Below are 144,179 nucleotides of genomic sequence, written 5' to 3' on the forward strand. Positions count from 1 at the left end.
TTAGTTTTCTTGCTTGATATATGTGGGGAAAATCTTCTGCATATTGAAATGACTATTTCTCCCGCAGAAAGTGAACAAGGGTAAACGTGATCGCTTTTAACTTGCAGTTTTACGTCTCGACCACCAGAGGGCCAAATCTTCCATATTTTCATATGTTAGACGTGCAACACCGACAATTCATCCAACAGCATATTTGTATCTTGGTGTTTATTGTGAAATATGAGACAGTGTACTGTGGATTACTGTAGAATCCACAAATAAATGAATGATACTTTATTCAAAATGTCAAAAAACACATTCTAAGAATGGCCGTTGAATTTCACTTCAACCTTCCGTTCTTTTTTATTTTAGGTATTCATTTAAACACACACACACAGGCCGCTCATGTTAACAGATCCAGGTCGCTGAACACAGCGTTTGCTGTGGTTGGGTCCGGCTGTGAAGGCTCTGTGGTGGTTGGAGGAGCTGTGGTGACAACGACCGGCTTGAACTCTTTCCAGGGTTTGGTTGGACAGTTGAGGGGTGTGTGTGGGGTCTTGCCGATGCTCTCCTTGGATTCCTCTGAGGATTCTTTGACTTTCGTCTTTGAGGTAAATTTTCTGATAGGCATAATCCTAAGAGGAGTCCAGCCTGGTGGCCGTTTAAATCTTCCCCCGCTCTGAAAACGAGACGTTGGCAATGAATGGGTTTATTGAAAATGGATCGCAATGCTGTGGAAAATAAATGATTTGATGGGGTGGCTCACCTTAGTAACTGTCATACATTCAACATGCACCTCTGGGACCTCGTGTCTCCAAGGAGCCACATCCACAGTAGAGTTACACTGCAAAATCTCCTAAACAACAACCCTATGTAAGATGCTACAAGTACACACTCAAATTTGATAAAGAATTTCAACATTCCATCAGACAAAGAACAATTTTTGTGTTGTTTTGTGCCATCTCAGACTAAATTAAAAATATTAAATTACACTCGTGTTTAAAATATATATGCACTGAGTAATTTTGGATGGTACCGTTTTCTCTTGCAGCGGGTGGCACTCCTCAGTAACCACTTTAAATTCTGTCCTGGTGCAGTTGCTCTTCTCAATCGCAAACTGCAGTTTATACCTGAATCCAGCAACCACCTACACACAGATCAACAACACCCACAACATTAACCTTGATAGTCCTGAGGTCAACCAGTCTACATTTGACCAAGTTGACGAAAAACAATCCAGTGGATTAAAATAAGGTGATTTCACATTCGTACCTGTGCATTTGGAAGACGCCTCTACCCAAAGTCACTAGTGCATTCAAGCAATTGGTTTTATCAGTGAACACATTCAAAATGTGTCATTGGTGTCACCCAGTGCCAAACTCTACCAGCTGAGTGACAGAAACATGAAAAGAAATACCTGTTTTGTTGCAGATGACAAGCCCTTCAAGATGAAGAAGTGCTTGTGGTTGATTAAGCCGTTGGCTGTCCTCAAAGAGTGTATGAGCGGTTCCCTCAGTTCTTCATGATGTAAATCGATCTTCTCAGGGCAGCCCAGACAAGGGGCGACTTTAGAGGTAATAGCTGGTTCGGCTGAATGTTTAGAAAAGTGAGTAAAATTTAATATATGCTTTGATAGAGGCCATATATCAGCTTTTTTAAAAATAGAGTTTAACTGACATATTCTTGGTGAAGAACAATACCACACACAATTTAAGGGAGAGAAGACAGTGTTGGAAATGGAAATCCCACAGTCAGATGTTTGAATATAAATAGTATTCAATTATAGCATATTCATTTGGCAATGGTTTATGGGAGGAGTACAGAGTCTTGTATCTAAAAAGTGGCTGTGTTGCAAGAGCAGATCATGTGATCTCAGCAAGAACAACCTTATGTAAAACTTACAAAAAAATGTCTTTTCTAGTCCTCTGACGAGGTCAGATTTATTTGTATAACACTTTTCACAGTGCACATAATAAAATGAAATCATGATGTTTATGGTTATAATATCATGATATTTTCATTCCTTATGCATAGTGATAATATAGTCACAATTTGTGAGGATAATAAGCAACCAGGCAGTTGAGATTTGATCTATTGCATATGCTTTACATGCGTGTACTGTACTGTGGCACGATATACCGGTACTTAAAAAGTATCGCGATACCCTTCTTGTAAAAACGGTACGATTACGCATTTTACTAGTACCGGTATTTTAAGAATGCATTTTAATAAGAGCCATATTTCTGTGTGTCTGTGTTAGTGAATGGCGCAGATGCACAGTTTAGTTCACTACACACATACACGTGACGCTCACAGTGTTTTCAGCCTCTGCCGCCTTAATATATAAGTACATGAACACATGAACATAATCTCTAGAACTGCTCTGAGAGTCACTTCATCAGCATTTTACTGTTTCTTTTGCGGAAAACGGTCATTACGTAACGAAGACCCTAAAGGTCTTCACAGAAACCCGTCAAAATACAAGGTTTAACTGTACAGTCATAAATATATTAATATATTACTTAATGAAAAGATAGTATTACTACTACTGATAAAAATATTATTAAAACAATGTTTAAGGAATATTTACCAGACACAACAGTATTTATAATATATATATATATATATATATATACATATATTCTATAATAAATTAATTATTTATCAAATCTAATTATCCTGAATGAACTGAATTTGAGAAAAATTATAAAAACTAATTTCATAGGGCCTTAAAAAGCATGTATTTTTCGTTAAACTTTTAATAAATTGCTGTTAAATTCTGCAAGGTTCATGATTTCAATTAATTAGACATGCTTTTTGATAAATATTTTTTCTAGAGTCTAGAAAAATTTTAACGGAATTTGGGTAAAAATAAAACTAATTTCAAAGGGCCCTCTTTATTTCATTTGTGTCTTTGTTTTATTGTACTTGTCCTTTAGTTTGTTACTTGCATCAAGGTTCTTATTATTAATAACAAAGATAAAATAACAAAAAATGACTACGTCATGATATAAATTGTAGTTATTACTGCTCTATGATGTACTACAATACTGAGGTGCAGATAATTGGCACTATTTGTATAAGTAGTTTAAATAGCAGGAAATCTTGATATTTTAACATAGTGTAAATAGAATCTATAGCTATTTACACTTTGTGTAAATATATCGCTAAAAATACTTAGTGTAAATAGCATCTATCGCTATTATTTAAACATTTAATATATCAATGAGCAATACATCTTTAGTCTATATATATTAAAAAAAATAAATAAACAAAGCAGGTGAGATTTGCTGTGTAGTGCATCAGCTTAACAGTAGTGTATTGCTTGTATCCAGGTATGGTTGGACTTAAAGTAGTTGTATAATTCACTCTTAATTTGATAGTTAATTTAAGTGACTATGTTTGCCGGAATATGTTTTTTATGATATTTTACCATCATCCTGCAGATGAAAATTAGCCTGAATGGCTAAATCTGGCACATTTACATAGTAGACGTGTTTACTTATGTTAATTAATATGCATTGTCCCTTAATAATAATAATAATAATAATAATATTTATTAGTTGATCATATGGTGATATTGAGAATTATGAATCCACTGGTATGACTGAAGTCTTCATCTCACATGAATATACATGATTTTAATCAATCTGTCGCAAAAGCTCCACAAAGGCAAAATATAGTAATGACAGCAATACTATTTTGATGTTTTTTTCAAAAATAAAAACTTTTATGAATCTGAAGGAATCAGTTAGTTACTACAGTTTGTATTTTTCTAGGGCAGAAAAGTGCTCTTACTTTCTTTTTTTTTTTTTTTAAAAAAAAACTTTTAATACAGAAAACTGTATTAACTGAGTGCACTGTAACAGTAAAATAAAAAGGGATTAAACAGCCGATATTACAGTCGTAATGCAACATGCGACATACCTGAACAGTCATGCAACAGTAACTGTTGACTTCCTTCTTTAAACTGGACTTTTGCATGACAGATTCTGAGTGCCTGAGGAACCACAAAATATACATGTACAATAATCATGACCAAAGGCTGCTATTAGGTACTAATTAACAGTGTTGGGGGTAACACATGTAACGCAAGTTATGTAATCAGATTACTTTTCAAGTAACTAGTAAAGTAATGCATTACTTTTAAATTTACAGCGAAATATCTGAGTTACTTTTTCAAAGTTATTTGTTTTCCCATTTACTCACTGACACCTCTCCTGTTCCAGGCACCTACTTCAGCCTGAGGCTTAATAATTTCATTTTTGATGTGAAAGGGCCTTTATGTTTGATGAAAATATCACTTTTGGGTTTTTTGATATTAAATAAACAAATAAGAAAGCCCAGCCCATGTGACAAAAAGTAATGCAAAAGTAATGCAACGCATTGCTTTCCATAAAAAAAAAGAAAAATAACTATAGTAATGCAATATTGTTATTTATACTGCGGGGCCGCTGAATGCTTGAATCTGATTGGCTGACGAACCAACCTGAAGAAAATGAGTGGAGACGCTGCTGTCGATCACTTTTGAAACGCACAAACACAGTGAGGTAATTCATGAGCTCTCTCTCTCTCGTCTGTCTGCTTGTCTGTTTGTCTAAACTTCATTATTATCTGTATTAGTCTGCTATCAGCGGCTCAAGTGTGGTTACTAAGTCTCAAATGACGTTTTGTAATTAGCAACGGAGGCTAATCCTACTCACAATACTGTTTTAAGGACAAAAACCGGACGAATGCCTTGAAATCATCTGATTGATGTCTTGAAGTGTGGTAACCGTAGCATAAGCGGAATAATTGACTTTGGTCCATTGAATTCTTCTAAAATAATGAACACCCGAGGTGTAACAGGTCATCGCATCGCTGTTTCGCCAAGTCTGTTATTTTCCCGCGGAATTGGGCTACTTGCCGCGGATTGTTTTTCGTGTCTGCGTCATATTTAACCCCTGGAATGTGAATTTACCAGAGGAACCCCAACAAAAAAATGTGTATTTTAAACCCTGCAGTGCATTTTTTAATGGGGGACCCCCCCCCCTCGAAACGCGATTGGGCTAGTTTTAAGAGCAAATGGATGGGTTTTGTTATGAATTATTCCTTACACATTACTTTTAGTAACTTTCCCCAACACTGCAAATTACAAAGTATTTGAGTGTTATTGAAAATTTTTATGTTTTATGTTTTTTTTACATTTTTATGTAATTAATGCGGAACTGTAAATTTGATATAATTGACTGTTGCACCAAGTACTTAAGATTTTCTACACAATTGTTTCTAAATGTGAGGGTTTGCATTAGGATCGATGTAGATTATCATGTAGGTGAATTCATAGGATCTTACCTTATCTGCTTCTTGCAAATAGTCACATTCATGCCAAACTTTGTCTCCTCCTGCGGGACAGTCTGTCTCTCTGCTCGTGAACCGTACGAACACAGTTTCCGACGATTCATTCTGAACCTGTGAAAATTACCACATTCTGCTACACTCTTAACGATAAAGGTTATGTATTGCCATTGATGGTTCCATGAAGAACTTTTACCTTCTATGGAATCTTTCCATTTCACAAAAAGTTCTTTATAGCAGAAAAACAGTTCTTCGGATTCTAAAAATATTTTTCATTGTTAAAATAGTTATTTTAAGAGCTAATCACTGAAAGGTTCTTTGAGGAACCCAGAATGGCTCTTATGTTGCATTGCTAAAGGTTTCAGAGTGGGGGTTTCACAGCGATGCCATAGAAGAACAATTCTGAGTTCCTCAAAGAACATTTCAGCGAGGAGTTCTTAAAAGAATAATTTTACTTAGAATTTAAGAATTTAAGAACTTAGAACATTCTAAAGAACCTTTTTCTGTCATAAATAACTTTTTGTGCATTGATAAGATTCCATGGATGTTCAAGGTTCTTCATGGAACCTTCAGAACCTACTAGAGCCAGAATATTACAACGCAAAGAGCAAATCTACATCCTACCTTTGTAGCCTCCAGGATTTCATAGAGCGCCAGCTTAGCACCTTCGGTTAATATCTTGTTATGCGTGGAAAGAGTTAAGTTCACAACATTCTCCACACGTTTACCATCACACGGAATTTTAATGTCAGTTTGTCCATGTCCTCCAGAAGAATAAAGCCAAGCTAGCGCAAAAAGCATCAAGATCTTGTCCCGCATCATTGTGCTTCTCTGAAAACCCAGCAGCGTTGGAGTGAGAGGGTTCAGAAGTGTCGCCGCTGAACTCTATCGCCCCTGTAATGATTTACTCACTTTTAGAAAGCTCAGTTCTGTGTCTGTATCTCCAGCTGTCCAAATATGGTGAGGAGGTATTCGGCAGATGTAATGCAAATGTTTACTCATCTGAGATGCTCTCCACAACATGCACAGTTCTTTGAATCTCTGCTCCAAACCAATGGTGAGAGACCTTCACTGAGACCTTGACATGATGGTGCACAAATTAACAGCAGATCACAGTTTTAACAGTTTATTTTGGTAGACAGTCTGTTTCAGAAGATCAATCCAGAACGTTTTATGTGTTCTGGACTCAAACATTGGCTATCAGGTAAAAATAAACTGTTTGCAAGTCCAGTTTGTCTACAAATAGATTATTGGTTACAATATTTACTGTTTTTTTTTCTTATTTATTACACTGGTTGTTTCAAGTTTTCATGTTAGTGTAAGTTACGTGAAATATTTTAAAGTCCAGTGCTTCATAACAGAGACAAACACGCAGCATTTAGCAGTGTTAGAATGCAAAGTTGCGTTAAGTAAATTGACAAAAGCAGCAGTGTGTATTTAAGGCCATACTTTGTCCCTCTACCTTTGACCTGTGTTGTGTGTTTTGCCCAATTCAGTGTCTACAGAGTTAGTTCTTCAACATACTGATGATGATTTACTAATAAATAAATAATTTAATACATTTAAAATGTCTAATTTTAATTAACAATGTAAAATGGTTAAAAGTTTTAATCAACATTTCTTAAAATAAATAAACAAGCTCTATTAATTAACTTAAATACAGCTTAATACAACTTAAATTAACTTAACTAAAAATTATCATATTATATTTAACAAGACAATAATTACACTTAAACTATGTTTTTCTATGCAAAAGCAGTCACCTTTATTTACTCTGGAAAAAAAAAAAACATTAACTGGATGTTCTCAGAAATGCGTGTGATATATATTGAATATATTATGTGCTATAATATGTGCTTTGGAGAGTTTTATATTTAATACATTTTAAATTAAGTATCATTTATACAGAAACACATTTAACTAATGTTAGGGGTAACTCATTACAAGTAACACGTGTTACATAAACAGATTAGTAAACAGACAGAACTAGTAAAGGTACACATACTTTTAAGTGTACAAGAAAATATCTGAGTTACGTTTTCAAATAAGTAACGCAAGTTAGTTTTCCCATTTATTCACTGGCAGTTTTCCTGTTTTTCAGCCTGCAGCTTATTCATTTTTTTTTTTTTTTTTTTTTGGTATGAAAGGCTGTTACAGTTGTAAAAAGTATAACTTTCGGGTTTTTTGTTATTAAAAACAAATAAGCAAGCACAGCTCAGGTGACAAAAAGTAACACAAAAGTAACGCAATGCATTACTTTCCATAAAAAAGTAACTAAGTAATGCAATAAGCGAGTAACACAATATTGTGTTCCTAATAACGTGCAAATTAATAGCTCTAAACGCGCTAAATGCAGCTAAAGTAAACAATCTCTTGGATCTCGTCACTCCACAGAGAGAAGAGAGGGGCGGGGCGAGCAGAGCTCATTTGCATTTAAAGGAACAATCCATCAGAATTGGTTGAAAAAGGTAAAAAGGGTGTTGTTTTACACAGCCACTGAGAATTTTTAACCAAAGTATTTTATAGACTTTTCATTAAGACCATAAAGAATCATATCAGCTTGTGGAAAATGGGCATCCGATGACCCCTTTAAAGGTAACTTTCCCCAGCACTACATTTAACATTTCTGAAATATTGATAATTTGTCCTTTTCCTGTTTTGCTCATGTGTGTCGCTAAAAATGGGAAAGGAATTTCAAGCAAAATATTCTAAATATTAAAAGTTGTCTTTAAGGACCTTTTAAGAGGAATGCTCATTGTGTAAGACGTACAGATGTCCATTCAGAGGTCAAAAAGATCAGAATGACTACCATTTTTTCTTTTATTTAATTTTTTAAATTGTAATCTACATATTTAACATGTTTTGTTTGTTTTTTTACTTTTAGGCACCAAAAACGTATAAATAACTTTTAATTCAGAAAAAATGAAAACATATTTGTCATTACTGTGTATTCAGTCCATTTAGAGGTCAAAAAGATCCAAAAACACATTTTTGCCATGAAAATGTTTACCTGTTTTGTTTGTTTGTTTTTAATTGCGGTCTACACATTTAATGTTGTTTTTTTTTGTTTGTTTTTTTCAAAAAACATATAAATAACTTTTAATTTAGAAAATGAAAACATATTTGTCATTCAGTCCATTTAGTACGGAAGAGGATTAGGGTCACGCAATTAAAAAAAAAAAAAAAAAAGCGTCTCGAGATTAAAGTCATTATTGTCACGAATTCAGTCTCTGTGGCTCCAAGTCTGCTCACCAACTCCCTGCCGGCCTCCTCCAGCCACTTCCGATACCCCGACGTCCCTGGTCTCACATAGCAATCGACTTTGTCACAGATCTCCCGCCATCTTCAGGGCAGACCACTATCCTCACAGTCATCGACCGCTTCTCAAAAGCTTGCAGATTCATTCCCCTACCCAAATTGCCTTCTGCTCTCGAGACTGTGGAGGCACTGTGCAACCAGGTATTCAGGTTCTATGGCCTCCCCGAGGATATCCTGTCTGACCGTGGTCCTCAATTCACTTCCCGAGTCTGGTCATCATTCTGTAAGCTGTTGAACATTAATGTCAGCCTCACGTCTGGTTATCATCCGCAGTCCAACGGCCAGGCAGAAAGATTGAACCAAGAACTCACCCGGTTCCTCAGATCCTACTGTCAACAGAACCAATCCGATTGGAGCCGGTACCTTCTCTGGGCGGAATATGCACAAAACTCACTCCGCAAGCCGTCTACTAACCTCACTCCCTTCCAATGCATCCTGGGTTTCCAACCACCACTCTTCCCCTGGTCCGGCGAACCCTCCGAGCTCCCGGCCGTCGACTCATGGATCCGGCGAAGTGAGGAGACTTGGGATCAAGCGCACGTCCACCTCCAAATAGCCGTCCGCCGCACCGACGACCCAATCCTGCCTATCGTCCTGGTCAGTGGGTATGGCTGTCCACCCGAGATCTTCGCCTTTGGCTCCCGAGCAAGAAGCTCAGTCCCAGGTACGTGGGTCCATTCAAAATTCTTAGAGAAATAACTCCGGTTTCTTTTAAATTGGCTCTTCCACGCAATTACCGCATCTCACCCACTTTCCATGTCTCTTTGCTTAAGCCCGCTGGTGGTCCGAGAGGAGTGGAGGACCAGGAGGAGGCTGGTGACCAGAGTACCCCTCCACTCATCATTGACGGCGAGGAGGCCTACCAAGTACACGAAATCCTGGATTCCCGTTGCCGGGCCCGAGGTCTCCAATATCTAGTGGACTGGGAGGGGTATGGCCCGGAGGAACGATCATGGGTGAATGCTGAGGACATTCTCGACCCCAGCCTGTTAAGTGAGTTCCACAATACCCATCCAGATCGGCCTGCCCCGAGACCTCGTGGAAGGCCTCGGCGTCGTGTGCTTCCTCGCGTCAGGAGCCGCTCGCAGGGGAGGGGGGCTCTGTCACGAATTCAGTCTCTGTGGCTCCCTCCGATCACCACCAGAGGGATCCCTCACCAGAGTATTAGTTTCTATTTGGACTCCTTTTCCCATAACCCCGTGCCTGGGGCTGATCACCGGCACAGGTGGCAGCCATTACCCGCTCTATAAATAACACGGTCACGCTCATCTCCCCGCGAAGTCTTGTTGTGCTATTGCTAACATTTCTGAGCGTTTATTCCTGTTTGATCTCCCGTTGCCTACCTGTTTGTCTTGGAACTCTGTCTGCCTGCCGCCTGCCTTGTGACCCCTGCTTCGTTTGTTTGGATTTACTCTGTTTGATAGCCGCCTGCCCCGATCTCTCGCCTGGACTCTGTTGCTGTTATAGGTTTGTCTATGTTGCTCAGTTTGCCCCCGTTTGACCCTGATCTGTCTGTTTATGAGTTTGACGCTAATAAAGTTGCACATGGATCCCAATCACGCTGACTCCTCGTTACAGAAGACTTCGCCCGCCGGTTCATTCGCAACTTCAGCTCCATCACCGCTCCATTAACCACCATGATCAAAGGAGGTAGACAGCGTCTCACCTGGACGCCATCTGCCAGCACGGCGTTCCAGGAACTCAAGAATAGATTCACTACTGCTCCCATCCTGCGTCATCCAGATCCCGACCTGGAGTTTATTGTGGAGGTCGACGCCTCTAGCACGGGCCCTGATCTGTCTGTTTATGGGTTTGATGCTAATAAAGTTGCACATGGATCCCAATCACGCTGACTCCTCGTTACAATTATAGCACGAGATTAAACTCATTAAATTTCGAGAAAAAAATTTGATATTAAATGTTGAGATTAAACTCATTAAATTGAAATGAACATGACACAATTGTGTTTATTCTCAATTTTATTTCAACTTTTTTCTCTAAATGTAACAACTTTTTTCTCATAATTTAAGACTTTTTTCTCATAAATGAACAACTTTTTTTTTCTTGCAGATTAACAACTTTTTTTCTCGCAGTTTAATGAGTTTATTCTCAACATTTAATCGTAACTTTTTTCTTGCAATTTACCGTTTTTTTTTTTCTCGCAATTTAATGAGTTTAATCTCAACATTTAATCTCGACTTTTTTCTTGAAATTTAACCTTAGTTTAATCTTGTATTCTAATGACTTTAATCTTGAGATTGTTTTTTTTTTTTTTATTGCGTGGCCCTAATCCTCTTCCGTACTCTTCCATAAATTTAGAGGTCAAAAAGATCCAAAAATGCATTTTTGGCATCAGAATGACTGCCTGTTTTGTTGTTGTTGTTTTGTTTTATTTTAATTGCAATCTACATATTTAACGTTTGTTTTGTTTACTTTTAGGCATCAAAAATGTATAAACAACTTTTAATTCAGAAAATGAAAACGTTTATCATTAAAGTGTATTCAATCCAAAAATGCATTTTTGCCATCAAAATGACTACCTGTTTATTATTTATTTATTTATTTATTTAACTTTTAGGCACCAAAAGTGTATAATTAACTTTTACTTCAGAAAATGAAAACATGTTTGTCACTAAAGTGTATTCAAGTCATTTTTGTCTTTAAATGAACTGCATTTTATGTGTTCTCGAGCAATAATCTGGACAATAACAACACAAAAATATTGCATTCTTCAAAATATATGATTACTCATAAGATCATTTTCAAATTAAACTATAACATGGATTGCACCTACTCATTTTAAACTTCAAAAAAGACAAAAAAATAAAGAAAAAGCACAAGAAACTTGAAAACACACACAACCAAAAGGAAGTAAAATAAAGCGAACAGAGCACACAAAGTGTGAACGGACGTGTCTGAGTGATCTGCATCTTTCACACATTACAAAATGCAAGTAAATGCACACTTGCAAAAAAACTGTTTTATTCCACTGTGTCCTAAAGTACTGTTTATGATAAATGCTCTTATGTTTTCAGTTTTGTGAAGTGAAGCTCCACGAAAATTGAAGTTATTAGTAATTGACAAAAAAATCTCGATGTTTAAATGTCTTGCGTTAGTCATGACATTGAACCCTTTGAGGCACTGAATGCATTTTGCGCCAAGGAAAAAGTATGGCAAATATTAGTGACAACTGACTAACTGGTGGCACTAAATTTTGGACAAGATCTCAAAACTGATGAATGTCCAAACTCAACTCCACCACTGTGCCACTACTTTTTAATTGTCTAGATTGAAATGCAACTCTTTATCTGAACTTACACCAATGCAGAGTTATTACACATATCATTACTTGGTTTACTAATAGTGGGCTTGGCTAACACGCTTCCTGATGTCAGACAATTGCTGACAGCACCTCATCACAAGTGTCCTCCTTCACAACCACATGTGCATTATTTTACCGCCGCTTCAGAGCTGATAGCATAAGAGCAACTGCCCTGAAAAACGAGAGACGCTTTCTCAAAATGACTCACACGAGTTTCCACATCGCTCTGCTTCTTCTGCTGTCTTCCATGCAATGGCTAGGTGAGTTGATTTGCCTTTCATTTAAATCAAATAGTGATTTTAAACAGAAATAATCCAACAAATGTTGCATATATTCTTATAAATGATGATTTATAATGAATTTATGAGTAGAAATGTAGGGTTTTTTTGAATGTTCTAGTAAGTTCTAGACTCATTTCTGAGAAACCAGAACATCGCAACACTGAGTCAGTTTAACAACATTAATAATTGGTCCTGGTAGCTCTGTGTTGGTTAACACTTTATGACGTGGTGTTAAAGCCCCCCGTTGTTGTGTGCTTACAGGAAGCTCTCTAGCCTCAAACCCTCTACACCATTCAGCTTCGGTAGGTAAAGTTCCTGCCATCATCAGCAGTGATCCTACCATTACCAGTCTGTCCAAGAGACCCGTTCTCCAGCCCAAAGAAACAGTGCCGCCTAAGATTGAGTGCACCTTGAAGAACCCTCAGGGCAAAGTGTGTGTGCGGGCCAGTTTGGGAGTGGAGTATGTGGTCAGAGAAAACAAAGTAAGCTTGTTATTTTATCAGCATTTTTATTTAACTCCTCAGCAAGTTCTAACTGGGGGTGAGAACTCACTTGGTTTACCACCAACATGGTCAACGGCTCACTGCACTGGCAGAAAAAAATATGCAGAACTTATGGGCACGAGCTTTGCACTGGGACAGCATCCTCAAGAGTGCACATCCTTAATATTTTACTAAAAACTAAAAGCTAAAAACTCTTTTTAGTGAGTAATCCCTTATGAGAAAGTAATAGTGCATGTGCACTTATAGTAAACCTCAAATCTCATGTTTGTTTTTAAAACACTACATGCAGATAATATAATATTAATAAAATAAAAGGCCACTTAAAGACAGACACTCATGACTTTCTTAACACACTTAAGTACACTTTTAACAAGAGCACTTAAATTCATATTTTATTCACAAGTGCATCTTTTGCTATAAAGAAGTGCACTTATTTTGATGTGTCGACTAACATACTAACGCACACTTTATTTTACTAAAGCACAAGTCATTTTAACTTTAATGTCTTATTTGATAATGCATTTAAAGTTAATACATTTTAAATGTACAAAATTGTAGCCATCACTATGCCATTGTAGCTAGGTACATATTTAAATACTCAACATATCGATTTCAATAGAAAATACATTAAAAGTATTACTTAAGGTGTACTTAAGGCCTACTTAAGTGGGTAAGACAAAAACACTTGAAAGTTCATCTAAATGATTTTAATATAAATTAATGCTTTTTCATTTAAGTGTCTGAAAACGTTACATTCAGTTTACACGTACGTATTGTTTTAAGAGTAGACACTGTAGGCAAAAACAGTTTGAGATTTTAAGCTTTTAAAAAAGTATTTTTTACAGCCTAGCGGAAAGAAAACATCCAAAAAAACACTTTTGAGTGTTTCTTTTATAGCACTTTATCTATTTGTCTAATAGATTTTAATTGCATACTTATTTTTAAAGGCCGTTTCACAAAATCATGACAAAACCAGTCATAAATCACATGGGTATATTTGTAGAAATAGCCAAAAATACATTGCATGGGTCAAAATGATCGATTTTTCTTTTATGCCAAAAATCATTAGGATATTAAGTAAAGATCATATTCTGTAAATTTTCTACCGTAAATATATCAAAACTTAATCTTTGATTAGTAATATGCATTGCTAAGAACTTTATTTGGTCCTTTAAAGGCGATTTTCTCAATATTTTGATTTTTTTGCACCCTCAGATTATAGATTTTCAAATAATTGTATCTCAGCCAAATGTTTTCTATCCTAACAAACCATACATCAATGGAAAGCTTATATATTTAGCTTTCAGATGATGTACAAATCTCAATTAAAAAAAAAAAAAAATGACTGGCTGACTAGCACTTAAACACACCAAACTTTACATTTTTATTCCTTTAACTTTACATTTTTATTCCTGTGTATATCCTGAAGGGTTTTATAGAGGGATGTGTTCATATATAATTAGCTTGATTATATACATTTTATTTCCGTCAAACTTGTGAAAATATATTGTTTTCTCTGTTTTTCTGAATTATGGAGTGACAAAAATTACCCAAAAATTAACTCTCAAGTTGAAAATGACCCAAAATTCACCCTGTAAAAACTTTTGACTCTAATATGTCAGAAAAATGTACCAAGAATTTTTAAGCTGACTTCATCCAATGTTTATAATTTTGTTTTAGAACTTTTGTTTCGTTTTAGATGTATTAAACAATGCCAAATTTGTACAATACAATTTTTTTTTTTTAGCAATTATCAGTGTAATCAATCAACTGGGTAAGGCAATAACTATTAGGTAATGGGCAGCCGTGGCCTAATGGTTAGGGAGTTGAGTTTGTAATCAAAAAGTTGCAGGTTCAAGTTCCAGGTCCGGCAGGGATTGAAGGTGGAGGTGTGTGTGTGCATGTGTGCGTGCTTGCTTGTTCATTCACTACTCACTACTGTTTGTGTGCACTTGAATGGGTTAAATGCAGAGAACAATTCCGAGTATGGGTCACCCCATATCCTCCTGCAGTGTCTCGCCTTAAAATATTGTATTGATTAACTATTTTTACTAAAAGCTATGTCTTTTTCACAAGAGAGACCTTTCAAATACACAAAATCATCTTCAATTATAAAAAAAATAATAATAATAATGAAGAAATATTCCCACTGGGCAGGCAAGAGCTGGATTCTATTCTACTGCTGTCATTTACTTTTATTTAAACAGTCACTTTTAATAGCCACAGGAGATGTTTAGACTCTTATAATGTTTGCTCATGTGATGTTTGATAAAACTGCCCTCTTACAATCTCTAACACAGCCAGTGGATCAAAGTTTCATGTCTTTTTTTCATGCTAAGTTTCTAGGAATATCTTCTTCACTGTGTGCATGCACTCAGTACGCTCAAAGAATAAGGTCAAACGTGTTGAAATTTTTCTCTTCTGCTATGCCTACAAATTCTGTGCAGTCATACCAAATTTGGGTGTCTTGATTTAGATCAGAACGAGCTTTATATTGTTAATTTTACATTACAATTTTTAAAGATTTTCAGCTTGTATGGCATACTAACATGATGCTAATCTACACTGAACACTGTATTCCACACTTGTATTCCAGAAGAACTATTACTTCAACTTGAATCCCGGCGCACTACAAGTCACAGGATACTGTGGGAGCCAAAAGTCTATTTTCTCCCTGGATTTTGATGGTGGACATCTGGAGTTCACTTTCATTAAGGTACCTATAGTAGTTTTTATCTCTATAATAAGTTTACTCTTTAAGGTTAAACATGTACAAAACAAACATCTTTAATGAAAAATGCAATGCAATGTTTCCCCACACTTCCAGGAAGGCGATGTTTCCTATGTAAGCACTGTCAAAGCTCTTCTGAGACCTGTTGCCCCTTGTAAAAATTGCCAGAGTAAGTATAAATTTCATTACAACCTTTGCAAATACACGTATCAAGCTCTCACGATTATTCTTATCATTAAAATATTTTATCTGGCAATAACATGTGTTGCTTACCTGTCGAGAAGAAACTCGGCGTCTCGATTGAAACCCAAATGTTCCATCAAATTCCTTCTTCTTGTGAAAACACATCCAGTGTTTTCCCTTCTTATACACTGTTGTCTGTCTCTGTGTATTTTGGCAAGCCTTCAAATGTATCTTTCCAAAGTATCGCATCAGCTATGGTCCCAAACCGGCTAAACAGCCTCTGGCTCAGCCTGCTACTGCAGCCACGCCCCAAACTCTTGCTATTGGTTGAGCTGGAAAAAGATTGATGGATTTGAACACACATTTACATGACGACAATAAACTAAAAACAAAAGTTTTTCCTTTGCGTCGTTGAAAAGTTTCTCGTACAGTCAACAACACTGTTAAAACTATTCCAAATTATGGACCAGTTATAGGTTTGTAAACATTAGAATACAATACGTCCCCTATGAACAGCATATGTGAAAATTATGTAGACCTATTGTTTGAATCAAATTTATGCTTTAAAAGCAGAGTAATCAGCAGTTTTAATCCATAGTGTGTCAGTTTAAATATCTGCGTTTAGCTTCAAATGGCGTCTTTGATGACAGTATTCTATAAAAATTTATTTGCATTCCGATTCTGACATCAAAAGGCACAAAAAATGTTTTTTTCTCTTATTCCATGGATTTTACCCATTTACCTCTACTTGTTACCAGTGTTTCTCTGCAACCACTTATGCACGCACAACTGCAAGTGACGTAACTGTGACGTCTACTCTAAATTGGTCTACATTGTGAAAAAAATAAAACACAACTCGTTGAGTCAGCTTAAAATAATTTGTTAACCTCCTTAAAGTTTTAAGTTCAGTCAACTCAAATAAGTTTAGTCAACTGTTAAGTTGTATTAAGTGACAACTTTGATATTTGTGTTTGTTAAACTTAAAAGCTGCGTAAGTAACCCAGCTGCCTTCAAATTTTAATCTAAATCAACTCAAATATCTAAGTTGTCACTTAGCCTAACTTAACATTTCAAGTTGAATAAACTTTTTTTGAGTTGACTGAACTGAAAAATTTTAAGGCAGGTGGGTAACAAATTATTCTAAGTTGACTCCTACAAAAGACCTACAAAAACAACTAAAAATGCTGTATTATTCATGCCAGGCTAGTAGGTGGCGATATCACTTTGTAAAGAAACACTACGCGCTTGCGCAAATAGCAATAGACTGAACACATAATATGCTTGTGCATGACATCACTGTTTTTACAAATTCATGCTTTTGTAGTTTGCACAGAGAACATGATGGTATAAGGTTTACTATGGAAAGTGGACGAGGTCAAAAGTCTTTACAAGGAATGCGTGAAATTTGACCATGTCAACACACATTGTTTTTCCATGTTAATGTGACAACACGCACAGCAGCCAATAAAATGGTTGTATTTGAGACTACACTGTAAAAAACAATTTGTTGAGTCAACTTAAAATAATTTGTTACCTGGCTGCCTTAAAATTTCAAGTTCAGTCAACTCCAAAAAAGTTTATTTAACTTGAAATTTTAAGTTATGCTAAGTGACAACTTAGATATTTGAGTTGATTCAACTTAAAATTTTAAGGCAGCTGGGTTACTTACCCAGCTTTTAAGTTTAACAAACACAAATATCTAAGTTGTTACTTAGTACAACTTAACATTTCAAGTTGACTAGACTTATTTTAGTTGACTGAACTTAAAATTTTAAGGCAGCAGGGTAACAAATTATTTTAAGCTGACTCAACAAATTGTGTTTTTTGTTTTTTACAGTGTATATTTGCATATGTGACACAATGCATACGTACACAAAGATCACTCTTCATGCTTATTTTTGAAGGATGTTACATGTCATGGTACACTGGTATGCACATACATATTAGCACAGCAGATATCTACGGTGGCTAAAAGAGCTCAAAGTGCTGCAACTTAACACACGCAAATAGAAAAAGCACCAGCAAATTAAGAAAACATCTTAATCAGTTTTGCAAGTTCTGCAAATACTCACAACATGACCAAATACAGAAACACGCTGCAAATACTGTACTTGCAACACAACCAAATACAGAAGTACTGCAAGTAGCACATATATACTGCAACAAGACACTTAGAAAAAATTAACCATGGTTTTACCACAAATAAAACCAAAAACACATGGTTACCATCATGGGCAACATTTGACTCTTGAGTCAGGGGGAGCAAGACAAAAATGGGGGAAAAAAAGCAAAAGCAAAAATCTTTTTTGGATAAGCATCAAAACAGTGCTCTACCGTATTGCAACGCACCAAAGCAGTCAATACAGCACAGTCAAGAATAACTTAAAGAGGTTGCCAAGGTTTACTAACTGTGGATGAGCTTTTGACTCTTGAATCTGGCGATGCTTCCCGTTTTAAGTGTCAGTTGACAGCCTTTCATTTTTACCAAATGTGCGCTCTGATTTTCTGATTTTCTGTGTCTTTTTTCCGTGTCACGTGAAATGTATCCGTTTTGATTCGCTGTTACTAAAGGTGAAACAAAATGAACGATCAGTTGTGGGACTATTTTGTCATAAATCGCATACTATTCATTCCGTAACTTTACTGTCAGTTACTGGCAATGAAATTAGGCTACTGGTTGATATGTCCCGGTAGAGCCCTGCTTTTTTTTACGCCCCTAGGGCGGGGCTTCGGGCCAATTTTCACGTCATAGTTGAGACGCAGGAAGGGCTTCTTATTTCAGACATTTAGACATCCTTTTTGGACAACGTTTAGTGTCTCCGTCAGCAGTAGCAGCAAACCCGCCTTCAGTTCCGCATTCAAGCGCACACAATAGGCTAAAGCTTGCTACAAAGCACCGGCAAAAGTTTTATTACCATGAATATGTAGGGGAGAAATAGTAAGGAGATTTTTGAATTATTCATTAATAAACTAGTTTTTTCTGAGTCAGTGTCGCAATCTCCTCTTTGGAGGCGCATTTAGAGAAAAATGCGTCTTTATAGATTATATAATGAAATAGTTATTGTTTTCGATTTGCTTTATTTAGTTAAGTTATAATTTAAAACTTTCTATAGATATATGTATCATGTCTGTGAGGTACGTATTCGCTGAGTTTCAGTGAAGCGCTCCTGTTCAGACGACTGAAGCACATCATGTTTATTGTCTTTATTTTAGAAGCACTGTTTGCAACATTTTGCTGATATTGTGAGTGCACACAAATAAAAGTAAACCCTTTACAGTTTGGAATGATGCATTATTCTTAGTTTTATCAGCAAAAATGACGGAATATTAAAAATGGTTTCCACCGTAAAAAAAAAAAATGCAAGTGATCGCGCTGGCGCCTCCATGTTCTCCGTGTGCTTTAGCTTTGACTCTCCACACAAATGATTGGATATGCGCCTAATAGCCCACATTTATCTAGGTTTAATGTTTAAACTAACATTGTTTTTAACTTTAACTGTTTTATAGATATTTTATTTTAGGCAAGTCGCGATGATTTGAGAAGGCAAAATTGATCAAACAGACTAAGATCAGTCTTCCGCTGGCCGCTTTGTTGTTACTTTAAAAAACAAAAACATACAAAAATAAATAAATAAATAAATAAATGCTTCATTGCATTTAATGGTTTGCATGCATTTTTACAAATAGAAATCATTTTATATAAATTTACAGTTTCACAGATATTTTGAAGCACCTACCCCACTCCTACGCTAAACATACCCACCTCTGAACAATATAAAACACGCAACAGGCAAATAAAACTACAGGGACAGGTATTTACTGCAAAAACTGACCATAAAAAGCAGTATAAAAGTATTACAAACAAATTGCTCAGATATCTTAATGCGAGAAACACAGTAAATCATAAGGTTTTAATCACTGAAAATAATCTCACTCCCACACATATCATATTCAAGAAGATACTCCTTGGTCATGAGACACACAAGAGCCAGTGGCATTTCACAACCAAAGTTGATGTAATGCTTGTTCTGACTGCAGTTTTTAAATTGGTCCATAGACTGCACACAGGATGAGCTTTTCAGTGGATAAAGACAATGATCACATCTATTCCTCTTAAAAAATGAATCATTTTGACTCAAAAGACTTGGGATATTAGTACTTTTTAAATAAATTGTGACTGTAGTTGTATCTTCCTGTTACATCCTGTGTTTTATTGACAAATGGTTAGGTTTAAGGAAAGGGGTTTGGTTACGTGCTCATAAATGTGTAAATAGTGTAATGTAAATAAATTAGTTTTGACTGTTTACATTGAAAAAAAAACACACATCCCAACATATATGCAATAATGGCAAAATGATTTCCAATATGCAATTTAATCATGACAATAAAATTACCAGTGCCTTTCACGTCAGCATATTGACGCCAAAGGTTTCTAATTTAAAGCAATGGAAGACCCTGTACGTCAAAAAACGAAACTAGAGGAGTACCCTGTGTGTCAAAAAGTGACGTCAAGGTGTCCTGACCAAGTGTCAGTGTGTGAGAGTGAGAATCTGTTAGTTTAATCATGATATCTGTAGTAAAACTGTGGTTATACAAATGGTAGACAATACAAAAAAACATGGTCACTAGTACACTTTTACTTTAATAAAACAGTAGTAGAAGTAACCATGTTTTTAGTGTATTGAATACTATTTGTATAACCACAGTTGTTGAACTCTAGTAACTGTTTTTTTCTTTGTAAAACCATGGTTAATTTCCATGGTTAAGGGAAGTTGTGAAAGGTTAGCCAGCTTACATAACGTTTTACAGTTACAGTAATTGTTTATTCCATCAACATACTTAGGCTAATAATAACCAAAAAAGCTGAGGAATCATATGATCAACATATGAACAAAAATCGAACCTTTTAGAGTAGACATTTACAGTATAAGCAGGTTTGTCACTCATTGTGGTTCCTTTAAAAGTCCCCATGAAATCAAATGTTTTTTGGCGTTTTTTGGTATCACATGAACCATGTCAGCATGCACAGTCTACTCCAGACCTTATCTGGTCCAGAGACGCGATAGCATGGAGCGGATCATATGCGTGAGTCAGCATCTATTAAACACTTAAAACTACACAGCCTCAGCATGATTATCATCACTGAATGTAGGTGGTAATCAATTAGACTGTGGCTGTCATAAGCTGTCAAATGCGACTTTACTGAGCTCTAGCCTGAGCAGATGTACAGTCATGGCCAAACATATCAGCACCCTTGCAATTCTGTCAGAAAATGCAACACTTCTCTCAATTGTTCCAATTGCAAATGTTTTGGTATTCACATGCTCATTGTTTTTGTTTGCACTGCAACAACACACACAAAAAAAAAAAAAAACAGAAGAAAAGTCAAACTTGATAAAACTTCACACAGAACTCAGAAATGGACTGGACAAAATTATTGGCAAAATTGTAAGAAATAATTGCTTTTCAAGCATATGATGCTCCTGTAATTTGTATTTACACACACCTGTGGCAAGTAACAGATGTGGGCAATATAGTAATCACACTTGCAACAAGTTAAAATGCAGAAAATTTGACTCCACCTTTGTGTTGTGTGTCACACTGAGCATGGAGAAAAAAAAGAAGTGTAAAAAGTTGTCTGGATTTGAGAGAAAAAAATGTGGAAAAACATGCCAATCTTAAGGCTACAAGTCCATCTCCAGAGATCTTAATGATCCTGTGTCCACTGTGTGCAATATCATCAAGAGGTTTACAGCCCATGGCACTGTAGCTAACCTCCCTGGACATGGACAGAAAATTACAACGAATGATTGTTCGAATGGTGAATAACGAACCCCAATTATCTTCCAAACAAATTCAAGCTGATCTGCAGACACAAGGTACAACAGTGTTAGCTCACATCTGAATAAAAAGGGACGCTATGGTAGGAGACCCAGGGGGACACCATTGCTGACACAAAGGCATAAAAAAGTAAGACTGGAGTTTGCCAAAACTTATGTGACAAAACCACAATCCTTCTGGGAGGATGTACTGTGGACACATGTACAAAAGTAGAGCTTGTTGGTAAAGGACATCATGACACTGTTTACAGACTGTTTACACAGTCCCTACAGTCAAACATGGTGGAGGTTCAAAGATGTTTTGGGGTTGCTTTGCTGCTTCTGGCACTGGATGCCTTGACTGTGTGAACAGTATCATGAAATCTGATGATTACCAAAGAATTTTGGGGCGCAATGTAGTGGCCATTATCGGAAAGCTGCGTCTCCACCAGAGGTCATGGGTTTTCCAGCAGGACAATGATCCAAAACACAGTTCAAAAAGCACATAGAAATGGTTACAAACAAAGCACTGGAGAGTTGTGAAATGGCCAGCAATGAGTCCAGATCTGAATCCCATTGAGCACCTGTGGAGAGATCTCAAAACAGCAGTTGGGAGAAGACATCCTTCAAATCTGAATGACCTGGAGCAGTTTGTAAAAGAAGAGTGGTCCAAAATTCCAGTAGAAAGGTGCAAGAAACTCATTCATGGTTACAGGAAGCGATTGATTTCAGTTATTTTTTTCAAAGGGGTGCTACCAAATATTAAGTTAAAGGTGCCAATAACTTTGTCCAGTGCATTTTTGGGTTCTGTGCAGAATTGTATCAGATTTGACTTTTCTTCTCTGTTTTTTTTTTTTTTGTTCCAATGCAAACAAACAAACAAACAAACAAACAAACAAAAAAAAAAAAAAAAAACATGTGACTACCAAAACATTTGCAACAATTTTCTGATAGAATTGCAAGATGTTGCCAATATTGTTGGCCACGACTGTAAATGAAACACTACTGGCTATTTTAAAAAGGGGGGCCCGCCCTGTCTTCCTGTTTAAGTTGAAATTATGTCACCACATAGAATAGCACTGTGTGTTACAATGCATTTCATTCACCTATTATGCCCCTTTTTACAAGATGTAATATAAATCTCAGGTGTCCCCAAAATGTGTCTGTGAAGTTTCAGCTCAAAATACCCCACTGATCATTTATTATATCATTTTGAAAATGTCTATTTTGAGTGGAAGCAGAAACACACTGTTTTAGTGCATGTCCCTTTAAATGCAAATGAGCTGCTGCTCCCTGCCTTTCTTAATTTGCAGGTGTTTCATTTATGGGGATTAAACAAAAGAGGAGCGGGTGGATTTTTATCATAATAGAATGGTTGTGTACACACACTGCCAACACACATTTATGTTCAAACAACATGTAAAAGTGAATTTTGCATAATATGTGCGCTTTAAACATTTCTGAATTACAGCTTGTTTTTTTATTTGGTCCCCGTATTCTTAATTTGCAGGTGTTTTTTTTCTGTTTTTCAGTAAAGCAATGCTGCAATATGTGGGTAGACCTAGAAAAAAATCTGCTTTAAAAAGTATTACAAACACTGTAAAACTGTTTACGTATCTTTACATACACTAAAGAAATGAGAACACTAAAGCAAAAACTGATGCGTTAACAGCCAGAATGTGAGTGTCTAGACATAAAATTGCTGCGTTAACACAGACAGAGAGTGTGTGCTGACACACAAATTTCACATATTCGGTTTAAAGAGTTTTGACCCTGTCAGCCTCCAAAGTTTTCAAAAATTTGCATTTTCAGGCCCTCAAAATTTAAATAAATGACCAAAACACATAAAAAGTTTACTGTTTTTTTTTTTGTTTGTTTGTTTTCCAACACACGTTTATGTCCAAACAACATGTAAAAGTGACTTTTGCATAATAGGTGCCTAAATATTTCTGATGTGGACTGTGTGTGTCTGTGAGTATTTGCAGCATGTGTATTGTTAAACTATTGAGGATGTTTTCGTAATTTGCAGGTGTTTTAGTAAAGCAATGCTGCAATATGTGGGTAGACATAAAGAAAAATCTGCTTTAAAAAGTATTACATCTTCAAACACTGTAAAACTGTGCATCTTTATACATATTAAAGAAATGCGGCAAAAACTGATGCGCTAACACAACCAGAATGTGAGTGTCTACAAATGCAAAAGAAACGTGCAAAATTGCTGCGTTAACACAGAGAGTGTGTGCTGACACAGTCAAATTTCACACATTCCGTTTAAAGAGTTTTGACCCTGTCGGCCTTCCATAATTTTAAAAAATTTAGGTTTTCAGGCCCTCAAAATGTAAATAAATGACCAAAACACATAAAAAGTTTACTGTGTTGTTTTTGTTTTCCAACACACATTTATGTTGAAACAACATGTAAAAGTGACTTTTGCATAACAGGTGCCCTTTAAATATTTCCGATGTGGTCTGTGTGTTGCGAGTATTTACAGCTTGTTTCTTTATTTTGGCACCTTATGAGTATTTGCAGCACGAGTACTGTTATACCACTGAGAATGTTTTTTTAATTTGCAGGTGTTTTTTATTTATCGGTAAAGCAATGCTGCAATATGTGTGTAGACCTAGAGAAAAATCTGCTTTGAAACACTGTAAAACTGTGCGTCTTTACACATACTAAAGAAATGCGGCAAAAACTGATGCCTTAACACACCCAGAATGTGAGTGTCTACAAATGCAAAAAACATTAACGCAGACAGAGTCTTTGTGCACTTTTTTTTTTGTTTTGTTTTTGTGTAAATGATGACTAGGAGGTGACTCACTGTTTACACATTTGCAGGAGATAAACCCATGAATGCCATACTTACATAGTAGTTAATGAACAATAAATTGGGTTAAGAGAATGTATTTTACCATAAAACTTCACTTCTAAGTACATTTTCCAAATTGAATCTACAGATAAAACCTACGTAGGAGTTGTAAGTAACGACAAGCTATTCAAAGCAAAAAATGGCCAAAGCTTCCAATGCAAGTCTCAGACAACTCTGATAATGGCAAGCTACTTCAGAGTCAAACTGGTGCCACTGCAGATTCAAGCCTTTGATCTGGTTAATGGAGCGTTTGGAAAAGGTACATACATTTCACACTGTAGACTGTAGATATGCTTTTTAACTTATGGATACATCTAAACACACATATATTCTGTTCAACTGTTTACTTATGATTTCTCACGTCTTGATTTCAGAGGTTGAGTGCTGGGATGATTACAACAAACGCATGATCCCCATAATTCTGGGCGCTGTAGCTGCGGCCATTTGCCTCGTTGCCATTCTGACGTATGTGCTTGTCCGAGAACGCCGTACCCAAGGCTATGAACAACTCTGAGACATGTGTATTGTGAAGATAAATCAAGAGATTTAATTGTGTTTTACATTGTGTGGTTATTGCTTTATAGTTTTAAATGATCTCAGGAAACAATTAAAATGCGACTGATGTGAAATACTGTTGAAAACGTGTTTACTGCAATGGATAAGTTACTTTTTGTAGATTATTTTTATTCTAATGTCTGAAGGTTTTGGGCCATGACAAGATGTGTACATTAAATGGAATGGTTATGACAAGTGCAGGATTTTATATGTGAATACCACACATTTTTTGTAAAATGCCATGGGAAAAAAATGCTGTTTTTGACCAAATTAGTGGGTCATTCCACGAAATCGGTGCCTTTTCCACTTGGAAAATTTGAAAAATAAAATAAGTTTAAATCAATATTTTTGAAATATCCATGAAATGAAAACACCTAGAAATGAAAAGAAATTGCATTGTGTCATCTCAGGCTATGTAATTGACTATTTTATGACTATTTTTCTGTGTTTTGGTATTTTTGTCAACCCTGTTACTGACATTTGTAACATTATTAGATACTATAGTTTAATTAGAAATCACATGCCACTGAATGATATAGGCATTAGCTCAATAATATACCGAGAGTGACCTTTAAAATGTTTGAATTTTACACAATCTTTAAAAAGCTAATCAATGTCATCACTGTTACCCACGTGTTACTATAAAAAGTAACAGTTGACAGTAACAGGTTTGATGACTTCAAACAAATTTGCTAATTGCTAGCTTATAGTCAAGTTCACATAAGCACATACTTTACACTTGGAAAGGATTTTACTTGCAGAAATTGATTATATTAAATGTAAGACATTTTACATTTTAAAAACGGTAACAGGATTGACATTGCATGATGGCCCCCCTCAGTCAAGCCTCATAAATCAACCAAAATAAAACCTTATAGAGGAGTGAGAGAAACATGCTTGTGTTTTAAGTGTTGGAATCCAGGGTGAGAGATGATAGAAGTGATGTCACTTAAATGTACATTATTTTACAAGGGTTTTTTGATTGTAACAGGGCTGACATGAAATCAGGGGACAGCAATAAAACAATTTATATTTTATAGAAAAAATGCATACTTATGCCAAAAACATTGCTTAAAAATGATACTACATTTAGAACAATATGCATATGTAATTTTTATATCATTTTGCCTTCATTTTGCAAGTTAAAAGCCCTGCTGTAAAAAGAAAAATCATACTGACATAGTAAAAAGCCGATGTTGCATCATGATTACGAAGCTCCAAACATAAATTACAGAATGTTTGGAAAATTAGCCTTGTTGCCTTGTTGAAATGGGAAAGTTAAGCCTAAAATTAGAGAACTGACTATTGAAGGTTTGATATTTCTGTGACCTTTTACAGTTGTGCGGTTTCATATTTTGGAGGGTCATAATTGCTTTACTGTTGCTTAAAATAATTTAAAATATAGTTTACATTACATTTTAAATTGCATTTTAAATCTAGACATTGTGGAGGATGGATTTTCCAGCTGTAGATCATATTTCATATTCTAGTCAAGGTATTCTTCTCAAATCAGTAAACATTAATGTCCCATTTTAACAACATGTTTACTTTGTTTTTTTTGGCTTTTTCATAGGTAAGACTTTAAGGTTTGTGTCTATACTGAAAAACAAACAAACAAAAAACAAATGTTACCCCATTATTTTTTAACAAAAAAGTACATACCCAAATTTCTGTGAGATTTTACCATCCCATGAGGCCAGAGGAGAGGAGTTGAAGCGATGCAACTGATATATAACATGAAAGGACAACATTCATATTACATTACATATATTTATACTATACAAAACATACTTCTAATGGTCGCTGAGTAATTACTTATTTAAAAGTAGCACTCAGAGATCCAAACTGAATCACTTACTCAGAGATAATACGATTTTAGACGGAACCTTATTATTTCTGGCGGGACGGATTTCGCGGGAAATTTAATTCACACGTCATTGGCTCACGAGTGTCACGTCATATTCGTAAACAGAGAAAAGTACAGTTTGTTGTCACAACAAACTAAAATAAAAGATTCAAATGGACAAATTACTGGTTGTGAAAACAAAGAGCAACAACAAAACATTACTTATTCGTCCATCCGTTCAGATAAGATGTCCATTTAAATCTGTTGTAAATATTTTTAAATATTAGTTTTTTAAAAGTCCTAATAAAATAAAATGAAATCTTTGTGAAACCCTTTATTTGAAGGCGCTGGCTTGTTTATTATCTTTATGGACTTCATATCCCACAATTCCTTCACACATACGTCAGCCCCCGCCTCCAAGCTCCCGTTTCTGATTGGCTGCTGTAAGTACGGTAAGTCGATGAGGACAAATCTAACGCGTCTGCGTTTCCCAGCGGCTACACGTAGCATCACTAATATTATCGTTTTAATGCTATTTTACACAGAATTATTAAGCTGAGTATAAATATTTGGAAAGATTCTATCAGGTTTATAAGAATGAAGCTGTGAAGCACATGAAGTATATGAAATTAACGCGCAGTTTTAGAGCAGAGTCGTGTAGTTGCACTGATATATGCTAACAGAGTGAACATGGCTGCAGTGTTTCTGAAATCTCAAATCAACAGAACTATATACAAACATCTGCTGTAAGTTACATGATACTTTATGATATAATGTAAGGAAAAATATAGGTGTTCAGCGCATTTGTCTGTGTAAATCAGAACAGTTTGCACTAATATCAGTCGATCTGTCATAGATATGACATTCAAAACTTTACTTAAACTATCACATTTCTGTTTTAACCGAATGCGTTTGTAGTTATGAGTTTAGTTGCACTTGTATCTTTCTGAATGCTGACTTGCAGTCATGTCTTGTTGCATTAACGTTGTTATTGTTAATGACTATGACTATTGTGCAAGGTTATTGCACATGAGCTCAGCATTTATTATAGTGCACATTTATTTATGCATGTGTGCAGTGTTTGACTGTGTTATTTAGCATCTATCAGTTATTAATATGCATGGTTTTGCATTAAATGGAGAGGTCACCTCTGCTAATGAATTGCCCTTGACAGTGACTCCATTCAGACTGTTTACTAAACACATGCTCTCTTGATGGCAGGACACTGATCTGGACCAAAGGATCCATCAGACATGCATCTGTGGGTAAGATCTGTCATTAGTTCATGCTTATTTCTTTGGGTTGTTATTATTATGATTTATAATGATGCTTACAGGTGTTGTTTGTTTATGTACAGGCCGGATTGAGAAAGTTCTCATTGCTAACAGAGGAGAGATAGCATGCCGGGTGATGCGGACGGCTAAGAAGATGGGTGTCCGCTCGGTTGCGGTGTACAGCGATGCAGACAGACATTCCATGCATGTGGCCATGGTGAGAAATAAATAGACACCGATAACTAGAACAACTAGATGCATTCTCATTTAAGATAATAACACTGTGAGATGTGACGTTGTGTCTGTAATACCAGGCGGATGAGGCGTATCACATCGGGCCGGCAGCATCTCAGCAGAGTTACCTGCGCATGGACAAGATCCTGGATGTCGCCAAGAAATCCTCTGCACAGGTTAAGATGATTTAAAACTGAATAAGTGGTCAGATTTCTTTCTTGATTAAATCTGATTAAAATGTTTTGGTCAGGCGGTCCATCCCGGATATGGATTCTTGTCAGAAAATACAGAGTTTGCTGAGCTGTGCAAACAAGAAGGCATCATCTTCATCGGTCCGCCATCATCAGCCATTCGGGACATGGGAATCAAAAGGTACAGTAATTTTGTCAGTAGAAACTGCGTAACAATACCATGGAAAAACCCTACCACACTTGTGAAAAAGAAGTGTGATTAACAGTATTTTGATGTGCACTTGTGTACTTTAAATGTTAAATGTGTATTTAATAAAACTGTACTTGCAGATAATAAAATATACAAATAAATAACTAAATAGGGGCAATTTAAGTGTACTTAAAGAGATTTAATATAGACTGCATCAGTTTTTAAAACCATCAGCTAAATTTGCATGTGCATCTTGAAAAGCGAATGTTTTCGAAAGTTAAATTTATGAAATGGTAACATCTTTATCAAAGTGAAATAGCAAATATATTTAAATACATATATTTAATATAACTCCAAAATATATTTAAATACATTTAAGTGCATATGTTTCAACAGAAATTATATTAAAATAATTTTTAGTGTACCATAAATAATTCAGCAGTACTTTAACTATATTTCAGAAGCAATGTAAGTAATTATGAAATTACATGCACTACCATTTAAAAGTTTGGGATCAGTAAGGTTTTTAATGTTTTTAAGTAAGTTTCTTATGTTAATCAAAGCTCAGGTTATTTGATCAAAAATACAGAAATATTATTGCAATTTAAAATAAGAGTTTTCTATTGTAATATACTTTAAAGTATAATTAATTCCTGTGATGCAAAGCTGAATTTTCAGCATCATTACTCCAGTGTTCAGTGTCACATGATACTTTAGAAATCATTTATTATCAATGTTGAAAACAATTGTGCTGCTTAATATTTTTACGGAACCTGTGATACTTTTTTCAGGATTTTTTGATGAATAAAAAGTTAAAAAGAACAGCAAGAAAGAAAGAAAGCAAACATTTACTGAGCCCAAACTTTGAACGGGAGTGTATATTGTTACAAAATATTTCTATTTTAAATAAATGCCATTCTTTTTATCATTTTAATCATCAAAAAATCCTACAAAAAAAAGTATCACAGCACAACTGTTTTCAACACTGATAATAAATCAGCATATCAGATTGATTTCTGAAGGATCATGTGACACTGAAGACTGGAACAATGATGCTAAAAATTCAGCGTGGCATGACAGAAATAAATTATTTTTTAAAGTATATTAAAATAGAAAACCACTATTTTAAATTGCAATAATATTTCACAATATTGCTGTTTTTTCTGTATTTTTTAACCAAATAAACGCAGCCTCGATGAGCAAAAAATCCCACACTTTTGAACGGCAGTGTATAAAGATCTACTTAAGTTCTGCTTTAGTGGTCTAAAAAACACTAAAATTAACCTAATTGCATTTAATATTAATAACACATTTTAATTTGATTGTAATTATCGGAAAACCTTACATTTAGTTCATACTTAAAGGTACAGTTCACCCAAGAATGAAAATCCTGTCATTATTTACTCATCCTCAAGTTGTTTCATAACTGTGTGAGTTTCTTTATTCTGTTGAACACAAAAGAAGATGATTTGAAAAATGTTGGTAACCGAACATTTTCTAGCCATTGACGTCCATAGTGATTTTTCCATAGTATGGAGGTCAGTGGGAACCAGAAACTGTTTGGTTACCAACATTCTTTAAAATTTCTTCTTTTATGTTCGACAGAATAAAGAATTCACCAGAATTCATACAGGTTTGGAACAACTTGAGGGCAAATAAATGTCAGAAATGTCATTTTTGGGTCAACAATTCTTTTCAGTATGTTATTTTTAGGTGTATTACTTCCATAATAAGTAGGATACAACAGGGCTAAAGGCACACCCTAAGAAAAAACCATATGCTTTTCAAGTGTATGACTGCAGAAAAATATATACATTTGTACTGAACGTTTATGGTGCAACAGATTTTGTGCAAAAATAAATCATACAAGTTGTTTATTTTGTTTAAAAATCTTATAAATGTATGAGGTGGCAAGGGAGGCCTTTTAAAATACTATATTTTTTTTTAATAACGTCTAAGTTAATACTTGTTCAAATATCAATTTAGCAAAGTTGGTAGTATTTTCTGCTTATTTTGATAAAATAATTGTTGTTCAGTAAATATACTGTCATTAAACTATGTTAATATAAAACAAATATTTTAAAATGCATAAACTCATTTTAAAATGTAAATATTCCGTAAAGATCCCATAGTAATTTAATATAGATTTACAGTAGAAACGACAAATGATATTTTATAATATGATATGATTTAATATCATGTTTTAAATATGATGGTTTCATTCTAAACATGGTGAGTCGGACATCCAACATAATATATGATATTTACCATCTGAATCTAACAATGTCACATCAACAAATGGAAAAGTCAGTCTTATATTAATTATCATGTTAATTATTGTGCCTTTTAGCCCCAACAGCAGGGGCGCTTTTTACCCCAAAAACCATACTTTTACATATTCTTTCATTGTTTAAATAACTGTTGTTTTAAAATTATTAAGAAGACCTTTGTCTTAAGATATATTGAATAATTGTAGCGATTCTCATTTGCTACTTAAATCTACGACATTTTTAAACACATCAAAAATAAGATCAAGTAAACACAGAATCGTCTTTGCGATCATGTCAAGCATCAGCCAAATTTGCACGTGCATCTTGAAAAGCGAATGTTTTGAAAAGTGCTACGCCATCTAGTGGTTTAGAGGAAAATAATATCTCAGGTGTCTTCAGCCCTGTTATACTCTACTATTTGAAAGTGTTTTCACAAGAATACAAAGCAGTGCTTAAGTATCTGTATAGTCTTTCAGGCAAAGCTTTGTCTAGCCAACACTGAACTTAATTTCCCTTTTCAAGTTTCTACGTAAAAATCCATCTTTGTTTTCATTTCAGCACATCTAAACACATTATGTCAGCTGCTGGCGTGCCTATCATTGAGGGTTACCATGGAGAGGACCAATCCGATGCGAAACTTCAAAGCGAGGCCGCAAGGATTGGTTACCCTGTGATGATCAAAGCAGTTCGTGGTGGCGGCGGAAAGGTTGGTTGTGTTTCCACTGACCCAGTCTATAATAATACACATGCTTGAAATCACAAGGCTGTATTTGCATGGCCTCATGCAGGGAATGCGAATCGCGCACTCAGAAGCAGAGTTTCACGAGCAGCTGGAATCGGCTCGCAGAGAAGCACGAAAGTCGTTCAACGACGACGTCATGCTGATAGAGAAGTTTGTCGAGAACCCCAGGTCTGGTTGGTTGATCACGATCAGTACACACACTGTTTGATATATATGTGATGTGATATATGAGTGTGGTGTTCAATTAGACACGTTGAGGTGCAGGTGTTTGGAGACCAGTACGGCGATGCCGTGTATCTGTTCGAAAGAGATTGTAGTGTACAAAGGCGACACCAGAAGATCATCGAGGAAGCTCCAGGGGTAAATATGACACCGCTTTAGTCCTTTAGCATCTTTTTCAACTTCTTTATGACTTTATGAGCTTGCGTTAATGAAACTGACCTGATTTGTGTGTGATTACAGCCAGGCATCAGTCCTGAGGTCAGGAGGAAACTCGGAGAGGCCGCGGTACGAGCAGCTAAAGCAGTCAACTATGTAGGCGCAGGTGATGATAATGACATCTGACATCAGCAAAGACACATTAACTTAATTGAAAGCTTAATATTATCACAAAAGATATACACTACCAAGATATACACTCTCATGCTCTTCAAGACTGCATTCATTTGATCAAAAATACAGAAAAAAAATAATACTGTAAAATGTTATTACAATATAAAATTATGATTTTTATTTTAATTTTAATCATGCTTGAAACATGCCAACGCCATTCTAATTATGTTAAAATCATGCTAGCAACATGTTAATAATTTGCTAATAACATGCTAATCATGCTAGCAACTTGCTAATTATGTTAGAAACATGTTACCAAGTGGCTAATCATGCTAGAAACATGTTAGCAACTTGCTAATCACATTAGAAACATGCTAACAACATGCTACTCATGTTAAAAACATGCTAGAAACATGCTAGTAACTTGTTAATCATGCTAACAACATGCCAATCATATTATAAACATGGTAACAACATGATAATCAAGTTATAAACATGCTAGTAACTGGCTAATCGTGCTAGTAACATGTTAACAACATGCTAATCATACTAGAAACAGACTAGCAAGATGCTAGTAACTTGCTAATCATGCTTGAAACATGCTAATGAAAAAATGCTAATCATGCTAGCAACATGCTAGTAACTGGCTAATCATGCTTGAAACATGCAAACGCCATGCTAATTATGTTAAAATCATGCTAGCAACATGCTAATAACTTGTTAATAACATGCTAATCATGCTAGCAACTTGTTAGCAACTTGGTAATCATGCTACAAACATGTTAACAACTTGCTAATTATGTTAGAAACATGTTACCAAGTGGCTAATCATGCTAGAAACATGTTAGCAACATGCTAACAACTTGTTAATTATATTAGAAACATGTTTACAACCTGCTAATCATGCTAGAAACATGCTTGCAACTTGCTAATCATTTTAAAAACATTCTAACTATCTGTTAATCATGCTAGAAACATGTTAGCAACTTGCTAATCATGTTAGAAACATGTTAGCAACATGTTAGCAACATGCTAACAACTGGCTAATTATGTTAGAAACGTTTACAACCTGCTAATCATGCTAGAAACTTGTTAATCATGTTAGAAACATGCTAGCAACATATTAACAACTTGTTAATTATGCTAAAACATGCTAACAACTTGCTAATCATGTTATCAACATGATAGTAACATGCTAATCATGCTAGAAACATGTTAACAACTTGCTTATCACGTTAGAAACATGTTAGCAACATGCCCACCACTTGTTAATTATATTAGAAACATGTTTACAACCTGCTAATCATGCTAGAAACATGCTAGCAACTTGCTAATCATGTTAAAAACATTCTAACTACCTGTTAATCATGTTAGAAACATGTTAGCAACATGCTAACAACTGGCTAATTATGTTAGAAACGTTTACAACCTGCTAATCATGCTAGAAACTTGTTAATCATGTTTGAAACATGCTAGCAACATATTAACAACTTGTTAATTATGCTAAAACATGCTAACAACTTGCTAATCATGTTATCAACATGATAGTAACATGCTAATCATGCTAGAAACAGACTAGCAACATGCTAACAACTTGCTAATCATGTTAAAAATGTGCTAGCAACTTGCTAATGTTAATGTTGCTAATGTTAGAATCATACTAACATGTTAATTATGTATCTATTTGTCTATCTGACAGACTGCATTCAAACTTTAACCTTTTAAAACTACTTTAAAGTTCAAACTATTTCAGACTGAAGAGCATCCAAACTTAAAACTTTTTAAAACTTTCTGGTCCGGCTTTCTCTAGCCAACCTAAAGTTTGTCTTGACGAACTTTTTTATCTAGTTCTAATAATAAATCAGCATATTGGAATTCTGACTGGAGTAACAGCTGATGAAAATTCAGCTTTGCATCAAAGGAGTTAATTATATTTTGAAGTATATTAAAATAAAAAACATTGTTTTATATTGTAATAACATTTTGCAGTATTACTGTTTTTACTGTATTTTTGATCAAATAAATGCAGCCTTGGCAAGCAGAAGGTACTTCTTATAAAATATATATATATAAAAAAATATAACTTTAAATATAACTTACAACAGGTACTGTGGAGTTCATCATGGATGCGCAGCACAATTTCTACTTCATGGAGATGAACACACGTCTGCAGGTGGAGCATCCCGTCTCAGAGATGATCACGGGAACAGACCTGGTGGAGTGGCAACTGCGTGTAAGATCGAGCTCATAGACTTTACTCATTTAGTGCTGCCCTTCAGAAACTACTGAAAATATTCATATGTATTTTAAGTAATACAGTGACTATTGCAGATTCGTCCACAAGGGGTCACAATGACACTTTTCTTTACACTTAATCGTGTTTTTTTCTGATTTGTAATCAGACATGGTGTTTTTGTTCATCAGGTAGCAGCGGGGGAGAGGTTGCCCCTCTCTCAGGAGCAGGTTGTGCTGCAAGGTCATTCTTTTGAAGCCAGAATATATGCTGAAGACCCCAATAACAACTTCCTTCCTGGAGCGGGGCCACTGCTACACCTGTCCACGCCACAGGGGGATCAGTGCACACGCATAGAGACGGGGGTTCGAGAAGGTACTTTACATTTAATGATTATTTATTTCTTTATGAATTATTTATTTATTGCTGGTTGCTAACAGCTGTTTGTCTGTTGATCATATTTAAGGTGATGAAGTGTCTGCTCATTATGACCCCATGATTGCTAAACTTGTGGTTTGGGGAGAAGATCGCTCAGCCGCTCTTAAAAGACTCAGATACTGCCTTCGACAATACAATGTAAGCACACACTCTCATCCACATGATCATATGGTACCGTCACATTCAATAAATTTTGTTGGCAAAGGTCCATTGTCCATTATCAGTACCATAGATTGTTAAAAAAAAAAAAAAAGATGGATGATACGTCTCCACCTCCTTCTACTATAGAAAAATGAGGCCAAAACATCCCAGTATCTCCGGTGTCATTTTACGCCAAAGACGTAATTTGGAGCCCAAGTTTGTGCAGTAGTGATTCGTTTAGAGCCAGAGTTTGTGCAGAAGTGATTAATTTAAAGCTCGAGTCTCTGCAGCAGTGATTTGTTTGGAGCTCAAGTCTGCGCAGTGGTGATTCATTTGAAGCCAGAGTCTGTGCATAAATGATTTGTTTAGAGTCAGAGTTTGCACAGTAGTGATTCGAATAGAGCATGAGTCTGCGCAGGAGCGATTCTGCAAAGTAGTGATTTGTCTGAAGCCTGAGTCTGTGCAGTAGTGATTCGTTTGGAGCCTGATTCTGCGCAGTAATGATTCTTTTGGAGCCAGGAGCTGCACATTAGTGATTTGTTTGGAGGCTGAGGCTGCGTAGGAGTGATTCATTTAGTGCCCAAGTATGTGCAGTGATTCGTCTGTAGCCCGAGTCTGTGCAGAAGTGACTTATTTAGAGTCAGAGTTTGCACAGTAGCGATTCGTCTGGAGCCTGAGTCTGCGCAGGAGTGATTCGTCTGGAGCCCGAGTATGCGCAGGAGTGATTCGCCTGGAGCCCGAGTCTGCGCAGGAGTGAGTTGGCCGGAGTCTGAGTCTGCGCAGGAGTGATTCGCCTGGAGCCCGAGTCTGCGCAGGAGTGATTTGTCTGGAGTCAGAGCATACACAGGAGTGATTCGTCTGGAGCCCGAGTCTGCGCAGGAGTGATTAGTCTGGAGTGCGAGTCTGCGCAGGAGTGATTCGTCTGGAGTGCGAGTCTGCGCAGGAGTGATTCGTCTGGAGTCAGAGTCTGCGCAGGAGTGATTTGTCTGGAGCCTGAGTCTGCGCAGGAGTGATTCGTCTGGAGCCCGAGTCTGCGCAGGAGTGATTTGTCTGGAGTCAGAGCATACGCAGGAGTGATTCGTCTGGAGCCTGAATCTGCGCAGGAGTGATTCGCCTGGAGCCCGAGTCTGCGCAGGAGTGATTTGTCTGGAGTCAGAGCATACGCAGGAGTGATTTGTCTGGAGCCTGAGTCTGCGCAGGAGTGATTCGCCTGGAGCCCGAGTCTGCGCAGGAGTGATTTGTCTGGAGTCAGAGCATACGCAGGAGTGATTCGTCTGGAGCCCGAGTCTGCGCAGGAGTGATTCGTCTGGAGTGCGAGTCTGCGCAGGAGTGATTCGTCTGGAGTGCGAGTCTGCGCAGGAGTGATTCGTCTGGAGTCAGAGTCTGCGCAGGAGTGATTTGTCTGGAGCCTGAGTCTGCGCAGGAGTGAGTTGGCCGGAGTCTGAGTCTGCGCAGGAGTGATTCGCCTGGGAGTGATTCGCTGGGAGCCCGAGTCCCGAGTCTGCGCAGGAGTGATTTGTCTGGAGTCAGAGCATACGCAGGAGTGATTCGTCTGGAGCCCGAGTCTGCGCAGGAGTGATTCGTCTGGAGTGCGAGTCTGCGCAGGAGTGATTCGTCTGGAGTCCGAGTCTGCGCAGGAGTGATCTGAGTCTGCGCAGGAGTGATTTGTCTGGAGCCTGAGTCTGCGCAGGAGTGATTCGTCTGGAGTGCGAGTCTGCGCAGGAGTGATTCGCCTGGAGCCCGAGTCTGCGCAGGAGTGATTTGTCTGGAGTCCGAGCATGCGCAGGAGTGATTCGTCTGGAGCCCGAGTCTGCGCAGGAGTGATTCGTCTGGAGTGCGAGTCTGCGCAGGAGTGATTCGCCTGGAGCCCGAGTCTGCGCAGGAGTGATTCGTCTGGAGCCCGAGTCTGCGCAGGAGTGATTTGTCTGGAGCCCGAGTATGCGCAGGAGTGATTCGTTTGGAGCCCGAGTCTGCGCAGGAGTGATTCGTTTGGAGCCCGAGTCTGCGCAGGAGTGATTCGTCTGGAGCGCGAGTCTGCGCAGGAGTGATTCGTCTGGAGCCCGAGTATGCGCAGGAGTGATTCGTCTGGAGCCCGAGTCTGCGCAGGAGTGATTCGTTTGGAGCCCGAGTCTGCGCAGGAGTGATTCGTCTGGAGTGCGAGTCTGGGCAGGAGTGATTCGTCTGGAGCCCGAGTATGCGCAGGAGTGATTCGTTTGGAGCCCGAGTCTGCGCAGGAGTGATTCGTTTGGAGCCCGAGTCTGCGCAGGAGTGATTCGTCTGGAGCCCGAGTCTGCGCAGGAGTGATTCGTCTGGAGTGCGAGTCTGCGCAGGAGTGATTCGTCTGGAGCCCGAGTCTGGGCAGGAGTGATTTGTCTGGAGTCCGAGTCTGCGCAGGAGTGATTCGTCTGGAGCATTCTTAATATCATCATTATGTATGTGTCTTCCACAGATCGTGGGTCTCAACACTAACATCGACTTTTTACTGAGTCTATCGGGGCATCCGGAGTTTGAGGCAGGAAACGTCCACACCAGTTTCATCCCACAACACTATGATCAGCTCTTCCCAGCAGCCCAGAAGCCGTCCGGAGAGGTGCTCTGTCAGGCCGCCCTGGGTCTGCTGCTCCGTGAGAAACAGCATACAGAGACATACAGAAACCAAACCAGCGGTGAGAATACAACTATCACTTGTAGTTTTTTTAGATCATGAGATCTGCTGGGTTTCGGTGTGTGTTGATGGTGTTGATGGTACAGTCTGTGTTGTGGCACGTGAGGCTTGTTTGAGATGTTAACCTAAGCTTCTGTTGCAGACATGTTCTCTCCGTTTGCCTCCAGTAACGGGAGACGACTCAATGTCCTGCACTGCAGGAACCTGACACTGCAGCTCGGGGACGACAGTAAGTGTTCATGCTCTGATAAACACACATACACACACACCGTCTGGAGCGATGACTGATACACTCCTGTCAACAAGCTTTGACTATGAATGATTGCTTTGGGAGAACAGCCACACTTGACAAACATTTTCAATATCAAATCTGTTCTGGACTCCACAATTTCAAATATTGTTATATACATTATACAATTATTATTTGCATTTTCCATTCTGCGTGAATAATTAGTTTTTTTTTTTCTTTTCTTAACTTTATAAAATTGCTTTTGCATATTTAAGATTTATTCAGTGCTTCAGGTTTCAGATAAATGACACATTTTGTTCAGGTCAAGGGTCAAGCTCTTGCAAATGAATCATGATTAAGTATCTGCAGTCACAGTAATAATAGCTTTGATCAGATTCTTGACTAATAGTTCCAGAGGGTCGATTTACATGAATATTATTATGAATGCATGAATGATCAGTGAGCTTATTAATGGACGGCTCACCTGATTCTTCTACATGTCAGAAGTATCAGATCATTCTCTTCAAATAGAAACGTCTGCATTATAAATGAGCACTGAAGAGATGCCATTGATCATACAATGGAGGATTTCAGCATAACAAGCCTTATATAGAATCTGCACAGCATCTGCAAGAAAGCACAGCTTGTTTTAGCACCATTGTGGTGTGATGGTTTCTGACAATGTTATTATTAGGTTTGCTTGAGAAAACCTACTGATCTGCTACTTAAGCTTGTTATTATTCTTCTTAGCCAAATTTCTGAACACTTCTCCTCCTCCCAGAATCCCTTGAGACTAAATCAAGACTTCCTGTCTATGTACTATTTCTAATCAATTCAAACTTCCATTCTAATATTTCTAATCTATGTATCTATCTAGATAAGCCTAGCAACTAGAATCATGCTAACAACATGCTATTAACATGCTAACCATGCTAGAATCATGCTAGTAACATGCTAATGTTAGAAACCTGTTAGTATCATGCTAATCATGTTAGAAACATGTTAATAACTTGCTAATCATGCCAGCAAAATGGTATTAACATGTTAATCATGTTAGTCATGCTAGAAACATGCTAGCGACATGTTAACTTGCTAATCATGCTAGCAACATGCTATTAACATGCTAATCATGTTAGAATCATGCTAGTAATTTAATCATGCTTAAAACATGCTAGTAACTTGCTAATCATGCTAGTAACATGTTAGCACCTGTTAATCATGCTAGCAACATGCTTATAGTCGAATCATGCTAACACCTGCTAATCATGCTAGAAACATGTTAGCAAATTCCTAATCATACTAAACCATGCTAGAAAAATGCTAGCAACTTGTTAATCAGGCTAAAACATGCTAGCAACATGCTAACAACTTGTTAATCATGTTAAAAACATGCTAAAAACCTGCTAATACTGCTAGAAACATGTTGGAAACCTGTTACCACCTGTTAATCATGCTAGAAACATGCTAGCAACCTGCTAATCATGCTAGAAACATGCTAGCAATCTGCTACTCATGCTAGAAACATGTTAGCAACTTACGAATCATGGTAGAAATATGCTAGCAACTTGCTAATCATACTAAAATCATGCTAGAAATGTTAACACTTGTTAATCATGCTAGAAACATGCAAGCACCTGCTAATCATGTTAGAAACATGCTAGCAATCTGCTACTCTTGCTAGAAACATGTTAGCAACTTACGAATCATGGTAGAAATATTCTAGCAACTTGCTAATCATACTAAAATCATGCTAGAAACATGTTAACACTTGTTAATCATGTTAGAAACATGTTAGCAACATGCTAACATCTTGCTAATCAGGCTAAAAACATGCTAGAAACATGTTAGCAACCTGTTAATCATGCTAGAAACATGTTAGCAACTTGCTAATTATGCTAGCAACATACTAAACATGTTAAAAACATGTTAGTAATTGAGACTATTGCCTTCAAAACATTCAAACTTTAACCTTTTAAAATTATTTTAAACTTCAAACTATTTGAAAACTATCAAACTTAAACTTTTTTTTTTCTTAACTTTTTTTTACTCTTTAAACTTTTTCAAACTTTTTGGTGCAGCTTTCTCAAGCCAAGTTAAAGTTTGTCTTGACCAACTTTTTTATCTAGTTTAATAAATAAACTTTGTTTTGCAGAAGTGGCGTTATCTATTACTTACAATCCAGATGGGACCTACAGTATGGAGGTAAATTGTCTTTTAGACTGTAAACTCATACGTTTTGTCAAATCAAAAGTATAACAGGGTTGTTTGACAGATTTCACAGTCTTGAGTTACGTGTATGTACTAAACATGAATTTTCACACATCTTGGGATCATTTGTGCTTGTTAGACTGGAGGTCAGGTGTTTCATGTATCAGGAGAGCTGCAGAAGGAGGGGGACGTGACCTTCCTATGCTGCTCTGTCAATGGAGTCCTGTCCCGACCCAAACTAGTCATTCTGGATAACACTGTACACATCTTTTCTATGGTGGGTTTCTCTTACCATTTGAATTACTTTTTAGCTTTGATGTCAAGACTATTGATCTTTGTGTTTCGTTTTGGTTCTCGTTTAGGAGGGAAGTGCTCAGGTGGATGTACCTGTGCCCAAGTTCCTGGCTGGTGTTAGTGGCTCCAGTGCACAGGGTGGTGCTATTGCACCCATGACAGGCACTATTGAAAAGGTATTTACGACATTTGGTTGCACCCCAGTATCTGGTTTCATCTAAATTGGTAATTAACTTGCCTTTGCTTTGCAGGTTCTAGTCAAGGCTGGAGACACGGTCCAGAAAGGAGATCCCTTAATGGTGATGATTGCCATGAAAATGGAGGTGAGGCTCCGTCACTTTCTCATTCAATGCATTTATTGTCCATATTGCACCTGACCGGGTCTTTCTCCTTCTGGGCAGCATACCATCCGAGCACCTAAAGCAGGAGTCATCAAGAAGGTGTTCTTCAAGGAGGGCTCACAAGCTAACCGCCATGCAGCTTTGGTAGAGATGGAGGAAGAGGAAGGAGCTGGGGAAGAGTGAACCTATGGATGATTTAATAAACAATCTTGAAGCACTACAAATTAGTTTGGATCTTTTGAGATTTAACAAGTAAACTAGAAGCTTTCTTGAGAAGACAGACGTCTGGTCACCTTTAACTTAGTGTGGAATTCATTGCCCAAAATCTTGGTGTCCTGGTTCTTTTGTACCATGATAATCATGGATGAACATCAACGGTTGGATTACTGTGAAATGACTTGCCATCTCCATACAAGCATACAAGTATATGTATTTCAAGAAGACAAAAACTCATGTTGTTGCCTGTCCCATACTTGTAAAAGATAAAAGAAAACTCCTGTGAAGCATTGCTTAACATAGTAATGTTATTTGTGGTGAATAAGGTGCCTTGATGTTAGTTTGACTACTGAAAGCAACCTTTAGAATCTGTAAAATTTGTAACCTCAATCATTAAAGTTTTTTTTCTATGCAACAATTGTAAAAAATCTGCATTAATTCGGTTTTATTCATAAACCCCACCAGCTGGTTACAACTTCAGTATTTAGTTTGACAGTTCCCAACCATGATCAGATGCACCTTCTTGTTCTTGCTGGGCCGCATGCTTGGAAGAGGCTTGCACCTCACCTGGTGTGGCCTCCTACCTTGTGGACAGCTGGACATATCGCTCTCAGCAACTTTAGTTTTCCCAAGGTCACCTTCCACTCTAGTCCCAGAAGTTTTGACTGTCTAAACCCCTAAAACAATTTCAAGGTTTCTAGTTGTAAATGGGACAGTCCACTTCCAACTGACAGAAGGAGCTCCGGGAAGTGGTTTGGTGGATTTTTTATATAAATGACAGTTCATAGTTAGGATGCCTTTTTTGATGTATTACAACACATCTACTGTACTTGGCAATTACACTCATTTTACTGCCCTTGAAATATCACTATCCAAAGCCCATTAAATAAACTGCATAGAGATGAGTCACCCCCTTTTTTAGTGTAAATTCAATGCTTTCCTTATCTAACACAATAATGCTTTAGTCAGAAGTTACAAGTTAATGATACGTCTGAAGAGACTTTGAAATCATAGAAAAGTCAGTACTTGGATATTGTTCTGCCTTTTACTTAATTTGATGATTTAAACAGAATGCAGAACTGAAGAGACATTCATAAGACGATTAGTTGAAACATTTCAAAATGCGCTTGCGCTGTTTTGCATTTCGACTTTAATTTGAAAAAGATTTCCTAAAAACAGTGTTGAAACAACGTCTCATCTCATTCTCATGAAACCAATATCGTGTATTGTCTCATTTCATGAGCTAGGATTATCTTCACACCCCTAGGTTGTTTTTTCATATGTGTTCACAAACCCAAGTTAACACTTTGCTCTTTGCTTTTAACTTCATGGATCAAAAAGTCTGCTGGTATGAGATGGTTTGGTGTTCAATGATGGTGTTGATGGTACACTTTCTGTTTTGGCACGTGAAGCTTGTTTGAGATGTTAACCTAAGCTTCCTGTTGCAGACATGTTCTCTTCGTTTACCTCCGGTAACAGGAGACGATTCAATGTCCTGCACTGCAGGAACCTGACACTGCAGCTTGGGGACAATGGTAAGTGTTCATGCTCTGATAAACACACACATATCAATGTATATGCAAAATGTAGTTATTTTAGAAGTATTTTAGTAACATTAATGACATTATAGTTTTGATAACATTTATTGCTTTAAAATCCATTGAATAATGATTTGTAAAACCAGCTGCTGTAATGGAGCACAGGATGTGCGCTTCATCTTCATGACCACCAGATGGCACTAAAGTAAATTATGCAGAAAAGCTTCAAGTAATGAACCAAGAATCAGCAAGTTTATATACTGAAAGCCACATTTCTTCATTTTGCAACACTAAATGCTTAAGTCGTATATTCCCGTATATAATAGTTTAAAACTTGTAAGATTGTAAATGGCTCTTACATTTAGGTAATTTGCACATTTTATCTTTTCTCCACAATACCTCAAATCTCATTCTACTTTGGATAAATCAAAAGCATTTGAAAGGGTGATATTCATTCAGTGCTTTATTAATATTTTCAAATAAATCAGAGGATTTCATAAAGGTCAGGGGTTATTAATCATGATTAAGTGTCTGAGGTCATTAGCATCCTGCAATAATCGCTTTGATCAGTTTCTTGACTAAAAGTTCAACATGAATATTATTACGGACGCATATGCTTATTAATAGACGGCTCACAGTCATTCTTTTACATATGAAAACTACAAGGCCATTCTCTTGAAATAGAAACAGTTCATCTGAATTATATATGAGCGCTAATGAACAGCCATTGATCATAATGAAGAAGGATGTCAGCATAACAATCCTTAAATAGATTTTATACCACAAGGCCTGCAGAGTGGATAAGACAGAATCTCATGGAGAAATGTCACCCAGAGGAAATTCAGCGTTTTATTATTTCTTTCACTGAACCGGCATTATCTGTAAATTCAATCCAGATGAAGGATGGGGTAAATTACGTCTTTAGATTTAAAGGGTTAGTTCACCCAAAAATGAAAATTACCCTATGATTTACTCACCCTCAGGATATCCTAGGTGTATATGACTTTATTCTTTCAGATGAATAGAGTTGGAGTTACATTAAAAAAAGTGTCCTGGCTCTTTTTTGGGCTTTTAAATCTACCAAGACATTTTTTAATATAACTCATGTTATATTAAAAAATCATGTACACCTAGGATGGCATAGGGTCATTTATGGGTGAACTATTCCTTTAAATCATGGAGTACTGGAGGGTTGTTTGAGAGATTTCACGCTATGTTCAAGAATCAAGGACTAAATTTTCATGAATGTCTCTGGGACATGTTATTGTGTTAGACCGGAGGGGGACGTTGACTTACCTGTGGTGCTTTGTGAGTAGAGTCCTGTCCCTACCCAAACTAGTCATTCTGGGCAAAACCGTACACATCTGCTCTGGTGTTTTTTGTTCTTTCTTCAGCATTTATGTCATGACTGAAGAACTGGTCTCTGATAGGGTGCATTGTGCCAAAATTCTTGGCTGGCATCTCCAGTGCACAGGGTGGCGCTGTTGCACCCATGACAGACACAATTGAAAAGGTAACTGAGGCTCGATCTCTGTTCCTAAAGTATGCAAGATTAGGACTCATGTTTCCGAAATCATACTAGCCAGGTTTCCATCCAAGGATTTTTTGTGAAAAAATACTTTGCGCTTCAAATTTTTTATTGATATAGTTGATGGAAATGCTTTTTTTTTATCTATTTATCTCATTTAACTTTATTGCATAAATTCTATATTGATAGTTCAAATGTTACAAAAATGAGTTTGAAAACACTTTTTGTTGAGAAAAGAGGGTTTAACGCAAATAAATATGGTGTCACATGACAGAATTAGCCTATAAGCAGCATCTGTTTGTGGTGTTGCTGACATTAAAGCACCGTTTCTCTGAATCATATTAGTATTATTAAATTATATCTAAAATGATTTTATATATGGTAAGAAAAAGACGAGTTACCTTTCAAATATACACAACTTAATTTGATGTTCCTTTAGTGCGTTGCAAGTTTTTATTTTGTACAAAAAGCACAAAATTTTACATTAATTCATTTTGGCTTGTTAGCTTCTTGTTTCTTGTATAATTCTTGTTTTGTTCTCAGGTCTGTGGAAAAGTGGACACAACTAACAATAGTCCTTCTTTTGTGGTCATATAAGAGTAAGACATTATTCAAAACTATTTTAAATATAAATTTTATTTGTGTACATTCACAATAAATACAAAACATTGTGCTTTTGTAAAATAAAGGAAACAAATAGGACAAATAGGATGCCGCTTTCTCAAGAGCGCATCAAAAAAAAAAAAAAAAAAAAAAAAAAAAAAATTCTGCATACAGGCTGCTACTTGCACTTTTTTCTTATTCATTTTGTCAGTTATTAATTATTTACAAAAATATATATTTCGCATATAAGCCTAATTGTTTCTTTTATATATAGCTTTATGTTTCTCTTTGTTCACAGAAGCGCAATGTGCCCATGTGAATCCTCACATTCTGTTGTTTATGCTGCTTTTTGCATGTATAAAATTAATGTTGAAAACAAATTTAGGTATTTTTAAACGGGTCACATTCACATAATTTAATTGCATTTTAACAGTCTTGTCAGTTAACGGTTAATATTGGCTTAACAACCGTCGGTTGTTGGTTAGGAGAAATAAAATAACCAAAATTAACATTCCTATTTCCAATAGTGTAATAGAAGTCAATCAGAAAAATAATAATACAACTGCACCTGTTTATGAATATTGCTTGATGCCCAAGTACCTAAATAGTCTATAGGCCTAACTAAGTACAAAACAACAACAAAAAGAAATCAAAATCGTGAAATTTAATAAAAAATCTTTGTCAATAACAAAACATCACAAAAAACTGAATGGAAACTTGGCTAGTGCTAGTTTGAAAATATCTAAATCAATACATATTGTCACGTTGTCATACTGTCCAAGTACATGCATGCAAGAACTTACTATGCAAAGAGTTTTATTACATATAAGAATAAGAAAGATAAGATGGTTAAGGGCCACTGTAAAACTGCTAATTTATCAGAAATTGACTGGAAAGTCACTAGTCATTACAAGCACTACTAATTAGTTCACACTTCAGATTTCTGACTCAAATTTCTACTAGTTTTTCAGTTTGATTTGTGATGTTTCCTCTGAAATAAAAGCTAGAAACTTTCTTGATTATCTGAGTAAACGGTTCTTTTCCATTTTGAGTTTGAGTCACCTGTAACGTTCTTTCCCTGTGGTTATTTTGTACTGTGTTGTCATTGTTTGAAGGATAAAGATGGGTTTGTTGGCCCCATTTTCCTGGATGTCCACCGTCTGAAATGCTTGGCTGATTTTCCGGGTTAACTGCTAGATGACTGTGGCCTGGAGAGAATCTCCCATTAAACATATTTGCAAGAATTTGCATTTCAACAAAACCAAACCACTGAAGTACACGGAGAAAACTTTTTCAAAGTAAATTGCTAGTAAATTTCACAGAAATTAATTTTTATAAAACCAAAAACTGCTGCATTGTGAAACTACAAAAACTCAGATAAGGAATACTAATAATCATTAAAGCTGCAAGCAGCGTTGAAAGTCTAGGAAAACAGCGATTAGTGAACAATATGCATTTAAAGTGGTAAATATAGGAGGAATATATCAAAGTCATTTATATGTGCCAACCTTCCTGCTGCCAGCTGGTGGCGCTATGCCTATGACTGAATACTGGCATGTAGATATCTTCAGGCAAGGACTTTGATCAAACATATTAAGTTTGGTGTATATTGAACATGGTATGTTTGAGTAAGTGTAAAACTTGACATATTCTGTTGCCAACAGGTGGCGCTACGATTATAACCAAATATTGGCCTTTAGATGTGTTCACGCCAGAACTCTTATTGGATGTGTGAAGTCTGAGGCAGATCAAACATTGTATGGCTGAGTTATAACAACTTCCTATTCCATGGCGAAACATCGAAATTTGTCAGGCCGCCACAGACACGCCCTATAATGAAAACTCAAGGTCTTCGCAATTTAACATCGCAAAGGCCTTTAGATTAAACTGACCAAATATAATACTGATGTCATTAAATCTCTATGAGGAGTTTGTTGGAGCATAAATCATGCCTCTTCTGATTGCCAGCAGGTGGCGCAATGGCTATAGATGAATATGGTCATGTAGATCTCTCTTCAGGTCAGAAGTCTTAACAAACACGTGAAGTTTGGTCCAGATTGGCCATTGCATGTTTAAGTTAATGTAAAACAAGTAATTTCCTGTTGCCAGCAGGTGGCGCTATGATTATAACAGAATAACAGCCCTTTACATGTGTTCAGGACTCTTATCGAATGGGTGAAGTTTGGGACAGAACAGACATTGTATGGCTTATAACAACTTCCTTTTTCATGGTGAAACATCAAAGTTTGTCACGCCCTTTAACGAAAACTCAAAATCTTCGCAATTTAATGTCACAATAGGCTTTAGATTAGACTGACCAAACTTGGTGTTGATCTGTTTAAATCTCTAGGATTTCACATGTATGTGAAACACAGCTCGAGAGGCACTTTGTTGAAATTTTATAGGTGGCGCTATCAAGCCATTTTTCCACATCCACTTCTGAAACCCATATCAAATGTAAACATTTACCACTTCTGGCATGTGTGCAAAGTTTCATAAGTTTTCAAACATGTTTAGGCCCTCAAAAATGTGATTCATTTTGAAGAATAATAATCTGAGCAATTCCAATAGGGTCCTTGCACGACCGGTGCTCGGGCCCTAATAACAAAACACTGGATTTTATAAAGGTATTTATTCTGTAAATAGAACTTTGATAAACATCAGCATTTAAACATATTCACTGTCAGGAGAGTACAATTAGAAGAACATATGTTTACACAAAAAAGATGAAACTGCAACATGGATGACTGACATCACAGCTAGATCAGGTATTCCAGTCTAGATTGAGTCTTATTGCTAATGTCTCTGAGTAACAAGTGGCATACTGCGTTGCTATATAATTCAAGAAAACACATTATATAGCAAAACACTTGCGCCGTTCGATTTCAACTGAAGATTTGAAATGATCAGTAATGACCAGCGGTCAGGAGTCATTTCGGCTTTGAACATTGACATGAAAAGAGTGATATACAAATAAAAACGAGAGAGAAGAAGTACCAAAATAGAGTGATCCACAGTTCATAATGTAACCATAATCCATTCATAAAATCTGATTCCCAACTTCCACCCGGGTCACGGCACCAGATTTCACCCGATACCCGTGAGATCCCCGGCGTCCCGGCCTTTGCAGTAAAAATAAAGAGAAATCCCAAGACTAGACTCCTCAAATCGGGAGCATTTAGGTCCGGTTGACTTAGGCCTCTGTTACAGGGTTATTGAGACTGATTGACCCAAGTGCAGCATGCAGTCTGATATCATAAACTTCAATATAGTTGATCTAAGCAAGTTTAAAACGGTTGTCTCAATGCTCCGGCCTTGCAATAACCCACGAGTAGGATGAATTTCATTCCTTTTATTCCCTCCTACGTGATTAAATACACACGCATACACACACAAACAAAAAAATAATCAAACAGCTTTGACGAGTGGTTAGCAACACAAGCAGAAAAACAAGGTACACAGCAACAATGATAAATTAACAATGACAATGGTTAGAGATGACAACATAGCAGGAAACGAGAAATGATATGCAGGCACATGACTGATGGAGGTTAAAGTGATTGATATGCGAGTTTTCCTTCAAGAACTCCATCGTGACATTCTTGCATCATGGATAGTCTGTACGAACCACAACTCTGGGTGTACAGGTAGGCATCTTAGGGTAGGAGGCTACAGGTTTGCAAGCTAGCGCGCTCACATTTAATACCTTGAAAATTAGGCAATTAAAAGAGAGAATTATGGCTTCAAACAGACCCCCTTCGTTTTCCTCAGGAAAGATGGTGGCCCTACGGTTCCGTGGGTTTACTAGCAGCGGAAACTCAAGACACAAAAAATCCTTTGGTTTTTGGAGGAGCCGCTGCCTGTCCCTTGTTGCTGATCACATATGATGTGATACTCAGAGCTTTTAAAGTGTGACAGTCTGGCTGGTGACTGGACAAGGGCAGGGGGACGGGGTCAAGGGCAGGCGTCTCCAGACTCTACGAGCCGGTCCTTTTTTGGGCTGGTGCTTTAACAATGAGAGACCTCCATGGGCGAGAGCGTCAGGATACTCCGGTCGTTGGAGAAGAAGGTGTCCGTGTCGCTCCAAGATCTGGAAGGATCAAGGAAATTGCGAACAGTGAGGGGGACAGTGTGGAGACGTGTTCAATTCAAAGCTGCTCTACAGGCTATAGAGACTTAGAGAGGGACGCTCATGACCGGTGTGGGACCTGAATACTAGGGATGCACAATTGGGGCTTTCGCACCGTGTGGTTCTTGGACAGGGATGGGCAACTTCGATCCTGGAGGGCCACTGTCCCTTGGAGTTTAGCTCCAACCCTAATCAAACACACCTGAACAAGCTAATCAATGTCTTGAAGATCACTAGAAAGCTACAGGCAGGTGTGTTTGATTAGGATTGGAGCTAAACTCTGCAGGACAGTGGTCCTCTAGGACCGAAGTTGCCCATCCCTGTCCTAGGAGCTAGCAAGCAGGGTGGTTCCCAGAGAACGGGAACTCTGAAGCGTCTCTCAGAGTCTTTATTCGTGGCATTTACAAACGTCGAAAACTGGTGAATGGAGGACGCAATTACCGAAGCAGTTTTTGTTGCGTGTCGTGGTTTCATGATAAAGGAGATGGAATGTAAACACAATTTACTATTGAAAGAGCAAAAAGTTGGGCTAGGAGTCGAAATCTACTATGACAGATTGTAGAGTTACATATCTTCGAGGCTAAGAAAAGAAAAACGCTGAAGACAACAGGTAAATGCTGTTATCACGTTCGTGGGGTAAATATTTTTGCATGGCTTTTTAAAAATGCTAGGTAACCGGTGTTTTGTATGCGTTTGGTCAATCAGCATACACTTGTGTCACTGGTTGTTCCTACAGAACTCTTTTAGACCTTACTCTGAAGTAGGAGTGAATTTAGTTCCCCCAAATAGAGTTCCTAGAACTAAATACGTTCCTGGTTCCTGCCGCGCGAATGCGCCAAATAGTGGCAACTTCCGCCAGTAGTTCTAGGAACCATGAAAGGTTCCTCCAATGTGAAAGCCCCAAATATATCAGTTTTTAGTGCTATCATTTTGATTAATATCAGTTCAAACAATGAACTGTTTTTCGATATGTTTGTAAAAGTCATAAACACTTCTGTCTTTTGTTATAGATTAAAATTCCCCTTGGAATTTTTGAAAATGTTAAGTATATATTACGGAAAACATCTGTTGTGCAAATCATTCAGTTGTATTTTGACTACATCAATATTATATTGGCCACCCTGGTATCTAGATATCAGTATCTGCATCAACCATTCAAAAAGACACAATGTTCTGTTTGATGACTAATTGTGAACAAGTGCGGATTTATAAAATGTAAAAAAAATATTGGTCATTGGTTTCTAGGACATTCCAGTAAACCAGTATATTTTTATGCACCCATCAGACATAAATCTTACATAAAATGTGACCCTGGACCACAAATCAAGTCTTTGGGGTCAATTTCTTAAAATTGAGATTTATACATAATCTGAAAGATGAATAAATAAGCTTCTCGTTGGTGTATGGTTTGGCTGAGATACAACTATTTGAAAATCTGGAATCTGAAGTTTCTAACGCATATTACTAAAAAAAAAAAAAGTTTGGATATATTTACAGTAGGAAACTTACAAAATATCTTCATGGGACATGACCTTTACTTAATATCCTAATGATTTTTGGCATAAAAGAAAAATCGATCATTTTGACCCATACAATGTATTGTTGGCTATTGCTACAAATATACCCCTGCTACTTACGACTGGTTTTGTGGTCCAGGGTCACAAATGGGTCCTTAATTGGTAATTTCACCCAAAAATGAAAATTTTGTCATCATTATGTCTTTCCAAACCCATATTAATGCATATTCGAAACAAATATAGATGTTTTTAATAAAGAATTCAGTCTCTCCATTCAAAGTCCATTACACCAAAATGTTCATGCTTCAGAAAGTTAACAAAGACATTGTATAAACTGATCAATGCACATGCATACAGCATCTCTCCAGGCTGAATATGTTCATTTTTGTTTCGAAGATGAACAATATTCTTTTGGGTTTGGAATGGCATTAATAGCAAGGGTGAATAACTGAGGACAGTTTACATTTTTGGCTGAACTATGTCCTCAATGGTCCTTAATGACATTAACCGCCAGGAAGTAACATCATATTGGTGAAAAACGGATTAACGGATTAAAAAAAAACTATTCTGTGGCACTGCTTGGCTTGTCTCACTTTAAAATCACTTAATTATTATTTGTATTATGTCAAAGATATAATTTCAAATAATGATTAAAAATAATTAAAATGAACTTTAATTTGACACCTCATTTAACTCCTCAATGAGGAACGTCTAGTTGAAGCTCTTGACTTCCTTTCTAATAGGTTTCTTAATGTTAAATGTCTTGAAATTGTTATAAATTATTGGGGGTCACGAGAATATATTTATGAAAGTCCTATATTAGCGTTTCTTTATGTGCATCCCTTCTTATAAATCTCTCTTTAATTAACAAAACTTGTGCATGGAGATCTGCAAGCAACAGTCAGAGTCACAGCCAATGAAGAAATGGATGAGTGAGCATTAGTACAAGATGGGTTAATGTGGATGGTTAAAAGACAATAAACAAATATAAACAGCACATCCTTCCACATCCTTGACACATACACTACATTCTTATGAAAGTATTAACCTTTTCCTAGCCAGAATATGTTGGGTATGGTACCTACATATGAAAAAGATCATTTACAGTATATAAGTAAATATACAAACTAATTCATAACATAAATCTATTGCTTGTAGAAAAATATGTGTATATAGGTTCACTATAAAATTTATATTATATTTGTAAATAGAGTGAAATTAAGCAGCCCTTGAGGATCGGAGCCGTTCCCAAGCTGTATTCCTCAAACGCCAGACCTGCTACTCTTGAACACCAGAGGGCATTGTCTTCATCCAATGGACTAAGCCCTCTGAAGCACAGCCATGTTATAAATAGATCCATGCTATATAAGATAAAGAATACATTGATAGCTACAGTAATGCGATTATCTTTGGATAGAAAAGAGTTGTAGAGGGCAAATGTAAATGTACCACCGTCGTGATTTGCAGATGAAGACAACCGTTTTAAGACCTTGAAGAGGTAAAAGGTTTAAATCAGAGAGTGTATTTGTATTTATATGATTAAATGCATGTATATGCGGCTTACTGGCTTCATATCATAGTACTCAATCTCCTTTATCATCTAAAGCAGTGGTTCTCAACTGGTTTTGCTTTAGGACCTGGATTTTGCTGTGGATATCAAGTGTGTTGACCCAGTCTACCAAGCACCAAAATCAGACCCAAGTACACTGAAAAAATGTTCAAGGTAAAAGAAACACTAATAAATCATTTGTTTTTGAGAATGAGGGCATTTACCTAATGTGACTTCATTCCACCAAGCAACAGGTTACTTTGTGTCAAACCAATTAACGACAAAGGATATGTGCAGTTTTAAGGGGCCAAGCATTGAAGGTACGATGACACCTATTGGTTTTCTTCGTCGTCTTTTTCTTCCAGTCAAATTTATGGTAGCCCATAGAACTGCTTGTGGAAAATTAATACAATTTGACACACGGATCGAAAAAAATCTACAGCATAACGGCTTATACTAATCACTTTTGAACTGTAAAGTTTAGAGTCAATTTTTCCCATCTGTTTCAATATTACATATCAAGTCAAATGCATACCAACATTTCAATTTATACAAGCCAATATTTTTTGCAATTTTGAATTATTCGAAAAACCTACTTTTTCAAACTCGTCCTAGTCTGATTTTCATCAAAATTTTCATCTTCAGACCATGCCTGTAAAATGTTATCAAAAGTTTTTGATAATCCAAACCATTTTCAAATGCGCACAAATTTGACGAGGATCACACCAAATTGGACTTGAGGCTATATCTACGCAACGTTTTAGCATATTCAAACCAAACATGGTATGTCATCATAGGCATCGCCTGAGGAAGCATACATTCAGAGCTTTGTCACAGCGCCACCTACTGGTCAGTAAATTCCTATTTTTGCTTACAACTTCTGAAGAGTTTGTCCAAAATTGGATTCTTGTGATTTAGTACAACATGCCGAATAGAATGATACCCTATATTCCCATATTGGCCATTTTGTCGTTAAAAGCTGTATTTTTTACGAACGCATTAGTGCATCGTCACGAAACCCTGTATATGACATCACAACCATATTCTGACAGTACTCAAGAAGTTTCAGAACAGCACCATCTTCTGGTCTAAATTTTGAATGAAATTTCATTTCGAATGAATGTTAAAAAAATTTAGAATGAAATTCTGACACCAATTAATGCCATATTCGCTCAAACTTGCAGTCTGCCATTTTTAATTTATTTTTAACTCCTCCTAAACTGATATTATTATTATTATTATTGTACCGAAATTGGCTTAGATCATCTTCAGACAATGCTGGTAAAAAGTTATTTAAAGCTTTTTGATAAACCAAATTGTTCTCAAATAACTTGTGCGTAAATTTGACGAAGATCACACCAAATTAGACATGAGGCTATATCTTTGCAACGTTTTAGCATATTCAAACCAAACTTGGTAAATGTCATCATAAGCATCACTGCTACATGCAGTGTTTTAGCACAGCGCCACCTACTGGTCAGTAGATATGAAAAATGCCTATTTTTGCTTATAACTTCTGAAGAGTTTGTCCAAAACTGGTTTATTCTGATTCAGTGCAGCATGCCGAATAGAATGATACCCAGTATTCCCATATTACCCATTTTTGAATTGTCGCACAATGCTGTATATTTTACGAATGCATTCGTGTACTGTTGTGAAACTTGGTATGTGTCATTGAGACCATACTCTAACAGTACTGAAGAAGTTTCAAAACAGTGCCACCTTCTGTTCAAAAATGTTAATGGAATTTAATTTATGAATTTCGAAAAATTAAATGAATTTTTCGATACCAATTATGCCATATCCCGTCAACTTGCAGTCTGCCATTTTAAATTTCTTTGAAAACCTACTTTTTCTACCTCCTCCTAAACTGTTGGTCTGATCGTCACCAAAACTGGCTCCGATCATCTTCTGACCATGCCAGCAAAAAGTTATCAAAAGCTTTTTGATAGACCAAAACGTTCTCAAATAATGCATGAATTAAACTGTTAGCACCATGTCAACACATTCCACACTGACCACAACATAACAATTAGATAACAGTGCCACCTATTGGTCAAAAGTGATTTTGACATGCCACCTATTGGTCAAAAGTGTTTTAATTCTTGTATTTTTGACTAAAATAATCTTATGTGTTTAGCTACTCATTGTTGCAGTTGGTATAACTCATTGTTCCTTCTTTGTGCTTGGCCCTTTAATTTAATATTTTAGTATTATTGTTTTTATTATTATGATACATGTTTGCCACTTACTGCAACACGACTGTATAAAGAATTGGTAGGAAGCAATGTTGGAGAGAAAGTGACAAAAGAAAAGGAATACGAGCCGGGAAACAAATGGCTTTAGTATGGGATGAGGATATGAGGATCTTTTGACCTTCCTTTTTAAAATTTAAACAGCAATAATTGACTCATTTTTGGTCCATGACCCACCAGTTGAGAACCACTGATCTAAAGACGTAGGAAGAAAAGCAGTACAGATCATTGACAAATGCAACAACATATTATTGTTTAGATGCCTCAATTGATAGACGAATAAACGGTAAATGAACAGTGAGAAAGTCGCGATAAAGTGTCTAGTAATACTCTGGGAGGACGCACACACTCTGGCATTCGCCCACCACTTAACACACTGAATATGAAACGCTGCCAACATGCAATTAGACAGATTGATTTGACTTCCGTAAGGCTTCAAGTTTAACGTAACCAAAAACGATGAACAAAAACGACTCAAGAATCCTCTTGGAGACTACAGTTAGCAGTGTCTCACTCAATCACGTTGTGGTCCCTTGTCGAGTTTTTCTTTGCGATAAATGAGCCGATCACAGCGGCGGTAGCTGTTGACCGTGGCTACCGTTGGCCAGCCAGAGCAGAGGTGTCCTCTAGTACCCTGCGCTTCGATGGCAGTGTTCTAGCCTTTAAACTGGAACTGGAATCTTATATTTAGCGAGACCAGGTCTCCGTGTACTCATCTCACCACTGCGGAGTAGTTTCGGAAGCGCCTTGCTTCCCAAAGTGCGGATACAGACAGTCAAAACGATTACGCGAAAAGCTGAGGCTTAGGAGTGCATTACGGTCGCATGCCATCACAAACCCCTCCACGGAGAGGTACACACGCAAGGCAAAGACTAAGACGCAGATTCAAACACTTCAACAGGGATGCAACGTCTCAGAACACGTAACGACAGGATGTTCCACGGATCAAGTTGTATAGTCCAACATTCGACGAGCATATACTTGCATAAATTGGCGCTACAAACGTTGCCTTGCTAATAACTGGGTGGGATGTCTGAGGACGAGGATGACGAGACAGCTTCAGCGATTATGGAGGCACAAGATCTTCAGCAGAGGACATTTATCTGCCACATAGAGAAAAGACAAAAACAGCGACACCAGCAAAGGAGGACGCACCTCGAAAGAAGGCGAAGACGATGAGAGACGAAGACAATGAGTTGGAAGGGCGGACTCAATGTAACTTCATGGCAATTTTCTACGTTTCCTTGTACATGTACGTACCTGGAGCGTCCCAGGCGTTGAAGCTCGCTTGAACTTCTAGCTAATCTTTGTTACATTAAAGGCAAATGAATGCACCCGTTTCGGTCTTAAATTCTACATTATAATCATTAGGGAATGCTTTGAGTGCGCTGGCGGCCCTCACTCGTTTAGGGCCGCGGGCTCGTCGTGCTCCAGCTTGTAGGAGATGTGCTTACAGCAGAGGCTAGAGAGAGAGAGGTCGCACCTGGTGGCCCGAGAGGGGTCGCAGCGGCCCATCATTCGCTCCACCAGCCGGCCCAGCCGTGAGCAGGCGTTTTGCCCCTCTGAGAAACAGCACATGGAGTCCACGCATCCGATGCCCTGGTAGGCCTCAATAAACTGGAAAAAGAAAAAGAGAAGTTAGCCAGGACACGAAAGAGATGAAACCAAACGGTTCCCAACAAAAATATCTGCACTGATTTGATGTCCATAATGGGCAATGACTAGATGTCTTAATATTGTGTCATATTGGATACATAGCGGGATGGTTCACCCAACAGTGAAAATTATCCCATGATTTAATCACCCTCAAGCCATCCTAGGTGTACAAGACTTTCTTCTTTCAGACAAATAGCCTAGCTGATCGCCTAGCGTTTTGAACATTGACACAACTGCACCTCTGATGACCCGAGTTTGAATCCTGAGTTGTGGTCCTTTGCCAATCCCATTCCCAACTCTCCATCCCATACTTTCCTGTCATTCTCTACTGTCCTGTCTGTTAAAAAGCATGAAAAAGGCCAAAAAAATGTTCTGGCTCTTCCAGGCTTTATAATGGCAGTGAATGGCTGTTGAGATTTTGTTGAGGAAGTCCAAAAAAGTGCATCCATCCATCATAAAAAGTGCTCCACATGGCTCTGGGGGGTTAATAAAGGTCTTCTGAAGTGAATCAATGTGTTTGTGTAAGAAAAATATCCAAATTTAAAAATGCATAAACTGTAATCTCCACCAAAGTTGCTTACACAAAAGGAAATCCAGTCTCCTCCAATATTTTCCTTCGTCATCCACTGGAACGCCACTCTCTCGTTAATGCGTGAATGATAGCTGGCGGAAGCTAGAGATTACGGTTTATAAAGTTTTAAATATGGATATTTTTCTTACACAAACGCATTGATTCGCTTCAGAACGTCTTTATTAACTCCCCAGAAGCCATCTGGAGCACTTTTAATGGATGCACTTTTTTGGACTTCAAAATCTAAACAGCCATTCACTGCCATTTTTAAGCTTGGAAAAGCCAGATTTTATTTTATTTTTTTAATATTACTTTGTTTTCATTTGAAAGAAGAAAGCTATGTATACCTTGAGAATGCGGTAATTTTCATGTCGGGGTGAACTATCCCTTAAAACTGTATTATCTGTCTTGTATTTTACAACAGTACTTTCACAAAAAAGGTACAAAATTAGGCTTGAAACTGAAGGGGTTTAAAAGGGCTGTGCTCTTTTTTTTGTGATAAACATTTGTTGTATTATTTGCAGTTTCCACTAGTTTGTCGTTTCATCTCCGCTGTTTCATTTTCAACTGGGAAACAAAGGCACAGGCCAGTGTTGCCACCTTGTAGACTAACTAAGTAGTGAAAAACAATCAAGGGACATGCATAAGTGCATGCACATTATGTGTGGTTGGAAAAAACAAGTTGAGCACGTACAGGATGTGCCTATGGTAAAAACCGAAGTACACTTTGGGCTCAAAGTGATGTGACTGGAAAAAGATTTCCATGCATAACACAGACTTCACTTACAGATAATGAAATTTGTTATAGAGTATTTTCATTGTCCATTATCGTTTTATAGATTGGCTGCCTCAGCTCTAATAAAAAATGGATTATTGCATCACAATGGAGTTGCAGATTTGGCTACATGACGCTATCACTTAGTGGCTATGTAACTGGGACCAAAGTTTGTAGTTAGTGATAAACTTACACTAACCTTAAAACAGGGTTCATACAGATACTGTAAAATGAATTCCAGGACTTTCAAGGACTTTTCAAGCACTACTTTTTGGATTTTCAAGGACTTCAATCTGAGATCTCACTTATCAAACAATGTCTTATCTTTCAAATTTAAAAAAACAAACAAAACAAAAATATACTAAAATGCTGTGTTCTACACTTCTACTATAGTAAAACCACTGTTTGCTTTCTTAGGGTTACTCCACCCCAAAATGAAAATTTGGTTAGTAATCACTTACCCCTATGTCGTGCCAAACCCGTAAAAGCTTTGTTCATCTTCAGAACACAATTTATGATATTTTGGATGAAAAGCGGGAGGTTTGTGACTGTCCCATTGACAGCCAAGTAAATACCACTGTCCAGACCCAGAAAAGTATGAAAGGCATCGTCAAAATAGTCCATCTGCCATCAGTGGATCAATCTGAATTTTATGAAGCGACAAGAATATTTGTACGCAAAGAAAATAAAAATAACGACTTTAATCAACAATTCGTCTCATCTGCGTCACCGTAGCGCCATTTTGGAGAATATCTGCGGCACGCAAACTGCTGTCAGCCACACCACACGGATATGTAGTTTTCATCAAATGAAAGCGTAAAGAACGTAGAAGACGCATCCGTGTGGTGCAGCTGACACAGAACAGCGTATGCAGTTTGCGTCCAGTGGATATTCTCCAAAATGGTGCTAAGGTGACGCAGATGAGACTTCATACTTTTCTGGGTCTTGACACTGGTCAGACAGTCACAAGCCTCCCAGTTTTCATCCAAAATATCTTAAATTGTGTTACGAAGATGAACTAAGCTTTTACAGGTTTGTAACGATACGGGGGTAAGTGATTAATGACAAAATTTTCATTGTGAGGTGGAGTAACCCTTTAAAGGATTTGTATTTGGGTATACTTTCTTCTCTTTTTTTCTTTGTGTTGCCATAATGGTTTGATGTATCCTACTGTTTCGGTAAAATCAGAAAAAAAGATTAAAGGGGAACTCACTTTACTCACCCCCTTGTCATCCAAGATGTTCATGTCTTTCTGCCTTCAGTCGTAAAGAAATTATGGTTTTTGAGGAAAGCATTTCAGCATTTTTCTCCATATAATGGACTTCATTGGTGCCCTGATATTGAACTTCCAAAATGTAGTTTCAATGCAGCTTCAAAGGGCTCTAAACGATCCCAGCCGAGGAAGATAGGTCTTATCTAGCGAAACAATCAGCCATTTTTTTTTCTTCCCGAAAAATACAAATTTGTATACTTTAAGCACAAATGTTTGTGTAGCACAGGCTCTGGAATGTGCATCCACGGCGCTACGAATCACATCTAAGTTCGTCGTCTATGTACTCCGGTTCAAAAAGGTAGAGTATTGCGAGAAAACTCCATCTTATTTTCTCCTACAACTTAAGAATCGCCCGAGATCGTTGTACCTTTTTATTTGTAAACAGCTTTTGACTTACACTTTCTTAGTCTTTGCGCATTCGCTTTGTAAACGCTGGGTCTGTAATTCCGCCTACGTTCCACGTGACCTGTCGACGTCACTCAATAGTACGTAGCGTCGTGAACGCGCATCCCAGAGCCTGTGCTGCATGAGCTTTTGTGCTTAAGTATACAAATTTTATTTTCCCAAAAAAGTGACCGATTGTTCTACTAGATAAGACCTTTCTTCCTCAGCTGGGATCGTTTAGAGCCTTTTGGAAGTTCAAAATTGGGGGCACCAATGAAGACCACGATATGGAGAAAAATTATGAAATGTTTCCTCAAAAACCATAATTTCTTTACGACTGAAGACAGAAAGACATGAACATCTTGGATGACAAGGGGGTGATTAAATTGTAAATTGTTGTTCTGGAAGTGGACTTCCCCTTTAATGAAATCACTCCAAAATCCTGAAACAAATGACTTGTCATCCGATTGGAGCGCTTCAAATGTAATCATTTTGCGACGCAATGTTTAACTGATTCTGAGTTTCCAAAAGCTCAGTTTCACCCATCACTACATGCTTTTTAAAATAATTACAAGCGAAAATGAATGTCTCTTAATTTGATCAGGTTTTTGAAATGAATGATCGAAGGCAATGAATGATAGAAATCAATTGATTCGATTCATCTGTTCGTCTTTTTGCATCTTCAGCCATGTTGACACGATACTGTCAGTACTACTACTGGCTTAGCTTGCTAGTTTTGCAACATTAAATAAAATAAGCGAAAATGTATGTTTTTGAATTTCGTGAATTTTGTGTGAAAAGACGTGCTTAATAAAAAAAACAAACAAAAAAACCCCACTTTTTTCATAAATATTAAACACCTATTTCAAGTACCTCTTCAGGAATATTGCTTTTTTTTAATGGTTTTCCAGGCCTTAAATTACAAAAAGTCAAATATAAGCACCTTGTACGAACCCTGTTAAAAGAATAATATTCGTTTGATATTTTTTTTCTTGCGATACTTTCCCCTACAATGTACTGAATGTCAATTCAACAGATTATATCAGAGGAGCTGGCCAATGTGAATAATTCATGGTATTTGTCTGTATTGCTTAAAAAAGTAATAGTACACCAATCTGTACCCAATTTGTACCAATTTGATATTTAAGTAACACCTGAACAGAGCCATCAGGACATCTGGTCATACCAATGAGACATAAAGCTTCAACACTGAACTCAAATCATAAATGCAATGCATGGTTTTACATTTAAAAGATGAGAGGTCTGAAATGAGACAATGAATGACCAAAAAAATGAATACATTAGAGTGATAAATGATGCCGTCTCTCCAGACATCCTTGGCCTCGACAGAAATTACTCTTCTGTTTAACTCAATACTCAATTACAAAGACAAGGCTAAAGATGTGCATGTTAAATTACAGCCTGAGTGCTATAAGACTTTATTCAAATCAGATTCCCATTCAGATGTGCTCAAAAACCAACCAAGGAGGAAGAGTGCACACAGCCAGTATTGAGGAAGTCAATTCTTTGATCTCTCCCAGGCAACCTGACTAGGCATTATGCAAACTACCAATATTAACATTAAATCCCTTCGGACACACTTCAGCATGCCTTGCAGAATTAGTCTTGAAACAAATGTGTTTGTTGACTAATGCATAAATGAGGAGTTTAGGTACATGCACACTTTGTTTTAGCATCTACAAGAGAGGAAGCTTACGACTGTATGACTAGCATCCACAATTATAATGATAGACAATCTCCAACATGTTGAGTCACGCCACAAAGAGTCCATGTTTCTTGTTAACCCGAGTTTGACCATGCACTGGGTTAAAGATTTAGCTATTACTACATGGACCTTGGCGGTTCTGCTAAAAATCAATACTAGCAGAAACCCGCGGAAAGATTAAATGCCGCACGAGTTCAACCGTGTCCTGTAACTGTAAATAAAGAGGCAGTTCAAGCAAAACGTGGAGTTGTAATCAAAAGCAGAACCTGTCCAGTAATTGCCGGAGGCTATGACTAACCGCCAAATGACAAATGACGCTGCTGTCATTCCATCTCAGTTGCAAATAAATGTGCTAGCTATTAATAAATCACATTTACCGGTTTAATAGAGGTAGGAGAGTCACATGAATAACTTTTCAAGTGCTCACTTACTGGAGCAAACAGTCTATTTCTTGATCAACCTGAGCTTAACTAAACAGTACACACCTGAATTGAGGAAAGTGGAGGAATAGCGGAGGATACTGAATTTTAAATACATTTAAATCAATTAGTTTAATTAAAAATATTACTTGTGTTTGGATTTTAATCAGATTAATTGAAGAAATTAGTGAAAAAGTACTACATTTTCATGGACAAAGCACATTTCTTAAAATAGTGGACATTGAGTTTTAAATTATAAATTAAAATCAATTTAATAAAAATATTACTTGTGTTTGGATTTTAATCCGATTAATCTGAGAAATGAGTAGACAAGTACTGCATTTCCATGGACAAAGCACATTTCTTAAAATAGTGGAGGACACTAAATTTAAAATAATACATTAAAATCAATTAATTTCATTAGAAATATTAATTATATTTGGATTTTCATCCGATTATTCAAAGAAATGAGCACAAAAGTACTCATGCATTTTCATGGACAAAGCTCATCCGGAAAACAGTGGAGGACACAATTTTAAATAATAAATTAAAATCAATCAATTTAATTAAAAATAAAAATTATGTTTGGATTTTCTTCCAAATAATCATATAAATGAGTGCAAATGTACTGTATTTCATTTCACGGAAGAAATGGGTACAAAAAGTAGCGCATTTTCATGGACAAAGTGCATCCAGAAAATATTGGAGGACACAGAATTTTAAATAATAAATTAAAATCAATGAATTTAATTAAAAATATTAATTATGTTTTCATTTTTATCCGATTAGTCGAAGAGATGAGTATAAAAGTTGTGCATTTTCATGGACAAAGTGCATCCGGAAAATAGTGAAGGCCACGGAATGTTAAATAATAAATTAAAATCAATTAATTTAATTAAAAAATATAATATTTGTGGATTTTTCATCTGATTAATAGATGAAATGAGTGCAAAAGTATTCATTTTCATGCAAAGTGCATCTGGAAAATAGTGGCAGACAATTCATTTAAAATAATTAATTAAAATTAATTAAAAATATTAAATTATGTTTGGATTTTCATCTAATTAATCGAAGAAATTTGTACAAAAGTAGTGTATTATTATTATTGACAAAGTGCATCCAGAAAATTTTAAATTTTAAATTAAAATTAATGAATTTAATTAAAAATATTATTTGTGTTTGGATTTTAATCCGATTATTTGAAGAAATGAGTACAAAAGCACTGCATTTCCATGGACAAAGCAAATTACTTAAAATAGTGAAGGACACTGAATTTTAGATAATAAATTAAAATATTAATTGTTTGGATTTTTGTCCAAATAATCGAAGAAATGAGTAAAAAGTAGTGCCATTTCAATGGACAATGCACAATCGATTAAAAAAAAAAAAAAAAAACACTGTTAGTTTGCAGCCCTGACCTGCTAGTTCATTTATGCATTTAATTCAAGTTTAATTTGTGATTAATTCAGTAAATTTAGCTGAAAATTTCAGCTGTCACTTGTGTAATAAAAACCACACACTTACGCAAGAGTGGAGTGACAACAGTATTTGCCTGCAATGTGTACATGGACACAGTACACAAAAACATGCTATTATATTATAAACAAAGAGCAGCAGCATAAGCGTTACTAACAGCCATTAGTGAATCACACATTGCTGTCAGTAACTGTTCATTCACGATGGAAGAAAGAGCAGCTCATTCAAACAATGATTTATGAAGTCAGTGAAAATACAAATGTCTGTCACATTAAATACAAACACAGTGTCAGTGATGAAGATGACTATGGGAGAAAAACAATAAATAAGGATGATTAAGAAGACATGCAGACACATAAGGCACTTGAGGCGGAGATTCGATTAGACCAGCAGAGTCTCCAGCGAATAGATGATACAGATACAAGACTCAAGCCACTCAGAGCAGCCCTCGCTCCTGGTTACATCACGGGGAGAGCTAGCGTCACATGACAGGATGACTGGGTCATGGCGGTCACATACTGTACACACACAGACGGAGGCCTGATGGGGGCAGAGTACTACCTAGGGGAAGGGTGGGGCTGCACCAGAGGTGGAGGAAAAGCAGCGATCAGTGGCCGATTGTCCTCCCCTCTGCTCCCGATTTCAGCAGTGTCATATTCTGAGCTGACTGAAACCTTATCCGCTTCCATCTGGAAGGACAAAACAGCGGTAAGTCTCCCAAACGGACGAAAACAAGAAAGGTGAACGAGCACGAAACTGCCCCACGTCCACTGCGAGAAAACACTTCGTAGGCTCCGTTCCAAAACCTAGTGAGCTGTCTATGTCTATTTTTGGCCTTTACCTTTCGTAGAGCAAGCCAATTACTCCATGAAACACTTATATTCATTATATAACTACAATGTACTATTTTACCTAATATTTGTGTGTGCCATGTATGTTTAATGTGATGTCACGTTTACCACTGCTCTGCAAAATTTAAGTAGCACGGGTTTATTTGTACATTGTATGGGTCAAAATGGTACACTTTTCTTTTATGCCAAAAATCATTAGGATATTACATAAATATCATGTTCCATGAAGATATTTTGTAAATTTCTTACTGTAAATATATCAAAACTTAATTTTTGATTAGTAATATGCATTGCTAAGAACTTAGACAATTTAAAGGTGATTTTCTAAATATTTTGATTTTTTTTTTTTGCACCCTCAGATTCCAGATTTTCAAATATATGTATCTCGGCCAACTATTGTCCTATTCTACATCAATGGAAATCTTGTTTATTCAGCTTTCAGATGATGTATGAATCTCAGTTTTAAAAAAAATTAACCCTTTTGACTAGTTTTGTGGTCAAGGGTCACAAATAAAGGCTAATAGGCCTTTATTATCAAGAAATATTCAATTAGCGAGTAACTGTTCCATTGTTGTTCAGACGATGTTCAAAGTAGGATAATGGTCGGTTCGTGTAGTATTTGTCGAACGGTGGGCAATATGCTTTTGAAGTGGTAAATATGTGGGGGTAATATTTCAAAGTCATTTATATGTGCGACATGTAGATGTTTTCAGGGCAGGACTTTTATCAGACATGTAAAGTTTGGTGCCAATTGGACATTGCATGTATTAGTTATTGTAAAGCAAGTCATTTCCTGTCGCCAGCTGGTGGCGCTATAACTATAACAGCATATTGTCATGTAGATGTGTTCACGCCAGTGCTCTTACCAAACTTGTGCAGTTTGGTGCAGATCAGACATTGCATGTTTAAGTTAGTTTAAAACAAGTCATTTCCTGTTGCCAGCAGGTGGCGCTATGATTATAACTGATTATTGGCCTTTAGATGTGTTCAGGACTTCTATCAAATGTGTGAAGTTTGGGGCAGATCAGACATTGTATGAGTTACAATGAGTTGCCAGCAGGTGGCGCTATGACTATAACTGAATATGGGCATGGGCATGTGTTTAGGGCTGGACTCTTATCAAGCACGTGATGTTTGGGGTAGATTGGACATGGTTGAGTTATAGCAACTTCCTGTTTCATGCCAAAACATCCAAATTTGTCAGGCCGCTGCGGACACGCTCTTCAATGAAAACTCAAGATCTTTGCCATTTAACATCACAAAAGCCTTTAGATTAGACTGACCAAATTTGGTGTTCATCTGACTAAATCTCTAGGAGGAGTTCGTTAAAATAGATCTGAAAATGGTAAAAACAACACAAAATTGGCTGAGAAATTTCTAAATAACGGACTTCCTGTTGGGTTTCGGATTTAGCTCCAAGAGACTTTTTTGTGGGTATTGGTGTGTTAGTTGTGTGTGCCGTTTTTCGTACAAGTACATTAACGTAGCGGAAGGGGCACTTCGTTGATTGTGTATAGGCGGCGCTATTGAGCCATTTTGCCACACCCACTTCTGAAACCTATATCAGATGGCAAAGTTTCATGAGTCTGAGCATGTTTAGGCCCTCAAAAATGCTGATTTGAATTACAATTGATTTGATTGATTGGGAGCAGGTGTAGATTTCTTTCGTACCAACTAACATTTTGAAAATACGAACATTTTTAATGAATTTAAAAGTTTTAAGTCAGAGCCGCTTTACGAATGATTGTTATAACATTTCTTCTGCTTGTGTTTCATGAATGAGGCCCAATAAGCGGGAACGAATGTGAAAGAATACAGTGAAAGGTACGGGATTAATGAAGACGAAAATAAACATCCAAAGCTATTCAAACCAACCCTAAATAACTGCTTGCCAAACAGCCTATTTTTATAAATAATTTCTTAATATTTAAAAGTAGTGTTATTTGAAAATGGCTGAGTAGACACCTTGTCCATTTTGGATCTTTGGTTTTGCTTCATTTCCAAATTATGAATTTCTGCTGAAATGAAGGGCACTGTTAAACCAAGACCTGTGTTATTGGTTAGTTGCTGCAAATTTGCTATGTAAAATTCACATTTTTTAACATCACTGAAAGTCTATCGAGCAACTGACTGACTGAATGAACAAACTGAACTGTAACAATAAACAAACTTGGGTTTTAAGTAAGAACTCCAGTGTGAAAAACGTTAGAATCATGCACCTGTCAAGTTTGAGATTTTGGGCTTTTTGTTTTTTTCAAGTGTTTTTTCAGACTAGTGAAAAGAAAACATCCAAAAGACACTGTTAAGTGTTTCTTTTATAGCACTCTATCTATTTGTGTCAATAGATTTTTACAATACATACAGTATTTTTAAAGGCCTTTTTCTCAAAATAAGTTTTTTCTCCTACACTGACCCATAAATCTCCACTTTAGTAGCACTTACACACACCAAACTTTACATTTACAGAGGGATTTGTTCATATATAATTTGCTTGATTATAATCTGTTCTAAGTATTTTCTGAATTATGGAGTGACAAAAATTAGATGCCCCAAATTTCCTCTGTAAAAACATTTGACTAATATGTAGGGCTGGGCGATAATTTGATAACGATAATTATCGCGATATAATTTTCCTCGATAAAACAATATGAAGAGTTCGATAAATGTTCGTTATGATTTTTATGTGCCAAAAGCATATTTATGTGCCAAAAATGAAACAGCGCCCGCTCGGACCAAAGTTCAAACTGCCGCGCTGCGCAAGCTCACTGGAGAAGATGCATTTATCATCTCGATGCGGCGCAGACGTGCCTGGAAAAGCAGAGCGTGTCGCGACCGCGTCGTTTCTGTTATGATGCCCCATTTACACAGGGCGTCAGCGTTAACGCTTCTCACTTACTTTGAATGGAGTGATGTCAAGCGTTGCCAAACTGAATTATGGGTCCGTTGTGTCGCGTCACTGGCGTTGCTCGCGACAGAAGTTATAAAATTCGTAAATTGTAAAAACTTTTTAAGCGCCAACGCAGGCGTCAGCCACTCAGATCGCCTTATGCAAATATACTAGTGCAGACGGAAGCCAAATTAATGGTCTGGTTTCTACAACTTTCACTTCAAAGCAAAATCTGACTTTAAACTTGAAAGAAATAAAGATTTGATATTTATCGTGATAATTATCAATATCAACCGATATGAAAAAAATGATCGGGATTTGTTTTGCCCATATCGCCGCAAAAAAAAAGAATTTTGAAACTGACTTCATCCAGTGTTTAGATTTTTTGTACTTGAAATGTATGCAAATTATATATATATATATAACTAAAATTCATATTTCATTCAACAATGCCTCATTTGCATATTTAAACCTGACATTTTAGAAAACTTGTAATACAAAAAAAGTTTACAATTATCAATGTAATCAATCAACTGGCTAAGAAAGATGATAGCTATTAGTTAATATTTTTTTGCCTACTCACCTGCCGTGTCTCACCTTAAATGCTTTAAAGAAACGACTAACATAAGACAAAAGTCAAACATGGGATCTCATCACAAAACAGTGACAATTGTATTTCTAAAAAGAGCAGAAAACTGCATTCAGGAGTCTTTCTTTGCACTCTTGAACTCAATAATACCAACATTTTGGCAGTTTGTGGCTGTAAACCAAACACAGGGAGGCCAACAGTTGGCTGAAGAATTATAAAATAAAAATATTTTGGTTTGGATGCTGCCTTAGAAGGCAAAACAGGAAGTAGACAGGAAAACAGGTCACTAGGTTTTGGAACAAAGCGAAGAGTTTAAAAAATTTAGAAGCCCAACATCAGGGAACTTTTGCTGAATTTCCACATATTTCAAGTAAGCATTTGTACTGACGTCTCGCTGGAGCTGGACTGGAGATCATTTTCTCTGCTCGTTGGTAGAAACTAAAACAAACAATCATTTTGGGAACATGCAGTCCATTTTTTTTTTTTTCCAGAGAAAAAGCTTCCAAACGCTAGAAAAAGCATCTATTAATGGGGCTGTGAGCTCAAGCCCATGCTGTACGGCCACGATCGCTTTCAATCTGACCTACACAATCATGCACTTGCACGGGGTTACGCATGCAGGGTGAACTGTTAAGGCACGTGAGTTGTTTATTTCGCTCCTCCCCCTCTGTTAGTTATTTTCCTCCGCATGCAGTGTGAGAGTGTCTCTCCTACTCTACCTAATCTTGCCCAGCTGATTCTTGGCTCTGGACAGAGGCTGAAGCGCGATGAAGTCATCACCTATAGCCACGCGGTTGGTGTACATCTACAGAACACACAGAGGGTCAGTAAAGAGGAGGAAAAGTCACATGTGCAGTTATACACACTCCCACACACTGTACACCACAAACCACTCGCCACACACACATTAAGAAATGACAGAGACAGGAAACAGGAAACAAGCAGCAGACGCTGAGAGAATGCACTTCGACACTATCAAGTGTCATCCGCAGGGCAGAGTGTGCTGACGCCACAGAACCGTACTGCAGCAGCTTCAGTAACCGCCTTACTTGGACATAGAAATATAAAGATTAAAAGTGTATGGAAGGAAGGAAATAAGCATTTTAGTTGCCCTGTTAGAAAGTGGTTGGAGCAGACAGCTTTGTGTTCAAATCCCAGCTAATAGTCCTCTCTTTCTCACACTTTGTCACCCTTTGAACTACCCTATCTAAATAAAGGCAAAAACAGCCAAAAACAAACTAGAAATTGGAGAAGATAAAATTTTTATATATGTTGGCTTAATTCATATATTGTCTTACAGTGGGTTCACCCTCTCATTGGGCACAAAACCAAGTATTCCTAACGGTATCATTTCTTTCATTAAAATTCACTCTGCTTTTCATTTGCGAAAAAATGCATTTGGCATACAATTGCCAGTGATACTTAGTCCTATGAAGACAGTAACAACAGTAACCGGAAACAATAAACCACCCACACCCAAATTATTACTTTATAGCCATAGTGTCTTTAAAAAAAGGCTACCAGTTTAAACTTTAAAACTTTAATTTTTTGTAAAGTTCAGCTTTCGGCGTGTTCATGGTTTGACGTTTGCATACCAACAGAAACTCAGGCGCATAATCTGAGAGTTTAAGGCTTTAAGTGCCTCATATTAGGGCTAGGCGATATGACGAAAATCTCATATTACGATACAAGTCATCTCATATCCCGATAACGATATATATATATATATATATATCACGATATTGTGCCTTTTCTGCTACCTGGTGGATTTTCTCCTCCACTTTGGCCCGACACTCGTGAAATAAACGAGCTAACTCAACTTGTATGAAGTGTTTTCAGCTTGGTATCAATGCATGAAACCCGTTTCTTGACTGTGTAAATTGGGACCGTATTCGCAGATGTAAGTTGCAATGGCTTCTCTCACGATTTTATCGTTGGGTTATCATACTGTATATAAAATGCGGCCTTCAGGCAGCCACTATCAATATGCGGGGCATTGATTTTGATTTTTGACTCGAAATTTAATTGAAATGTAAAAGGTGTTTACATGAATGTTTTTCAATCCGATTACAAGTGGATTATTTGGGTGCATGTAAACGTAGCCAATGTTTGAATGCACCATCGCATTTTACTTTCACTTTCCAGATTTGCGATTGCACTTGCTCTGTGTATACTAGAGCGGTAGTACTTACCACACATTGGAACACGGAAGTAAGATAAACGCCCATAGGTTAAGCTTTGTGTTACTTTTTCAACAAAGCAAAGTCTGAGATTTCAAATTCTGTCCATCTCATTAGTAAATTCAAGGAATAAATTCCGTTTTGGCGCTCTTTAATGTGGCGCGATAGATCGTTGTAGCTTTTTGGTACTGGCCTGTGCGTAATGAAACGATAGCAAATAGTTTTGTTTTTGTTCTGAATCCTGTTCTCTGCTGCCTACACTGGAGCGCACTCTCCACCAACTGGACGGGAGTGGGAATTACAGCTACAATAGATCACCCTCAGTGTAGTCTGTCAAAGTGTTGGGCGCCCTTTAGATTTTTTCGTCACTGATAACAAAATTCCATCAATGACGGACAATTTTCGGTTAACACGACCTCTGGAGCAAACATATCGAAATCGCACTGATTAGATGTTCACAAACTGTCACACAGCTATTTCAAGCTTTCTTTTACTGCTGAGTGGGAAAAAAAAAAGAAAACGTTACCAAAAGTATACCAGAGCCTTTATAGTGGGACCTAATTTGGTAGACTAGAGCTCTTTGAGGCTACACACGGTTGTTTTAATTAACTATGTGAATATTTACAGGGTTTCTGCAGGTTTTGCAGAAGGGTAAATTTAAGACTATTTAAAGACCTTTAAGATCAACTAAAGAAAATTTAAGGGAAAAAGAAAAGGAAACAATACAGCAATATGTTCTCCAAGTATAGTTTGAGTTTTACTTTCACTTTCAAATTAGCAGCAATTCAGTGTCTAGCAACTGTCTGTTTTTAGCTTGCTTTAGTTTTCCCTCTTTCCCTTGCTTTCCTTCAATAAAAAGCGCTGTGTGCATTTTACTTTCACTTTCAAATTAGCGGCAATTCGGCATCAAGCAGTTGTTTGTTTTTAGTTAGTTTGAGTTTTCCCTCTTTTCTTCACTTCCCTTTGGTTTTAAGCTTGTAAAAGCATTGTGCGCATTTTACTTTCACATTTAAATAAGTGGCATTAACTTAAACTTTTATTAACAAAACAAATAAAAATGCACCATGTTATATGCCTAATATAGAATAATAACTTACACAAAGTTTAAACAGGTATACATAACTAAAAATCAGTAAATATTGTGTAACCAAATAAAAAACACTGAATGTTTATTAGCAAAGTGAATATGAAAGTTTGGAAGCACGGCAAACACCTTGATGTAATATATATTTGAATAATAATAATAAAAAATTACACAGCTTAAATAAAAATCAGCAAACACTGTGTAAGAAAATAAATATGAAACTTCCACTACCACCTTAGATAAATGGCAGAAGTCAACAGGCTTTTCAAAACCCTAAATATTTTTAAAACAGACGCTTTTGCATTTCGTTTTGAAACTCTTCCACCACTGTCCTGTCTCTTGTCTCTCTATTCTTGTCAGTCAGCTCGACTGCTCTGCTTGTCAGTCAGCTTGACATACTTACGATTTAAGACTTTTTAAAGACCCATGGAAACCCTGATTTAATACCTAATCTAACTTAAATGAGGAATTATTATGTCACTTAAATGAGGAACCCTAACACCCTCTCAGGAAGGACAAAATGTTCACACAAATACCTTTTAATAGGAAGTAGCCACTAAGATAAGCAAGCAAGCATGATGCTACAACCTGCCACTATTGATTTTCCAGACATGATGCGTCGCATTGTGAATCCAGACATAATTAATGCCCACTGCAGAAGATTTTGAATATTGCAATGAATGTTGGTGATGCAGCCATGTCAGATGACACGTCTGAGTGAGTTTAGTGAAGGTGAGCTGCCATGCGGTGACGTGAGCCACATGCTGTATTACTTCAGTGTCATTTTAAAAGCATAAATACATACAAACTCTCACTCCATATTATTCAAAGCTTGAGCGTCCATCAGAGCTCACCTGAGATTTCTGCGTGCTGGTCGGCTGCAGGTGCCTGTAAAAGACTTTCTTGATGACATCAGGAAACAGGCAGGTGATGACGATGATGATGATGGCAAACCAGGCCGAGCCGCTGGACAGCAGCTGAACGAACACGAAGTACATGTCCTGCGTGTGAAGAAACGGCCTAGTGGAGGAGAAAACTGCAATTAGACTCCAATTATTTGAAATCAACAAGCGTTTGATAATGCTGTCAAATATCCAACTAATGAGCAAACGGGCGACTGTTTCAGAGCCCGAGCCAAATATTGAGCACAGCATCTTGACTGTAGTCCAGAGGACATCATTACTGGACATGTGAGACCAGGTCAAAGAGAAAACTGTTATCACCAGCAAATCGACAATTCAATACAAACTATTTAGAAAGCACTTTCTACGTTCTCACACAGGATAAATGAAAACAAGCATTTTGAGAATTTATCACATTGCTTTTACCCAGTGACTTGAGTTATTCTTAAATACAGGACAAGGATTTGAACAAAGATTCTAGAGTATGTCTACAAAAATATCAAAATCTTGTGAATTAATGGCTTGTTTTTTTTAGCTGCAGTTCAAGTTATGGGTATTTCAACATTAAAAATGCATCTAGAGCCCTAAGATTTCCGGAATGCAGAAAATGCAGACGGAATCACGGAACCCAGTCATAAAAATGGAATCTACAGTATAACATGGAATGTTACGGAATTTGCCAAATTTTAGATGAGTAAATAAAAAGTAGGTCAGCGCACTTAAATCAAAACGTGATATGGACTAGTGTCTCTGAATATTAAGCCACAAAAAAAAAAAAAACTACAGAAATATGAATCTTGCATGTCTCTGTGTGAATGAATGGTGTTTTCTGCCTCTCCTGTCTCACTATATGACTACATGAACACATGAAATTCATCTCCAGCTGCTCTGAGAGTCACTTCATAAGCATTTTACTGCTATTAAACTATAGTCATAGTATATACACACACAGTAAGATCTTCAAGGCAACTCGTCAAAATAAAAGTTAGGTTGAACTTGAAGAAATTGTGACAGAAATATATTTCCGTACAATAGAATATCTTGATGATGATGATTTATAACGAAATAATAAGAATAAGATAAAATGATTATTAAAACATTAAGGAATAATAACACATTTTTCTTCCATACTTCAATTTTAACAGTAAACCACTGTTGTACAGCATTTTGTTTGACAAAATTAATTTAATTTAATTTTATTATAAATTAAATGAGTTGATGTGTTTTATCCTTAATTTATTTCATGTTTTTGTTGTTGCTGTTGTTTGTTAACTTTTAATAAATCGTTAAAACTACAATTCCTATTTCTTCTTATACTTTTATAATGGCTGTTAATGATCATTAAAACTTGCATTTGTGTTTGGCAAAATAAATTGTTTAATTTAAACTGAGTATAGATTAAATTAATGCTTTATTGCTTTATTTTATTAAAAAAAAAAAAAAAAAAAAAAAAAACACTGTAACAATGTATTTTTCTTAAAATGTAATAAACTGTCATTAAACTGCATAAGTGCCATAATTTCAATTAATTAGACATGCTTTTTGATTACTACAATTTAATTTAACCATTAAAATGGAGCCAAGAAAAATTAAAATGGAAAAAAATGGAATCCTACAAAAATCAGAATTGAAAAAACAGAAACAGATTTAAACGCAGCTCAACTAATCAGAATCAGGTACCTGAACTATCCGTTTTATAAGCACGATTTAAACACAGGCAATACAGTACCAGATGATGCCGCCATAAAACAAGGAGAAAATGAAGTAGAAGGCGATGGAGCCCCATGTGACGAAGTGATTCATCCACGTCCAGAAATGAGTCTCTAAGGCCAGCTGTGGAGACAACGGTGCAAATGAAGCTCACGAGCCACTTAAAAACCACATACTGCGCTTCATTTAAATATGAACTCACCTTCAGCGTAACCGTAATAACCATCACAGTGAATACTAAAGTGCCAAACGTCCAGTTTCCAAACATCTGCAAGAAGGAAACATATTTTTAAAGACTGTATGAAAAGATTTCAAATGCCCAAAATTAAATGTGTCAGAAACGATGGTGAACGGCTTTATATCAGAGAGAGATTCCGGCTTGTCGGAAGCCATTTGCTGTCATGCAAAGTGCGAGTGAGGGAGCGCGTCCAAATCTTGTCGCAACCCAGCCCCGTAATTGAGGATGGCAGAGTATCAAAAGAATACAGATCAGAGCTGCTAAAGCAAACCACAGAGACAGCTGCTCATTAGAAAAGACACATGCATCAACTGGAAACCAGTCAACTCTTACCAGTTGCCTGTTAGCTCGCAAAATCTGAGAGCATGCACGGCAGGAAAGAGAAAGAGAGAAGCACAACAAGAGAGAGAATATGGATAAGTAGTAAAAGCCAACAGTATGGTACAAAAGTGCCAGATAACGGCGTAATTAGTCGGGCGATTGATGCTTTGTGTCTGTAAGCTGGAGTTAATCAATAGTCACTAAGGCTAAGTCACTGTTAATAACGTCTAACCAAGTAGGTAAATGATGGCATCCCTGAGATCTCTACAGAACGCTTAGTGGAGGATATCAAAGACAACTGTCATGCTAGCAAAATAATAGACCTGCCACAGACACACATGAGCTTGAATGACAGAAGAGGAGAGGAGAATGAGATGAAGGAGGAGAGAGACGCCGACCTGTCCGTTTCCCATCAGCGTGGTGTCTTCTCCCATCAGGATGTAGGACCCGAAGAAGAAGGCGAAGGCGTGGCAGAAGCCCAGGAAGGTCCAGTACAAAAAGGTTTTGAAGGACAGCATGGAATTTTTACTGATGTCTCTGATGAAGGGAAAGAATAGCACTTGATTTTGATTTGTGGAGAGAATGAAACAACAAAATAGACTCAAATTTCCATTACAGCCAGCATTAAATTAAAACTGAACCTGTTTGGAAATAGAGAAATGTGCAGGTGTATTTTCATTTAACTTAAACTAAAACTATTAAAAATAGCTTTAAGTTATTCAAATAAATCTGAAAAAAAAAAAGATGTGTTACACTGACAACTGACTGAAGTTGTATTACTGATATACTATTACACACTGACCCAAATTATAAACACAACACTTTTGTTTTTGCCCCCATTTTTCATGAGCTGAGCTCAAAGATCTAAGACTTTTTCAATGTACACAAAAGGCCTATTTCTCTCAAATATTGTTCACAAATCTGTGTTAGTGAGCACTTCTCCTTTGCCGAGATAATCCATCCACCAACTGGGATGTTTTCAGCTTCCAGGAATTGTGTACAGATCCTTGCAACATGGGGCCGTGCATTATCATGCAGCAACATGAGGCGATGGTCGTGGATGAATGGCACAACAATTGGCGTCAGGATCTTGTCACGGTATCTCTGTGCATTCAAAATACCATCAATAAAATGCACCTGTGTTCATTGTCCATAGCATACGCCTGCCCATACCATAACCCCACCGCCACCATGGGCCACTCGATCCACAACATTGACATCAGCAAACCGCTCACCCACACGACACCATACACGCTGTCTGCCATCTGCCTTTACAGTGAAAACCGGGGTTCATCCGTGAAGAGAACACCTCTCCAAGGTGCCAGACTCCACTGAATTTGAGCATTTGCCCACTCAAGTCAGTTACGACGACTAACTGCAGTCAGGTCGAGACGCCAATGAGGATGACATGCAGATGAGCTTCCCTGAGACGGTTTCTGACAGTTTGTGCAGAAATTCTTTGGTTATGCAAACCGATTGTTGCAGCAGCTGTCTGGGTGGCTGGTCTCAGATGATCTTGGAGGTGAAGATGCTGGATGTGGAGGTCCTGGGCTGGTGTGGTTACACGTGGTCTGTAGTTGTGAGCCAAATTCTCTGAAACGCCTTTGGAGACAGCTTATGGTGGAGAAATGAACATTCAATTCACGGGCAACGGCTCTGGTGGACATTCCTGCAGTCAGCATGCCAATTGCACGCTCCCTCAAATCTTGCGACATCTGTGGCATTGTGCTGTGTGATAAAACTGCACATTTTAGAGTGGTCTTTTATTGTGGCCAGTCTAAGGCACACCTGTGCAATAATCATGCTGTCTAATCAGCATCTTGATATGCCACACCTGTGAGGTGGATGGATTATCTCGGCAAAGGAGAAGTGCTCACTAACATAGATTTAGACAGATTTGTGAGCAATATTTGAGAGAAATAGGCCTTTTGTGTACATAGAACAAGTCTTAGATCTTTGAGTTCAGCTCATGAAAAATAGGGGCAAAAACAAAAGTGTTGCGTTTATAGTTTTGGTCAGTGTAGTTTTTCGTTAATATTTAGTATTAGATCTTATTTTTATATTTTCTGTTTAAATTTTCATTTGTGTAACATTTTTAATGAAGCACAAGGGTTAAACTAAATGAAAATAAGAAATGTTGCCTTGGTAAGCAGCTGAGAGTATATTTTATTTTATTTATTTATTTATTTATTTACTTTAGTGTATTTAGACAATAATTACCAAGGAACTAAATGTACTAAAACTAAAATAAAAATGAATTTAAAAGAAATACAAATATTTTAAAAAGAACATCTAATAATAATAGTAACATAATGAACTTTATTTTAAATTACTGATAAGTGAAGATAATTTCCTCAAAAGACAAACATAATCATTTAAGCAAAACTTAAATAAATAAATAAATAAATAAATAGCACTGAAGCTGGTCTGAGAGACTAGGTTTAACCTTTTGATTTTCTAATTTCACGCACTTTATTTTAAAACTATTTTTGTTCAGAGCCAGGTTTGATTTTTGCAATTAACAACCCCAGTAAAAAAAAAAAAAAAAAATTAAATAAAAAATAAATAATTGATTTAAAATGCATTTATTTTATACTGGATATACAGGGGTTGGACAATGAAACTGAAACACTGGCCAATATAGTGTTGGAGGTTTCATGGCTATATTTATGCAGCCTGGTGGCCAGTCTTTACTGATCGCACATTCCACCAATAAGAGCAGAGTGTGAAGGTTGACTTTGTGCACCCAATAGCTCAAACATTGTACCCTGAAGGTGGTGCCATGTATTAGGATGATAATGCACCAATACACACAGCAAGACTGGTGACAAGAGTGATTTGATGAACATGAAAGTAAAGTTAAACATCTCCCATGGCCTGCACAGTCACCAGATCTGAATATTATTGAGCCACTTTGGGGTGTTTTGGAGGAGCGAGTCAGGAAATGTTTTCATACACCAACATCACATAGTGACCTGGCCACTGTTCTGCGAAAGGAATGGCTCAAAATCCTTCTGGCTACTGTGCAGGACTTGTATTTGTCATTCCCAAGATGAAATAATGCTGTATTGGCTGCAAAAGGAGGCCAAACGGCATACTAATTGTGGTCTAAACCCAGGTGTTTCAGTTTCACTGTCCAACCCCTGTACTTTAAGTCTATTACCATATTTACTAACATATCGCTTTTTATATAAAAATTGTAATTAAACTTTATCTACAGTACTGCTTGCACACAATGCACATTTCTTAATATTAAGCCTGAAATGTATTTTTAACGTCACTACTGATGAGGATTGTGTGATACTTAAATAATACCGGTCTTCAAATGCAAAATATTTAAAGTGTACCTGAAGTATACTTACAATAGTTCCACTTTAGCACAATCAAATATACTTAAGTATATCTTTACCCTGGACTTCAGCACAATTAAAGTGCATTAAGTACTAAATTAGTTGTTCAAATTTAGCAGACTTTAAAAATACCAGTTTAGTACACTAAAAATACAATTGCAAGCTATTTTTATTAAATGCATAACATGTAAATGTATTTGTAGTATACTTAGCACGAAATACATGTAGTTTAAATACATTTTAGTACATTTATTTTCACTAGGGAATATAACATTGTGCTATTTGTGTTAAATTTATTCACTGTGCCATTTTGTGGACTAACTTTAGGGACTGGTTTAAAAATCTGGTGTTCACCAAGTGAGGGGACAAAAACAACAACAACAACAACCGCTAAAACAACAACTAAATAATTATTTTAAAAAATCGAATTTAATGTCTTAGTCTTGTTGACAGTCCTAGAAGAGGTGTGTAGTGTGTACTGTTAAGGGGCTACTAGGATCAGGGCTGTGATGTTGTACCTGTAAAGTGCTGGTTTGCTCTGCAGAACATGTGGATGCACCAGCTGCTCAAACAGACTGTATACCAGTATGGGCAGAGAGGTGAAGCAGATATTATACAGCGTCAGATACACGCTGTCATAAAGAGTCTGCGAAGCACAAGGCAACATGTTACACATCCACACAACAAAAGAAATCGGACTCTGAGACGTGACGCATTGATCATCTATTGATTTCCTCATGCAGATTTTGCAACTGGTTTAACCTGTAAACGTTCCACTGCATCACCTATGATACACTTCACATTAAGTTACATTTTACAGGGGTTACGTTAGTCATGCATATTTCCCATGTTAACCAACGAAAAAATTACATTTGTCAAATAAATGTTGAGTGGGAGAATCACTTACTTGCTGTGAGAACAAACAGAAGAACTGGTATAAAAACTGGGGAGTGATAAAGCACACATTCTACAAGAAAAACAAAACACAGCGTTATAAAATCTTCAGCAACAATCACTCCCAGCCTGAAAGCAGCACAAACGGCTCCCAACGTACCTTGTAGAAAAAGTATTGCACAAGGGTTGCTATTCTAATGTAGTAGAAATGGCCGTGTACAAGCAGCAATTTGGCGAGGAACTTGAACCTCGCGATTGCATAGTCGCTGTTTCTTACGGCTTGCCTTCCTTCTTTGCCCATGATTCCTGTACGGAGTATCGTTTGGTTAGTTTAAAGGAGAAGTTCACTTCCAGAACAAAGATTTACAGATCATTTGTCATCCAAAATGTTCATGTCTTTCTTTCTTCAGTTGTAGTAAAATTTCAGGATTTTTCTACAAGTAGTGGATTTTAATAGTGCAATTGCACTGATCGTACAAAATGTAGTTTAAATGCAGCTTCAAAGGGCTCTAAACGATCCCAGCCAAGAAAGAAGGGTCTTAACTAGCAAAACAGTTATTTAAAAAAAAAAAAGACAATTTATATACTTTTTAACCTCAAATGCATGTCTTGTCTAGCTCTGCGATGCGCATGCATAATCTGTGTAAACCAGGTCAATACAGTTATTTTCATGTAATTTTTTTTATCTGTGCTTTTCATTTTAATATCTTTTTTAAATAAATAATAAATTCTATATATATATATTTTTTACTTTATTTTATTATTTTTTTACCTTTAAAAAAAAACAATCAATCAAAAAAAAAAAAAACATTACTTCAAGATTTCAGTTTTAACTATTTTACTAGTACTGCAACTAAAACTAAATAAAAATAAGAAATATAACAGCAACTAGCGGCAATTTTAAATTAATGCAATGAATATTAATTTAATAAATTGAAACAGTTATCTTTTATTGCTTTATTACTAATTAAAACTGCATTATTATTATTATTATTATTAATAATAATAATAATAATAATAATAATAATAATAAAAAAACAGTTTTGCTTTATCACTGATGTGCTATTTTACTATTATACTACTGATATATTTTTTGGTAACATTTTAATACATTTTTTATTTGATTTTATTTTTATATTTATATTATTAATTTTTTTTTATATTTTTGTTTCGGTTTTCAATTGAACATGAATTAATTTGAAGTAAAGTTTTACATTAAGTTTTTTTTACTTTAATTTTTTTGTTGTTGTGGTTTGTAATTTTTAAATAAAAATAAATAAATGTCTACATTAAGTTGTTTTTATTTCTTAACTTCACTATTGATATTTTTGTTAACATTTTAATACAATTTTAAATAAATAAAAACTTTATTTTTTTATTTTTTTTTAGTAACACCAAGTTTCTTCAAGATTTTAGTTTTAGCTATTTTACTAAGAAATATTAACAGCCTTTGCTACTACCAGCAATTTTAAATGAATGCAATGAATATTAATTTATTAAATTAAAATAGTTATCTTTTATTGCTTTATTAGTAATTAAAATTGCATTATTATTAATAAAATTGTTTTGCTTTATCACTTATGTACTACTTTACTATTATAGATATATATATAATAGTACGATATATTTTGTTAACATTTTTAATACATTTTTAATCAGAACTCATTTTTATATTTTTATTTTTATAATTTCTGTTTTAATTTGAACATGAATTAATTTGAATAAGTTTTAGTAATTCTGTTGTGGTCTGTAATTTTTTAATAAATAAATAAATGCCTACATACTTTAATTTTTACTAACACTAAGTTTCTTAGTTTTAGCCATTTTGGATGTACTGCAACTTATTTGAGGTTAAAAAGCATATAAATTGTAAATTTTTTGTAGAAAACAACCAATTGTTTTTAGATAAGACCCTCGTTGCTCGGCTCGGACTGTTTAGAGTCTTTTTAAGCTGCATTTAAACTACATTTTGGACGATCAGACTCACGGGCACCACTGAAGTCCACTATATGGAGAAAAATCCTGAATTGTTTTCCTCAAAAAACAATTTCTTAACGACTGAAGACAGAAAGACATGAACATCTTGGATGACAAGGAGGCGAGTAAATGATCCGTACATTTTTGTTCTGGAAGTGAAACTCTCCTTTAATACATTTGATTCGCAAACCACATCTTTAAGTTCGCGTTCGTCACCTACCGATACCAACGTGAGCCTCTTGGATCATGCTGACGTCGTTGGCTCCATCTCCGATGGCTAATGTAATAGGCTTCTCAGGAGAAGTCTTCAACAGTCTCACCACCTGCCAAACACAGTGCAGCACTATGAAAACAACAGGCCAGTGTGGGGCGATTCAGCAGAGGCCGGTCATATTAGTGCACGTGACCTCTGGCCTTGCCGGGACGGAGCGAAACGTGAACAGACGAATATGAGACGAGTAAGGTGACCCACCTTGGCTTTTTGGAGAGGTGCCATTCTGCAGCAGAGCACCGCCGAGCAGTTCTTACACACCTCCATGAAGAGTTTCTCATGCTCCCGCAGAGCCAGAGACAGACTGGCCCCGTCCACCACCAGCCCGTGCTGGATCACATGATCTTCCTTGATCCTGCACAGACCCACGTCAAACAATTAGCCACAAAATCACTATCACACGGTGTCTGAGCGACATAAATAGGTGCGGTAATGTGCCGTACCTTCGGTCTAGTCTGCGGAGCTGCTCGGCACACTCGCTGTCTGATTTCTGCTGAATGAGCTCCAGGATGTTCATGGTGCGGTGGAAGTGACCGCAGGAGAGGCTCACGCTCACCGCCGTTTCGTGCTTGTCACCCGTCAACACCCACACCTTGATCCCTGCCAATCGCAGAGCTTCAATCGTCTCCTGGACCTTGTCCTGCAGCCTAGACATGAACACAGACGACAGGTCAATTTAATAAACTGAAACATACTTATCTTTTATTGCTTTATTTCTAATTAAAAGGGCATTATCATTATTAATAACACTGATTAGCTTTATCACTGATCTTACTATTATACCATTATACTACTGATATATTTTTTTGTTAACATTTTTAATAAAACTTAATTTGGAATTTATACACACAAATTTCTGTTTTCATTTTAACATGGATTAATTTGAAATAAAGGTTTAGTAATTTTGTTGTGGTTTGTAATTTTCTCATTTTTAAATAAACAAATGTCTACATATGAATATTAATTTAATAAACTGAAACATGCTTATCTTTAACTGCTTTATTACTAATTAAAACTGCATTATTAATAACAAAATTGCTTTATCAGTGATGTACTATTTTACGGTTATACCATTATACTTTTGATATATTTTTGTGTCAACCTTTTTAAATATATTTTTTTTATTGGATTAGGGTTAGGTTATTTTAATTTATATTATTTTTTAATATTCTTATAATTTCAGTTTTCATTTTAATGTCTTAAATCAATCAATCAACCAATAAATAAATAAATAAAGTCTCTCTCTCTCTCTGTATGTATGTATGTATGTATGTATGTATGTATATATATATATATATATATATCTATCTCTTGTATATCTTTTTTTTAACTTTACTAATACTTTAAGTTTCTTCAAGAGTTTTAGCTATTTTACTAGTACTGCAACTTAAACTAAACAACAAGAAACATAACAGCCTTGGCAACTAGTGGCAGTTTTAAATTAATACAATGAATAAAACTGAAACCATTATCTTTTTTTTTTTGCTCTTTTATGTAAAGCACTTTAAATTACCTTTGTGTATGAAATGTTCTATATAAATAAACTTGTCTTGCCTTGCTTTTACTATTACACCATTACACTATTAATATTTTTTGTTAATTTTTTTTAAATAAAATTAATTTGATTTTATTTTCATACTTTTTATATTTTTATGATTTTTGTGTTCATTTTAACATGAATTAATTTGAATTTAAGTTGTAGCAATTTTATTGTGGTTTGTGTTTTTTTACATTTTTAAATAAATAAATACTTTAAGGTTTTTGTTTGTTTTTTTGTGGTTTGCAATTTTTAAATTGTTAAATGTTTAACATTTTTAAATAATAAATAAATGTCTAAATACATTAAGATATGTTTTTCTTTTTTTCACTTTACTACTGATATTTCGTTGTTAACATTTTTAATACATTTTAATTTGATTTTATTTTTATATTATATTTTTACAATTTTGGTTTACATTTTAATGTGAATTAATTCGAATTAAAATTTTAGTAATTGTGTTTTGAATTTTTTTAGTGTTTTATTTAATAAAGTAAATAAATACATACTTCAATGTTTTTTTGTTTTTTGTTTTTTTTAACTAACTTTACTAACACTACATTTCTTCAAGATTTTGGTTTTAGCCATTTTTATTTTTATTTTATTTTGCAGTTTGTCTTTTACCAATAATAACAGACACACACCAATGTTTGGATTAAAATTAAAATTAGTATAATAAAAACCTTTCACACAAACATTGGTAAATATTCTGTAGTCATCTGGAAAGTAATTTTTTCTAGGTTTTATTATATTTTATTTTATTAATTTTTTTTTTTTTGTAAACCAATAAAATCGAGCCGCTTTTTTATCAGTTATACTATTAATCACATTCATTTATATTTTTTATAAAAACCAATAAATGACCAATAAATAAAAGTCACATGATTGGTATATTATACACACACACACACACTATATATATATGATTCCTTTAATGTGGGGTTTCTTGTCTGGATTTTTTTTTATTTTATTTTTATTTTTTTGTACACAAAATACCACATGTACTGTAGTATTAATCTGAATAAGCATGCATATCAAAGAAGCATTTTCTTCTCATGTTCAGTAGTATGTTCTTTATAACTCATTTAGAAAATAATTACAAGTATCTTTTAGCTTTGACTTTACACAGTAGTAAATGAAGCACACTGTTGCCATTTACTCCAGAGACAGTAGAGAATGCCAACCACATAATAGCATATGCAGTCACGGCTTGTTGTTTTCCCTGAGGCCTGATTAAATGTGCACATTAACAAGCAGCTATTCACACCTGACACACAGAAACAGCTCAGCACCACCAAAGCAAACCACAAATGATCCAGATCTCTAGTCAATCTGTGTCAAAGTGTCACGCAGATGACAGCTTCATCATGTTTTCTTGCCCTACTTTTAATCCAACACCTGTCACGGTGTTTATTTGTGGTCTTATGATTAGATAACAAGAAGTCAAAACTATATCGCTCTATACAGTCTCTCCGTGATGAATACAGTGGAGCTGTTCACATGACCTGTCAGATATATCTGAGGATTTCTTTGAAGATGCTCATTGGGAGGACGTGTATGTGCCTCAGTTGTACAGTTTTAATGGTTTGTCAAAAGGCTCATGGAAATCACAGCGACAGTCATTTCAGCACGATTCCAGGCACGTTGCCGTGTCCCTGCATGCCTTTAACACTTGAATTGAGCTGCTGCTCACATGTGGACAGAGATTGATGGCTGGCCTTAAGAGCACCGAGAGCAGCGCGAGTCACGGCGACATGTCAAACTGCATTAGCAGCGGCCGCACACCGACTCATGGCTGACTTCCTGCTCTCCAGCCAGGAGGCTGTCCAAGAATCACAAGCGAGTAGCACACGAGTGTGAAGACATCACACCACTGTCACTATCATCACGGCCTGCTGACAATTCACTGTCATGTATTGTCACACAGGGCATATACATTTAACAGATCCAACAGATTTTTGCCTGAGTTCTTGTGTGCTGTCAAAATTGAAGTCCCTTTAGTCCCAAAATTAAAATTTTTGATACTTAAAGGGAAAACTGACAATGCTGACAACCTTCTCTACATCACATGTGACTGTGTACAAGTTATATTTGAGTAGCATTATAAGAGACACTCAAGCAACATATTAACAGCCCATCATTTGGCCTTTTCAAATGATCTGCACTGGCTGACACGTTTTTCTGTTTGGTTTTTATTTTGACAGCGTTGAAAACACCAGCATCTCAGTGTCCGAGCATTCATCCTCTGTTTTCTTTAGTTTAAGATCTGTGTTTAACACTTCTAATGGTGTGTGCATACCAAAAGCGAATTTATTTGCATGAGTAGATTACATTCAGGTCAACGCAAAGATGTGAATAGACGCAAATGTCGCAAATTGGGCGCTGTGAATGGCCCTGTCCCAAATGCCACTTTGCTTTACCTGACAGTCAAAGCAGCATTATGTCATTAAAAAATGTGGACTCAGAGGAAGACTGCCGTTTAAAGACCAGTTTAGGGTGCGATTTGGGAAAGGGCCATTGACGCCAATTGGGCACCGTGAACAACACAAATTGGCCGCTGCAAATGACGTGAATTGGGCACCACCAATAATGCAATTGGGGCATTGCGAATTGGGCACTGCTAATGACACGAATTGGGCACCACAAATAACATGAATTGGGCGGTATGATCTGCGCAATTTTGTCAACACTAATAACACAAATTGGACAATGTTAACGAAGTGAATTGGGCACCGTAAATGACACAGATTGGCTGCTGCAAATGACACGAATTGGGCACCGCAAATGACACAGATTGGCTGCTGCAAATGACACAAATTGGACGCCATGAATGACACATATTGGGCACCTTGAACGATGTGAATTGGGACCCACAGATAACACAAATTGGGCGAGATTAACGACATGAATTGGGCACTGTGAATGACGCAAACTGGCTGCTGCAAATGACATGAATTGGGCACTGCAAATGGCGCGTCTGGGGTGCCGTGAATTGGGCACTGCAAATGACACAAATTGGACGCCATGAACAACGCAAAATGGGTGCAGTGAATACCATGAATGATGTGAATTGGGAACCATGAACAACACAAATTGGGCACAATGAACAGCGCGAATTGTGCACCTTGAATGATACAAATGAATTGGGCACAGTCAATAACACGAACTGGGCACCATGAAAAGCGCAAATTGGGCACCGTAAATAATGCAAATTGTGTGTGGTAAGTGACGCAACTGGGGAGCTGCGGAGCGAACACTGTAAATAGGGCGCCGTGAACAACGCAAATTGGCTGGCCACAAATGAAGCAATTTGGCCATCTGCAAATGACATGATTGGGGCACCGCAAACAACGCAATTTGGGTACTGTGAAAGACACAAATTGGGCACCGTAATCAAAGTGAATTGGGCACTGTGAATAACATAAGGTGGGTGCCATGAACTATGCATACTGGGTATTGCAAACTACGCAAACTAGGTGTTGCAAATGACGCAAATTGGGCATTGCAAATGATGCAACTGGGGTGCCGTGAACAATGTAAACTGGGCACAGTGAATAACACGATTTGGGCACCATGAACAGCGCAAATTGGACAATGTGAATGACGCAAATTGTCCGGCTGCAAATGACGCAATTGGCCAGATGCAAATGGCACGACTGGGGCACTGTGAACAACAGAAATTGGGCACTGTGAATAACATGAAATGTGTGCCGTGAACGGTGCAAATTGGGCACCATGAACAATGCAAACTGGGCCCTGCAAATGGCGCAACTGGGGCACCTTGAAAAATGCAAATTGAGCACTGCAAAAGACACAAATTAGCTGCCGTAAACAATGCGAATTGGCCACTGGGAATAACACAAATTGGGCATCATGAATGACACAAATTGGCCTGGTGCAAATGATGCAAATTGAGCACCGCAAATGGCGCAACTGGGGCACTGTGAAAAATGCAAATTGAGCACGGCAGAAGATATAAAAAATTGGGCACCATGAACAACGCAATCTGGCCGTAGCATATGATGCAAACTGGGCACTGCAAATGATGCACCTGGGTTGCGCCGTGAATTGAGTGGTGCAAATTGGGCACCGCGAATGATAAAAATTGGGTGCCATGAACGATGCAAACTGGCCGATGCAAACTGGCGCGAATTGGGTAATACAAATGATGTGACTGGGGAGCCGTGAATGATACACATCTCAGCATTGATTACTGAGCGCACTACTGTTTACAGTGTTTACTTTCTCTTTATTTATATTTTTACATTTTTATATATTTTTATTATTTATTACTAATTTACTAAATATTACGTACTATGTATTATTTTTTATAATAAAAAGAAAACAACAGACAACAGTACATAGAACAGAAAAAGAATACAGAATGCTAGATAGAGGGTCTTTTTTTAATAAATACAACGAAAATACTAGAAATAGAATAGGAAGTTCATGTTAAAGGGTCAAATGTAGATGGAAGAGATGTGTTTTAGCCGTCTCTTGAAGAAATTATGTCAAATAAATATAAATTTCAGCAATTATGCATGATTTTACTGTCTTTAAATGACAGTATGATGTCAAACTGCAGCTGTCAAAGGAATCCCATGTGACCTGAATGAATTATGCGTATGCGTATGAGACGTCCATCTCCACCTCAAGATCGCATCAGCATTCTTGTGTGTGCGCATGTTGACTCACTTGTCCTCCACCCCGGTCGCACCCAGCAGCTCCAGGTCTTTCTCGATGAAGTTGAAGACCTCGACCAGTCGTTCCTCCCTCTGCTGCAGAGCCGTCCTGGCTTCATGGAGCCGCCGGTCCACTTCCTGATACTCATCTGCACTGAAGTGTCTGCAGGCCACCACTAATGTCCGCAAACCCTTCTACAAAAGTGAGACGGGACAAACGTACATGAACATTTGCTGGAACATTAATGTAGTCCATTTTACTGATTCGGGTCCAAGCGAGGAGCATTCTGCAGTATTATACACAGAATAATGTAATTCGAAAGTTGATGTAAAGGAGAACTGACTATGAACTGCAAGCCAAGAAGCTGCTTGAAAGCCACAATCCTGAGCTCCCCGTCTATAATTGAGTTAATGCTTTTAAGCACAGACATAGAGAGTATTCAGCGCATGGAGGAGCATTTCAATGTGGCTGTTGTGTCTGAAACATCCCATGAGTCTCAATACAGTCCTCTGAGGACTGCCAGGAGCGTGTGCGCGCGTGCGTGTGTGACAGGGGTGATGTGGGTCTGAAGACACTCTCATGGGTTTCAGCACAGCTGATAATGAGGACATCAAACTGAGCTAATTAACTGCAGCGCTCTCATCAACATCTGAATTAGAAAAGCTGAACTCAGACCAGACCTCGACATTTCAACTCGACTTTTAGATGTTCTGAAGAAAAAGTTTAGCGGGTGCTCGCTTATCCATGCTTATGAGAAGTTGCTAGAGCATTCTGAGGTGATTGTCTTGTGGAAGTTGCTTCCTGAACAAATCAAAGTCTAATTAAAGGATTAGTTCACTTCCAGAATGAAAATTTCCTGATAATGTACTCACCCCCTCGTCATCCAAGATGTTCATGTCTTTCTTCCTTCAGTCGTAAAGAAATTGTTTTTTTGAGGAAAACATTTCAGCATTTTTCTCCATATAATGGACTGATATGGTGCCCCGATTTTGAACTTCCAAAATGCAGTTTAAATGCGGCTTCAAATGATCCCAAATGCGGTTGTAAAGGATCACAGCTGAGGAAGAAGGGTCTTATCTAGCGAAACAATCGGTTATTTTCACTAAAATAATACAATTGAAATACTTTTTATTCTCAAATGCTCATCTTGTCTTGCTCTCCCTGAACTCTGTGTTTTCTGGCTCAAGACAGTTAGGGTATGTCCAAAAACTACAATCGTATTTTCTCCCTCAACTTCAAAAATCATTTCAAAATCATCCTACATCGCTGCAGAAGTACCGACCCAGTCTTTACAAAGTGAACATGCAAAGAAGATCAAACACCCTTAACAAAAAAGGTAAAACAGCGATTATAGGACGATTTGAGTTGAGGGAGAACATGAGATGGGAGTTTTTAACATACACTAACTGTCATAAACCAGAACAAAAATTGTCCAGGCAGAGTAAGACAAGACAAGCGTTTGGCATTAAAAAGTATATAAATGGAATTATTTTAATGCAAATAACCGATCGTTTCGCTAGATTAGACCCTTCTTCCTCAGCTGGGATCGTTTACAACTGCATTTGGGATTGACTGAAGCCGCATTTAAACTGTATTTTGGAAGTTCAAAATCAGGGCACCATATCAGTCCATTATATGGAGAAAAAATGCTGAAATGTTTTCCTCAAAAAACATAATTTCCTTACGACTGAAGCAAGAAAGACATGAACATCTTGGATGACAAGGGGGTGAGTACATTATATGTGAACCTTTGTTTTGGAAGTGGACTTCTCCTTCAACATTTTCATGAATCCAGCCCCTGGTCTCTAGATATAAGTCAATCCTGCCCTCAAATGTAAGTTTATGGGATTTTTGAAAATTTGAGGAAAACATCACAAAATCTGACATACTTTGTGATCAGGAATTGTGCCATTTTACCACTTCACCATGAGCAACATTGAAACTTCAAGTACTACTGACTAGAGTAAACAAGTAAGAAAAATATCAGTGCGATGTTGAAAGCTCACCAGAGCAAACTCATCCACGTGGACTCTGGTTTTATCGATCTCGCCGCTCGTGGCGTAGGGCAGAATGGCTGATTCAGCTCCTTTAGTGAATAGCACCTTTTCACCTATTGAGAGACAGAGCGTCATTAGATAACTCCTCACGCGCTGCGCTACAGTCATAAACAGCACATTTGTGTTCAGAGGCACATGCCTGAGGGCTTCTGCAGTATCACGCTCATTCTTCTGCGGTCTGCGTCGAACTCCAGAACGTGGAGGAGTTTGTACCTGTGTGTGGAAAGACAGTTGTTTACCAGACAACTCTAAAAGCTAAACAACCTCATAAATATGCACTAATATAAACATACTTCTCTGACTTTCCAAATGTTTTAATCTCCATGTTTTCTCCACGGCTTCCTATAAATGTGACGCCCATCCTGAAGTCAAAAAGAAAAGTGTGTTAGACAAATTGTCAAATGTTTCAACAGTCATGGTCAAAAAATAAAGTTGACACGCGTAACTGCAAAAACACACATAAGTATGTGAGAGAGAAACTGAGCTGCAGCTGTGCTCTCACCTCTTGGTGGCTTCTACTAGTGCTTTCTCATCAGGAGAAGAGGCGTAATACTCCATCTGAGGTGTGAAGCCGTTGGCGTGTGAGAATGGGTCACCCGGCCCATCCGTTTGATCATAACTGATCTGCACCGTGTGACACAGTGAAACGGCTTTCAGGAACAACTCCTCCTCCCTGTTCTGAAAGATGTAAACGCACAACAATACTGTCACGGTTTGATGACTGGTTGAAAAACACCACTGCAATATTTATCATGGATCACAAAAAGGTAAAAACATTATGATTTAATAATCAGGGCCCTATGATTTCTGCGATGCGGGACATGCGAACGGAATCACGGAATTTAGTCATAAAAACGGAATTTTGGATGAACAAATCAAAACCAGGTCAGTACACTTTAATCAAAATCAAAAATCAAAAAAAAAAAAAAAATCAAAAATACTATTTAAATGTGAATCCTGCATACTATGTGTCTTCATGTGAATGAATGGCACAGATGTACAGTTTCGTTCACGCGTTAGCGCGTGACACTCACTGTTTTTTCAGCCTCTGCCGCCTTAATAAATGAGTAAATGAACATACGACCATAATCTCTGATGCTGCTGTCACTTCATGAGCATTTTTGGCATTTCTTTTGAGAAAAAAAAAAAAAAAACTATCATATAAAAACAGAAACTTAAAGGTCTTTGTAGCAACCTGTCAAAATAAAAGTTTGGTTTATCTTGAAGAAACTGTGACTGAAATATATTACTTAACGTACTACTACTACTACTACTACTACTACTACTAATAAAATTATTATTAAAACAATTTTTTAAAGGAATATTTTCTTAGGAAAATGTAAATACACAACATTACAACTGAAAAAAAAAACAATTTAATATATCAAATCGATTAATTAGAGATGTTTTTGATTGTAAAAACAGAATGAAACCATTAAAATAGAAAATTAATGGAAAACAGATTTTGGTAAAAAGAAAACTGAATTTGATAAATAAATAAAACATATTTTATAGGGCTCTAAAAATGCAATTTTTAAACTTTTAATATATTGCCGTGTATGTTTCATAATTTCAATAATGTAGACATGCTTTTTGATTAAAATATTTTTTATTTAACCATTAAAACAGAGTCTGAAAAATTAAACAAACAAAATAGAATCCAGAAAAAGGAAAACAAACAAGCAAAATAAATAAATAAATGGAATTTTTAAAAATAAAAGTAAAATAAATAAATATAATTTTGCACAAACTAGTTTTATTTTTGTATAATAGAGATAAAATTATATTTTATTAATATCCAAAAAGTTTAAAGTTGTTAATTGTATTGTGTTTTTGGCATTTTCAGTACTTTATAGTATAGTTTAATTAAAATGAAAAATTAGCAACGCCTTGGCAACTGGCTGAAGTAAATGTTTTTTTTTTTTTAATACATTTATTTTATTTAATGATGTTATTTTGAAGATATTCATTCAATATTCATTAGAGGTCCAAATACAGGGTTTCAAAATTGCACCTATAGACAGTGTTACAAAGGTACATATTTAATTATGACAATGATATGATCATAAAAAAAAAATTGCTGCCAGCTGTCAATCAACTTTCAGTGGCTAAATACGTCTAAATGGCCTAATGTTACAAAAATGACTAAATTTTGTGAAAATCACTGATGCTATAGGTTTTTGCATTAATTTCAGTTCCACCAACTAAGTTTATTATATTTTTTTTCTATTTCCACTAAAAACATTTCTGTCTTTGAGGGTTTTTCTTTCTTCAAGTGGAACTTTTTCATCCTAGACCAATGGTCTAATTTGCATAAAGTTTGGTGGATATCAACCTGAAATGCTTCTAACAAAAATATTAAAAGAATTTCAATTATTTATTCTTTTAGCAGATGTGTTTTCGGGTGTGGCCCATCTTGAATAATTCAGCCTATATCTTGTGATCATATCATCCAAACCTCATGAAATTTAAAACACATGGACAACACCACATTCTGAGGAAACATGCCAAATTTCATAAATTTTTAATGACAGGGGGCGCTATAACTTAACACTAACCTAACAGTGCAACTGTGCTCAGACAAGTTGAGATCTGACCCAAACAAAAGTTTACCCACAGCATCCAAAGGACAGATTCTTCTGAAATTCACTATTTTGGTTATGTTTTTAAACTGTGCATGGATCCAAACAAAATCCACTGTTCACACGAACTGTAAAAATGAACCGTACCAAACAAGGCACCGATCCGTCTGGAGAGTCTTCTGTCATTCCTTCAGGGACGAGTTTCCCGTTAATCTCCTGGTATTTGATACCATTAATAGAGCACTCTCTAAACTGCATCTCGTTCTCAGTGAGGGTTCCCGTCTTGTCTGTGAAAACGTACTCCACCTGCAGGTACAAGAGCATTAGCATATTTTTACTCACCTCAGACAGTATTATAACTGGGCAAACAGTTCCAATCACACACACACACACACCTGTCCCAACTCCTCATTGAGGTCGGACGTGTTGACTTGAGCCTTCTGGTCGCTTTCTTCATGGTACAAATCCAAGTCCCAGCCGATGAAAAAAGAGCCCAGAAACTTCTGCATCTCAACGGTCACGTACAGCGAGATGGGGATTATGAAGTTGTACAACACCAGGAAAGCCAGGAAGTCGGAAATAAACTTCAAAATCTGTGAGGAGAAAATCACCAGCCATTTTAAATGAAACCTGATCTGCCAGGTGACAAATAATAGTGTAAAACTAGATTAAAAAAAAGTTTGTCAAGACAAACTTTAAGTTGGCTTGAGAAAGCAGGACCAGAAAGTTTAAAAAGTTATAAGTATTAAGTTTGATGGTTTTTTTAGTCTGAAATAGTTTGAAGTTTAAAGTAATTTTTAAAGGTTAAAGTTTGAATGTTCTGAAGTCAACACAGTCTAAGATAGATAGATAGATAGCATGTTGTTAGCATGTTACTAACATGTAACTAGCATGTTGTTATAATAATTAGCAAGTTGCTAGCATGTTTCTAAGATGATTAGCAAGTTACTAGCCTTTTATTAACATGTCGTTAGCATGATTAACACGTTACTAGCATGTTACTAGCATGTTGTTAACATGTTTATCATGCTGCTAGGATGATTTGCAAGTTACCGCAATATACTACTAACATGATTCTACCATGATAAGTATATTTCTAGCATTATTAGCATGTTACTACCATGTTGCTAGCATGATTTTAACATGGTTAACATGTTACTAGCATGCTGTTTAGCTTGATCAGCAAGTTACTGGCATGTTGCTAACATGATTCTAACATGATTAGCAAGTTACTAACATGTTGCTAGCATGATTAACAAGTTACTACCGTTTTGCTAACATGATTCTAACATGTTAGCATGTTACTATTATGTTGTTAGCATGATTTTAGCATGGTTAATGTGTTACTAGCTTGCTGTCTAGCTTGATTAACAAGTTACTAGCATGTTGCAAACATGATTCTAGCATTATTAACAAGTTACTAGCATGATTTTACCATGATTAGCATGTTACTAGCATGTTGTTAGCATGATGACAAGTTTTGACAGTTGGAGTTTGAATAGTTTTGGCTCATTTTAACATTCAGTCAATGTAAGTCTATGGGATTTTTCCTAATTTTATTAATTATTTTTAGGAAAACCGTAAATCTGATCAGTTAAAAAAAAAAAGATATAGCAGCTCGAGTCAGATCAGTCTGAAGATCTGGGTTGAGTTTGGAGTTTGTAGAGTTTAAGCTCTGTGAGGAGCAGCAGTCAGAAATTTTAGTCTCAAAAGAAGAATAATAACTGTGAGTTTAAGTCGGATTTCAGTAAGCTGGATTTCTCAAGCCAACTAAATAACAGAACATTTATAAGCCGTGTAGTGAGACTTTATAGTGACCTGGCTGCTGTTTCTCTCCTGATCGGTCTTCTGGTTGTAAAAGGGCTCGTCCCACTTGTTCTCTGCCTGCCAGGCGTACTTCAAAATGGTGCTGAGGACGGCTTCAAACAGCAGGATGCCCAAGTAGATGATGAGAAATGTGTTCATGGATCTGCACCAGAGACAAGACAGATGATGTGGTTATAAAGGAGCGCTGAGGGAAAGCAGCCATGTGAGTGAAAATCAAATCAACAAAGTGCATACTTCTCTACTGCAGAGCGCTTTTGGGATTTGCACTTGTAGTTCAGAGCCATCTTGGACTCCATGCCCGTATACACCGCCACACCTGCATGACACAACACCGGTTATACTCAGACCATCAAAGAGTATCATTGGCAAGCTGGCAGGTTTTGATGAACCATTACAAACACACACTTTTTTGGGAGTAAAGTGCAGTGATAAGTTGTGAAATATGTTAATAAGTAAATAAAGTCCAAAGTTGGGCTTTAAAAATAGTGTGAATTGCATACCAAAGATTTCTTTGGTGTTTTTTAATCTTGCTCCTCGAAGCAGGAGGTTCTCTGGTCCTAAAGGTCTGAAAAAAATAACCAAAAATATAAATAATAAATAAATAAAAAACAACCTAAATAGTTAAACACAAAAAACTGACATAAAATCAATGAGAAAACATTAATAATAAACTAGATAAAAAAAAGTTTGTCAAGACAAACTTTAAGTTGCCTTGAGAAAGCTGGACCAGAAAGTTTGAAAAAGTTTCAAAAGTTTATTTATTTTTTTTTTTTGATGGTTTTCATTCTGAAAAAGTTTGAAGTTTAACAGTAGTTTTAAATGGTTAAAGTTTGAATGTTTTGAAGACAATACAGTCTCAGACAGATAAACCGATAAACAGATAGATAGATAGATAGAACATTGTTAGCATGTTATTAACATGATGAGCAAGTTAATAGCATTGTATTAGCATGTTGCTAGCATGATTTTAACATGATTAGCATGTTACTAACATGTTGCTAGCATGATTTTATCATGTTTTGCATGTTACTAGCATGTTCTAGCATGATTAGCATGTTTTAATAGCATGATTAGCATGATTCTAGCATGATTCTAACAGAATTAGCATGTTTTACTAGCATGATGCTGTTACAGTATGATTCTAACATGATTAACAAGTTACTAGCATGTTTCTAACATGATTAGCATGGTATAAACATGTTGCTAACATGATTAACATGATTGTAACATGATTAGCATGTTACTAACATGATTTTATCATGTTTTGCATGTTATTAACATGTTCTAGCATGATTAGCATGTTTTAATAGCATGTTGTTAGCATGATTCTAACATGATTAGCAAGTTAATAGCAAGATTCTAACATGATTAAGTTATTAGCATGTTGCTAGCATGATTCTAACATGACTAGCATGTTTTACTAGCATGTTGTTAACATGATTATAACATGATTAGCAAGTTACTAGCATGTTTCTAACATGATTAGCATGGTAAAAACATGTTGCCAGCATGATTAGCATGATTCTATTAGCATGATTTTATCATGTTTTGCATGTTACTAGCATGTTCTAGCATGATTCTAACAGAAGTAGCATGTTTTACTAGCATGCTGTCAGCAGTATCTTACATGATTAGCAAGTTACTAGTATGATTCTAACATGATTAACAAGTTACTAGCATGTTGCTAGCATGATTAACATGATTGTAACATGATTTGCATGTTACTAACATGTTGCTAGCATGATTTTATCATGTTTTGCATGTTACTAGCATGTTCTAGCATGATTCTAACAGAATTAGCATGTTTTACTAGCATGCTGTCAGCAGTATCTTACATGATTAACAAGTTACTAGTATGATTCTAACATGATTAACAAGTTACTAGCATGTTTCTAACATGATTTTATCAGCATGTTACTAGTATAAACATGTTTTACTAGCATCTAGCATGATTAACATGATTGATTAACAAGTTAACATGATTACTAACATGATTTTATCATGTTTTGCATGTTACTAGCATGTTCTAGCATGATTAGCATGTTTTAATAGCATGTTGTTAGCAAGATTCCAACATGATTAAGTTATTAGCATGTTGTTAGCATGATTCTAACATGACTAGCATGTTTTACTAGCATGCTGTTAACATGATTCTAACATGATTAGCAAGTTACTACCATGTTTCTAGCATGATAGGCATGGTACAAACATGTTGCTAACATGATTGACATGATTGTAACATGATTAGCATGTTACTAGCATGCTGTTAGCATTATTTGCAAGTTACTAACACATTACTAACATGATTAACATGTTTTAGCATGATTAACATTTTACTAGCATGTTGTTAGCATGATTCTAACATGACTAGCATGTTTCTAGCATGATTAGCATAGATAGATGAGTTTGAATGAGTTTAAATGGATTATAAATACAGTACATAGAAGGGAAGTTTGATTGAGTCTCAGAGGATTCTGGGAGTTTTGTGAGTTGGAGTTTGAATAGTGTTGCTCATTTGAACATTCCGTCAATGTTCTGGGCTGAGTTTGGAGTGTGAGAGTTGAAGCTCTAGGAGCAGCAGTCTCAGAAGAATAATAACTAAGTCAGATTTCAGTAAACTGGCTTTCTCAAGCCAACTTAATAAACAATTTCTGACACAGTCAAAACTGTATTCATGTCAGATTTGAAGCTGGTCTTACCTGACTATCTCCTCTCCCTGTTGGGTTACTGTTATTCTCCCGACAAACCTGAGAATAGAGAACATGCTGCGTCAGGACTTCTACAACTCAGAACAGTTGTTGAGTAGCACTGTAAAGCGGTGCGTGAGGAGGATTCGGGTTGATCTGAATCTGTAAGGTACCTGTATAAATCAGCCTCGGGCTGCTGGCACTCCACCACCGCCTGCAGAGACTCCAGCCGCGACACCGACTGCGACACCGCCGTTTCTGGCACCGCATAGTGCGTCTGAGATCACATTCAACATTACAGTCTGATACATCTCACTTTTTACTTATCAGCACATGCATGCCACGTTATTCACTGGCAGTAAGTATAACACTGTATGGACAGCAGACACAAATATTTATAATGATGATTTAATATTCAGAGAGCAAAACAGAGGTCTGAATTTGTGACCGTTTCATCATAGAGCAGCTCTTGCGAAATGGTAATGACAAAAAGATATCAGACTGGGCAATATAAGCAAATTTATTGCGCAATATGTCATGCAAACCTGAAAAAAAGGTAATAAATAAATAAAAAAATACATAGATAAATGATTATTTCCTAAGGATATAAAAAGATAGACCACAAATATAATAAACTTTTTTTTTATATATATATATTATTTAAATAGGCATGAACATTGCAATGAAACAGCTCAAATAATTACAGTAAAAGCAGGAAATTACATAAAGTAAATAATTAAAAAAATATTAAAATACTATTTAGAAAGAATCTCTAATAATATACTACTTAGAGCAAATTAAATAATGTTTAAATAACCTATAAATACACTGCTGTTCAAAAGTATGTTTAAAAAAAAAAAAAAAAAAAGCCTGCATTTAATTTATTTATTAAAAAATACAGTAAAAACAGCTATATTGTGAAATATTATTTCAATGTAAAATAACTGTTTTCTAAAAAATAAAATAAATAAATAAAAAAAAAAAATCTAAGATTACAAGTCGTCGAAATACTAAGTGAATAAAGTCAAAATATTTATTCGACTTTTTTCCCCCGAAACGTTTCGCCTTTTTTCCCCAAAACGTTTTCTCCTTTTTTCCCGGAAACATTTCGACTTTTTTCCCGAAACATTTAGACTTTATTCTCATAATATTTAAACTTTATTCTTGCAGTCCTGCAGAGTTCAGCTCCAACCCTAATTAAAACTCACCTGCCTGTATCTTTCTAGTAACTCTTCAGACCTTGATTAGCTTGTTCAGGTGTGTTTGATTAGGGTTGAATATGCAGATTTATTATGCAGGGCTGGAAACAGTTGTGACCGAATATTTAGCCACCCCAAGATATACACTACCATTTAAAAAAGGTGATCAGTAATTTTTTTTTTTTGAAAGAAAGAAAAAAAAAGTTAATACTTTTATTCACCAAAGATGTGTTAAATTGATAAAAAGTGATGGCAAATTCTTATATTGCTAGAAAAGATTTATATTTTAAATAAATGCTGTTCTTTAAAACTTTTTTATCCATCAAAGAATCCCAAAAAAAAGAATCACAGGCTAAAAAATAAAAAAAGCATCACAACTGTTTCCAACACTGATAATAAATCAGCATATTACAATAATTTCTGAAGGATCATGTGACACTGAAGACTGGAGTAATGATGCTGAAAATTCAGCTTTGCATCACAGGAAATAAATATATTAATACATAAAATTAGAAAACCATTATTTAAAACTGTAATAATATTTAACAGTATTACTTTTTTCTGTATTTTTGATTAACAAATGCAGCCTTGATGAGCAGAAGAGAATTAAAAAAAAAAAAAAAAAAACGTTAAAAATCTTACTGAATCCCAAACTTTTGAACGGCAGTGTAAATAAATAAACAATAAAACCTATTTATTATCTACTTATTAAGGTGCATTTACTGTTGTTCTGCAATTTTCAAAGGTGAAACCCAGTCATTTTTTAATAAGAGGACACACAATGGACATTTATTGCCCACGAAAATTTGCTGAAATTCACAATTTAAATGAACTATTTCAGACAATTAATTATATATTTCAGTTGCAGTTTCTCTTTTTAAAGACATTTTCTTTTATTTTAAATCTTCTCTGTCATACGTTTTGAAAAGCCTTTTCTGACAACAATATATATATATATATATATATATATATATATATGCTTGATATTAAAACATGGCTAATCCAGAAATTGATCAGCATTTCTTGAGGCAATTCACTCAGTGTGATTGCTGCTCACTGCACATTTGGCACAGTGAGGTAAAAGTCACAACAGAGCTTAGTGGAGGGCCAGTTTGACAAAACCAGTCAGGCAATTCACTGAGTTTAGTTTCACAAGCCTTCAGTACACAAAAAGTGCTTTGGGATGGACGTCTCTGAAAGTAACAACAACCTGCGGTTCAATAAGTGAGTCACATGTTGATTCAGTAACCTCTCTGAGAAATTCAGTGAGACGCTGTTGTTTATGCGCAGAAAACACAGACCTTCAGGTTCGTCTCTCCGTCCAGACTGGCAGTGGTGATGTGGCACGTCCCCTCGGCCCGATCTGACGATAACAGCACCAGATCTGCAGGAAACGTCTCATCTTTGGCTACTCTCACAATATCACCTACCTACGACAACACAGGAGGAACCGCTGAAACAGCACATCCTAAAATCACTGCATTTATTAAGTTGACAGCAGGCATATGGAAGTGTGTTTTTATTATTTGAAGATGCCTGTTGTTGACTGTCAGTGGGATCCCTGATGCCGGTGGCTGAAACTCACTCGGATATTCTTGGATCGGGTTTGGACCAGACTGCCGCTGCGCACGACAAACACAGGTGCTCCGTTCACTTCGTTGTCAGCTTTGTGCCGCAGCCAGTCTTCATATCCCTATTCGTGAGGAGGATTATGAAAATTGGTTATCCTCCAACCAAACTGACATAACATTGAGTACATGATCCATGAACATGAGCTGCTAAAACACGCTCATCCTCTCACCTGTTTGATGGCAGTTACTGTGATGACAAAAAACAGGGGAAGTCCACTAGTTATAGGGGAAGTGGGTGTGTCTATCATTAACTGTAGGGCAGAGAGAGGATCTGGTTAGAAACAGGGCAGACAGATGCTGTGTCATATTCTGCATTTACTCTCCACAGACTGTATGGATTAATTAGGAAAATCAGCATCTTTTTTAACATTAGGGCTGTGCACTCTTAGGGGGAAAAAAAGTACAAAAGCTGCCACTGGAGCAGTAACGTTTTGAAAGGTACATATCTGTACCATATTTGCCCCAAAGGGGTGCATAAAAGTACCTTTAAGGTACATATTAGCACCTTAATGGTACATATTTGTGCCTCTCAAAAATGTACAGCCACAGTGACGGCTTTTGTAGCTTTTTCTGAGAGTACAGTATATTATAAATTCATATAGTATTTAGCAACTACGTTGGCAACATAAAATATTGTTTATACTGCAACGAAAATTACCCCATGATTTACTTCACCTAGAAGCCACCCTACACTAAAAATTGCTGGGTTCATTTTTTTTAACCCAAATGCTGGGTTCAGCCTGCTGGGTCATTTTATTGAGTAGTTTTTAATATTTTTACCCAGGTGCTGGGTAGTTTTTTTGCACTCAAAAAATGCTGGGTTATTTTATTTATTTATTTATTCATTTTTAACCCAAATGCTGGGTTCAACTTGTTGGGTAATTTTATTGGGTTGCTTTTAATATTTTTACCCAGGTGCTGGGTAGTTTTTCTGCACTCTAAAAAATTATGGGTTATTTGTTTATTTATTTATATATTTTTTAACCCCAATGCTGGGTTCAGCTTGTTGGGTCATTTTATTGGGTAGTTTTTTTTTTTAAATATTTTTACCCAGGTGCTGGGTAGTTTTTCTGCACTCTAAAAAATTATGGGTTATTTGTTTGTTTATTTTTAACCCAAATGCTGGGTACAGTTTGTTTAGTCATTTTATTGGGTTGTTTTTTAATATTTTTAGCCAGGTGCTGGGTAGTTTTTCTGCACTCAAAAAAATGCTGGGTTATTTATTTATTTATTTTACCCAAATGCTGACTTCAGCCTGCTGGGTCATTTTATTGGACTGCTTTCAATATTTTTACTCAGGTGCTGGGTAGTTTCTCTGCCCTTTAAAAAATTAGTTTTTTTTAATACCCAAATGCTGGGTTCAGCTTGTTGGGTAATTGTACTGGGTTGTTTTTAATATTTTTACCCAGGTGCTGTGTAGTCTTTCTGCATTCTAAAAAATGCTAGGTTATTTTTCATTTTTTAAACCCAAATGCTGGGTTCAGCTTATTGGGTCATTTTATTGGGATGGTTTTAATATTTTTACCCAGGTGCTGGGTAGTTTTTCTGCATTCTAAAAAAACCTGGGTTATTATTATTATTATTATTATTATTATATTTTTTACCCAAATGCCAGGTTCAGCCTGCTGGGTCATTTTATTGGGTTGTTTTTAATATTTTTATGGGTAGTTTTTCTGCACTCTAAAAAATGCTGGGCAATTTTTTTAAACCTAAATGCTGGGTTCAAGCTTGTTGGGTCATTTTATTGGGATGTTTTTAATACTTTTACGTATGTGCTGGGTAGTATTTCTGCACTCTAAAAATGCTGGGCTATTTTTTTTTTTTTTTTTATCTAAATCAGCCTTCAGCCTGATGGGTCATTTTATTGTGATGTTTTTTTAAGGTTTTTACCCAGGTGCTGGGTAGTTTTTTTGGGGGGTTTGTAACTAAGCTGCTGGGTCATTTTTAATGCTGGATTATTTTTCCTACCTAAGTCAACTAATTTTTAATTTCCAGCCCATTTTAGGCTAGCAATAAAATAATTTTTAAACAATAGTTGACTGAAATAAAACAACCCAGCATGTTGGGTAAAAACATTTAACCCAACCGGCTGAGTCAAAATAGCCCAGCATGTGTTCTGTCCAATATTTACCCAGTGATGGGTTGCCAAATAACCCAAGTTGGGTTGTTTTTAACCCAGTATTTTTTAGAGTGTAGGTGTATGTGAGTCTCCTCTTTCAGACGAATACAATCTAAGTTATATTAAAAAATATCCTGGCTCCTACAAGCTTTGTAGAGGCAGTGAATGTTTGTTGAGATTTCGAAGCCCAAAAAAGTGCATCATCCATCATAAAAAGAACTCCTCACGGCTCCGGGGGGTTAATAAAGATCTCCTGAAGAGAATCAATGTGTTTTTGTAAGAAAAAATATGTATATTTAAACATCCTATCACATACACTGGAAAGCCGCTCTCTCGTGAACGTGTATGAAAATTAGCAGAAGCTAGATATGATGGTTTATTAAGTTTTAAATATGGCTATTTTTCCTTACACAAATACATTGACTCACTTCAGAAGGCCTTTATTAACCCCTTTTTATGATGGATGGATGCACTTTATTGGACTTCAAAATCTCAACAGCCATTTACTGCCATTATAAAGCTTAGAAGAGTGAGGACATTTTTTTAATATAACTCTGAAAGTATTTGTCTGAGACAATAAAGTCTACCTAGGATGGCTTGAGGGTGAGTAGATTATGGGGTAATTTTCATTTTGGGGTGAACTCTCTCTTTAAAGGTGCGGTCACTTGTTTTAGTTCTGCAAATTTTCCAAAATCTAGTCAAAAATCCAGCAATATCCAGTCATTTCAGTAGGAATCCGACAGACTGTGAATTTCGTGTGAAATTCACAGAGCATAATATAATGCATTACTTCAGGCAAGCATGATTTCATGCTCATGTGACTGTAAGTTGGATGACACATTGAGAGCGAAAGGTGAACAGTGCTTGTTGTTATGTTGTACTCCAACATGACCAAAGTGTTTGTAGTGAACATAATCTTTACTTACAGGAACAGCTTCCAACACTGATGTTGCTGAACCTGTATTATTGTTTCAAGCTGATTTACATTACCAGGAAGTTGATTTTTCAAACAGCAATTCTCAACTTATTACCTCACAATATTGTAAGTGAATTATGAGTTTGTGAAATGCCATTTCAAAAGCAAATGTGAATTTGCTTACACATTTCTTTTTGAAATTAATTTGGAGACTCAAAAGTACATCAGCTCTGCTGTGTCGTCAGCATCGGCATCACATACTCACGACCTGAGCTCACCTGAACTAAGAAGATGATGAGAAAATAAAAATTGGCAATTCTTCTGAACTGCTCAAACAAATTCTTGGGGATGAAGTTCCATATGGTGTACTACAAAAAGAAAACAAAACAGCACAGAGGATTTTACTATCAAATTCCCAACACGAGCAGGGAAACACATGCACATGTGAGTCAAATGACTGTAAGGTTTTTTCACGTTCAAGCTTTTAAAAGCACCTGCGCTTACCTTGGAGGAAATGATCCTGTTGTCTGCAAACCTCTGAGGAATATAATGGCCATGCTGTGGGAACTTGTTTGCTATGTAAACTGTGCGTGTGTCACTCTGATGGGGAGGGTCGAAGCCCTGGAAGAGATGAGGAGAGACGGGTCAGTCAAACAGGCCCGAGACATCAACAACTGCTGTTAAATATTTCACCTACAGCCATAGATAATACAATACTAGCTACTGGTGAAACAGTGATAGAATCTTAGGGCTTATGGAAAACAGTACGCTGAAGAAGCAGCAGAGAGCCTGATGGGAAGGCAAAACGCTCTGCCAAAGTCATTATTAATTCAGTTAGCGAGCAGCCAACAATTCATTACGAGAGGCACTTTCACAGCACATGAGAGCTAAATCACTTACTATTGAACTGCTATTGCTTTCTGACTTTCTCATTGGTCTGCGGGCCAGACGCACATACTGTATGAGGCTCTCTCTCTATGAGCCGAATTCACAAAAATATGTTTAAAAAAAAAAAGTTCTAAAAAAAAGTAAATTCTCTTTGTAAGATGCAATTGCATCTCTTGACAAATTCTTATGGTGTCAAATATTTTCTTTACAACATTGTTTTTAAAAAAAAAAAAAAAAAAAAAAAAAAAAAAAAAAAAAAAAGAAAACCGTAATTATAAAAAGCATGAATGGGCAAAAAAAAAATTATCTTGATAAAATTTTTCATATTAGACAATATTGATAATTATCACACTAAACTTTCACATTTTTATTGCTTTCAGGTTAAAAGACTGATTTCTTCTCCTAAGTTCCAGAACAGTTAATTGTGATTTTTGTTTCAAGTGAATATTTCTCAAATCTTAATTACAATATTAAAACTATGTTTTCAACATCAAAATATGCATGCGTAATCTTAAGTAAAATAATTTTCTACTCGTTTTGCCTAATACAGAAATTATTTAGTTCCTGCATGTTTTTCTAACGAGTGAAATCATTGTTTCAAATCATGAAATAGGTTTGTGTTCCCTGATACAAAAGCACACATGCTATAGCTTAATACCAACTAGTGACTGTGACGGTCGCAATGACAACTGCACCACCGGCAGTACTGCACGTGATGTCACACAATCTATAACAAGGATAAAATACAGTGTTTCTGCAACAATTATTCTGCCGTGGCCGTGTTTAGTGTCCCCGCAGAGAGGAAGAGATCCGTGTTTAAATGCACACAATAGTGTAAATCTTGCAAAGCTTTGGGAAAAGTAATTACCATGAATGTGTCAAGTCAATTCACTTTTTTCTATATTAAAGGGGTCATCGGATGCCCATTTTCCACAAGTTGATATGATTCTTTAGGGTCTTAATAAAAAGTCTATAATATGCTTTGGTTAAAAAATATTCTCAGTGGTTGTGTAAAACAACACCCTTTTTACTTTGACAAAATCAGCTCTGCAAAAATCATCTTATTCTAAGGGGTTGTTCCTTTAAATGTTAATGAGCTCTGCTCACCCCGCCCCCTCTTCTCTCTGTGGAGTGACGAGCCTGTTTACTTTAGCCGCATTTAGCCACTAAACTTGTTAACTAGCACGTTATCAGGAAAGGTGATTGCAGAGATTCATAAAAAAAAACCCTTATACTCACTTCTGCTGTAAGTGAAGTTGGATCACGAATGATTTGCGCGAACATAGACGGATTTATGTAGATCAGGAGGAGCGTTCCCTTCACAAACAAACGTAATCTACTGCATCTTCAGCGGCTCAGATGTCAGGAGTAAATGACGACCATTATGTTCATTATTACATCGAGCAACAAAACACCTCAGTTGCTTAATCAGAGAAATTCTTGTCTAACTTACAGCCCTGCTCCGGCATCGAAACAAAGAGGTCGGACTGTTACAGCTGATCTGAGGTAAGAGCTCATGTCAATCAACTATCGTGGGAGCGGCCTCCGTGGGTGTGACACCACAATGACAGGCATCTGAGAATGGCTCGATTTGAAAAAGGGGATATTATTTTTACAGATTAATTAAAAACCACTGCATGGATTTTTATCATTATAGGGCAGATTTGTACATACACTGCCAACACACATTAATATTCAAACAACATGAAAAAGTGAACTTAGCATCCGATGACCCCTTTAAGAACATGGGTTGAAGCTCTTAATTTTGCACTCTCAAAGTGCATTAGATAGAAGAATTTAACTTCAAAATAATTTAACTTTAAAATATACAAAATGTGCATATATTGTATTTTTTCATCAAAACATGTTCTTCACCCAATAAATTCACTGAATATCTCACCTTCAGGGATTCAAGACAAAGTAGGAGGTTATCCTAACCTAAGTGGTTATTTATGGCAAATATTACTAACATTAATTTCAGAAACTCAATTTTTCCAGACGTTTTGCCTTTAGAACGATCCAGTGATATCAATATACACAACTCAAGTAAGGGTAAAAATTTTCCCACACCGATTTAGCTCATGTTCAAGTTGGTCGCAGTGTTGACCAACAGGAAGATGCTTGGTTTGACAGTGACTTCCTTGTGAAATGTGCTTCATTCATCACAGACAAAGGACCTGTTTTTCAATACAAATTTTCATTGAAATTAAATGTTAGGAATATTAAATATTCCTCATTTATTCTTAAGTTTACTAAGTCTTAAGAATCCTTTGTAAATCCAGGCCCAGATTCCTGGAGTGGTTGAATTTCCTCTAACTTAACAGCATGTAATGGCTTGGGTTTGTGGAACATGTGACGGCCCTTTGCATAGACACAAACTCTCAGTTCACCTAGTGCTTTATGCAAATGCGTCTCCAGCAGCACACTGGAAATATTCTCTCCAACTCTTAACCTTGGGTCTCTGACAGATGGTGTTTGTACTGAGCGTCTTCCATTGACTCTTGCCAAGAGGAGGCTGAGAAATCTCCTTCCTGTATATTACACGGCCACGTCACCCGACCCCATTGGCAACACGTGCGTTCAATTACAGTCTGAATCCTTTGACTGAACCTTTGTGTGTTTCCGTCCCATTTCCCCTCTGCACTTTCCACGAGACGCTGGAACTCATTCTGTGTGCCAACATCAACATCTTGTGCCATTTCATTCAAAACTGATGCCACTGATGCTCACTCTCTAAGTTGGAGTGCATCTCAACATTATGAATTTTGTCATACAGTAGGCCAAAACTACTCAACAAAGACAACACCATAATTACAAGTAGTGGACTTAAACACAACTGCAAAATATCTTTAACAGTTTACCACAAAACATTCACATATACACCAAAGGTTGTGCTTTTGCTATAAAGGCCCCAACATAATTGCAGACAGATCGAAGAATGAATAAGTGCCACATGAAGGTGTTTTGGAGTTAATTTTGGTGGCCTGAACTGCTTACTAAAGCAAACTTTCCTGACGACTTTGTAACATGAACTTCCCAGAAAACTTCATGGCAGCTGTTAAACATTTTCAAGCTCCCTTGGGTCCATGTTGACTATATAATCACCAGCCATTTCTGTTGTTTGTTGTGTTATTGAGAGAAAAGTGCACAGAACATTTAAAATGTTAATAAAACATAAGTAGTGATGCATATTTTCTTTTGTATAGGCACCCCATTGTAAAACAAATATGAGCCGCTGGGCGAGGCCAATGGCCTCACACCTCAAGCCATGAGACCAAAAACCATGCTGCTTTTTTAGGCCCCGATCACACCGAACGTGTTTTTTAGTTCTGAAAGCACGAGGCGCACCGCACTGCCTTTTTCTGGTGAAAAAGAGCAGTGCGTTGCGGTTTTTTATGTTGCTAGGCAACCATCAAATCAGCCGTCCTGTCAATCTAATCAAAGGATTATAGCACGAGCACTCTAAAATCTTTGGTTTTTAGCTCTTTAGTAAACTGTCATATCAGCAAAAATCTCAAAAAAAACAGCTCCGGGTAACCCGCGATAGACACCAAAAGTTTCTCCTCCATCACTGCAGTCTCCGGACTTTTTAGGCAACTGTAAAACTTTCGTCATCACAATGGAAGGCCCGCCTCTCCATTAATTCGATTGGACAATGGAAAAAAATCGCGATGACGTCGGGCGCTTTTCCGCTCAGAGTTGCTTTTTTTTTTTTTCAACTTCAGGCGCTCAGAGTGCTCCGGCAAAAAAGCGAGGCGCAGCAGGCGGTAAACGCGAGGCGCCCGCGGTGCACAAATAGCACGCATAACGCTCACTGCTCATACAAAACAATTTTAAAAAATTCGCCTCTCACTGCAAAAACGCGTTCGGTGTGATCAGGGCCTTACTGTCGGACCAACGCTACTCGCCCTCTCTGAAGCAAACCTTATACAATATTACCGCTTTTTCGTTTCATGCCATCTTTAAATACTCCTCTAAACACATCTTTATGTTGAAAGATGTTGAAATGTTCACAAACAGCACATTTGCACTGATATTTCGAACATCTGTTTTAAGAATTACTCATTCAGGACTTTACACAAATGCAAAAGTTTTACTTTCACTTTCAAATTAGCAGCAATTCAGCATCTAGCAATTGTTTGTTTTCAGTTTGAGTTTTCCCTTTTTTCCACGCTCTCCTTCTGTAAAAGCGCTGTGCACATTTTACTTTCACTTTCAAATTTGCGGCAATTCAGCGTCAAGCAATTGTTTGTCTTTAGTTCGTTTGAGTTTTCCCTCGCTTTCCTTCGGTAAAAGCGCTGTGCACATTTTACTTTCACTTTCAAATCTGTGGCAGTTTGACATCAAGCAACTGTGTTTTTAGCTTGTTTGAGTTTTCCCTCTTTTCTTCACTTTCCTTTGGTTTTAAGTAGCCTGTAAAAGCATTGTGCACATTTTATTTTCACTTTTAAATTAGCGGCATTAACGTAACAAACTTTTATTAACAAAACGAATAACAACACACCATGTTATATCCCTAATATAAAATAATAACTTACACAAAGTTTAAATATACAAAACTGAAAATCAGTAAACACTATGCAACCAAATAAATAAGAAACACAGAACGTTTAGAAGCAAAACGAATAAGAAAGCTTGGAAGCACGGCATACACCTTTATGCAATTTAAAATAAAAAATTAATTACACAGTTTAAATAATTAAAATTCAGCAAACACAGTGGAACCAAATAAGTATGAAACTTCAACCATCACCTTAGATAAATGGCAAAAGTCAACAGGCTTTTCAAAATACAAAATATTTTTAAAACAGGCAATTTTGCATTTCATTTGAAACTCTTCTGCCATTGTCTTGTCTTTCTGACCTCTCTCTTCTTGTCAGTCAGCTTGACTCTGTCTCTTCAGGTGATAACTGAAATGCGATACGACTGTTGTTCAGCACACTGCATTGAGCAGCCGCATTCAGTTTTAATTGTATTGTCTGTTCTCTAACTGAACTAAATTATTTTTATTACTATAAAAAACAAAAAATCAAGTCAAATCAAAACAACAAGCTCTTCTTCGGGTGACTGAAGCACATACCGCCATCTACCACGTACTGTTTAATAAATAAGCAACCTAAGCCATGTAGCACAAATGTACGAAAATGAAATCAAACACATGGGGAAACAATCCCTCACGAAAATTAATGCCATGATCATATGAATTTAAGACTTGCTGCTCTGATTTAAGATGTTTTCAAGGCCGATTTAAGATTTTAAGACCCATGCAAACCCTGAATAATTGATTAAACGTAAAAAGAAATTTCTCAAATGACATCAAAAATTAGTTTTGAGCAAAATAATTGTGATTTTCAGTTTAACGGGATTAACCACAAAATTCTACATCGACTTAACTGAAATTTACAAACTTTTTAAAACTAAAACTTCAAGCCAACACAGCATAAGTTGACTAAAAAGTACACAAAAACAAAAACCATTATACTACAGACAAACACTATAGTTGTAAGGCAGCGTAACTAACTGACTTGGAAATTCACAGCTTGTGTCAATATATTCTGACATTGAAGAAGTACAAAAAAAAAAAGTTTTATTATTTAAAAAAAAAAAAAAAAAAAAAAAAATTCAGATGGATGTTTGACATGGTATCCAGTCTATACTGTGCAAAACTAACATCATCTGTGCCGTGTGACTCTGCTCTTTCCGTTGTGTGTTAATAGCAAAATACGTTTCCCTCATGTGCTAATAATCCACATTATACAGATAATGAAACAGACTCTAATAATTCAGCACAACAGCAGAACAAGACGGCTAATCAAGTATATCAAATTAATTGCAGAGAAAGTGATGCCGTATCTCGTCTCAGAGCTGATCCTTACACAGAAAAGCCTGTAAAAATCCACTGCGGTGCCCAAAGCAGAGTGAGAGCGACAAATAAATCTGAGGCACAGCTGTGTGACGCTTCCTCCCTTTTGCTGCTGTGTGGCTAAATTTACTCTTAATTCAGAGTTATTTAACAAAGGCAGTTTGAGAGGGCGCTCATCTGCTCTGCGTATTACGTAACAGTCTGTGACTTTCAGTGTGAAGAATGAGTCTGGCGCTCCACTAAAGCACCTTTAATTAAACATTCATTTGGGACGGGGCAGCTAATGAGAGGTAGGCCATCACTGACTCACAGCCACTTTCTTATCCTGGAGTGACCTGTCTGAAAGCCCACATGAGATCCTAAACATCAGCATCTCACACACTCACAGCAGATGGTTTAGCGCGAAACATCTGGTTGGTCTAATAAATCAAATAAGTTGTTAGGCATTTTGATGATATTCTACACTATCTCTGAATATTTAACGTTTAATTACAGAAACACTGACACTGAGAAAAAGCTGCTTTTGGTGGATCTACTGTAAATGATGATGAATCATTTTAATGCCAGAATACATGTGTCATGCTCTGTATAAAGGATGAGACTCATCAGCACAAAAACGCTTAATTTGACAGTAAAACGTCAAGTGTAATGGCAAATTCAGTTAGTATTTGTGTCTTACTTGTTTATTAAAGTCTCTATTCCCAGAAACAAACACTTTCTTGGCTATTAGTGCTAAGAAATAGCCGTTTCCTTTGCTAATGAATGGTTGTGAGGTTACTCAGTACATTTAGTACATTCTCATTCAATCTGTGATGTGGAAATGCTTTGAAGATGGAAAACGTGTATTTTTGTATTTGCCAAATGGCATTTTTACTGCTATATCAACAATATCAAGATTTCAACAGTTCAACTATTGTGACATTGCAGCAAGGCTGCCACGATTCCTCATTTCTATTCGAGTGTTCGATTTAAAATCCTCGATTGCGTTTTGCCCGTGTTGAGTAATCAACAAAATACCGGAAGTGGTGCATTGCATGTATTAAACCCATTTAAAAATCATAATAATGCCTAATGCTATTGTGAATTTACAAACACTACAATTCAATTAAATGAATATATGTGATGCAGGTTAAATATACGCACTTTTATTATTTCCAAGCACGTTGTTTTCGTATGTGCGTCTCAGATTAGCTCCATTCAAAGTAAATGCTGCTCCACACAAAACAGGGTTCAACACTAAGGATTTTAAAATTTTTACTTGCCCGGTCAAAATTTTCACTGGCCCTGCCACAAAAAAAAATAAATTATTGCTGTTATCATTGTTTTTGACTCATGTTTCTTTTATTTTAATAAATAAGCTTATATGACACCAAAATTGTACACACCAAATAAAATGTACAATTCTCAATTCTATGTTCGATACCACACCTAAACCTACTAGCCTAACTAAAGTTCAAACATTATGTTTGTTGAAAAATTCTTTTAATATCATTAATATTTTATTATAAATGAAAAGATGCTTTAGGGAAAAACAGCAGACATTCATATAACCCCCCCGTTTCAAAATTTAGGATAATATTTCCAATATTTTGCACATTGTGAACCGTGATCTTGCTCTGCCTGCTACAGTATTTTTTCCTCTTTGCATTCATCTTCAGTGTCTCTGGCCTTGGTTAATGGATGTTTAAAGAGTTCGTAATATTTCCAAACATGACTAAAAAATGACTGCCCGAAACTGAGATCGGTTGAAATATGTCCTGTCGATCTGTACTCCACTGTATAAATTAAGTATGGATTGATCATTGTTAAAGCTACAAAGCTAATCGTCAAGACCAGTATTTACACATTTGTAGGCTAGTCCATCAGAGACGCGTCTCTCTGTGGTCGCTTGAAATGTTAAATTAACAAGGTTTAAAACCACGTGCAAATGATAAACTTTCGTGATGATGCGGCAGTGGCCCGATCGGGCCAGTGACAAATTTTCTACTGTCCGAGCGTTTTTCGGGCACTTCTTAGTGTCAAGCCCTACAAACTGTTATTTACATGTGTAAAGTGTCTTAAACTCCATCTGTGCATGTTGTTGTGAGTTTGAGTATGTTATAACGTTCATCTGGGAACGCAATGTGCGCTATTTCATCAGATTTGTAAGGTAAATGATTTATAAACCTACCCAAACACAGGAGAATACATCATTATCTTTCTCAATATGCCAACTGTTCATCGCAATTTCAAAATAAAAGTTTAAACCCTCACTCTGAGTTCAGACATTTTGACCTTCACATATTCAAGAAATGACAGTGGCTGTAGCTTTTCTATCATAAAGAAATGGCCAATTATTAAAGATTAAGTGGACATTTAAATGAAATGTTGTTTAGTTAATATTAAACAACGATTAGATCACGCAGTTAAGTGCAAAAACAATTGTTTTTTGGCACCCTCTGCAGTCATTCGTTTTAATGCACAATGTATGTTAACTCTATTGTTTATAATACATTATGTATTTTAACAGTTCTCTACAACAAAACCACGATTAATTGCTTTTTATACTTTATTTGAACTAATTATTATTGCCTCATTGCTGTATTTTAAGTCATTTTAAAAGCTATTGTTCACTTAGGTCTATTTTTATTACACACACACATAAAACAATTATCTGAATCCTCGATTAATCATTAGAATAATCGTCAGATTACTTGATTACCAAAATAATTGTTAGCCCTATATTGCAGCACAAACTAATAAGCTACTGAGAACATGCCTTTATCTAAAGAGTTAAATATTAATATAAATATATTAAATGAAAACAACCATTGATCATACATAAACGGTTTTGTTCAAGTAATTACTTGAGTAAACAGTACAAAACAAAGATTGGCTTGCTCAGTATTGTCATTTGTCATTTGCCTAATAGACAGCAGAAAAGATATAGACGTCTCAGTTTTTCAGCGGCCTTGTTCCCTGAAGTATTTTTTCTACAAAACAAAAAAAGGGCTTGAAAAGTGGACAAAACCCCCCCAAAGGTGCATAACTGTGTACTTAAAAGAGCAGGTCATATGGGTTTTCGAAAACGATCTTTTTTGCAGTTTGTAACGTAGCATTGTCTTCAACATCTAGCAATTGTTTGTTTTTAGTTTATTTAATTTTTTCCTCTTCTCCTCTCTTTACTTCGGTAAAGCGCCGTGCACATTTTACTTTCACTTTCAAATTAGCGGCATTAACGTAATTGAACAAACTTTTATTAACAAAACAAATAATACACCATGTTATATGCCGAATATAAAATAATAACTTAAGCAAAGTTTAAATGGGTACACAAGACTGAAAATCAGTAAACATTGTGTAACCAAATAAATGAGAAAAGTAAAACGTTTATTAGCAAAACGAATAAGAAAGCTTGGAAGCACAGCATAGGCCAACACCTTGATGTAGAAAAAAAATTAAAAATAAATTTACACAGTTTAAATACAAATCAGCAAACACTGCGGAACCAAATAAATATGAAACTTCCACTATCACCTTAGTTAAAAAAAAATTTCAGGAGCTTTTGCATTTCATTTTGAAACTCTTCCGCCATGGTCTTGCCTTTCTCTCCTCTCTCTTCTTGTCAGCCAGCTCAACTTATCTTTAGTTTGTGATTAGCTCACCTCACCTCTTATCTGACAAGTTTTCGGGTTTGAGTCGTTCGTTCATCATGTGACAGCACCATAAGATGAACGACTCGAAAAACCCAAAGACTTGAAACAGGTCAACTAATTCCAGTACAGAACCTAATAGGATGTTGCGCATGCACGACTGAATGAATCACTCCCCCGAGACAACTCGTTCTTCCCGAGTCACATTATAGATTTGTTCAAAATGAAAGAATCATTCAAGAACGACCATTATTAATTTGTAGCATCGTGGACGCACATCCCAGAGCTTGTGCTACACAAGCATTTGTGCTTAAAGTATACACATTTTTATTTTTTCGAAAAAAAAAAAGACTGATCGTTTCTCTAGATAAGACCCTTCTTCCTCAGCTGGGATCATTTCGAGCCCTTTGAAGCCGCATTTAAAGTACATTTTGGAAGTTCAAAATCGGGGCACCATATCAGTCCATTATATGGAGAAAAATCCTGAAATGTTTTCCTCAAAAACCATAATTTCTTTACGACTGAAGACAGAAAGACATGAACATCTTGGATGACAAGGGGGTGAGTAAATTATTTGTAAATTATTGTTCTGGAAGTGGACTTCTCCTTTAATAACAATTAAAAATGACACAGAAATATAAAAATACTGATTTAAAGATACATTACATTTTTAGATACAAGAACATAGAAGACCACGTATACTTTATTACTGTTTTACTGTATTTATTATCAAATAAATACACCCTTGGTAAGCGGAAGAGACTTCTTTCAAAAACATTAAAAATTCTTAATTATTCCAAACTTTTGACTGGTAGTGTATAGAAACAATGCATTTGACATTTATTGCAAAATATATACAAAAGTGATTAAGCAGTTTGAAAGAATAGAGGCACTGACCGCATTACATCATTCGCAGTGATTCATGGGAGTGGGCGCCTGTGAAAGTGCTCTTTTGGCTTTCTGATTCGTAATTTGGTTCTTCAGAATAATGGTGATGCATCCAGTTTCTGATTTTTTTAATTATTTAATAAAATACGTTGATATAATGCTGGCTGACGGCTTTAACAAAAGCCTGTAACATCGATTATCAACCCTGTAGACAGTAGGTCTGTCTGGTTCGTAAGTTATTATTAAAGAGTCACGGACTGCCTTTTTTTTTTTTAATGTTATACTGTTCTCAGAGGTCCACTTACAAGATTTTAATATCAAAAACATCATCATTTTAAAATAATAGGCTCGTCTGTCCTGTTTTTGACCCTCACCATCTAAGTGCTCGGTTTGGTTTACTCAGAAGCAAACGCCCACTGCTACAACTGGCTAACAGTTTGAAAAGGACATCCCTGTGCCCACCGATGTCACATTTTGCATGTCTGTCTGACGGCCTACATCCTTCACAGATAGACGCTGCTGTGATTCAGGTTAAAAACATAAATACTCAGTACATCTCAAACTATCTGTAAGAGACCATCTGAGGCAGCATTATCTTTTAGTTTCAATTTCTCATCAGCTTGATTCAGAATCCTGAATCGAACTGTGCTTTGTTTGAAAACGAATCCGCGGTTAAACGAATTGAACAAACGACCAGGTTCTTCTTAAAACAGTCTGTAACTAGGTTAAAAATAAACTTCATCCACTCTTTCCTAATCAGAAGGAATGCAATGCAAAGACTGTGTTTTTCCACAACTTGGCACTGTACAGCAACTTGTTATACTCAGAGCCATCTTTATCCTTTGGTTACTGAGTAAACCTGTGTTAGACTCGCTCGTTATTTACCTACTACAAGTGCAAATATAAACAGGTGTTCATCTGATTCTGCAGACGCAGGCTTTTGTCACACTATGACTTCAATTAGCTGTTCTTAGAGTAACGCCCAAAGTATACTTCATTTTTGTACACATATGCTATTGAAGGTCTTAGGGATGTGACGTGAGGAATTTTTCACACCAGTTTATCAAAACTGGTATTAGCAGGAACCCATGGGGTGGGGTTTTAGATGTTTTCACTTTTACTTTCACTTTTGAATTCGCAATCATGGTGTCACATTTTACAAGAAATAAGATAAACATACCAACATATGCCATGATTTATGTACAGTTGAGATCAAAAGTTTACATCCCCCTTTCAGAATCATTAAAAATGTTAATTATTTGACCAAAATAAAAGGGATCATACAAAATGCATGTTATTGCTGATTTACTACTGACCTGAATAAGATATTTCACATAGAAGATGTTTACATATAGTCCACAATAGAAAATAATTACACTTATTTAATAATACTGTGTTGTTACCTGAATAATCCACATTTGTGTGTGTTTGTTTAGTGATAGTTGTTCATGAGTCCATTGTTTGCCCTGAACAGTTAAACTGCCTGCTGTTCTTCAGAAAAATCCTTCAGGTCGCACAAATTCTTTGGTTTTTCAACATTTTTGTGTCATTGAAACCTTGCCAACAATGACTGTATGATTTTGAGATCCATCTTTTCACACTGAGGACAACTGAGGGACTCATATGCAACTACTACAGAAGGTTCTAATGGGGGTGTAAACTTTTGACCTCAACTGTATGTTAAAGCCACCACACTAGCCATTAATTTTAATTGTAAGAGATGTAGACATTTATCTTTACAAAAGCATCATGGAGAGCCGCTACTGAGATACTTCTGAAACCGAAAAGAGCAGCAGCGCACCAGGTATAAACACAAGAACTGACTAGAGTGGCCACGATCCGCCCCGCAGACTTGTGCAGTGTAAATAAGGGGTTATCCAAGCTTTAATGGCAAGGATTGTGTAACCAATGCTTGTGTAAGCGGCCACATATGAGGTGTTTTTTTTTTAGAAGATTGAAGAATGATTATGTGACTTTATGTACACAAGGTGACCTGTAAATGTGAAAAAAACAAAAACAAAACAAACCAAAAAAAAAAAAAAAAAAAAAAACAGTTTTCATTGCAGTTTTGGCAAAATATTCCTTTTTCAAATTGCCTGAAAAACCACCTCATGCAAGATTAAAAGCTTTTATGCGATATAGTAAGATTTAATTTTCTACTGTGAAACAACGGGCCAGTGCTGCCACCTTGTGGAAAAACTGATTAGTGCAAAACACTAAAAAAAAGTCAAAGTGCGACCTGCGTGTACAAATTATGCATGGTCAGATATGCATGTAGCATTTTGGTGATGAAATTTGCATCACATGTTCTTTACGCGGAAACCAAAGTATCCACCTTTTTCTTCCTGTAAGAAATAATGCCATTTGTCAATTTCAAGGGTCTGGCTTTTGGTTTCATGTGCGTTTTTTTTTTTAGCTGATATTGCAAATTGTTGTCTTACCATATTATTTTAATTATGATCACACTTGTTTGTAGTGCAAGCAGTTTTACAGTTTACTGCACGTTGTTATTCTTCTCATTATTTCCCTAATGAGCCGGAAGGCTCATTAGCTCATTATCTTACTTCTTATCCCATTGGCTTACTTCTGTGTTAAAGAAAAAGGTGGACACTTTGGCATTAACAACACAATTTTGAGTTGTGAAACTTACAGGATGTTTTTATACTTCAGTGACCTCTTATGTGTCACAAGATTTGATTTCTCAATTCAATTCAACACCTCCATGAAGAAAATTGTATTTTTGCTTCAGGACCCGACTATTGCACTCTATTAGGCTGCTGCTACATTTCAAGATGCAATGCACACAACCCAACATGATGACATAGACCAGATGACCCGCCTGTTTACATTTACATACCTACTTTGGTTACACCAGACCAAGAAGTGCATTTTGCCACTAACTGAGTGCCACCAGCACTCTACACAGAACATGAGCAGCTATTAATAAAATAAAATAAAATATTAACTGAACAGCCACATCTACACTCAATACACTCACTGGAATAAACATTGCATTAAAAATGCATATACTCTGCATTAAATATATATGTATTGACTGATTATGAGTTAGGCGGGTGTGGGCTGGAAGCAGCTGGTATGGCAGCAGATGAGCTTGTGTAAGATGACGTTGGCAACCGAAAAGCAAACAGACTGCAGATCACATTAGGCTTTAGTGCTCTGCCCTGACTCTAAGCCCTGCCATAACAAGACACTTCCCATGACTCACTGAAACATGAAGAAACATAAGTAGCCTTGTGTAAATTAGGGTGTAAGGAGGAAGGAACAAAACATTGAGAGAAGATCACATTAAGGGAAATGTCTTCAACTCAGATAAGATCTGTATGAACATCCACTCAACGCAATACAACAACACCTAGATTATTTTCCAATTCTGAAAAGAAGAGTGGTTGCTTGTGCAAAGTTCACAACAGCAATGCTAGGATGTTGTGGGTGGTTTGTAGGTGGTTGTTTACAGGCCCAATTGGAAAAAGAGCCCACCTCAAACATCTGTGCCATCTGTCCCAGTTTCCAAAAAGTATATGTACCTGTAAATACAGCTCAAGATCATCTACCTGCCATTATTCACCGGCATACTTTTCTGTTCATCATTTTCCCAAAACATGCAACATTGGAATAAATCAATCTGCAGACAAGCAAATACACGGATTTGTAACATGATGCCTGAGTTTCATAAATATAAATCTGCAAACAATACATAGAGCACACATACTGATTCCTGTATTCATACAAAAGTGTCAGGGCGCAAAAACCACACTCTAAAAAACAAACAAAAACACAATTTGTGGAGTCAACTTAAAATAATTTGTTACCCTGCTGCCTTAAAATGTAAAGTTCAGTCAACTCAAACAAGTCTAGTCAACTTGAAATGTTACGTTGTAGTAAGTGACAACTTGGATTAAACTGGCTAAACAAAAAATGTGGTTTGTTAAACTTAAAAGCTGGGGTTGTTACCCAGATGCCTTAAAATTTTGAGTTGAATCAACCCAAATATCTAAGTTGTCACTTAGTCCAACTTAACATTTCAAGTTGACTAAACTTATTTTGAGTTGACTGAACTTAAAATTTTAAGGCAGCCAGGTAACAAATTATTTTAAGTTGACTCAACAAATTGTTTTTTGCAGTGCATTTAAAGGAATAGTTCACCCAAAAATCTAAAAATGTCATGTAAAAAAGGGATTCTTCATCAGATTTGGAGATGCATAGCATTTCATCACTTGCTCACCAATGAATGGTGAGCAAGTGAATGGGGGCCGTCAGAATGAGAGTCCAAACAGCTGATGAAAACATCACAATAATCCACAAGTAATCCACACCACTCCAGTCCAGCAATTAACATCCTAAGAAGCCAAAAGCTGCTTGTTTGTAAGAAACAAAACCATCATCAACACATTTTTAACCCAAATTTGAGTCCATAGTCAATAATATTGCAATAATAGTAGAGAAATCTGCACAGATCAAGTACCGTTTACAAGCCAAAACAGTCCAAAACAGCTCTAAACAAATATATTGGTGGATTTTGATGTGAGAGACAACAGGAGATGGAGTTTTTCACTGGAGGAAGCATTATTATTAGGGCTGTCAGTTTAGTTTAGCTATGAAAAAAAATATACTGGTGCAAAAAAATGCCTCTGTAAGTGTTTTGTCTCATATTTATATATATATATCACATCCCACGATATCACACAGGCAGCAAGAGCAATATTTCACGAGTGCTGATTTTGTTCCGATCTATCACAAGCTTAAATGGGATTTTATACAACAGTTCAGTAAATAAAACGTTGATATTGTGTTATATTTTTAAACACAATATTATGTTTTGGCTCAATTTTGCAGAGAACATATTACCTTTAAAACCATAGCAGAATTATTGCGCTTCTCTGAGCGTTTAGTTTCTGAATGAATCCGCATTTTGAACAAATCATGTGAATCAATGATTCAAAGACCCATTCATAAAGAGAATGAATCAGCCGTTTTAACAAATCAAATGAATGACTTATAAAGACATTTACCACCACCTGCTTGCAGATTTAGTTTGTTATTTAAATTATTATTTCATTAAAAAATATTAATAATAAAAATAAAAACTAAAACATTAAAGGGATAGTTCACCCAAAAAAATCTAAATTCTTTCATTGTTTACTCGCCCTCATGTCGTTTCAAACCTATCTTTTGTGGGAAATAAAAAAAAGGTATTTTGAAGACTGTTGGTAAAGCTGTTTTGGTCACCAATGACTTGCACGGTATGAAAAAAAATACTGAGATGTTTCTCAAATGATGTTTTACGTTGCAGCCTAAATGTTTGTGTGTAATAAATTGTATGCTAAATATAAAATATTTCTTTCTAAAGCTACTATTTTCAATATCTACTTTCTACATTCTCATTTAACACAATAATAGCTTAAAATGATCTTTTGTGGGTATTTTCACAGCCAAATTTAGTTTGCGATTAATTTGTTTAATCAAAACATCATGTCATTAATTAGTTTAAAAATTTAATTGACTGACAGCACTAATTATTATGGATTACAAACTCATATTTTAGCCAGAAACAATGGTTTAAATGTTAGAAAAATATCTTGATGGATTTGTTTCTTACAAACATTCATCTTTTGGCCTGACAAGATGGTGTGGATTAATTGTAGATTACTGTGATGTTTTTAAATCGGCTGTTTGGACTCTGATTCTGACGGCACCCATTCACTGCAGAGGATCCATTGGTGAGCAAAGGATGCAATGCTGCATTTCTCCAAATCTGAGGAAGAAACAAACTCATCTAGATCTTGGATGACCTGAGGATGAGTAAACTTTCATTTTTGAGTGAGGTATTCCTTCAAATCAATTTGGTTGTATTAATTGTTGCAATAAAAAAAGTCACTGAGCATTTAATTTACATGTATTTTGTAAAGTATCCAACTTAGGATCAATGGGCTTGCCTTGACACTCCAAGGTTAAATTTAGGATGTGCAAAAAAGGGTGTAAATGACAGAGGAACTGAATCCACAAGGTTGGTAGTGAAAAAGTGACCACAACACCTGAACTACAACACGAACAACAGACAATAAGCTCTCACTGGATGATTGTTTGACAGGAACAATTACAAAACTACCAAATGAGGGAAGTTCTGAAAACTACTGAAGTGCAAAACTGCTATTTCAGCTTTTGCCGTTACAAAATACACCAATTACTCAGTACAAGCTCAATGGGGAAAAAGTCACCTAAAATATGTCAAACACAAAAATGCGGTTTTGCTCATGTGGTGGTTTCCATCTCCACTCTTAATACTCAAATGCAAGTTTGCAGCCACAGGGCAGGAATGTCTAAAACAAGACCAGATCTAAACAAACCTCCTGTGACGTGATGCCAACAGCATTAGGCGTTCGTTACAACGAACAAGATAAGATATATTAGCTGTTTACTTTTTATACCCAAACCTTATCTAGTCTAATATTATCTGTTAATTACTGTAAGCCAGCTGAGAAGAGCATGTCATCAAAATAAGGAAATGGTGCACTTCAAACACGTATCTTCAACTGAAAAAACCCCCCAAAAAACAGTAAATTTACAAATCAAAGGTTAGCTTAAAAATGAACACAACAGGCCCAAACACTGGGGTGTAGATGCACAGTAGCCAATAAATAAATGAAAAATAATACTAAAAAAGATCAGTTATCTACCTAAATATCTCAAAATCATCACACATGGCCATGTAAAACATTCTTGCAACATAACTACATAAGTATTCTCCTACATTAGGGTTTACTAAAGATATTTCTTCCCAAACTGCTACTGTACTGAATAAAAACCACGTTTATTAAAACTGCAAAGTACCCAAAGTACCTAAAATATCCATTTTGTAAAGTGTTTTTACATTACGAGAGCATTTTATAGTGTATGTATGTATATATATATATATATATATATATATATATATATATATATTAAGACATCATCATTATAGCTTGACTATAAAAAACAAAAATCTAATTAATAACAAAAAGAGTATCTGTACACCCAAAAAAATCTTATTTGCGAAAATACACTTAACTGTATACGAAGGTGACATTTTAGTTGTTTCATGAAAAACTAAACGATAATATGTGACTCTAGACCTGTCTTAAGTAGCACAGCTATACTGATAGCAATAGCCAACAATACACTGTATGGGTCAAAATGATTGAATTTTCTTTTACGCCAAAAATCATTAGGATATTAAGTAAAGACCATGTTCCATTAAGATATTTTGTAAATTTCCTACCGTAAATGTCAAAATTACATTTTTGATTAGCAATATGCATTGCTAAGAACTTCATTTGGACAACTTCAAAGGCGATTTTCTCAATTTTTTTTTGCATCCTCAGATTTAAGATTTTCCAATGTGTATCTCAGCCAAATATTGTCCTATCCTAACAAACCATACATCAACGGAAAGCGTATGTATTCAGACATCTCAGTTTCAAAAATATTGACCCTTATGACTGGTTTTGTGGTCCAGAGTCACACATCTGACAGCTCCAGATTACTAATACATCATATGACAGACGAACAACACTACAGGGGAATTTTGCCTGCATATTTTAGATATCTAAACCAGTTTTTCTCTTTTGATTCATGTTAATCATATGAAGTCAAAAAGCCAACCTCAACAGTTGCTGTCAAACTTTTTCCAATATTATTAAACGCAGAAAAAAATATTTTTGAAACTGCAGGAGTTAAAACAAAACAAACTACACAACTGTCAGAAAGAAGGAAACAAATAAATCAACAAACAAACACACAAACAAAAACAACCCGCAATCACGAGGGTCTGCAGGTGAGCCGCTTCCCTCCAAAACGATTTAAAAACAAAACCGTTAAATTGACTCTTCATTCGTGCTCTCAATAACGTCATATCTGACCACCTGCTGCAAAAAAAAAAAAAAAAAAAAAACTAAACGGACGACATATTACAAAACACAAACCGTTTAATTTTAAGCGAAACGCCGCCGTGCCTTTATTAAATCCAATTTAATTCGTTCCGAAACGGTTTAATTAGCCAGACATTACACGCTAGCCTTAAGCTAACTCAATAACGAAACTTACCAAAACGCCGCGGCATCAAAACAATGAAGCAAACCGATAGTGTGATGTGAAAACAGTTTAAATGGCTCGTACCAGCTGCTGTCGGATCCAGCGAATCATCCTGTCTCGAGCTAGCGCAGTGAGCTAGCCCGCTCCACCGACACAAATCCCCGCAGCATCAATAAAACCGCTTCCCCTGGCGCGTCCTGCTCTCCGCATTACAGTGCGAACGAGTGAACGCCGTGAGCGCAAAGACCCCGGCCCATTCTGCTACTCGAACCCAATGCGGCGAACTGAAAACGCGGACACAAACACACACACACGGACTGCGTTTGACTGAGATGACTTCTGACTGACAACATCCCGGAAGTGACGTCACCCCGGCCCGAGCACATCAACGGTTCGAAGTTGTGTCACAATTGCTACAGGAATTCCACGGTCTGCTAACATGCATTTAAATACTGACGTGAGTGTGTTTTGTTTCAGTGTTAACTTACGGTAATCACATTTTCATCGACTGAAATACAAGCACTGGTATTCCTGACACATAATGAAGAGGTAAGACAAAAATGAAGATTATGTCATCATTTACTCACCCTCAGGTCCCTTCACTCCCACTTGATGTTGTGTGGAAGGTATACGGTGCAAATAAAAACTCCATGACACTATTATTAAGCATACATATTAATTATTCATTTATAATTCAAAGAGGAGAAATGTGTATAGGTTTGAAATGGAGAGAGAATTCCAATTTTAAAATTGTAAGAATGAATTCGATTCGATTTTGGTGAGTAAATACTGACATCATTTTCATTTTTTTGGTGAGCTATATTATGGAATATTCCATTTAAGGTTTATTGCGAGCCTTCAAATAACGTGAACAGAATGCAATTATCATAACGCAATAAACTGCTATTATTGGATAACTTTATCACATCCTTATCACTGAAATAAGACCACAAGTATCCAAACACTGTCAATGTCATATTTAGCTATTTACATAACCCTGATAAAAGTAATGACACAGGATTATTAAAATAGTAAAACACCTAGTGTTTTAAAAGCAATAGATATCTCAATAAAAAGCCTTCAAAGCACTACGTATATTTTTCTGTTTTGACAGAATGATTGTAATGATATAGTGGCATTACAGGGAACAGATGCAGAGATTATGCCATTCCAGTGGTTGACGCTGCACTGAAGCCTGTACATACTGCATTAATCTGTCAGAGAGCTCTGCGTTACGTTGTCATCCACTGAGAGTCTCTGGATTAGTTTAAGAGCATCACAGCTGTCAGAGTATCTGCTGTCATATCACTGCCTGATATTTGGGGAAAGTCAAAACAGTCATTGTGAAAGTTCGGTTTTGCACATCAGTAGCTTCTGATTATTTAGAACAGGCAAACTTGATCTTGAAAGCATCTTCTGTGTACAAACATCTGACAGATGTCTGAAAGATGTCAGTTTTACATACATTCTAAACCATAAACATCTTAAAGACATCTAATGGACATCTATTTGGCAATAGACATTGCATATGAGCAAAAACTAAAAAAATACGTCTTGGAGATGTATATGCAGACATCAAATAGACGTCTCTGAGATGTACGTGTGCTATCAGGGAACTGCCGTCAGTTGTGTTTCTATGAATAGAGTTCTCATTAAAATATAGATGACTTTGGCTCCCTACATGTCCCTTTTCCTTTATTAGTGTGTAACTCGGTATGTTTATCACTCAATTCACTGACAGGCCACTTTCGTTCAAGTGCCTTTTATAACACAACAGCGCCGCACTCAGGATAAAAAGAGAAATACATGAAGCATGTTCTGAGAAGTTGGTCAAGTCGTCATTTTATTGGACAGACTGCTGTTCCGGGTGGATGGATGTCTAATAATAATAATTCCTGTGAGTAGTGTTTGTTGGGGAAGTGTTATATATTTCGTAATGGATGAAATAATGTTACTCCCTTGCTTGTAAGTGTTACCAGTTACCGAATGCTTTGAAACTCAACATGTTAACTTAAAGATTTAAGCATCTATAGTTTGCTAATTACACTTAATAGTTGGGAATACATTAGTTTAGGTCCCTTTGCATTTATATTTTGCCACTGAGCTGTACACAACCATAGCTTCCTTGCTAAGGTTAAATGTTGGCTTATTTTTTTAATCACAACAAATAATTTAAGAATAGAAAATGAATAAGTCACATTAAACAATGTTTTAATGACAACAAAACAAGTTAGCCTACAGAAGGACGTTCATCGAAACTAATGGTTGTATGTAATTCTGTACACATTGCCATTTTGCCACTGCTGTTCATCTCATTGGAAAACTACTCTTTGGTTATTAGCAGGATGATACTGCCAGAATCTGTGGTAAAACTGTGGTCAGCTGGAAGTTTTTGGTGGAAAATTGTTCTCCAGCATGACTTTTCTCCTGGTAGGCCTTTTAGAGACTTTACTAATCTTGCACAACACTAACAGCAACCTACTGTTTATCTCTTCAAAGTTCTCCTACCTGTGTGAAAAAAAAAAACACTTGAGCGCCCCCTGTCGAACTAATATTGATCTAGCAATGCCATGGATTATACATACTGCATGGTAAGGTTTCTTTTGCGTTACAATAACACTGGTAATACTTATTTTTGCAGTAGGTGAGTGTTATATCCAGCTAGCACAGCAGTGCAATTCTGATAGCTACAGTATCTAGCGAGTTTTATCATAATGTGCTTTAAACTTCAATCTTAAATGCGGCTTCAAATGATCCCAAATGCGGTTTTAAACGATCCCAGCCGAGGAAGAGGGGTCTTACCCTGATAGCACACATACATTATGGAGACGTCTATTTCACATGTTCCATAAAACCCAAGCCATTACATGCTGTTAAGTTAGAGAAAATTCAAGCACTTCAGGAATCTGGGCCTGGATTTACAAAGGATTCTTAGGAATAAATTAAGAATATTTAAAGGGGTCATCAGATGCTAAGTTCACTTTTTCATGTTGTTTGAACATTAATGTGTGTTGGCAGTGTATTTACACATCTACCCTATAATGATAAAAATCCATGCAGTGGTTTTTCATTAATCTGTAAAAATAATATTCCCTTTTTCAAATCGAGCCATTCTCAGATGCCTGTCGTTGTGCCGTCACACCCACAGAGGCCGCTCCCACGATAGTTGATTGACATGAGCGTCTTACCTCAGATCAGCTGTAACAGTCTGATCTCCATTGTTTTGATGCCGGAGCAGGGATGTAAGTTAGACAAGAATATCTCTGATTGAGCGATTGAGGTGTTGTGTTGCTGGATGTAATAATGAACATGTTGGTCGTCATTTACTCCCGACATCTGAGCCGCTGGAGATGCAGTGGATTACGTTTGTTTGTGAAGGGAATGTGGCTCCCGATCTACATAAATGCATCTGTGTTCGCACGGATCATTCATGATCCAGCTTCACCTACAGCAGAAGTGAGTATAAGGTGTTTTTTTATTTATGAATCTTTGTGATCGCCTTTCCTAATAACATGCTAGATAGCAAGTTTAGCGGCTGAATGCGGCTACAGTAAACAAGCTCGTCACTCCACAGAGAGAAGAGAGGGGCGGGGCGAGCAGAGCTCATTTGCATTTAAAGGAACAATGCCCCCTGATTTTGACAAGGTAAAAAGGGTGTTGTTTTACACAACCATTGAGAATTTTTAACCAAAGTATATTATAGACTTTTCATTAAGACCCTAAAGAATCATATCAATTTGTGGAAAATGGGCATCCGATGACCCCTTTAAAGACATCTAATAGACGTCTATTTGACATCTGATAGGAAACGTCCTACATGTATTACAGATGAGCAAACAATCTAAAAAAAAATGTCTTCTAGATGTAAATGTACGTGTGCTATCAGAGGTAGGTCTCCACCCAGACAGCACACATTTAACTGCAAGATGTCCGTTAAAGATCTCTTGATTTGGAAAGCATCTGCTGTGTACAGATGTCTGACAGATGTCTGTAAGATGTCAGTTTTACATACATTCTAAATCATAAACATCTTAACGACATCTAATAGATGTCTATTTGACATTTGATAGGAAACGTCCAATAGGTGTATTTCAGACGAGCAAACAATCTCCTGATGTACGTGTGCTATCAGGGTATTTAGCTGTAGTTGTTAAGATTCAAAATACTGTTTCTGCAGGGCGTTTTGCAAAAGATGAATCACCACTGAGATATCTGTGGTGATAGCTTGACCAAATCCCACCCATGCACATGTACCCTCTGTTACTGTCTTATTATCCTCAACCTCCCTCCAGTCTGATGCTAGAGTGACTCAGATCAGGAGGCTGGCATATTTTCATCAAGATAATTACCAGTTTTCTTGCCCATGTTGCTGCAAGCATTTCTCTGTTTCTAATGAATCTCAGATTAATTTTATGCATCAGGGATTATTAAATATTATCTAAACGGAAACCCAAACTTCTTTTTTTTTGCATCACTTTATACCACAAGGGTAGTTTCAGATTGGTTTTGTGGTGGTTTTAATAAAAGATTAATTTCAAACATTTCATGAATATGGGCCCAAGTTAATGTGCACTTGTGATCTTGCAGATTTGTGACAGCTGACTTGTTTATATCAGTGCTTCCCAAACTTGTCTTGGAGGCCCCAACTGTGCACATTTTGGATGTCTCCGTCATCTAACACACCTGCCTCAACTCCTCAGACCATTAATCACACCTAAAGACACACCTAAATTGGGTGTGTCCAGGGAGTGTGTCCCTGGACGCACCTAATCCTGCTTCTAAAGGATCAATGTCTTGCAGAGAGAACACGCCTTATTTGTGACTTGAGGTTTTGGAAAGGTGTTCATGAGCATGGTATTGTTTTCCAACCCTGTTTCTGGAGGCACACCAATAGATGGTTTGCACTGGCGTCACAGTTTGGTCATTTAACCGGATGCACTGACATATTGGCAATACTTGGATGTAAACAACAGCATGGACTGCTGTACTACTGAATACGTTGTTCTGCTAATTTATGCTCAGTCTAAACCACTGAAAAAATGTGTGGAAGCTGCTAAATCATATAGAAGAAGGACTTAGTATGTAGAAAGGGTGCAATGTATTGACAAACTGAAGTTAATAGGTGGTAAAGATACATACAAGCAGTATTAATTAAGATATTGGCCTAATATTTCACCTGCATGACTGGAAATGATAAGAACAAACATGAATGTTGTCAAAATTCTTGCCCTGGAAATCCTGTTTTAGTTTGGCCAACCACAAATGTCTTTTGTACCTCAAGACAGTTTTATAACTTTTGGCACTCTGTAGTACTCCAAATGTTTTTCCCAGTCCAACTGATTAGTACAGCCCAAAACATGACAATAATTGACCATTATCTGTAGCAATAATCACCAAAATATGCGAGTTTCATTTGGTTCAGTGGCATTGTTTTTGTTCAGTGCCGCTAATATGGCATCATGATTGATGACGCGTTGTGAAAACACTCTGTACTTTCAATCAATCACTCAGTCTTTGACTTATGAATGCAAGGCTCTATGCTTACTTTTCTCTTTAGGAGCACTTGTGTTCCTAACTTATAAAATTAAGGAGCACAGTCCAAATTTCAGAATCACCTTCTAATCAATAATCAAAAAATCTGATAGAAAAATGAGCCTTCCCATTACGAGGTGATATTTGACTTCTTAAAGTGATTTACAGGGGAATTTTGTAATGACATTTTCTACCTTTATTAAAAGTATGTCATCTTCTATGTCAATTTTTTTTTTAAAATTACATTTTTTAAGCTTTTTTTTAAATTTCTAATTAAAACAACAGAATAAGAACAAGTAGAATATAATGCAGATATGCAAACACTCTAAAAAATACATCTTCCAGATGTAAATGCAGACGTCAGATAGATGTCCCCATGATGTTTGTGTGCTATCAGGGGACACTAGCTATTAGCTAACGTAGTTCTCCATCCAGATACACATACGTCTGCAAGATGTCTGTTAAAGATCTCTTGATTTGGAAAGCATCTGCTGTGTACAGACGTCTGACAGACATCTGTAAGATGCCAGTTTACATACATTCTAAATCATTAACATCTTCAAGACATCTAATATTAACATCTATAAAGACATTTTTCTACCTTTATTAAAAGTATTCCATCTTCTGTCAATTTTTTTTAAATTACATTTTTTAAGCTTTTTTAAATTTTCTAATTAAAACAACAGAATAAGAACAAGTAGAATAAAAATAAGTTATTAATTACTTGTAGGTGTATTTTCATGTTTAATGAGGCTCAGAGGTGGCATGAGTGCAATCAAATTCATAAACTCAAGTTGAGATTAATGTTTTAAATATATATATAAAAAAATATTAAATGATTTCAATAACTGAAAGGATACTTTAAAAATTAAACTAAAACTGCCAGTAGGTGGGGGCAAGTCACTGATTTAATTACTGAATCATTCATTTGATTCGTTTGAACGGCTGATTCATTCAGGAATAAAGCAAGTGACTCTTTATGAATGGGAAATTGAATCATTGACTCACTGATTCGTTCAAAAACGCGCGTTCATTCATAAACGAAACACCGCTGTGTTTGAATGGAGATAAGCAGCAGCCCAGTTGTCACTTCAGACTATTTTTGACGACGAAATAGAGCAAAATCAGGCAATACCGTTATAGTCAGACAATGTAAGTCACTTAATATTAACTTCTTGTTCATTTAACTGTTTAAATCAATATCTCATTTACAAACTCCCTTAAAATCATTGAAAGCTGTCAATTATAATCAGTGAAACTCTCTACACTGCACAACCCTGGTGAAAAAACCAGCATATGCTGGTTGCTATGTTTTGATGCTGGGATGCTGGTTAGGTATGTTTTGGTGCTGGTTTAAGCTGGTCCTTTGCTGGTCTATGCTGGTCCTTAGCTGGTTTATGCTGGTCCTTGACCAGCAACATGACCAGCATAAACCAGCAAAGGACCAGCTTAAACCAGCACCAAAACATACCTAACCAGCATCCCAGCATCAAAACACACCTACCAGCATATGCTGTTTTTTTCACCAGGGAATCAGTCTCTTATTTACACTTTCTCTACACTTTGTTTATGAAAGGATTGGTGAGATATGTCTATGATAGATTACTCAACGTTGCAAAAACATGTAGAAATCTTTCAAGCTCCCCTCAGCGCAAACACTACTACTAAATATTTTTTTTCATAGCCGCACGCAGTAGTTTTTTAGTCATAAATGCGACTGAAATGGTCGCACTGTAGAGCCCTGCAATGAAATGAATGTCAGTGGAAGGAATTACATTTTAAAAAATGATTTCACAATGTTAGAGGCTTTTGTTTTTGATTGTAAAAGAAAATAGATTTGTTTTGTGCGGTTGCTAATGTGTTGTTTTAGCATGTTGCTATACATTTGTTGTTTAAAGAGGCTGTTGTTGTGCGTTGTCTGGTAATACTGGTTGCTATAGGTGCTTACTTAAAGGGATAGTTCACCCAAAAATGAAAATTTGACGTTTATGTGCTTACCCCCAGGGCATCCAAGATGTAGGTGACTTTGTTTCTTAAGTAGAACACAAACGAAAAATTTTAACTCAAACCGTTGCAGTCTGTCAGTCATACAATGGCAGTCAATGGCTACCATATCTTTGAAAGTAAAAAAAACCCTTTTTTTGTGTCTTAGGACATCAGTGTATCGTCATGAGTCACAGGGTTTAATTTGGTTTTGTTTGTGTATGGTTTTTTTTTTACTCTCAGAGATTTGGGAGCCATTGACTGCCATTATATGACTGACAGACTGCAACGGTTTGAGTTAAAAATCTTTGTTTGTGTTCTACTGAAGAAACAAAATCACCTACATCTTGGATGCCCAGGGGGTAAGCAGATAAACATCCATTTTTTAACTTACTGGCCAATGCAAAAGAATCCTCTCTAGATCTATAGATATGGAAAATAAGGGCATTTTTCCCTTCCCATTTCCCGTTTCTTTAAGTCACTGTACTTTTCTACTTGTAGACGTTAAACAAAACAGTTTCCCAGGGACACCTTCGCCCTTCTCATTTTGTTCCAAACCTGTATGAGTTTGCTTCTTCTGTTGAGCATAAAAGAAGATATTGTAAAGTTGTTCATGGTTCCCCAATGATTTTGGATGCTGCTGATTTTCATATGATGGAGAATAAAAGTATGAAAGTCAATGGGCAACAGAAGCTGTTTGTTTACTCACATTCTTCAAAATATCTTATTTTGTGTTCAGCTGAAGGACGAAACTCATACAAGTTTGGAAAAGCATTTCATTTTTGGGTGAAGTGTACAATTAACAATGACATAATGATAATAAAGAGTTCTACAAATACAACAGATGCTATATTAGGGAAAAAAAAGTAGCAGTAATTGTATTTTTGTACAATTTTTATATTTTTTTCAGCTCAATTCTTTATCTACATTCAAATATGAACGCTTTATATACTGTATATTAACTAATGATCTCTTAGTTATATTATGCACTAATATTTCTCCTCATCATAGTCTGTAGCTCCACCTGCTGGAATGACTGGGCTATTGTTCAGGCTTTTTGAAAAACAAATATTACAGCCCTGGAAGAAAATGGGATTTTTATTACTATTTTTCACTTCGTTGTTATATATTTTGGTTTTATTGCCGTTTATTTATTTGAAATATATATGCATATATGTATATATAAGGTTCTAGAAAAGCTAGCAGTCAAATTTGAAGGCATGAAAACTGAACTGAAGCCAGCGCTCTTCTGTAAATACACAGACAGTTCTGGTTTCTGTTTGTTGCTGTCGTTAATCCTATTTAATGGAAGATACTTGTAATTGCCCACTTAGGATCCTTAAAGCTGGGTTCCTGTTGGTCTTGCTTGGTTGCATTTGGCAAGCTCTCTGTGCTTTAAGAGTATGTGGGATTGGGTTTCGTGAGGAACTAATCCTTCCTGCCTGCATCTCAAACAGCCACTGACCCACAGCGAGACGCACTGTGCCTTTAAATACAGCCACATATTTCTCATGGCTGACCAAACACAATTCGTTGTAGGTCTCTGTGAGTGCATGCATAGTGTGTGTGCAAGGTTTTGAATGAATGTATGTCTCTGTTGTCCTGTTATGTTAGTTTTGATACATATATAATGCCCGAATGAAAAAGTAGTACCCTTAATTGTAGTGAATGTGCCTTTATCTTTAAAGTATTTAAAAAAAGAAGAAGAAGAACTTGCAGATAGTATAATATTAATATAATTAAAGGCCACTTACTGCAAGTGTAACTAAAGAGAGACACACTTTCACTTTGTAAATAACAAATTAATAGTTAAACTTTAAAATACATTTTAATATATTTTTTAGTGTCCTAAAGTACACTTATTTTTGATGTGTTGACTAACATACTAAGGCACATGATTATGATTTGAACTGCCATGTGTTATTTGACATTACATTTAACTTTAGGATATTTTAAATGTGATAAATTGCAACTTTATTATTACAAATGTGTAGTTAAAAATTTATTTGAATACATGACATACACGTTTAAATAGAATTTATTATATAATAGTATATTTTAGTTTACCATAAATGCTTGTCAGTAAAATCAGTCAGTACTCTTTAACCATATTTCAATACAAGTGTTTATGAAATTACATATAAAGATGTATTTAATAATAATTCCTACTTAATTAAATAAAATTCAGCTAATTGCATTTATTAGAATTTTAAACAAATGCATTTTCATTTAATTGTAAACGACATGCAATTAAGTGATGAAAATATTACATTCAGTTCATACTTAGCAAAATATAATTTTCATAAGTAATCTTTTCAAAAATACACTGTCAATGATTTTGCCTTCACAGGATGATTTATGGTGTTATGTTATTGTGATGACATAAAAATGTTTAATTATTTATTAGAAGCATAACAAGACTGTATATATATATATATATATATATATATATGTATATATATATATATATATATATATAAATTTTAAAAATAAGCAAATTATATATATATATATATATTTCAAATGTGAATATTTAAAATATGAAAAAATTTAATTTTAAAACGAAAAGTTAAATTAAAAGTTGAAGTTAAATGTATTTTTTTTTATTTAAACTTCTTTACTTCATATTTTCAATTCTGTTCATCAAGCCAAAGTCATGTGGTGCAACCAACAGATAATTGAATCTTTTTATGAAGTACATGATATGACTATTGCAAATTAAAAAATAATAATATATTAACTTAAAAAAAATAGGTAAATTAAATAAATATTACAATTTAAAAATTTGTACAAAAAACCCGCCTTGATATCGTAATGAAGAAAAAGCCTTGGTAAAAATAAATAAATAAATAAATAAAAAATAAATAAATAAATAATGAAATGCTTGAAAAAAGTAGTTTGTGAAAGGAAAAAAAAAATAAAATGTATGTATATATATAATTTCAAATATTTCAAGTATAAAAATTTAAAAGCTGAAAAAGTTTAATTTTAAAATGAAAAGTTAAATTAAAATTTAAATTAATATATATATATTTTGATCTGTTGATTTTGATATTATATATTTGATCATCCATTACACTAAGATGTGCGTCACAACATGGAAGAAAAGATCTGCTGCTGTTTCCATTTCATCACAACTTTAACTTTTGTATAGCTTTGGTTGTGCAGGATGATAGATAGATATAATATTTAGCATAACATAACATTCTTGACAGGTGATCGATTTGACCAGTGAAATCAGTTCAAGGGCAGGTTTGCATTTAACTGGTTAGAAAAAAATAAAAAATAAAAATCACGCCCAATTTACACGAATTAAATTTACTTCTACAATTCAAGGGTATCACAGTCGCGCTGTACTTTCAAAACAGGTCAGTGAATGAGAGGACTCACTGGAGGTATTGTGAGCTATTTGTTTATAGGGAGCACAAGTGTAGAGGCCTCTTCTGTCGGGATTTAACCGACTACAGCTTTGGACGTGCCTCATTTCCAGAAGGACCTGTCGTAGCTTGAGGGGATACCAAGCTGACAGGCCTCAAAACGCTGCGTGGCTATCACAACACACTAATGGCGGTAAAGAGGGACGACTGATTACAGGGTTTGGCAGGCAGTCTGTCATACATGCTCTCACGTAATGGGCAAAAATGGAGTGTGGTCTCCTCAGACAGTGCTGACGGGTTTAGAGCGATTGCCATGCTGGGACTGAACGACCCTTTACAATCTATATCCGTGCTGGTTGCTCCAAACTGTGTTATTGAATGTGGAGTTTTACTAGCATTTTTTAAGTGATTTCCACTATTCAACATGTGAAAGTGAATGATTTGTGTCAGTGTGGTGAGTTTTTATTTTTGTACCAACCTCATTGGAAAAATGTACCTGTGGCAACATATCAATTAAATTTATATTTAATTTTGCGACACTTTCAAAGTGTCCATCATTTTTTTTGCCTTCATTTTTATCTAAAGCAGATTAACATCAATCTGCCAGTGTTGTATTATGTTAATTGTGTACGTGTCGCAGCAGTTCGGAAATGAAATATCCATTGAGTGCCGCTAAAAGATTAATGCTGTATTGAGTTTCATAAATAATGTACCATTAACACTAAACCTAAACTGTGAAGCTAACCAATAGTGTTCACAAAAGTAATCAAGTAACCAAGTTTTTGAGATATTTTATCTTTTTTTTTTTTTATATACTTCCTGTGTTAGGACTCATTCCCAAGCGTTCTGTATTGCAAGTGCAGTGCTGTACCAGGTGTGCTTTCAACATCGGAAAAGCCATACAAATGGACCTAGTATAAAATAATCCTCCCCTGTAATCATAATTTGTGTGAAAAAGAATAAGAATTGTTGGTGTTTCACTGGTAATTGTATGTAGGTACATTTTCGTAGCAAAAAAATGTAACGATAGAGGCACCGTTGAGCACTCGATAAATCTCCACTATGGTTTCGGACAATGTCACCTCAAATAGTGCACTATGTAAGAACATAGGGCCTGTTTCAGACACAACCATCATTTTAGTTTTAGTTAAAGGTGACATATCATAAAAATCTGACTTTTTCCATGTTTAAGTGCTGTAATTGGGTCTCCAGGAAACGTGAAAAAGAACAACCTAGCAACTTTGTTTTGGTAAGCCTTTTTCTGCAAACATCCCCATGAAATAGTAAGGAGGTCTTATTATAATATCACCACCCCTTAATCTGAACTGTCACAAATCCTGTCTGTGGTCTTCCGTTTGTTCACCACCAGAGGTCGCCTTCTGATTACATTGACACTCACACTACACAAACTATTACACATCACCCTGGACTACATTTCCCATGTTCCATTGCACTGATTATGCACTCACCTGCAGCCAATCACGCACACTTTAAATACAAGGCCCTAACCACCATTCAGGGCTGAGTATTGTTTACTATTTATCACTCTCCTAGTGATAGCTACATTATAGAACCATTCTGGAGTTTCCTGATTTTATTTTAGTCTTGTTCATAGTCTGGTTACCTGAGTCTTGTATCCTAGCCTGTTTATCTCGTCTTGTCTGTCTGCTGCCTGCCCTGGAATTATTGCCTGTCTTGGATTATCTATCTCATGACCAATTTGTACGTATTTTACGAGGCGCCTAATTCGTACGATTTGTACATTTTCAGTGACGGGTAGGTTTAGGGGCAGGGTTAGGTGTAGGGCATTTGTACAAATTCATACGTATTGTGCAACTTGCAAAATCGTATGAATTTGTACAAGTGAGGTCGTACGAATTCATACCAATTAGCCACCTTGTAAAATATGCACGAATTGCCATGAGATCGGGCTGGATTATCGCTTTGTCACAAATCAGCGATTGGCTGTTTTATTCAGTAGGCGGGACTACTCCGCTATAGTGCACGTTGCAATGTCTCCCATTCATAAGTTATAGGAGTGAACCGTCTTTGTTTATCTATAGTCTTTGGTCCAATTCCAGAAAAAGGGGCAGGGAGCTCATTTGCATTTAAAGAGACATGCACGAAAACAGCGTGTTTCCACTTTCAATCAAAATAGGCATTTTCAAAATGATATAATGTGGGGTATTTTGAGCTACAACTTTACAGATGTATTCTGGAGACACCTGAGACTTATATTACTTCTGGTAAAAAAGGGGCATAATACATCTCCTTTAACAATAAAAACACTGCAGTGCAGTTCATAGGGTGTTAATGGTAGTTGCTAGGTTGTTGTTAGGAGGTTGTTAGCTTCTTTTAGATCAGGGGTGTCCAAACCCCATCCTGGATGGCCACTTTCATGCAGAGTTTAGCTTCAGCTTTAATTAAACACACTTAAAGCAATTAATCAATGTCTTCAGACTCAAAAGAAACTTAAAGACAAGTGTGTAGGAGCATTTTTGAGGCTGAGTTCTGCAGGATATTAACCCTCCAGGTGGTAGATACATGCTTGCTAGAGTATTCTGTGTGTTATTTCTGCTTTACAGTGTCGCTTTTAGGATGTTTTGGTCATGTGTATCCATGTGTGCCCTGCAGTACTACAAACTAAGGCTACATCAAGTTACGTCTACTATAAGAAATGACGCCCCCTACAAACAAACAGCCAACTAGGTGATGTCATCAGAGCTCCGCCTCCTGGGAATTGCGTCTACTTCTACTCTCTTAATTTTTCTTCACTATTGCCACCTAGTGGTAAGTCCAGTTATAGCTCAGATGTTTTAAAGCTGTCCTGTAGGCCCCCCAGCACTGCGTGTTTTGTATGTCTCCCTTATCAGACACACCCAGTGCAGGTCTTGCAGTCTCTACTAATGATGAGTGAGTGATGATGAGTTGAAACACACAAAATGTGCAGTGCTGGAGGGTGTCCAGGACAGGTTTTTTAAGTTGTAATTAGTGTAATTAGTGTTGTTGTTACTCTTAACTTATGTTCGTTTAACCACAGACTTCAGATATACCAAAGACGGTTTACTCCCATTACTTATGAATGGGAGAAAGTGTAACGTGCAATATGGTGGAACAGTCTCACCTTCTCAATAAAAGAGCCAGTCGGCAATTGATAAAGTCATTGTATAAAAACAGTCAGCATTCTAAGACGTGCGCTAGGACTGTGCATGTGCATTGGCTAGTCTATTGGCTAAATCCTAATGGAACATTTCCCAAATCACACTACAGGAAATGGTTTTAATGGTTACGTTGGTGGTCTTAGTGACTTAGGAGTCCTCTTAACTACTCCTAACGTTTCATAGATTTAGGAGCTAGTTTAACTGCTAAAAATGCTTGGTGAAATACTCTTAGAGCAAAAAAGAGAGTCCTACATTTAGGACTGACACACCCATTATTTTTAAAATTTTCTCCTAAATCGGCAAGTTATGAGCTACTTTTAGCCTTAAGATGTTTTGTGAATATGGGTCCTGGCCTTTAATGTCTTAAACAGACTCTGGTTAATCTTATATTATGTTAGGAATCAAAATTTTTGACATCATAAAAGCCTTACTTGAAAAATACCTGTATTGTGATATATATTGTTATATATCAAATAAAATTCATATTGTGGCAAGATTTTGGTCATACTGTATCTCCCACCGCTAGGTTGGGGATAGTTTTAGTGCTATAGTTTCCATAAAAAGCCTGATTTGGTGTCACATTTTTCACTAATAGCTGTTGTATTTCTAATAGCTGAAGTATTTCATACTTGATAACATTTGAAATCAATATGATTTTGCCTTGCAAACATTTTACACCTGAGATTAAATTAATGTATATCATTTCAGTGCCAGTTTTTCTTTGTAAGATGCATAACGTACAGCAATAATAGACATAACTTGTAGTGGTTGTAGTTTGTATTCCTGCAGGACAAAGACAGCGACAATGTTTGTTGGCAGCGGCTATTTTCACTTAGTGTAAAGAGCATCTAATTGCTATTTACACTAAGTGAAAACAGCGATAGATTCTATTTACACTGAGTAAAAATAGCAGTATTTTCTTAGCGATAGATGCTATTTACACTAAGTGCAAATAGCTATAGATTCTATTTACAATATGTTAAAATAGTTTCATTTTATTTATACTACTTATTGCAAAAAGTGGCAATTATCTGCACCTCAGTATTGTAGTTTATTATAAAACAGTATGCAGTAATCTATTGAGTGTAAATTATAATTTTAATCCAAATCTAATCTAATCCAAATTTAATTTTACCCAATACTGTATTTTCAATTTTTAGATTATTTCCTTCATTTTTATTGAAAATTAATGTTGTTCCGATGCAATATGAGATTTGAAAATGGGAAAAAAAAAAGTTTGGCAAAAGGCGGATTCGAACTGCGGGGTCGATCGGGTCAAAAAGACCACAGCACACACTTTATCATTTTCACCACTGGAGGTGATGCTTGACAATTGCCTTTTGTAATCTTGACTAGTTTAACCACATGCTGGTGGATGGACTTAGTGTAAATAGCCTCTGCCAAAAAGACATTTTTTGTTTTGGTTGCCAGGGTCTTACTATATGGTTTTGATTCTGGGTGGTTGCCAGTGTGTGTCTGTACGTTTTTTAGGATCTTCATGGTGGTTGCTAACTTGCTGTAACCACATTACTATGTGGTTTCTAGGGTGTTTTGGGTCAAGTCTCTATGGGATTCTGGTCTCTAGATATGCCTCAGGTCCCACCTTCAATCCCTCTCTTTGGTTTTATCACCTGTTTAATCGCCATTTAGATGTAAAGAATTAAAATAAAAATGCCTAAACCTAATATCAACAATAGAAATATTGAATAACGAGGAGATAACTGTGTTGAATATTGGGAAACGCATCAATCCAACTTATATTATAATAGTTTGTTCTTTTGAATGTTTTATCAATGCACTTTGTTCTTTTTGTTAAAAAATGGAGAAGATGGTTGCAGATCTCAGACCGGAGTTTATTTTTAAGACTATTTGAACCTCAGCAGCCTTGAGTAGCTGCGTGTTTTCCATGATCAGTATGTGGGTGTCTGACGCCTTGAAGTGTCCAGGTGTTGCTGTGAATGTTATCACAAGACCTGGAACTGAACTCCACTCAAAGAGAGCATGTCAAAATCAAGCTGCTTGAAGTCTTTTGTTTTTCCTCTCGTTCTGATAAACCTGCCCAAGTTCACCGCTTTAAATCATATATGTTGAAGACAGGCTTTGCATATGTGAGATAAGATAATACCCCAAGTTAGAAGGAAATACGGCTGCTGAATGGATCGGTAATGAGAAAATATGGACGTCTTGCTCAGAAATCTTTGGGTCACTATTTTTTCGTCCAGATTTAATAACTTATACAATAATTCATAGAAAATGTGATGTTTTAATTTTTTGATTAAAATTATTTACATTTTTGTTGTTGTTGTCGAGTGTCAAGGTGATACAACTGTTCTGATATCAGAAAGAAATCAGACACACTAAAAGAATGAAATTTGTACTATTTCAACAATTTAACAAAAAACTTTCAGTGCTTAATAAATATTTTTAAAAATCTTTGAAATAAACATGTGATGCATCTAACAAAGTCATGGAAAGACCAGAATATGTTTTTTTAATTGTTTTTATTTTACGTTTTTGCCAAATTGGCAGTGAAATGGTATAATTTCATGCCATCTTGTACATGTGATTTCATACAATCTGCTTTATATTTTTTTTCTAAAAGTCATGTTTTTAGGTTGAGCAATACCTTAGCAATCACCCAGTATACTGGCAATACACTACATGCCTTTTGCCAAGATTCTTGCCCAGATTTGGAGTCTGGGGAAATCAGAGCTAGTCTGCAGATTGGAGTTGACAGATTTCATAGAAAATCGCAAAGCATATCATGGTCACAGTGTCCAAATTTTTAGGTTCAGACCATGAATCCATCTAGTTGTTTAATCTATGATGGGCAGTTTTTCCTCTGTGACTCTTTACAAAATTGGCAAGTGTATGATGCCTAGCATTTTAAAATCTGTTCAGATTTTTAAAAGTTGTGTAGCGTTTTCCAGCCTAGGGGGTAGGGGCATGTGGGCACAACCTAACACTTTTTGACTTTCTCAGTTTGTGTAAATCCACGTGGGGCTGTGAGTATATTTTTTATCTAAATCAATTTCACATGTGTCTAGTAGTAATATGTTGCTTTGTTTCATAATTACAGTGTATACATTTTTCGTAATTCACCTCAAAAGAATGAAAGTGAAATGTGACAACATGCCCCATATGTGGGGTACATTATGACATGTGAGGGGCATGTTGTTACATGACCATATGACAGCTTAAAATGATCTAATGAAAAAAAAAAAAAAAAAAAAAATACAAGACAATCTAAAATATTATGTCAGTAAAATAAAATGATTAGTGTTTTAAAATAAACTCATAAACTCATAAAAGTAAATGGTGTAAATTACATCGCTAATGTCATAGGATAGCATAGTTTAACAATAGCGGGGCAGAATTTGCAAATTTGATTGGCAAATCTGCGCAAATTCTGAACAAGTACTGAATCTCTGGATCAAAACACAGCAAAGAAGAAGCAGAAACAAGCGACTGTAAGCAGATGCATGTGTAAAATAATGTGATCATCATAGCAGCATATAAATCAAAACCACTTAAATTTACAGAATGAAATGTTGAGCCAGGAAGTGGTTTAGGACTGTAAGCTTTGTGGGTTTTGATCATCAATCTGAATCCCATATGGACATACAGTGCCTATAGAAAATCATCATATCCCTTTGAAATAGCTTTATTTACAATTTTGGTCTTACAACATCAAACCAATGAACATAACAGTGCTGCAAATTAATTAAAAAACAAACAAACAAAACTAGAATAACAGCGCTGGAAAAGACATCAGTCCCTTGATTTACTTTGTAGAGCCACCTTTTGTGTTAATTACAGCTGTCAGTCTTTTTGGATTTACAGACGTACTAGCTTTACACACCTTGATTGGGCAATATTTGCCCATTCCTCCTTGCAGAATTGCTCAATTTCAGTCAAATTCTGTGGTGAGCGCCAATGGACTGCTCTCTTCAAATCCATCCAGATTTTCGATTGGATTTAAGTCAGGGCTCTGACTTGGCCACTCAAGGACATTCACCTTCTTATCCTTAAGCTATTTGGTTGTTGTTTTGGCAGTATGTTTAGGGTCATTGTCATGTTGGAAGGTGAATGACCTGCCCATCTTCAGCTGTCTAGCAGAGGGACACAGGTTTTCCTCAAGAATTTGGATGTACTTTTGGATGTACTGACCAATCTCCCAATCCCAGCTGAAGAGAAACACTTCCACAACATAATGCTGCCACCACCAAGCCTAACAGTAGGTATTGGGTGGTGTGCTGCATTTGCTTTTTGCCAAACATAGCACTTGGAGTTCAGTCTGATAAGGTCAGTTTTGGTCTCATCAGACCATAGCACCATTTGCTAGAAGGTATCAGACTCTTCCAAATGTGTTTTTGCATAGCGCAAACAAGTGCCACCCTGGCATACAGGCCAGCTTTGTGTAAAGCTTGGGAGATAATTGTCACATGCACCGACTGACCAGGCCCAGCCATAAAGTCCTTCAAAGTTGCCTTTGGCCTCCTGGTAGCCTGGTAGTTGTCTTATCAATAACCTCCTGGCTCTGTCATCCACTTTAGACTTGATCTAGGCAATGTGCTGGTGGTGCCATATGCTTTTCATTTCTGAATGATGCTCTGAACAGTACTCAGAGGGATAGCTAAAATGTTTGAAACCTTTGAAATGTTTTGGTAGCCTTCTCCTAACTTTATCCCGGAGGTCTTTTGAAAGCACTGTCCCAACCATGGCGAATTCTTTGCCGTACCATGCGCTACTAACAGTGGAATCTTTAAGAAACAGCTTGTTTTATTCTGAAGTAATCAACACCACTACTATTGTGTCAGATGGGGCAATTTAGTCTGGAAGATGTTTGCTTGCACCTGTGCAAGTTTATAATGGTATACACAAAGGGGCTGATCACTTCACCAAACCAGGCATTTCACAATTTTTAGTAATCCTCCAGAATTTTTTAAAAATGATAGCTTTACTTTAATGATGAGGGTTATAATGTGTACATTCAGCTAAAAGAAGTTAGACTTTATTTTCCAGGGTGTAATGTGACAAAAGGTAAAGGTTTTTACAAGGTATAATGATTTCTTATAGCCACTCTAATATTTAACACCACTTTATTAGTTTTTTTGTTGTTCATTTTGTTGTTCAAAATGCTGCTTTTTTTCATTTTTCATGCATTTCATTCATATTTTATGGCTAATTTGTATGAATTCGTACAACTTAACTCGTACAAATATATACGATTTTAGCAAAAACATACGAGTTGCACAATACGTACACTGTAAAAAAAAAAAAAAAAAAATTTATGTCAAAAAAAAGGGCAGCTGTGGTTGCCAGAATTTTACCGAAAAAAATACGGTAACAGTGTTTTTGGTTTTGCGGTTTTAACTTTAACTTCACATTTAAGTATAGTAATTGTATGAACTGATATGATGTGAATATATATCAACCTATTGAAGTACTAAAATCTGTTTTGTACCTTTGTAATACACTTATAATCACCAAAAGCAAGGTGACAAGAAAGTCGCATGACAAGCGAAAGCAGCCTTTAAATATTATCATATGTAGAAGGTGCACAGTGTCATTCACACAAACACTAAACACCATCATGGTAACACACATGAATCTGAAATGCAATAAACATTCATTTAACAACATTAGATGTAACATACAAGCCTAATGTACAAAACTGATAAGAAAAAACTAAGAAGAAACATAGTTGTTTCAACCAAAAAACATAAAATTTGAAATGTAATGCAGAGAATTCTGGGAATGTCAATTTACGGTTATTCACCGTAAATTATATGTTATTTTTTCCATTTCCAAAAACAGTCTACTATCGTAAAATTACATGCGATGTCCGATACTTTTTTTCCACCGTGTATTGTAGGGGAACTTACCGTTAACCATTTAACAGTCTTTTACTGTAACATTTGTACAGTATTTTACCGTTAAATTCACGGTCATTTTTACAGTGTACCTACCTGTCACTGAAATCAATTCAAATGAGCGACGTTGTAAAATATGTAAAATATGTACGAATTGGTCGTGAGTTAGCGTTGGAAACACCCACGTTCACGTGCTGATAAGAAAGAATGCATAAAGCTAAAATAAAAACTTTTTTTAAGCTTTTGACATATTGCAAATTCAGATATTCATACAACAAAATATTCTGGGGGCTATGAAAGTTTTGTGAAAATTATCAAAAATGCTGGCAGAGAAAGAAATTCTGGTGGGGAAAGAAGTAAAGTTAATCAAAACATAAGATCGGGTTGAGCAATACTAGCAATCACTCCCAAATGAAATAAAGCATAACCCTAACATAATCTACCCTAGATGGACGCTTTGTTCATACGAAAATCTCACTGGATTACTGCAATATCTGCATTTGTTTGGAAAACTAAAATAAATATGTCCTTCTGGCACACTAAAGCTGAAGACATGGATGCAGTATTTAAATCTTTGATGTGTTTTTGAAGTTTATACTTGTGGCATTAGTCAGAGCACCGAACATAAACCACAGGGGGAATTTGCTTCTAATATGTGTGTCAGCTCTTTCATCTGTCTTGTCCTTGTTCGCTAAAACGCCTTGAAAGTGGCATGACATCATGCGGCTGCAGCTCCCGTCTTGAGTTAGCGTGAAGTGCCCTGTCAAATATCTTCTTGGGGCTGTTAGTACCTGCATGTGTCTTAATCCACTCAATTTCGCTTGTTTTTTTCTGCTTAAATGGCAGAGAAGAATGCCTGAGGACTGTCAGCAAACACCTGCAGTCTGCGCTCCCCAGCCAGATCTCTTGGCCTCCAACGACGCTGGCGCAACTCGAGAAAGATATTAACGACTGGGAGAAATGTAACAAACAGTAACGCTGCGGCTCTCACACTTTCGGTTGGCTGGGGGCCAGGAGGGATAACAAGCCGGGGCAGCGAGAAACCCACAGAGCCGGGCCTAAGTCTTCCAGACGGTGTTGGCATGATGAAAGGGAGCTTCTCAATGGCTCATCTCACTGCAGGCTCGGCTATGAGCTCTACTTTTTTTTCTGAAAGCTGCAATAATTACATGTAAGCAAGGGTTAAACTTTGACTTTTACACCTGTAAAGTGAACAGCTGCAGATTTGTTGAGCGACAGCGATTCATAGCTGTCAGTTGCGCTTAATCTGAGGGTTTGTGCCGCTCAAGTGCACCGAGTTGCTTCCTGCTTCAGACCACCGGGTCTGGAGTCCCATGACTTTATGTTTTTGGGAAATTTGTTTTATATCAAATTTCTGTTTGATGTTTATATCAAGTTTTTTTTTTTTTTTTTTTTTTTTTTTTTTGATGTATGTATATAGTATTTAATGTGTATTTCAAATTTTAAATATATATATACATTTTAAAAATCTTTAGCTGCAGATAATATAACATTAACTCACTTAAGTACACTTTTAAAAAGTTAAATTTGTAATTTCTAATTAAAAGTTTTACTCCAGAGGACATTTTAAATGATTAAGTTTTAATAATGTCTTGTTGTGCTTTAAAAAAGTAATTATTTTAATGTAACTATAGCATTTACATACAAAAGCACATGTAAAATACTTATAATTAGTGCTGGGCAACGATTAATCGTGATTAATCGAATCTAAAATAAAAGTTTTTGTGTACATAATATATGTGTGTGTACTGTGTTTATTATGTATATATAAAGACACACACATACAGTATATATTTTGAAAATATTTACATGTATTTAAATGTATATTTTTATATGAATATAATTTATATTATACATACATATATTTAATTTATAAAATAACATTTTTCTTAAATATATACATGCATGTTTGTGTGTATTTATATATACATAATAAATATACACAGTACACAAAAAAAAAATTTTTGGTTATTTTGGATGGGATTATACAATACATACATGCATATATAACACACATATAATATTACATTTAAAGTTGTAATATATTTTAACATTTACTAAATTGTAACTTCATCATATCATAAAATGCATAATTACGAATATATTTAAATACACAGCATGGAAATTTTGACAGAAATTATATTAAAGTATATTTTAGTTTACCTTAAATGCTGGTTGGTGCATTGGCAATACATATTGACCATATTTCAAAAAGAATAGATGTAATTATGAAATGACATATGAAGATGTATGCAGGTTTTAAGTCAGTCAAGAGCAAAAAGTTTAGCTAATTGCATATTATAGAAATGTGAACTAGAATAAACTTTGATTTATTGCAATTAACTTGTCTGAAAACATTATGTTGAGTAAGGGACATTATATTCTGAATTATATATTGTCATCATAATCTTGGTTATAGGGCATATTCACACAGAATGTGTTTTAGTGTTACACTGTGGTGTTTTGAAATGATTTTTCTATGTAAATATGCCAGACAGGTGTTTTTTTAAAGGGTTAGTTTACCCAAAAATGTAAATTCTGGCATTAATTGCTCACCCTCATGTTGTTCCAAACCCGTAAGACTTTGATTCATCTTCTGAACATAAATTGATGAAATCTGAGAGCTTTCTGACCCTGCATAGACAGCAACGCAACTGACATGTTCAAAGTCCACAAAGGTAGTCAGGACATTGTTAGAATAGTCCATGTGACATTAGTGGTTCAAACTTAATTTTATGATGCTACAAAAATACTTTTTGTGTGCAAAGAAAACAAATATAACAACTTTCCATTCAATGGTGTATATGGTTGCATTAGCTTAGCAACACGTTAACGTCAAACTCTCTTGAAATTGAGTGTGTGAGAAGCACCATTTGTTTGAAATACAACAGAATGTTCCAAATCCCTCATTTATGAGTCTCCATTTCAGTTGAGATAGAAGAAAGCTGTAACATTTTGGAACGCCATTGAATATTTTGACCAAAATCCCAATCTATACACCTTTTTATAAAACATTCCCACAGTGTTGATTCAATGGCCTTGATGAATAGCAAAGTTGCACTGACAAAATGCTTCAAAATATCTATGTTTAGACATATTAAAGGTGTGGATTCACCTAAATCAGACCAAGTATTCATTAAAGGACCCACATTTTGTTTTGACTGTAAATGTTCAAGGTGCAAGCAGAGCAGCTTCTCTAGTCTTTTCCTTTTGTTCAGCTCAATGCTTTTTATTCACTAGCCTCTTTATATTGTGCTCTTTTGAATTGGACTGTACCAGCAACATTCCTTCAGGCTAAATTCAAGAGTTTTGCAGCATAAGTCAACTTGGAGAAGAATATCCAGCAGTGTGACCTATCTATCTGTCTATCTATCTGTCTATCTATCTATCTATCTATCTATCTATCAGGGGCGTTTTGTTTGAGGAGGCAAGAGTGCCTCCTTAAAATATTGGATGGGAAAAAAATTCATATTACAAAAATAAAACAATGCTAATATTACAAAATATAACATTTAAAAGTGCATAAATCACTCATCTTCCTAAAGAAATAGAGCAGCAGGTGTCCATCCCAATATGATTGGATATGACTGGTCTCATTGAGCTGTGATTGGTTCATGTGATTAATCCCGCCTTTTCGTTCGTGCGTTGTTTTCTCCGTTCGCGAATCGCGAATCATTCCGAATGAACAACATTATGGTGCTAATGGGAAGACTAATTAAAGAAATTAAGTAAACAACTCACATTCCTACATAAAACCACTTTGTTACGTCAAAATAAGACTTAAAATGGCATGAAAACACGATCTGTGAGAATTTTTAGTGAGTAACCAGCTTGGTGATATTTAAAGTAAATCTCCAAGTCTGTGACCAATATTTATGGAGCTTTCGTAACTAATGACCCCAAAAATTAAACAATAGTTAAATCTATTAAAAAGAATAGCTGAACATAAGTTCACAAATAACATATATTGTCTAAATTGTTACTGCCTTCAGTTATATTGTGGAATAAATGTAAATGCTTA

The 144,179-nt window shown here is 36.2% G+C and overlaps 4 protein-coding genes across 9 annotated transcripts; 2 read left to right on the plus strand and 2 right to left on the minus strand.

The window, feature by feature from the left end:
• Nucleotides 1-258: 258 nt before the first annotated feature.
• On the minus strand, nt 259-6,216 carry kng1 (kininogen 1). Its single transcript, XM_051095171.1, has 7 exons — nt 5,941-6,216; nt 5,314-5,430; nt 3,907-3,979; nt 1,397-1,569; nt 1,016-1,126; nt 746-835; nt 259-658 (listed from the first exon to the last, which is right to left on the minus strand). The coding sequence occupies exons 1-7, from the start codon at nt 6,136-6,138 to the stop codon at nt 383-385; spliced, it is 1,038 nt and encodes a 345-aa protein (XP_050951128.1). The 5' UTR covers nt 6,139-6,216; the 3' UTR covers nt 259-382.
• Nucleotides 6,217-6,379: 163 nt separating this feature from the next.
• LOC127153893 (lysosome-associated membrane glycoprotein 3) lies at nt 6,380-25,237 on the plus strand. Its single transcript, XM_051095172.1, has 7 exons — nt 6,380-6,520; nt 11,999-12,216; nt 12,499-12,719; nt 15,337-15,456; nt 15,568-15,640; nt 24,428-24,598; nt 24,714-25,237. Exons 2-7 carry the CDS (start codon nt 12,156-12,158, stop codon nt 24,851-24,853), a joined length of 786 nt encoding a protein of 261 aa, XP_050951129.1. The 5' UTR covers nt 6,380-6,520; nt 11,999-12,155; the 3' UTR covers nt 24,854-25,237.
• Nucleotides 25,238-27,196: 1,959 nt separating this feature from the next.
• Nucleotides 27,197-41,803, plus strand: mccc1 (methylcrotonyl-CoA carboxylase subunit). Its single transcript, XM_051095170.1, has 19 exons — nt 27,197-27,486; nt 27,962-28,005; nt 28,098-28,231; nt 28,329-28,424; nt 28,499-28,620; nt 31,458-31,605; nt 31,688-31,809; nt 31,890-32,001; nt 32,104-32,185; nt 34,299-34,426; nt 34,618-34,801; nt 34,893-35,002; nt 37,455-37,671; nt 37,813-37,899; nt 40,052-40,101; nt 40,247-40,384; nt 40,470-40,577; nt 40,653-40,724; nt 40,803-41,803. The coding sequence occupies exons 1-19, from the start codon at nt 27,431-27,433 to the stop codon at nt 40,923-40,925; spliced, it is 2,133 nt and encodes a 710-aa protein (XP_050951127.1). The 5' UTR covers nt 27,197-27,430; the 3' UTR covers nt 40,926-41,803.
• Nucleotides 41,804-47,244: 5,441 nt separating this feature from the next.
• atp11b (ATPase phospholipid transporting 11B (putative)) lies at nt 47,245-120,569 on the minus strand. Of its 6 annotated transcripts, none has more exons than XM_051095164.1 (32): nt 120,293-120,569; nt 101,354-101,470; nt 101,128-101,217; nt 97,985-98,065; nt 97,769-97,876; nt 97,485-97,613; nt 95,158-95,261; nt 94,997-95,044; nt 92,798-92,862; nt 92,532-92,613; nt 92,289-92,439; nt 90,866-91,063; nt 90,618-90,776; nt 88,391-88,566; nt 88,182-88,250; nt 88,028-88,101; nt 87,838-87,941; nt 85,844-86,025; nt 80,055-80,258; nt 79,813-79,966; nt 79,561-79,663; nt 77,524-77,669; nt 77,377-77,436; nt 76,988-77,115; nt 73,518-73,656; nt 73,132-73,155; nt 72,763-72,828; nt 72,580-72,683; nt 70,803-70,968; nt 62,919-63,046; nt 55,561-55,694; nt 47,245-48,717 (listed from the first exon to the last, which is right to left on the minus strand). In XM_051095164.1, the coding sequence occupies exons 1-31, from the start codon at nt 120,317-120,319 to the stop codon at nt 55,592-55,594; spliced, it is 3,489 nt and encodes a 1,162-aa protein (XP_050951121.1). In that variant the 5' UTR covers nt 120,320-120,569; the 3' UTR covers nt 47,245-48,717; nt 55,561-55,591. The 6 variants fall into 6 exon arrangements, with proteins under 6 accessions (XP_050951121.1, XP_050951125.1, XP_050951123.1 ...); XM_051095168.1 differs by lacking the exon at nt 62,919-63,046 and adding an exon at nt 67,404-67,489; XM_051095169.1 differs by lacking the exon at nt 47,245-48,717 and adding an exon at nt 67,404-67,489 and having other exon boundaries at nt 55,569-55,694.
• Nucleotides 120,570-144,179: the final 23,610 nt, after the last annotated feature.

Source organism: Labeo rohita, chromosome 22 (assembly GCF_022985175.1).
Source record: "Labeo rohita strain BAU-BD-2019 chromosome 22, IGBB_LRoh.1.0, whole genome shotgun sequence".
Taxonomy (NCBI): Eukaryota; Metazoa; Chordata; class Actinopteri; order Cypriniformes; family Cyprinidae; genus Labeo; species Labeo rohita.

Excerpts from the sequence above, each read along its gene's own strand:
- kng1 (XM_051095171.1), bottom strand. The coding sequence starts at position 6,138 with ATGATGCGGGACAAGATCTTGATGCTTTTTGCGCTAGCTTGGCTTTAT. Across the intron at positions 836-1,015 it reads ACCCGCTGCAAGAGAAAACG|GAGATTTTGCAGTGTAACTC; the intron begins GTACCATCCAAA and ends GTTGTTGTTTAG. Across the intron at positions 659-745 it reads AATGTATGACAGTTACTAAG|AGCGGGGGAAGATTTAAACG; the intron begins GTGAGCCACCCC and ends TCTCGTTTTCAG.
- atp11b (XM_051095164.1), bottom strand. The coding sequence starts at position 120,319 with ATGATTCGCTGGATCCGACAGCAGCTG. Across the intron at positions 91,064-92,288 it reads AGGAGAGAAACAGCAGCCAG|ATTTTGAAGTTTATTTCCGA; the intron begins GTCACTATAAAG and ends TTCTCCTCACAG. Across the intron at positions 77,437-77,523 it reads TGCAATACTTTTTCTACAAG|AATGTGTGCTTTATCACTCC; the intron begins GTACGTTGGGAG and ends TTTTTCTTGTAG.
- mccc1 (XM_051095170.1), top strand. The coding sequence starts at position 27,431 with ATGGCTGCAGTGTTTCTGAAATCTCAAATCAACAGAACTATATACAAA. Across the intron at positions 31,810-31,889 it reads AAGTTTGTCGAGAACCCCAG|ACACGTTGAGGTGCAGGTGT; the intron begins GTCTGGTTGGTT and ends GTGTTCAATTAG. Across the intron at positions 32,002-32,103 it reads TCATCGAGGAAGCTCCAGGG|CCAGGCATCAGTCCTGAGGT; the intron begins GTAAATATGACA and ends GTGTGATTACAG.
- LOC127153893 (XM_051095172.1), top strand. The coding sequence starts at position 12,156 with ATGACTCACACGAGTTTCCACATCGCTCTGCTTCTTCTGCTGTCTTCC. Across the intron at positions 12,217-12,498 it reads GTCTTCCATGCAATGGCTAG|GAAGCTCTCTAGCCTCAAAC; the intron begins GTGAGTTGATTT and ends GTGTGCTTACAG. Across the intron at positions 15,457-15,567 it reads TGGAGTTCACTTTCATTAAG|GAAGGCGATGTTTCCTATGT; the intron begins GTACCTATAGTA and ends CCACACTTCCAG.